The following is a 131,180-nucleotide window of genomic DNA, read 5'->3' as shown; positions in this document are numbered from 1 at the left end:
ATGGGGGCTGGGATTGCTTGTTAGTCACAGGTGGCATCTCACAAATATCACGTGCACTTAGAGAGGACATGAGGGTGACAGGGGTTCCACTGTGGGGTGATACCCCTAGAGGCTGAATGCAGTCCTCCCAGACCACCCCCAGCAAGTGACCCCAGTTTTACAGCACTTTTATGGCAAGTGCACTTTGAGATAATCACCGCAGAACTCTTCTTCCCATTGGATGAGGGGCTAGACTGTGGCCAGCAAAGCCACAGAAAGAGCATGTTCCAGTCAGTGGAGCCAGCAGCCTCCGGGTCCCATCCCAACAGGCAGCCACGGCCAGTGTTAACAGCGACCTCTGCTGGGTGGAAGTTAAACCAAAGCACAGTCTGGCAACTAATACCCCCTGGTGTAGAGGCTCAGAGTGGGCATAGTTAAACCAAAGCACAGTCTAGCAACTAATACCCCCTGGTGTAGAGGCTCAGAGTGGGCATTGGCATTGTTAGGTGAAACCACAAACCTCTCAGTTTCAAAGTGCACCGTCTACCAGCAGAGTCCTGAGTTTATGTGGTTGTCTGTAGGCCCTTCCAGCTGGTTCCAGAAGTGGAACTGCTGCTGTCCTCACCCCATGTTTAAAGAGGGCCTGGAGGCCTTTGTTCAACCAGTTGAGGGTGGGCATCAAATCTGTTTATAAGACCAATGTATGGGCCGGCACCGTGGCTCAATAGGCTAATCCTCCGCCTTGCAGTGCCGGCACACCGGGTTCTAGTCCCGGTCGGGGCACCAGATTCTGTCCCGGTTGCCCCTCTTCCAGGCCAGCTCTCTGCTATGGCCCGGGAGTGCAGTGGAGGATGGCCCAAGTCCTTGGGCCCTGCACCTGCATGGGAGACCAGGAGAAACACCTGGCTCCTGCCTTCGGATCAGCGCGATGTGCCGGCCATGGCAGCCATTGGAGGGTGAACCAACGGCAAAGGAAGACCTTTCTCTCTGTCTCTCTCTCTCATTGTCCACTCTGCCTGTCAAAAAAAAAAAAAAGACCAATGTATAGAAAATGTTTATGTAGCTCAGGGGGGTATTAGCATCTTTTTGGTCTCTCCTTCTCCCTCTACTACTCCCTGCCTCCCTCCCCTGTTCTACTTTTATCCTCTTCCTCATTATTAAATTAGCCAATAATATATTTTTTCCAAGACAAGGCTTCTTTTCCTCAATGATAATGTGGCCCAGAAAATGCAGACACCTGGAGGCTATTACTAAATGCAAAATACTGACAAAGACTGGCTTTTCCAGGCCTAACAATAGGTGTGGGAGAAGTGAATGAGACATGTTCAGTGCTTACTGCCCACCTGGTGACATGTGTCTTTTTTCCTGGAGTTACTGTGCAGGGATTTCATGCAGTCACAAAGTCTTTAGAGCTCCTCAAAGGAAGGAGGTATTTAAATACCTGGGATTGTTCTAACTTTGGCATCCATGTGATTTGCATTGAACTACGTGACTCAGTATCATAAAGTAAAAATAGGACTTAATTTCTTCCTCGCCTGTTTGGAAAGTGACTGCATATAGTGTGTTGTGTTCTGCATTGGAGAGTGAAAAGCTAAATTACCTCATAAACTGAAGCACCTGCTTATCCTGATTAGCGAGTGGTGCTTAACATCACCTACAGGCAATAACATTATTTTATGTTTCTTTTAATTCATACCTGAATCTTTGTCTTGTAAAATGTTTCCTCCTGCTCATACATTATTACTTTCACTTGAGGTTAATCAAGAATGTTTAATCCTGGTACTGGAGCCAAACAAATTAAATACCAGCAGATACAGGAAGATGTGGGTGGTGTTTCTGTTCCTTTTGGGCTCAAAAAAAAAAATTCTTGGAGTTCATTGCAAAGAAGAAAAGGGCCCTAGGGTTTGGTACATCTTATGGGTGGAGTTACAGCTCTCTGAGGAGAGGCTCCTTAGAAATTTCTACAAGGGCTGATCATGTTGAAGAATCTGACTGTGCACGCAAGGGGCAGCAGGCATGCTGGGAGTGAGACTGCGTGCAGCCCCTGGGATTCCTAAATTTCCACAGTAATGCAGCTTTTCTGGGAAAATTCCAATAAGTCCCCCTGCCCCAGCTCTCCTGCTTCCACAGGCAGTCAGCAGAGTGGCTAGGGGAGGGAGCTGTCCAGGGTTCTGGAGCCCGCTTGATGGAAAGGGAGGCGTTAGGGTGATGAAGCATAAGCAAGTGCTGGGGGCACAGCCTCTGAGGATTTCCCCCAGAGCTGGTCACAGAACAGAATGGAAAGAAAGAGAGCTGTAGAGGCTTTTACTGCCTCCCTTCAAATGAACCCATCGGCAATCCCTATTTAAAGAATTACAAGCTAATAATAAGAAGAGGAAACATCTTCTGAGTCAGGCTCTTCACGTGTAAGAATGTATTTAATCCTCACAGTCTTATGAGTAGGTGGTATTCTTCCCACTTTGAAGATGAGGAAATGAAGCTCGAGAGGAACGGGGCTTTTCCAAGGTCGCACGGAAGGGACAGTTTTGTTCCATCCTGGATCTCTGAAACTCCAGACCTGCCTTTACCACCATTGCTGTCCTCCTATTGCCATTACAGAAGCAAAAGTGAAGTCTTAGCCTCTCCTATATAAGATTCTAACCAAATTTTAAAGGAATGGGATTGGAGACCAACTAGGATTCTGACACAAATCACAAATATTCTGCTCAAATTCAGCAGATTTACACTTATCCTGGCAACAGGCTTGTGACCTGAACTCAAATATCAGAAGAAGTGAAAAAGGGCAGTGTAATGACTCTCATGAGCAGTGGCCCAGGGTTTTCTTTCCAGAGTGGAAAAATTTCACAGGAAGCTAAGCCTGGATGGCAACAGTGTTCTTTTTCCCTCTTTTAAGAAAGGAAGGGAAAAAAAATAAAAACTCATGAGGAGTCTATTATGATTTGACAGAGTGCATACAGGGCTTATCTTTGTTGTCTAGCATCCTGTTCCAAAGCTAAGGACTCTTGGGTATTATTAAGAGACTCCTTCTACCTATTCCCACCTCAGATTTTCACAGCAAAGCCTCTAACACCTAAATAAAAGTTTTCACTGTTGTGGCCTCAGCCATCTCAGGGAAGCATCACATTCCTGTCCTTGCATCATCACAGCCACTGCTGCACCTTCATAGGTGGCTGCAAGACTCCAGAAAGTAGGCAGGTTTGGGGCTTGGAGGATTGTGTGTCCTCTGGTCCTCCTAGGGTGGCAGTTCCAACTGTCCCAATCTTGTCACACCTGCAAGGGCTCATGCCTGAGAACATCCTGTTTAGCAGCTGTCAGTTTAGATGTCTAAAGAGGGTAGAGCAACACAGAAGTGCTTTCTTCCCTCTCTCTGGGCCTCAGTCTGCACAACACTCAGCTGGGGGTCCTGGCCTTTAAAGAAAAGGCTTCACATCAAGCTGGTCTCTATTCCATTTGGAGTGATTCCTTTCCCTTACAGGCTGGGGCTTTACAGAGCTCTGACGCAGAAGCAAAGGCTGCTATTGCTTTTCCCGAGGGCACTCGGAGGCCAAGGACCTGGCTCCTCATCTGGGTCTGCTCTGAGTCATGTAACCACAGACAGATTTGATTGTTTTCTTATTTAGAGTCATTAATTAACTCTCCAAAGCATCAGGACAGCATGTAATAAGAGAGGCCATTTGTGGGGGTCTCTAGGCAGTCATGCCTTGGGATGAGCACCATCTCTTTTGCTAACAGGATCAGGAAATGGTCTTTAATCATGGATGTAACCCTTCAGAAAGGTTAGATTGTCAAGATCTTAGTCCGAAATAGAAGGAAACAATAATGCAATTAATTACTATAGGATGCTGTAGTTATTCTGCAAAACCTAGGAGGCTCAGGACTGGACTTTTCATTCATTCATTAAACATTTCTTGTGCCTGCAATGACCCGGGCACAGAGCTGGGCACAGGAAACCCCAACTTGGGATAAGCCCTGCCGTAGAGAAATTTTGAATGAAGAGAAGAAACAGATGCAGAAACCCTGAAAATAGTATGTGTTATAAACAGAGTTTTTTAGAAATGAAAATAACCTTGATGATCATAAATCATCTGTTTTTTAACATAAGGAATGAGTTGAGGGAAGCAGAGGGTTGTTCTGGCCAAAGCCCTGGTTAGTGGCAAAAATGGGGTTTAGAAAGAGCATGGTCTCTCCACTGTCCTAAACAGCTCTGCTCATTAAATTATCCAAAGAGCACATTTCCTTCCATCCTATTCCAGTGCAAAACCCAAATTTAAAGTTGAAATATGAGCAAATAATAGATAAGAATAGGAAAAATAGAATATGTATCTACATTAGTGATGTCTAGTATGGTAGCTGCTAGCCACAAGTGGCCATTGAGCACTTGAAATGTGGTTAGTCCCAATTGAGATTTTTCTATAATTATAAAACATACACATATTTCAAAACTTATAAAGAATGTAAAATATCTCATTAATAACAGTAACATTGATTGCAGGTTGAAATAATATTTGGGATATATTGAATTAACTAAAATATGTTATTAAAATTAATTTCACTTGATTATTTTTACTTTTTAATATGGCTGTTAGGAAATTTATAAGTATGAATGTGGTTTGCATTTGTAACTCACGTTGTATTTCTATTGGACAGCGTTGGTGTAGAGTGCTTCCATTTAGGAAGAAATTTTCTTTACAAACTAAGGCATTTAACAAAGTGAGTTATAGAGTCAATCAGCCTGAGATTGAAGCCTGACTCCGCTATTTGAGCTTGTTGACCCTGAGCAAGTTGTACTTCTGATTCCTTACATATAAAGCAAGGGTGATAACAGAGCTTGCCTCCTAAGTCATGAGTTAAATCACTTAGAACAGCAGAGTGGTTCATAGTGAGTGTTCACTTAATATTAACTATTGTTGCTATTATAAGAGAAGACTAATGGAATCGTAAAGGAGAAGGGCAACTGGATGGAGAACAAGCAGATAATTTTCAGATAAATCAAACAAAAAACTTACTACTAGTTAAAGCATGATTTATTTGCTAAGTGAAAGCTCCTGAATTGCCAGGATGTGGCCCGTATTTTGTGACAGATAATGATGGCTGAGGAAAGATTTCAAGCCATTTACATAAGCATACAATGAATAAACAAATTAGCTAACTGCATTATGCACAGGTCTTGACTTCTGCTAATGAGTTGAGGAAGAGGATGATTATAGGGTACTTGGACCAAATGACTCAAGAGCTCTAAGTCTCTTGGACTCCAAGATTTCTCAGGGGAACACGAGAGGCTTGTTCTCTGGGAGAATGATCCTGGACAGGAATCAAACACAACCACAGTCAAAGTCCCTCTGTCACCCACTGACCATGGTCAAGGCACTGAGTCTGTTTCCTCCCCTGTAAAATGGAGTTAGTACCAGCCCCTTGCAGATTGTGGTAAAGAACAAATTAGGTAATGCAAATAAAACCCTTGGCACATAGTAAGCACTCAACAAATGATAGCTATATCTAAGTGAAATTTCAGATGTCCCTTAGTAGGGAACTCTGTTTTTTAGTCGAGAATGTAGAGAATTCTGTTCTGAATATCCAGAACCTTTCCTACAATTCCACTGCTTTAGCCCCCATTCTAATTGGGTCTCTGAAGGGGCTGAGAGAATGGTTTCATGTGATTTAATGAGTCTACACCAAAATACAGGGATTCAATAGCTTTGGGAATCCTCTACACAATTTTTTATGTTCTTTGTCCAGTTAACACATCTAAGATTCTTTCCCTGGGATGATGAAGCAAGAGGAAAAATGAATATTATTCTCAATCATGTCTATCCAAAAGTTTTGAGATTCTGACCTTGGTGTGTAGAACACTTTACATAAGTTTTCCTTTAAAAAGAAAGAGCCGAAATCCGAGAACCATATTTTCCTGCCTCCTGAACAGGCCATGGATTCAGTCACTGCACAGATCCGAGGGAGCACCTTGTTGCTGCCCTTGATTAACTTTTTGTCTTTCAAATGTGTGCCTTCTAGAGCAAATAAATATGCATTAAGCTCAGTAAAGACCTATGTTAACATAGCATGTTGAAATGGCAAGAAAACACTCAAACCAGTTCCACAGAAGTGGGGGGATCCCTGGAGATGCTTAAGCAGGAGAGCAACACAGTCAGATTTCCTGGGTTGAAGTGTGGTTGGAGGATTTAGGTGGGGAAGAGCCAGGAGGCACTTTCTTCCTGATTCTGCTGAGACGCCCCTGACTTCCAGGACTTAGAACTGCCTGTCTGATTTATAGATAATTAGAAATAATTATCTCTTTTTTAATGTGAGGGATGAGACTTAAGGAAGTTGAGCATTGCTCTGGCCAACAACCCTGACTATTGGCAAAGATGGGGCTTAGAATCATGTACCAGGGCTGACATTGTGGTGCAGTAGGTTAAGCTTCCATCTGCTATGTTGGCATCCCTTATGAGTGCTGGTTCAAGTCCCAGCTGCTCCACTTCCAATCTAGCTCCCTGTTAATGCACCTGGGAACCAGCAAAAGATAGCCCAAGTGCTTGGGCCTCTGCACCCACGTGGGAGAACTGGATGGAGTTCCAGGCTCCTGTTGCAGCCATTTGGAGTGAATCAGAGGACAAAAGGTCATTCTCTCTGTATAATTCTGCCTTTCAGATAAATAATTCTTTACCCAAACAAACAAGCAAAAAACAACTGGTGCTAAGTTCTTTTTGGATAGTCTGGTCTTGAAATGTATTGTTCCCCACTTGTTCACTCTTTGTTCACTCAGCAAATACTGAGTGCTGTGTACAAGGGGTATTCATAAAGTTCATGGAAAATGTGTAGCATGAAAAAACACTGTATCTGAATTTCAAATTTTTTGCACCCAAAGAACATATCTTTTAATTACACTGTTCATGAACTTTTTGAAGTATACTCATAGCTAGGGAGGGGACTGTTGAGAATCCTTGCATTGGAGGAGCTCAGAGTATGACTGGGGAGAGTAAAGGAAGCCAAGAAACCACAGGAGGTGTGGCCAACACAGGTTGACTGTGGCAGTGGGGAAGCTGTGGATCTCACCCAGACAGACTTGAGGTTAAGTCTCATTTTCACCACCAAATACGTGGAATTGGGCAAGTGCTTTGATCTTTCTGAGTCTCATTTTCCTCTTCCTAGGGCAATAAAACCAACTTTTCCTGGGGATTCATGGCAATTATGTAGCAACATTTAAGAAAATTCTCAGGGATATTAGTAACCCTCCTTTATTGAGTGGTTACAGTGGATCAGGAATTGTGCTTGGCACTTTATGTGTATAAGAGCCCCGTTATCCCTTTCATAGTTGAGGAATGCAATGCCCAGGGACTTAAGTAACTTGCTCCAGGTCACACAGGTGAAATTAGGACCCCAAGCTAGGCAATGACTACAGAGCCAGCTCTCAACCACTGCCTCTCTGGTTCAAGGTCAGCAAGAACTATTAATTTGAAGAAGGTAGAGGTGATTTGTGTTTCAGCTTGTGGAGAAGTCTTCTGCCTGATCTTCAAGGGAGAGGCATAACGTGGAGAGGCCACGAAGGATAAATGGGGTGGGGAAGGTAGGGAAAATTGTGATCAAGTGAACAGGGGCAGGAATGCTGATGGTGTGTGCTAAGGGCTCTGAAACTGCAGAGTCTCTGTAGGAAATAGATGTTTAGAAAGTTAGAGAAACACAAGTAGGCAAAGAAAGGGATGTGAAATCTGAAACCACCAGTTTAAGGCATCTCACTGAACTGGGACATTTTGTTGCCATATTGAGTGTGCTCAGCAAGTGTGCCCAAAGCCCGAGCCTGTAGAGAGCTTGGCCAGATGACACCATGGTCCTGCACCTTTCAAAGAATTTTCATGACCTTTTCTCTCATTAAGTCTTCAAACTAGAGGAGAGTAGGGGTCTTCTACAAGGATCGCTGCCTGTGTCAAGTGGCAGGCAGCAAAGGCTGCCAGGAAGCACGGAGGCCAAGCACAGCTCTGGAGTCCAAGCCAAAGCAAGAAACTAGGAGAGGCCTTCTCTGTGAGGGAGGGGGCAAAAGCATTGCTCCCTCAACAGAGGCCTTTTTCCTGGCTCTGGGAGGCTCACATTATCCTTTGATTCACGATTTCCCAGTGGCAGGCAAGCAGCCACCTCCCGGGGTGGCTGCTGTGAGGGCTTGAGTTAGGGTCATTGCAAATCCCACAGCACTTTTTGGATGCAGCACCTGTCAATCCTGGCCCTCCTCCTATGCAGACCGTTTGGCCCACAAAAGGAGATTTTTCCAGACTTGCCACCTTGAATTCATTCTGCTTACCTCCCTGTAGGCTGCAGGGTCTGAAAATCAAGCCCCATTCTCCTTACAGTGGTTAGAAGGAAAATCTGTCTTTTCTAATGGCTGCAGTCGCAATCTGTACCAGATCTCTCTCCATGGCTACGCTTCTAATAACAATGGAAAACAAAGACAGGAAGGGAGAGGGATGTGAGTGCCGCACTTCATCTAAGAGGCACCTGCAGTTCTGTGGAGGATGCAAGGCAGTGTGTGTGTGTGGGGGGGGGTAACTTTCACAGCACTGAGATCCCTTGATAAGCAAAAAAGGAGTTTTGATGTGCAAGATGATAAGAGATGAAAGAGATCCTGTGCCTCATTGTGTTTTCTTTGAAAAGTCACACTAGCATTCCAGATGCCCTCCACGGTCCTGGGAGAATAAATACAGGGTGAGCAAGGCCATGAAGATTTTGACAAGTTGTCCAGAGATAAGCCTCTAGTGATTAGAAATGTTATCACTAATGAGAAATGACAAACAATTGGTAATGGAGTGTTAAGGGCTTATCTGGCCACTGACCCCAATAACAATTAATGTACATACTGAATGTAAAAGGCCCAATAGTGACTTCCAAAGAAATCAAGTCAGAAAATCCGAATGATAATAATAAAGGCATGGCTGGTTGGGAAGGCCGGCATCAGAAAGTAGGACTGTGTGTTTCACCTAGAGCCACTTCATCAGCCAGGCCCCTTTAACTTGGTCACTCTGCTCCCAAGGCGCCAACATGCCATTCTTTGAGGTTTCTGTGATCAGCCCCAGCATAGGGCCTGGCATACGTAGGTGCTCAGCAGGTGTTCACAGCCTGTTCACACGCCTGGCTCCCAAGTTCTGTGATAAGTTCTGTGAGAGAATGCAGAGAACAAGACACAGTCCCTGCCTCAGGGAACTAGTTCCAAAATAGAACAAGGAACACAGTGTAGGGAATATGCAAATGAACATAGCCACCCTATGATGTTCCCTTTCAGGTGCTTCTCTGGAATAATGTAATCCAGCAGGCAAGGCAAACTGCGATCTTATAAATACTGCCAACCTCACGCCAGATCTGAGTAGGCCCCACTGCAGAACCTGGGGTAGCAGAGTAAAGGCCAAGGTGACAAAGGCTGTGAAAACTTCACACACTATATTTGCAAGACCCTTTGCCTGCAATTACAACAAGCTGCCACAGAGGGCACCATGACGCAGTGTGGTCCAAGCAGTTTCACTGTCGGCTGATGTGTGTGGAACAAAGAATGGTTTCTCAATTGTTTTCCTTCAGAAAAATAGAATTTAGAATTAATTGATCATAAAGAGACTGCATAGTTTAATAAAATCAAGCAACAGTAACCTAAATATAGTAAGTGGAGGGTTGTGAATCCATCAACATTCATTTAACAAATCCATTGTGACAAAAAAAAAAAAGCACAAAGTTTCTGCCCTTAGGTACTTAGTCCTGCAAGGAAGACAGAGACGGATAATTACAGTGCAGGGATGTAAGTAGTGTAAAGGAGGGGTGGGCAGAGAGCACTCTAAACAGAGTGGTGACTAATTCTGCCAAGGGGAACACACACCCCACACACACACTTGACACCTGAGTCAGAGTGTTTACATCAACACGTCTAGAGCAGTAAAGCCAGTGGGCAGTCTTTGAGATGCTAAAAGGAATTTGGATTGGTCTTCTGAGTGACCTTAAGTACACCACCTACATCTTAGGACCTTAGTTTCCTAATCTGGTGCTCCAAGGCCTTGGCAATGACCATCCTGACTCTGTGGGCTGGAGCAGCATGGGAGTTCGAGTAATGACTTTGATCTCCACTCAACAGGCCTGGCTTGGCCCCAGCCCTAAGGCCTCCTTGGCACCTGCTTGTCTGGACCTTGGTGATGCTACCCCTTGATTCTAGCTGAAATGGTCCAGAGGATCCCAGGGGATTAGCAAAGATGGTGATCTCAGAGGAACTTAGTGTTTGTGAGGTGTCAGCTTTTTGTGTTCAGTGGAAATGTTCTAGCTCCTAAGATGCTGTTTGGCTTCACCCTCCCTGAAGCCAGGCTGGCCCTGCCATAGCACTGAACATTGCCTGTGCTGCCTTGCTCCCTCCTCACCAGCAGGTCTTCTGATCTGTTGCCTGTCCCTGAGGCACCCTTGGGAAAGCCTCGGCCCAGTCAGGCAAAGGAAAACTGGTACAGGCCAATCCCACCTTTGCCTCTCAGACCCCCTTGAAGACAAGGCCCTATCTGTACTTCCCTCTGAGACCTTCTTGGTTCCTGGCAGGCTGAACCTCAAGCCAGCCCCTACCCTTGCTTTCCCAGGCCCACGTCCTCTACCCCTGTCTCTGAGCATGGCAGTGCCCTCCCCAGAACTGGCACTTTTGTGTCAAGGGATACAGAGGAGCAACCATCTTTAATAAATACCAGAGTCTTTAAATCTAAACAAACCACTTAAAGCTGCTGATCGCCCTATGGAGTTTCAGTCTACAATATATTAGAGCCAGACGTGGCTAAGAGAGCAAACACACGGAAGCACTGAAAGAGCCCTCACTGAAGTTCTGTTCACAAGTCTCTGGAAGACTCCTTTAAAGTAATCCATGTGCTCGGGAAGCTTCAGATAGGCCCTGAAACATCCACGTAGGCCAGAGCTAGCCAGGACTTGCCTCCACCCCATCCCCTACCTGGACCTTCCTAGCACACAGAGCTTGTCCCTGCTAGCTCAGAGCCGATTGGCTCAGGCTCCCTTTCTCAACCAAGGGCCAACGGAGCCTTGATAACCCCACCACCACCACCATTATCAAACACACGGTCCTCTGGCTTGGGCCTGAATAGCCCCTCCCTGGGCAGGAAGTTCTGGGCACCTCCCAGGAGTGGCCACTCCTGCTAAGATTCCCTTTCCATAGTAGCAAGCAAAGGGAAAATCAACATAGAGCCTTAAAAACCATTCTTTTTAAAAATGTTCACTCATTCTTTTTTTTTTTTTTTTTTTTGAGATTTATTTATTTATTTGAAAGACAGAGTTACAGAGAGAGGTAGGCAGAGAGAGGTCTTCTATCCTCTGGTTCACTCCCCAGATGGCCGCAATGGCTGGAGCTGTGCTGATCCAAAGCCAGGAGCCAGGAGCTTCTTCTGGGTCTCCCATGCGGATGCAGGGGCCCAAGGACTTGGGCCACCTTCTAATGCTTTCCCAGGCCATAGCAGAGAGCTGGATCAAAAGTGGAGCCACCAGGAGTCATAACAGCGCCGCCCATATGGGATGCCGGCACTGCAGGCAGCAGCTTTACCCGCTATGCCACAGCACCAGCCCCTCATTCATTCATTTTTATTTTAAAGGCAGAGCAACAGAGAGAGAGAGAGAGGGAGAGAGAGAGATAAAGAGATCTTGCATCTACTTGTTTACTGCCCCAAATGTCCATTACAGCCAGATCTGGACCAAGCCAAAGCTAGGAGCCAGGAACTTCATCCAGGCTTCCCAGATGGGTGGCAGGATCCCAAGTGCTTCAGTCATCATCTGCTGCCTCCCAGTCACATTCGCAGAAAGCTAGATCAGAAGACAGAGGCTGGTCTGGATCCCAGCCACTTTGATATGAGATGCAAGTATCCTAAGTGGTGGCTTAACCCACTGTGCCACATCCCTCCAACCTCTGACCCAGCTTTCTGTTAATGTGCCTGAGAGGCAACAGATGATGACCCAAGTCCTTGGGTCCCTGACACTCCTGTGGGAGACCTGGATGGAGTTCTGGCTCTTCAGTCTGGCCCAGCACTGGCTGTTGTGGGCAACTGAAGAGTGAACCAGTGGATAGAAGATTGATCTCTCTCTTTCTCTCTTCCTCTCTGTCACTTTGCCTTTCAGATAAATATATATATATATATTTTTTTTTTTTAAGCCATCCCGCAGAGGATGTTGCCTCACCTCCACCGAGGGAGATGATAAGGGCAGCCTAAAATAAGCAGAGCTCTTTAGAAATTGAACACAGAGACAAATTAAAACATTCATTGGAAGCTATAGAAGGCAGAGCAGTGAAGTGAGAAACAAGATGTCTCCCTCCAAATCACTGCAGAAAGAAAAGAAATCATCAGCTGTGGCTCAAAAGTCAGGAAAGAAAGGATATTCAGAAAACATGAAACAATGGCAGGAGGCCACCCAGATTGGTTATGACAATAAACGTAAGCGTTTAACATTCCCTTGTTAGAAGACAAAGGTTCCCAGGTTAAATTAACCCAAGAGAGTCACCTAAAATAAAACAGCTCCAGGGTAGGCAAAGCTATAGCAGGTAAATGCAAACAAAAGAAAAAGCATGAGTGGTATATCAGACAAAGCACAATTTAAGTCAATAAGCAGTGTCAAACAGGATGAAAAGGGTAATTTTATATTCATAGGAGCAATTGTGAAAGCATAACTGTTCTGAACACTTGTACACTCAGTACTTTACCATTAAAATACAAGAGACAAAATTTGTTACAAGAAATACCAGAAGAAGCTGGCCAAATGGACGGTTGTTGGCATAAATTTGCATACTGTTCTCAATGCCTGACGTAAGAAGCCTAAACACATTTCAGGAGTAATATAATGAGATTGAATTAAAAGGTGGGTACTGAAATTTGTAGCAATCTGAATGATGTTTGTCATGTTTTAAAAGACTGCCATAGGTTGGTTTTTGAGATATAAATGGTAAATTTAGTATAAACACAGTATAATTATAACTGTAATTTTAACAATTCTAAACCACTGAAAAGCTGCTGGAAACCACTGAAAGCAAATATAGCAAAATCTTAACATTTGGTATATTTAGAAAGGTTAAAATTTAGATATCTTAAATTTTCCTTTCTACTTTTTCTTCCAATGTTCTTTAGTGATCATATAATAGTCTGTGACTTGAAAAATGAACTAAAAGAATAGAGTAAGAATCATCCACATAGAATAGGATTTATAATTTCCAAGATTTGTGAAAATATACAAGGATACTTCACAAAGTTCATGGAAAAGTAGAATTAAAAGATGTTTATTTTAGTTCAAAAGAAGCATGAAATCCATGCATAGTTTGTTTCATGAAATGCACATTTCTATGAATGTTTTGAAGACTCCTCTTATTCACAAAAGGTGGTAAAATGTAACAAGCAAGGGCAGATGACAGGAATGCCAGCCTGGGCCTCTTGGCACCTCCAGACCCTACTGGGTCACTCTCTCCTGAAACTCTGTTCCTTTGCCCCAGGCACTGCCCTCTCCCTAGTGTGCCTTTTCCACTCTTCCATCATCCGCTGGCAGCTCAAATGTGGCTGTTCCAAGACACACCCCATTCCCTTGCTTTACCCTTCTTCCTGGCCATAGGGTCCTCTCCCATGCTTGTCCAGGGATGCAGCTCCCCTGTAGATGCTGTCCTAAATTCATCTCTAGCCCCAAACTCACCACAGAGCTTCAAGGGTGTACATCAGTGTACAGACTGGGCGCCACCCCAGAGGTTCAGGGAAAGAATGGTGAACATGCTTGCAGTCAAGCCCCCGAGTACAAGATGGTCAGGCACAGGGGCTGAGTGTGAGTCAGGGATGCCCCAGCGGTGGTGATGAGGCCGTTTAGGTACCCACAGGCAGATGTAGCAGAAGATCCCTAAGATGGAATCAGAATAAATTGTCTTGCGTGTGGCCCACTCCATGTCATCTGAAAACGAAACCTATGGCTGTCTCTGATTTGTGGGATTAGGAATTATGGTTATTGCAGCAATCAAGAAAAACAACAAAGGCGAATTTTAGAACGCAGGCCGGGCTGCCCTGGTACTTGGAGTGCCCTCTCTGGGCCCCTCAAGTTTGCTTCTGCCCACCACACACATGCAGTCATCAGTTCAGGGACAGACTGTACCCTGCCACTGAGATTTGCTGGTCAGTGGTTTCTGATCTGGCCTTCCGACTTCTCAGGGCAGAGCAGAGAGTCTGTAAATGCCCTGAAGTCTTTAATCTACCAGTAAAACGAGTGAGGATGAGATCAGGTTTCCAGCCCACTGATGTGGTATATTAATTTAAAGGCTTTTATAACTACAAAGTATAGTCTCTTTTGAAAAGGACAAAAATAAACTTAAGTACTAATGCTAAACATATATTCTTATCAATTTGAGCTCTAAGTACATACTTTTACTGAAAGTAAATTACTTTAAGAGTACTTTCTAAAATTATTACATATAATTTCTCTTACATTCCCAGGTCTGGATTGCTTTTCCAGCTACCATTTTATTTTGAAAGGCAAATGTGCATGAGACCACTCTTTGGGAAATGGTTTCATGAAGTACTATCTGGTTTTGGAGAAATAGATGCTTCTAAGTGACATCTAGCAAGTCTCTTAACTTTTCTAATTTGCAATCTCTTCTTAGAAGTAAGGAAAATAATATCCACCATAAAAGGCTGTTGAAAAAAACCATGTTTCTTATGTAAAGGGTCTAGTACGGTGTCTGTCTTGCTCAGCAAGTCTAGCCGTTGTTGGCACTCTCCCTGGAAACAGTTTTCAGTCTCCCTGCCCCTCCCCCATGCACATGACAAGTGAGAAGCCAGGTGGGGAACACTCCCCGGGCTCCATCCAGTCCCCAGCAGGTCAGCTCTAACCTACCACCTCCCTTCTGCTCTCACTCAAGAAACACTGGGTAGCACTGATTTTGTCTGCAACTGAAATGATTATAGGACAGTCCTTGTAATTATTGTTTATTTGTTTAAGTAAATTAGTCCCAAGCCTTAGTGCTTTATCAAGTGTAACAAATAAATGGGGATGCACTAATGTCTAGAAGAAAAGTCCCAATTATTTGAGAGCCTGTTTTCTCAGAGCCAGGCAAATCATAACTTCCTTGGATGTCAGCAGCCCTGACAGCCCCTCATTATGTGATACTAAGGGAACCCAGCTCCTTGCCTCAGTCAGACTCTCAAGCAATTGGGTACATAGTGCCACATTTTCCTATCCCCTCAAACCCTAGTCTCTCACTCACATAGTGCCTTGCCTTTAGATGACAGTTCATAAATGTTTCATGAATAAATGCATCTGCCCCCACTTGTGTACCTCCCTGCACTGGGACCAGTAAATGTGCATTATGAGCCAAAAGCAGGTCAGATGACCTGGCTTCTAGCAATAATGTGCACAGAAGGCAAATGATTAAATAATGCATGTCTATCCACTTGACACGACATTCTGCAGCCACTGGAAATGATGCTCTCGAAGACTCAAAGGCCACATGGAGAGGCATCTAACATTAATTGAATAAATAGACCATAAAACATGTGCTGGTCTAGCCATCATGTGCATGGCCCCATATGTAGGGGAAGACCAAACAGAATCTGTTACTGTGAAAGGGGCATGATTCTGCTTGATATGTTTCCAAATGCTCTTCCATGTTGTTCAGTTTTTACAATAAACAGGGAGGTAAAGGGGGTATGGGTGGGGAACAGCCCCCAAGGTTGGAAATTAACCCAGGGCTTCTTCATGGGCATGTGGCCAAACTCAGTGTGCTGAACTCAGAATGAAGGCTGAGGGGCTGGGCTGGGGGAAAGATGGGTCAGCCAGAGTTCATTCAGGAATGAAATGTGGACTTGACCCAAAATAGCTGTCATGCTCAACCTGAGTCTGAATTAATCCTCCTCTTAGTTTATTGACATCTATGAAATTGATTCTCGCCACAGAATCACAACCCATGGCCCTGGCATTTCAGTCGATAAAAAGCGTGACTGGGAGGCAGTGGAAAGCATCTGCACTGAGTATCCTCAGAGGGCACCGTGCACACAGACTTGGCGAAGGCCCCCGCGTCCCCTCTGGAGAGCGTTGCTGTGCATTACTGGAGGGAAAGAGGAGTGCGTGGAGGGGGGGCACAGGGAGAGGTGGGGGGGTGTCTTAGTCCGTTTTCTATTGCTGTAACTGAGTATCACAGACTGAGTATTTATGGAGAGTGAAAGTTTATTCAGCTCATGGTTCAGAGGGCTGGGAAGTTCAAGATTGGCAGCTGCATCTGGTAAGGTCCTTTCTGCTGGTGGGGACTCTGCATGCACAGGGCACAGGGAGACAACACCCTGGCTCAGGTCTCACTTCCTCTTTTTATGAAACCACAGTCCCACTGGATCAGGGCCCCACATTACAGCCTCAATTAACCTAAATTATCTCCCAAAGGTCCCACCACCACGTACCAATCAGATTAAGTTTCCGCATTCTTCTTAATACTGCACACTAGGGATTTAATTTCAATGTGAGGGGCGAGTGTTTGGCCCAATAGTTAGGAAGCCTGTGTCGGAAACTGAAGTGCCTAGATTAGATGCCCACCTCCAGCTCGTGACTCCAGCTTCCTGCTAGTGCAGATCCTGAGAGAAAGCAAGTAATGGTGTGAGTCAGTCACTTCCTGCCACCTGTGTGGAGTCCTAGATTGAGTTCCAGACTCCCAGCTTTGGACCCTAGATGGCCATTAAGGGCATTTGGGGAGGGAACCAGCAAATGAGATATCTCTCCTTCTCTCTCGCTCAAATAAATGTAGTTTTTTTGTCTTTTGTTGTTGTTGCTGTTGTTTTAAATTTCAACATGAGTTTTGGTGGAGGCATTCAAACCATAGCAAGGGGTGTATGGTGGCGGGGCTGGGGGAGGAAAGAGCAGCTCCTGGTGTCAGGTGTCAGCTCCTGGTGTTGAAGCCCAGACCTCCTTGGCTGCAGGCTCCTCTGCCCTCATGCTAGAAGCCTGGCCCCACTTCGAGTTCCTTTCCTCACTGCAGGAAATTCCCCTCCGCTCTCCTAAGACCAGGCCCACTGCTTGGTTCCAGGAACAGTTTCCTCCCTTAGTCCACAAGTCCTTCATCTGGAAGAGAACAGGAAAGGGCACAGCTCAGAGGGCTTGCAGAGACTCATGACTGACAAGGATAACTAGGACAGGCCAGTGTAAGCCCCGGGCTACACCGCCCCACTCCTTTCCAGCTGGGCTACTGATCACGCTACACTGCAGGCCAGGGGGAGGAGCCTGTGGTGCCCACAGCATGTGTCCTGAGTCTGGCTCTTGTTTCTGATGAGAGCAGAAACAACCATTCTCCTGGAGTTGGTGCAGGAGCCTTGACCCAGTGCCCCCAGGCCTACCCAGGTCCTTCTTGGAAACTGCACCCAGCTCCAAGGTTTCCAGGGTAGTCAGTATCATTGGACACAAGTCTTCCTGAGTCTCTCAGAACAATCCCTGCTTGGATATAGAGCACTAAGCTGGTACCCAGTTCTGGCAGCCTCTATCATACTAAGCTCCTCAGGGTATGGCAGTTAGCTTGACTAGAATGGAACCCACTGTAACCAACCAGAATGTAGACAGGCCTTGGCTTTGCTGGTGTTGAAGCCCAGACCACCAGCAATCCAGCCCTTGGGTTCTTGTGTACCCACTTTGAGATACCTGATGTGCCAGGACCAACTCCAGAGTCCTAATCTTGTAATGAACTATATCCTCACCTGAGTCTGCCCCATCCATGGCACCCAGCATGCAGCCATCAGAACACTGTTGTCTCCACTGAGACTCTCCTGGCTTGGTCAGGCTGACATGCTCTGATCACGGCCACCATGGGATTTTTGACATAGTCATAGGTGCCAGGCTCTAGAACTGGATGGGTCATGGCCTCCTCAGGCTCTCTGCACACTCCACTATGGCATGACCGTCTGTGTCTAGTTCTGCCTCCTTCCTCTAGGGCAGGGACCAAATGTGACCCCCTCAAGCCCTTAGTTCAGGCTCAGGCACAGATGGAGCACTCTATAATGTGGGGACTCCAGGGACCGCCCTGTCTCTGACCCTCCTAAGCTCACCCCCTCACTTCCTTCCACAATTAGACACAGAAAACACAGGGATTAGAGGTCCACTGCTCAGCATGACTTCCTGGAAAGTGCTTTTCTCCCTCTGACCAGTTCTGCTATCCAGCTCCTGCTTTTGAAGTCCTGACGCAAGACAGTGTGAGGACAGAAGGGTGAACCGACCTCCCCCTGCAAAGTCCCAAGGCAAGGAATCCTCTTGGGAGTGAGCAGTCCAGGCCCTTGTGCTGCTGCCTCCACCCCCCAGATCTGCAGGGGGAGTGGGAGAGAGGAGACGGGTATATCCAGTCTGTGAACCAGAGGAAGAATGGCTGCTTGAGGCAGCCTGTGTGGCTCTTCTCTTTGAAGTGTTGCCTCTGACACATCCGTCAAAGATTTGTCCTAGCCTTTCTGATCATGCACAGTTTATTGCCCTCTGCTTCCTAATGTCTTTTTTCCATGCCCAAATCTTCTCTGGCAGTGTTCACAGAAGCAAAAGAGCCTTCAAGCTGGAAAATCTTGGGCCATTAGCTGCTCTAAGTGGAGTCAAGTGAGTTGGTCTCCACGGTGATGTTTATTTCCCTGCTCCTGGGTTGAGGCATAGGCTGCTCAGATGCTCCAAAGCAAACAAAGAAACGGGATGCGGATGAAGATGGACACAAGCTCACAGGAAGTCTCGGGCACCTGGCAGAGGGACAGACCCATTAACTGGCACTGGGCCCTCCCCTCTCCAAGACCACATCTTTCCTTTCCATTTCTGGGCCTTTTGCAGAGGAAACAAGGGACTGGGTCCTTAAGTGAACCTGTCTTGTAGCTGCCCCTGCTTTCCAAGTCCCCCCGCCCCATCCTGCCCACTCCCTCCCTCCTGCCTTTCTCTGATTTAATGGCTCAGCTCCCACATTTGGAGGTGACTGCTCATAGTGCGTCTGCGCCCCCCAGTCATTTTCAACTCCCCATCCCACTTCTGTGACCCAAATGCAAAATGTTACACGGCTCCCAACCACAGAATCATCCTGCTGACTTCTGCCCGTAGTCTGGGATTGTGCCTGTCCAGTATACTAGCCACTGGCAGTATGTTGCTATTTAAATTTACATTAAAGAGAATTTAAAATTCAGTTTCTCTGTTCCACTAGCCACATTTCAAGTGTGTGATAGCCATGCGTGTGACTGTTGTGACTACCACGTGGACAGTACAGGTACAGAATATCTCCATCATTGGAGAAAGTTCTCTTGAATCGTGTTACCCAGGGTTTTAAGATGTTTCAGGGTCCTGATTCTTTTTCAAATTTTTTTGTTTATTTATTCAAAGGGCAAAGAAAGAGAAACAGAGAAGAAACAGAGAGATCTCTCACCTAATGGTTTACTTCCCAAAGGCCCTTAACAGTCGGGGATGGGCCAAGGCTGAAACTAGGATCCAGAAACTGTCTAGGCCTCCCATATGGGTGGCAGGGACCCATGTGCTTGGGCCCTCACCTGCTGTCGCCCAGGGCGAGCACTGGCAGGCAGCTAGCATGGAGAGCCGAGGTGGAACTTGAACCCAGGCCCTCTGATATGGGGTGCAGGTATCCAAGCAGCATCTTAACCATTGTGCAAGATGCCTGGCCAGTTTCCTGATTCTCTGACTGAAAGCATTCACTATTTCTCCCAGCATCCCTTGCCATCTGTAGGTTTGACCATACAAAGAAGGGGAAGGAAGGGTGGAGGCTGAGTCTGTACAAGGAACTTAGAAGTGTGCACCTGGTCAGGATTGGAAAATGAATGTGGTGACAGAAATAGCGATGAGGAAGGTAAGATCTGTCCCTTGATCTCCTGAGGCCATTCTATTTTGGGTGCTATTTCTTTGCAATATTGATTTTAAATTAGCTGTTAAGAGCATTTCATTGTTTCACAGTTTTCTAAAGCATGTCTCTGCTTCAAATATTTGGTAGCTATAGAGCCAAGCAGTAGGGGCGAGCAACTAGACCAGCTAGGGTGAACTCCAGGCCACCCTGGGGAGACCCACGGAGCTTCTTGGCATGGTCCAGACCAGCTTGTCAGCGCGACCTGGGTCAGCCAGCTCACCAGTCTTTGCTGCCTCTACTTCCAGTGTTCAGTCCCTAAAACGACCTAAGGCATGAGGTTGTGGAAAGCCGAATGAAGGTATTGCATCATCATTCATCTCCTTGCCTGACACCCACAGGGCCTAACTGTGCATGACACCTCAGTAGGCACTCAGCAGACCTGTTGACTGGGTAAAGATCCTATTTACAACTATGCTATGCATTTTGTAAAAGTGGGACGGGATTCTTAAAATCACAACAGATAAGATGATCTAAGCTAGAGCCTCTATTTTATTTTCGTCTTTGTTCTGTCTTGAGTCTGAAGTTTATTTCCTTGAGGAAAATCTGGCCCGTGGTCTGCACCGCAGGGACCCGGTTCCCTATTCTGTTCTCTCTCCAGTCAGTCCCACTTTCTCAGCACCACATGAGCAGCCTTCGCTTGCCAGGCTCTGTGTTGGGTGCTGAGTGTTCATTGTCAACCTCAGGAACACACACGTGATGGACTTCCCTGCAGCACAGCACCAGGGGGAAGAGCAGGCAGCCACCCTTTCTGGGTGCTGTTCCTCTCGCTGTCTTTCAACAGGGCTGCCCGTTCTCCAGATCCCCAGCACCCAGCACCAGTCAGGGCTGCGCCTAAGCCAGCAGCTTGTGGAATATCCCACCAGCCTCCCAGCCTGCACAGGAGCCCAGCCTCACCTCATCGCAGCACCAACAATCATGCCTCTGCCCTCATAGCCTCCTCGGTTTCTGCCCTTCCTTCTGCCCAGCTGGGCCTGCTCCTGTGGACCAGCAGAGCCACTCTGGCTCCTAAGGGCTCTCCTTGTCCTCATGGTGTCCATGGCTTCCATGCCACAGGAACCAAGGACTCTGGAGGACCTTTCCCTCGCTCTGGGGTAAGCCAGCCACTGACTCTTCACATGGAATCTTAGAACCATCAGCTGGAGGAGAAGCCTTGGGCATGTGGGCTCTTGCCTGCCATGGCCCAGGGAGTCTAATCCTTTTGAGTAAGAGAGAGTCTCCCTCACCGGTTCCAGCCTTGACTGCAGTGCACTTCCCAGGCTATCCACAAGGTTCATTTTCTATTTTGCACGTGAGGAGAACTGACAGGCAAAGGTCTGAAGCCTCTGGCCCTGTGATAAGTGAGGTTGGGTGCTGTGAGTACCATCCCACAGCACCATGCCATCAGCTGGGTCCTAGGCCTCTCTTCCTTGCCTTCCCACGAGAAGGTTTCTGTGCCTTTTATTAGGGACTGTTTCCTCAAGAATATTCTTCTGGTGTATAATACGAGTAGAGTCACCAGGGCAACAGCTTCACAGAACACTTTGGCACCTGCTGAACACTCTGGTGCCTGGCACGGTGCCGCTCCTTTCAGTCCCCCAACCAGCGCGCAGTGTGGCTGCTGGAGAAGTAGAGTTCAGTAGCAAAGTGGCTTTACCCAGGTCACAGTGGACTCAGGCCCAGCTTCACTCGAGGGCCTGACTATTTAACCACGAGGCCACATGGCCCTGGCACACAGCACCAATGCTCTATGACAGTGCCCAGGAGTCACAAGGGTCCCTGGGCATGCTTAGTCCCTGTGGTCCCATCAGACCCATTTTGTGGGGGGAGGAGACAGAATGAAGCAGGTAGAAAGCAGTCTTACTGCCTGGGGGTGGGACGCAGGACTCAGCCTGACAGGCGTTTTAGGATAATTACATCGTGTCCACACACGCCAGGTGAGGCCGAGGTCTGAGATGCAGGGAGAAGAACCCTGGGAAGAAAGGCCAAGCTCGTTTTCTGGGCATTCCCTACAGAATCCCAGAAAAGTCTCCAGCCTCGTGGAGCACGGCCACGGAGAAGGGATGATCTGAATCCCCTTGTGGCTGTCAAGGAAATGAAAACCTGGGTCAGGTTCCTGGTCCAGGTGCCACCTTGTGCCAGTCATTTCATCCCTGACCTGTTTCCTCAGCTGGAAAATGGGACCATACCAGTGTCTGCCTCATAGGTTGCCATTAAGACCAATCGCTGATGGCTTTGAAAATGACTGCGAACCGCCCCCCCATGGATTGTGTGGATGTTAATGATTATACCTAAAATCCTGTAATTAGGGTGGTGCCTGTATGCGTACAGTGGCTAAGGAAACTGTTCCTTTTCAAGGAGACTCTGACATTTTAAGCTGAAAGGACCTTCTGAGAGCCTCACTTTAACCCTCTCTCTTTAATAAAGGATCCAGTGCAGCCTGCCTCGGCTCTCCTAGCAGCCCCCACGCTGCCTGCCGCTCTGTGGCAGGTACACCCACGGAAGGCAGAAACTTGCCCAGGATTCCCTGAAGGTTAAAATAAGGAGACTGCATAAGAAGCGATTCACAGTCATCTCAGATCCGTGGCTAAGGAGAACCCCCCCCCCCTTCTCTCCAAATGCTCAGCATGTCAGACTACAACAGTGCCCCTCAGTGGGAGGTGGGATTCCTCCCCACCAGCTCTCCCCTGACTAGGGGGTCCTCAAACTGCTGGGCCCTACTTTTGACAGCAAAATGCTGTTTTCCTTCTTTGAGCAGATTCCTATCCTCTGCCTCCCACGCATCTGCCAGCTCCTTTCCAGGGACTCTTCCTTCTGTCTTCTCAGGCGACAGCTCAAGGAAGGACCAGGCCCAGCGTCTTTGGCGCTCCTTGTTCCGAGCAAGGGATAGGTTGATTCTGATTCTGGGAGGCTTCTGCGAAATCAAAATAAACGTCTTCCTTCACCCAAAATAAATTCTGCCTCCTACTTGAGGATTTCTGCTGTAATTTAATGATGCTGGGGAATTTATTATCTTTCCATTTTGGAGTTCAGAAATCCAAAACTGATTTCATTGGCCTAAAATCAAAGTGTCAGCAGGCTAGTGTTCCTTCTGGATGCCTTCGTGGCAAACCTGTCTCCTTGTCTTTCCTGACTTCTAGAGCTGCTTGTATTCCATGGCTCATAGCTCCTCCCTCTGTCTTCGAAGGGCATCGCTGCTGTCCTCATCCCCTTCTTATACCTTTGGGTCTTGCTTCCATTTATTTATTTATTTACTTACTTACTTGAAAGAGCTACAGAGAGAGAGAGAGACAGAGAGACAGAGACAGATAGGTCTTCCATCCACTGGTTCACTCTCCAAATGGCCAAAATGGCTGGGGCTGGGCAGGCCAAAGCCAGGAGCCTGGAACTCCATCTGGGTTCCCCATATGGATGGCAGGGGTCCGTATACTTGGGCCAACATCTGCTGCTTTCCCAGACTGTTAGCAAGGAGCTGGATTGGAAATAGAGCCTTCTGCCTCCCAGGGATGTATTAGCAGGAAGCTGGAATCAGAAGCAGAGCCTGGACTCACTTGAATCCAGGCACTCTGATATGGGATGCAGATATCTTCATTGCTGTGCCAAAAACCCACCCTTCCATGAATTTTTTTAAGATCCCCTTGGACTCACGTTGGGTGATCAAGGCAATAGTCCCCATATCAAGTTCCTCATTTAATCACAATCCGCAAAGTTCCTTTTGCCCCATAAAGTTGCATATTCACAGGTTCTAGGGATTAAGGTGTGGACATCTTTAAGGGGCCACTTAACCCCTGAACCTTGGATTTATCAGTCAGTAGAGAAGAAAACAAACCCACTGGTACCCAGGAATGGAGGCTGAGCTGCGAGCATCGGGCCTCATTCCCTGGCAAATCCAGAAAGGATGATCCTGGGAGGGGTACAGAGGAGGGGTGGGGTTGGACGTGGTCATTCTAGCTGCCATGGCCTCCCTGGGGGCCCTGGGGAACTGATTGGCACTAACGTTGCCAAACTGGTCGTGAGTTTCCTAGGCCCTGTGCCTGGCGCAGAGGCACACATGCCCAGCAGAGTAAATCTGTCTGAGACCAGGAGAGAGCTCCATCCACAGTGCTCCTCCTTCTCCCTCATGCCCACCTCCAGGTAGTCTCTAAGTCTTTTCGCTCCCTTTCTAAATGTCCCTCAGGCCTTTTCTCTCCACTCCAGCACCACAGCCAAGCTGGAAGCCCATCCCTGCCCTCCTGGCTCATTGCCATGTCTATTCTTGGCTCTGCTGCCTCTGACCTCCTCACTCTTCAACCCATTTCCCTATCTTGCTGTATTGGTATCCCAAAGCAAACGAATGACTGTGTCTCTCCCTCTGTGGCTTCCCTTTCCCCAGGTGGAGGCCCAAGCTCTTTATCCTGAGTTATGCACTCTCTGCCCACCTCCCCACAAGCCCCAGACAATCAGAGCCAGAGCAAGCAAGTGGCAGATGGGTGAGGGCACAGCTGGGAATGAGGGTGAAGCAGATGAGGAATGGAGGCTGCGCAGATGGTGTTGCAGGGAGGGGGCTGGCCAGAGGCCCCTGTGCACAAGATGCAAGAGGCCCTAACCTGCTGGTCGCCCAGGCCCCAATCCACATCACTCCTCAGCTAACCCAGGTGGGCCAAAGGGTGAGCACCAGGTAGAGCCCAGCTACAAAGCTGTCAAATAGGGAATGATTTCTGGGTGCTAGTTATTCTCTTGAAGTCTGGAAGGAAAAGAAAGGAAGTCTTTTCTCTGCATATGGTTTGCCCAGACTCCCGGGATGGGAAGTGTGCACTGGGGCTGGTTGGGGTGAGGACCGTGGCTGACTGAGGGAGTGATTTGGTTTCTTTCTGCATCAGCGATATATATAAAGTGGGCCCAGGCCGCCACCTACCTGAGTCACAGCCACAAAGCTTAAACAACGCTTGCAGAGTGCTCTGAGGCCTTGACTGGGCGGTGTCCTGTGAACACAGAGACCGATTAATCACTGGGACAGCACCGAGTAGGGTGGCCTGGGGAGCAGTTGCCTTCATGTCCGTAACAGTGGGTGCAGCTGAGCAGGTAGTTCACTTGCCGGGTTGCAGAGTGCCCTAATCAGCAGGCTCCAAAGCAGCTCACTGCAGGAGGCAGGTCCACAGGAGCCACTTCACTGGCCTGGCCCTTATCTCTCTGTATTGCCTACAGGTAGGAAAACCTCCATCCCTGCTGGGCAGGGAGACTGGGAGGACTGTCAAGCCAAGGTGAAGCATCCTTTTAATCCCTTGTTAGTCCTGGGTAACCACATGTTCAGCTATGCCAGGGTGAGCCGAAGGGAGAAGCCTTTAGGTTCCACTTCTGGCTGGCTATCTCTGAGCCTGTTTCCTCATCTGCAAAGTGGAGTATTAATAATCACACCTTTCCGCATAGGATTGGCCTTGATGTCCCTAGCAGTGAGAGCAGGAAGAAAATAGTAATAAGGGTAATGATATCACTAAGAACAGCAACAATAGCACTAATAGCCAGAAAGGACACCACCACGTGCCCCGCACTCTTCTTAGCCAATAATTAGCTCCTTGGATCCCCATTTTATAGTCAAGGGAGCCTGTGAACAAAGTCATCGTAAAGTGGCCTCAGAGTTCCCACAGTCAGTGGGAGGAGGAGGCCCAGGCAGTCTGGCTCCACTCAGTTCTTCCCCCGTTCTCTGATGCTGCCTTTATCATTGCTGCCATTATACTCATTTCGGGGATAAGGCTTCATTACGATTATCATCACCCTCCTCCTCGTTGCATGGAGTAAACGAAGCTGGGCCCTGGGCCATGCGTGCTGTGTTGGGGATGGCAGCAGTCCTTGGTCTTCCAAAGGAAGGGAGGAAGTTATCATCAAGATGGAAGTGAAGTGTATGGGTTTCCTCACTCATCAAAACTCAAGACTCAAAGAAATACATAGGGAAAGCAGCCAGTCGATGCTGAAAGAGACTCGAAGTCCTCTGTGCATTGTCCCCACACTCGCTAGGCAAGGGGCTGCCTGTGGGTGACGGACAGAAAATCTCTGGTCACCCAGGCATCCACTGTCATGCTTGGACTGGCTGACCCAGGAAGCTTCTGAGGCCCCAAATTCTCAGCCCGTTAAGATGCTCAGCCCCTGTCCCAGAACCTCAGCCAGTCCCATCAGCAGGACCCTGGCTCGAGAACTGAAGACCCTGAGTCTCCCTGATAGCCATGGCAGCTCTGGGTAGCTTCCTCTCCCGAACTAACCGCAGAAGAATGGGCCCAGCATCCCTCACCCCCTGGTATAAACGGCCTGGCCAACACTTGCTCTGAACCCTACCACCACCACCCCCACTTCTTTGTTCCTCTAACCCCTCCTAAGCTTACTCCTGTACTGGGCCTGCTCTGTGCCCAACTCTGCATTCATGCTACCCCCTCTCCATTCTGCTTGCTCCTCCCTCAGCATCCTGCTGTCACATCATCCCCTTCTCCCATGGATGATGCACCCAGCAGGCCTGATCTAGACCCAGCATAGGCATGGTTCCCTCTCTGAACTCATCACAGTGAACTCAGACCCATCTGTGGACAAGCCCAGAACTTTGGTTCAGAACCATCTGGAACAAGGGACATAGCCAGGGGCAGGCTGACTTTAAGAATGAACAAGGGCCAGCGCTGTGGTGCAGCAGGCAGGTAAAGCTGCTGCCTACAGTGCCAGCATCCCATATGGGCTCTGGTTCGAGTCCCGGCTGCTCCACTTCCAATCCAGCTCTCTGCTATGGCCTTGGAAAGCAGTAGCAGATAGCCCAAGTGCTTGGGCCCCTGCACCCAGGTGGGAGACCCAGAAGAAGCTCTAGGCTCCTGGCTGTGGCCATTTGGGGAGTGAACCAACAGTTGAAAGAATTTCTCTCTCTCTGCCTCTCTGTAACTCTTGACTTTCAAATAAATAAATCTTTTTAAAAAATGAATGAACAGAAGAAAGACTTTCCCAAGCCACCTGTCTTTGAAATGGGCTTCTTGCCAGGCTAGCTCAGTCGGTCAACCATGAGAATCTTAATCTCAGGGTTGTAGAATGTGCTTCTCTATTGCCTTTTGGGTCCCAAACTTGTTTGCAAAGTATAGACTGCAAAATGCATAGCACCCCACCAAGTTCCCTGCAAGAGACACCAACATGGATATTATTCTCTGCCTTCTCCACTTGCCTTTTAGGGAACAAGTCCCTGTCGGGAAAGTGAGTCTCTCACCCTAGGAAAGAACTCAGCTTTAAAAAATTTAGTGCAATTTTCTTTTTATGTCAGATGGTTAGATTTAAAATATTCCAAGGTCTAGATTTGCATCTTCTTAAATTACTCATCACTCATCTCTCATCTACAACCCTTTTTTCATTTTTTGAAGACTCAGTTTTTTGTATTATTATTATTATTGTCATAATTATTGCTATGTGACAGAAAGACACATAGAGAAAGCTCGCATCTGCTGCTTCATACCCAAAAAGCCTGCTATGGCCAAGGCTGAGCCAGGCCAGTGCTGAAAGCTGGGAATTCAATCTAGGTCTCCCATGTGGGTGGCGCTTAGGCCACATGCTGCCTCCTAAGGTGCACCTTAGCAGGAAGTTGGAATTGGAAGCACAGCCGGGACTCAAACCCAGATACTCCAATATGGGATGAGGTGGGTCTAAACCTCTAGGCCAAACGTCCACCCTAAGGCTCAGTTTATATAAAGAATTTTAGTTTTCCTTCAGCCAAGTAGGTTCTCATTTCTCTCGGGGGTGGATTTGACCGTGTATCCAGCTGTCTGGATTAACACTCGGTGAACATCTTCACTGGCCTTTCTGCTGCTCCACACTGCTTCTGAGAGCTGTGGGCACCTAGTGGTCATCTTTCTCCCATGGGAAAGTGAAACCCAACAGGCCAGAAATGCATCTTGCTGACAACCAGCACACAACAGGAAGGAAGAAGGAGGCAGATCCACCTCCATGATAAGGCAGTTTCTTGAGAACAACATGACTCTATGCATGTCTGCCATTGAGCACTTGACATGTTCCATGCATGTGCTTATCGTATGTATCTTCTAAATAATCCTAGGATGCAGGCATCGGGCTGGATATGGTTTACAGAAGCTGTGACTTGGCAAATGTCCTAGAGCAGTAACCAGCAGGTGCGTCGGACACCTCACCCCGATGGCTGAATGCATGTTTACTCATTTATACCCTACATGGTTCCACACAGGGTTTGAGGCACCTCAGAGGGAGCAGTGTGATACAGCAAAACCACACAAAGAGCCAGAGTGAGGAAGCCACATCAAGGCAACTCAGAATACACCATGGCCTTTGCCTAGCAGCACATTGTCTTCAAGTTAAGCTCCAAGCTTCCTGGCAGCCAGAGCAAAGAAAGCCCAATCTCATCCCAAGTTATTGGTGTTTATAGCACAAACACAAGCCAAACACAGACCAAAGGCTTAAAGAAGCACAGTTTTGGGACTGGCTCTGTGGCATAGCAGGTAATGCTACTGCTTGCAGCACTGGCATCCCATATGGACACCAATTCAAGTCTCAACTGCTCCACTTCTGATCCAGCTCCCTGATAATGCAGCAGAAGGTGGCCAAGTGCTCACATTGGAGACCCGGAAGAAACGCCTCGCTTCAGCCTGGCCCAACCCTGGCCATGGCGGCCATTTGGGGAGTGAACTAGTAATGAAAGATCTCTCTGTCTCTACCTGTCCGTCTCTGTCACTCTGACTTTCAATTAAATTAAATCTTTAAACACACACACACACACACACACACACACTATGTTTCCTAAGTTTAAGTCCAAAAGCAAATGTCTCTAAAAGGCCGGTTAAGGTGGCTTGACAGTAACAAGAAAGTAACAGTTGAGGGGCTTTGTCCCAGGGCAGAAGGAGCCATCTCAGCAGCCCCACACAACATGGCCAGGGTGGCTCCAAGATGGTAAGGGCCATCAGTGCCCAGCCTCCCAGCTGGGGGTGGCAGCTATTGCAGACTGGGCTCCCTGAGATTTGCTGGTGAGTTCAAAGAAGCAAAGAAGGCAGACGGGGCAGAGGGAGCAACAGGCCAGACTGTGGTGGCCACTGGGACCTCAGCAGATTTTTGGGGCATGCAGGTGCTGAGATAGCCTCTTGTTGTCTCAAATGGAGGCCAAGGGGCCTGGCCTTTGTGTGTCCCCCCCCCTCCCCCAACCTCTGGGAGAGGTTTAACCTTGCATGAGGCAGTTTTCCTCAGCTGAGGGCAGTGAGACATTCCTAGCAGCCAGGGCATGGGTGCAGCAGCCCCGAAGATGGGATCTGGGCCAAAACACAGCAAAGAGCCGTGAAGTTCATTGTCCATGACGGAGGCCCCAGCACTCAACAGGCAGCCTTCTAGCCACAGAGCTCTTGTGAGAAGGACACGTCCTCCAGTGGCACAGGCCTCCCACCTGAACTTGGCAAAGCAGGCCCTAGAACCAGCCAAGGCACTTCTGGAATATAGCATCGCCTGTGTTCTGATGCATCAAACTCATGGCACCTGAGGTCCCAGAGGTTGTTCCTTTAGCATGGGCAACGATAACTTCCACCTGGAACCTGTTAAACACCCGACTAGGGCACACCTGCACACACGCACACACAACTTCATAAAGCAAAGCTCCAGACAGTGCCTGGCTGCAGCAGCGTTAGCACTTCCTGGTGAGCCTGCCAAGGTAAACTGTTTGCTGAGCCACAGGACCAGGCAGAATAAGGGGATGAGCTGGGTGGTGCTGTTAAAGGAAGCCTTCCAGGGGTGGAAGAAGACGATAATGGTCTTAGGCGTCTACTTTGTCAAGTTTGCCTGTTTCAGGCTGGGTGAGCAGGTCAGGAGGGACTCGGGGCAGCGGCCATGACCTGCAGAGGTAAGAGTGGAGCAAGGAGTGCATGTCTGGGACATGCCAGGGTCTGAGACCCACGGGAGGGGAGTTGGGAGGGGGCTGGCAGCAGACGGTGGGGGAGACACGGAGCCGGGGAAAGGGTCTGCTATGTGCCATGCCCCACAACCGTTTTCAGCCACGGCGAGGACTCCTCCCTGACCTGGGCCCAGCAGGAAATCCTGGCATGCGCTAGTCGCCAGGCAGGAAGTCCACAGCAACCTGTTACTTTCCTTAATGGAGATCTGCTCTCAGAGGCTCAGAGACGGAACCACAGCTTCATTCATAGTCCCTTTGGTTCCTCCTGGCCCCACCTAGCTGCCCTTATGGCACAGATGTTGTCAGTTTGAATCCGATGCGATGAACTCTTTAAATAGCTCCCCTAATGGATAATCAATTATTTCAGGGCTTTACTGCTAAATCAGGCTGTGGACACATTTGGGGGCAAAGCTGTTTGTATCTGAGCCAAAAACTGCCCTTTCTCTTTTACTTTGTGAACCGGAGCATGTCATATTAAATACCTAATGGTCTGAGACAGGTCTCCTGTGACCTGCAGAGAAAGCTGAAGAGGCTGACTCTCCAAGAACCTCCAAATTACCTGTGTAACTCATGGATCTTTTGAAAGTAGGCTCTTCATGAGAAGAGAGTAAAGGGTAGTAAAATAGAACCTCATGTTAATGTTTAAACTAAACATCTGCTATATTTTTTAAAATCAAGATTAACATAATATAAACACAGTAGTTATGGTTACGCTTTTCAGATTACCTAAACTAAAAAGGTTCTGGCAAGGAGAAAATTTAAGCTGTAGGATAAAGTTTCCATAGATGAATCTCCTGGAAACCCATCAGGAAAGCCACTTTGAACCTTGTATCCAGGAAAGCAAACCCTCTGCAAAGATACAGAGTTGGTGCAAACCACAGCTGGAACCTGGGCAACATTGACTGGGCAGAGTCCCATCCAGTCCCTTGCAGGTTGACCCAGGGGCCACCCAGTGCTGAAGGAATCCTCACTGCTGCTTGACCCCTGCAGACCCCCATCCCGGGGTCCCCACCATGGAGCCACGCTCTCCAACTCGCCACTCTGTCAGTGAGGGTCCATTACCTCAAATTCAAATGTCAGGGGATCCAGGGCCTTCTTCCTGGCCCTCTGAACTCTCTCTCTCTCTCTCTCTGGAATTTCATCCACTCTCTGGGCTTCACTTACTACCAACTTTTCAATCTCTGGCTTGATCTCCCGAATTGTGCCTTTTATGCCTATGTTCTCAAGGACAAGTCCACCAGCATGTCTCTCAGTCACTGCAGTTGCTGCCTGCCCATGTCTCACTCATTGTGGATACCAAACCTGTGCCACCCATCCCATTTCAGAGGGAGGTCTCCGGGTCCACCCAGAGCCTAGGCCAGAGGTCTGAGAGACCCCCTACTGGTCCTGCCCTTCTCTTGCCCTCAATGTCATGCCTGTCACTACTCCATCAGTCCTCCAGAGGATGTCTGCTCCATCTCAGCACCATGTTCCTGGTGACCAAGGCAGCCTCCTACCTGGCCCCGCTGCCTCTGAGCCTGCACCAATCAGACCATGTCATTCAACCTGACTGGCTGCTGCTAGCCCCCCTCGTCTCACGCTACGTCCCTGCAGGCCAGTCCCAAAGCTAGTGCTTTACCCTCCAAATCGTAGCACGTGCCTTTCCTTCTCTTCCTACACAGACGCAAACCAGGAAATGAAAGCCAGCTCCCACCTGTGGCGCTTGGAGAACACACACTCACACAACCAGGCCCGGAGACTTCCCCCAGGAAACCAGATGCCAGAGCCAGCACCCGAACTGACTGTCTCCATCCACCAGTGGCAGGCGGATGTGGGAGAGACCAGTCTGGGCTACGCACAGGAAGGGCTGCACACAGTGAGCATAGATGAAGCCTGCATTTGATAAAGTGGAGGCGCACAGCCATTTCTTCTCAAAGGCACTTTTAAAAGGCTTCCTCCAAGCCTTCAGTTTTGTAAATACTCGGTTTTCCCATCACTTCTCAGCTTCACAAAAGCAGCTAAATCACCAAGTGCCCTTAGAAAGCATCCTCAAGATGGCCAACGCTCAGCTGTTTACCTGCCAGCTGCAAGGACTCCCAAGTCACCCAAGTCCATGAGGAGCAAAACCGTATCTGAGGCTGGGGCCATAATTCGTGGCTGAGATGGGGCAGGAGACCAGGGCAGGGGATGTGTTTGTGGGACATAGTCTGGCAGGCCCTCCTAAGAGTGTACGTCACCAGCTGGCCAAGCCAGGCCTCATCTTCCCACAGCTCCAGTGGGAAGTCACAGGTAGGATGGTGAGGAAGGTTCTCCGTGTCTATTCTGCTAGGCTATGCCAGGAAACACGCCAGGCCCTTAGGAGAGCACCAAGACAGGGTCAGGGTACCCATCTTGCAGATGGGGAAACTGAGGCTTGGGGAGTGAGGAGACAGGGATCCTGATCCGCAGCTCCCAGTCTGTTCAGCCCATGCTGAACCCCTTGAAAATCATCTATGTCAGATCCTTGAACCCAAAAATGGAGAGTAAAGAGGGGATTATTTGACCTGTTTCCAAAGGAGGATTAAATTCCTTTTTGCATCCATTTCGGTGTACTGTCACATTTTTGTGACTAGCCTGGTGTTCTCTGAATCTACTTATCTTTTTATAGTTTGACCTTTACACAGGAAAAACCTCAATGATTTTGCACTGTTTTGAATAAACTAAAATGGATATGTTTTTCTGAATGATTAAAGAATAAAAAGCAGAGCCTGTCCCCATCAAAGCCCTTTAGGAGTAGTTTTCCCTGGAGGATGGGGTTCACGAGCCGCTCCCCGGGGGGCCAGGCCTTCCTGGTGAGGGCGGCTCATGCTCTGCCCGTGAGGAGAGGGAAGTCTCATCCTGACTACAAGGTGGAAGCAGGGCTGCTCCACTGTCCCCGCCCCCTTCACCTGTACTTGCCAGAGTAGCCAAAGCCGTGGAGGCCAGGGCAGGAACACTGGGCTCTGCAGCGAGCTGATGAGATACTGACAGCCATCACCACTGCCCTAGAGAGAGCTCACCTAAGATCAGGCCTGTGGCTCCAGCAGGTCCTCATTTACCTATTGTCATGGCACAGGCACTCCTCGTAAGCACTCGGCCAAGGTCCGGAAGCAAACCGAGGGTGAATTGAAAAAAGCACAAGCTGCTGAATCTGGGATGCATCAGTTCAGCTCTCTGTAAGTGTTTTTGGTTTTCTTTAAAATGTTAAGGGTAATAGGTCTTTATAGGACTGCTGGGAGGTTGATGTGTTTAAAATGGTGAGTGTCTAGCAGGTGCTCAGTAAGTGTACTTTCATTCCCTCTTTAAAAGCACAACTGCATGACCTACACCATACACCGTCCTATCTGCTTGAGCAGTGTGGCTGAAATGTTAGTACACAATGACTTCATGACGAGGTCCTCATTGCGCTGGCCAGCTGGCCAGGGATCCTGATCCCTGTAAAAATTGTGAAAATATGGGAATCATAGAACATCAGGCCTGTCCCGCCCAATTCCTCACTTTGGGATTTGCAGACCACTTAACTTTGTGCTTTATCTCTTGGATTTGATTTTTCAGAATTGAAACCAGGTAACAATGTTTATCAGAACCATGTGTTAAGTAAAGAAGGCGGTCTGGAGTGAGGGCCTCTCCTTCCAAAGCAAACACACGAGGACTGGGGGTGCTGTGGCTGGCGTGTTGACTCTCCAGAGGTGCTTTCTGCTGGCTCCTGGATTCACAACTGTGTTTTGGGAGGTGGTTGCAGCTGGAAATCTGTTGGATTCGTTAATCGTGTGTGTGTTTGGTGCTAGATGATCTGATCCTCGTGCGTCTTGGAGGCTGTTATCCTGGCTGTGGGCTTTCTCCTGGCCTACGCCTAAGGTTTGCGTCTGGTGACCAGGAAAGGCAGTGTGTGTTGGTGCTGGTCACTGGGCCAAGGGTGCCTTTGGTTCTTAAACAGGCTGCTGCTGAAATACATGAGATTTGTATACCTTAAATAAAATTTTTTAAAAAAGAAAAAAACAGCTGCTGTTGGGATATCTCAACAGTCAGTACGGTTTTCTTTCATGCCCTACCACCCACTCACTCCTGGTAATCTGCACTACCTCCCTCCTGTTCCTTTCCCAGGAAGGTGCCCAGGCCTCCCTGCATCTCTGGCTGGGCACGGCTCTGTGCAGCAGGTGCCTCTGCCTTCCTGGCCGCATGCACTGCACTTTCCCAGTGACCTCTGACCTCCTCTTCCTGTCTCTTTTCTGGTTCTAGATTCAGGCCCTCCTCTCCAGGCCATCGTTAGCTAGTTTCTTTTCTCAGCAAACAGCTCTGGCTATTTGCAAGCTTCCTGATGCAACTGACTGTCTAACCTCCTGCCTCCAATGCTTTCCTGGCGCAGGCCCACATTTCCAGCTGTCCCATGCCTTCTCAAACTCATCGTGTCACAAAGCATGTTTGCTTTCCCTGCACCCTCCCTCTGACCCTGGCTCGGAGCCTCTTTCTGCCCCAGCCTCCCTGCTCTGGCCTGGGCAGGACCAAGTCCTGGCAATCTGGACTCTGGCTGCCTGGTGTCCATGGTTGCCCCTGAGGCCTCCTAGCCTCAGCACTTTTTGGTGGCCTTCACATTGCCCCAGGATCCTAGGGTATCACAGCCACTTGTCCTGGGTGCCACCCAGGCAAGGCATCAGGAGCTCCCTTTTAGAGAACACGTCAGGGTACAGCGCAGGGCTTGTGTCGGCGACTCGGCTTGTCTGGCAGCAGTGCTGCACTTGTTGGCGGTGCTTCCTCCACCGTGCGGGCCTCATTTTTTTTTTTTTTTTTTAATCATGACCCACCATCCTTCATCTGCCAGGCTCAAGTCCTGTGGGCAGCCCAGCAGGCAGAATCCATTCTCAGTTCCTCCCCTTTTCCTTCCCCTCCCAACCCTTACTTCCACCCCTCCATCCATGCCTGCAAGGGAGAGCAGGAGGGGACCCAGTGGGGAACAAGACAGGGGCTAGTCGGCGCCCCACAAGCCCAGGGCTCCAGCCTAAAGTATAGTGGCCACTCTGGCAGGGGATGGTGGAGGCTGTCCAGGAGTGTGCTCGGATGCAGCTCTGGCCCCGCCTGGTTAGACAGTGTGTCCTCCACAGCTGGAGCTCTCCACTCCAGCCCTGCAGCAGGGCCCCAGTACAAGGTACCCAAGCAGGTTCTTCCCCTCTGTGATCACAGGAGCAGGGTGGTCCTGGCCGGAGGACAGACACTGGGCCTAGGGGTGGGGGACTAGGCGGACCTGTCCTGTAGCTCTGACCATCCCAACCGTCTCACATAGGCCTGCTGTCCCTGAGAGCTCCCTCTCCTGCGGCTGTAGGCCATTCTGGTCACAGCAGGGCAGCCACACGCTATCTTCCTGCTGGCTTCTCAGAGTTGTTCTGCGCTCTCTCTTCACACCGGAATGCTGAGCAGCAGCCAGCCCCCACCCTCCAACCCTGGGAATCAGCAGTGCCAGCTAATTCCCCACTTAGGAGCATTCACTGGCCTCTGCACAACAGCCCGCGGTTCCCGACCTGACACCACGCATGCTAAGGTCCCACCATTGGGAGTCCCCACTCCACCCAAATTCTCTCCAGTGCTTGTGAGGCCAGGGTCCATCAAAGCTTCGGGTCCCTCTGTCACCCTCTATTTTGCCTAAATACTTCTAACAGCTGCCTTGTATGTTCTGCATTCTTCTCTGTGTCTGGAAAACTTCTGAATTAAAAGACAAACTGAGATGGATGTTTGGTGTAGCGATTAAACCTGGGTTCAACTCCTAGCTTGGCTCCCAATTCCAGCTTCCTGTTAATGCAGACCACCCTGGGAGGCAGAGGTGATGGCTGAAGTATTTGGGTCCCTACCACCCGTGTAGGAAACGCGGATTGCATTCCCAGATCCCGAGCGGATGCCCTGCTGCCTCTGGCCCCTGGGCCCTGTGCTCGCCACCTGTGGAGTAAGCACAGTGTGTAACACTGACACTAGCACATGCCAGGTGTTCGTGTGCCAGTGCCATGCAGCAGATCTTCTGAGTCTGCAGTCCCTGTGTGGCAGGGTGGGGACTGCCTGGCCAGGGCCCTCACAGCACTTGCTTCCCACCACCCTCAGGGGACAGGCGGGACGGTCTCATGCCTCACTTTTCAGACGCGGTAGGGAAGCCATAAGGTTTGATTGAGTTGCTAAGCTCAGCCTCCTCTCCCGTGAGGTGGAAAACTTCTGCCATTTAGGTGAGGTTGTGGGGCAGGGAGCTGGTGGCCTTCAGTGTGCAGGGCATGACAATAGCCACAGGAGCCACATCCACACGCCAGCCTTGTCTGTGTTGGCCCTTTGGCAGTTCTGTGGACAATCTACCTTCAAGACACTTTGATCTGTCACTTAGGGACTGTTAAATCCCCACTTCAGAGATGAGGAGAACAAGGCTGAGATTAAAGCTGACTTTTCCAGGGATCCCCAGGCAGGGAGTGGGGGCTGGTGGCAGCACCCCCAGGACAGCTTGCCAGCCGCCTGTGCAGACCCCTTAGGTAAGCACTCCATCAGCAGGTCCTCCTAAAGCAGAACCCAGCTGTAGGCTGGTGCTGCGGCTCAATAGGCTAATCCTCCACCTGGGGTGACGGCACACCGGGTTCTAGTCCCAGTCGGGGTGCCGGATTCTGTCCTGCTTGCCCCTCTTCCAGGCCAGCTCTCTGCTGTGACCCAGGAGTGCAGTGGAGGATGGCCCACTGCACTCCCTGTAGCCACATGGAAGACCAGGAGAAGCTCCTGGCTCCTGGCTTCAGATCAGCGCTGTGCGCTGGCCACAGCGGCCATTGGAGGGTGAACCAACGGTAAAGGAAGACCTTTCTCTCTCTCTCTCTCTCTCTCTCTCTCACTGTCCACTCTGCCTGTCAAAAATAAAAAAAAAATAGAATCCAGCTGTACTACCCACCTGATACTTCATTACCCCCTGGCTGCCACTATGCAGGCTATGCAGGGGTTCCCCACAGTCAGATCACTGGCAGATCTGAAATGCCTCCACTAAGTGGCAAATGGTGTTTTTCATTTTATAGACCCCTTTCCTGTGTTAAGTTTGTGAGCTATTGTCATCCAACACTAATTGAGAACCAAACAGGGATGCTGGGGCTGTGTCCTTGCCCTCCTGGAGTTCTCAGCCCAAGGGAGGCAGAACCACATTTGAGTTCTTCGTATACAGAATGTACCAGGCACTGTCCAGGCAGACCAGAGAGACAGAATACAGCCTATACCTAACCATAGCCAGACACTGCCAGAAGCCTACGTCCAGGTCCCTGGCCCTGACTCGCTCACTGCCAGAAGTGGTTCATTCAGCGATAAGCTGATTGAATTGGAGCTATCCCAGGTTCACCCAGAACTTAGTGGGCATGTCTGTCTGCATTTCCCATGCTTCGCATCTCACAAAAAATTTTGGAATCAGTCTTTTTTTTAAATTTTTTATTTTTTTGACAGAGTGGACAGTGAGACAGAGAGACAGAGAGAAAGGTCTTCCTTTTCCATTGATTCACCCCCCAATGGCTGCTGCGGCCGGTGCACCGCACTGATCCGATGGCAGGAGCCAGGTGCTTCTCCTGGTCTCCCATGCGGTGCAGGGCCCAAGCACTTGGGCCATCCTCCACTGCACTCCCTGGCCACAGCAGAGAGCTGGACTGGAAGAGGGGCAACCGGGACAGAATCCAGCGCCCTGACTGGGACTAGAACCTGGGGTGCCAGTGCCGCAGGCAGAGGACTAGCCTATTAGGCCGTGGCGCCAGCCGAAATCAGTCTTTTCTAAATATTTTTAAAATATCTCTCCCATTTTCCTGTAAGTCATCCTTGCCTCTCTTATTTTTATAAATTGTGAAATTGTTTTCACAAATAAATACTCATGAATTAGCATACATTGTCCATTGTAGCAGCCATAGCTATGTACTTGAATATGTTTCCCTTTTTGCCTTGGGTTCCAGGAAGCTCAAAGATAATTTAGAGCTTGATTACAAAAATGAGATGGACCATTGTGGTTAATAAAAGTCTTTTCTTTGTGTTTTTTAATAATTTTTTTTTCAATTTCTTTTATGTGAAAGGCAGAATTACAGAGAAAGAGGGAAAAACAGAGAGAGAGGTCTTCCATCTGCTGGTTCACTCCCCAGAGGGCTAAATGGCCAGCACTGGGCCAGACCAAAACCAAGAGTTAGGAACTTCTTCTGGGTCTCCCGTGTGGGTGGCAGGGGCCCAAGAACTTGGACTAGCTTCTACTGCTTTACCAGGTATATTACTGGGGTGCTGGATCACAAGTGGAGCAGCCAGGGCCCATATGGGATACTGGCATTGCAGGCAGTGGCTTAACCTGCTACACCATAATGTCGTCCCTAAAAATGTGTTTTCTTTTTTTCTGACTGGGTTCTAATTTCCTACTCCTTTTTAATAATCTCATATAACAAAATATCTTTTGTTATAAGTGTCTACCAATCCTTTTTTTGATAAAGGATAAATGAAGTTGATTTTATTTTTAAAAGATTAATTTATTGCGTTATTTGAAAGGCAGAGTAACAGATATTTCATCCACTGGTTCACTCCCCAAATGACCACTACAACAGATCTGGTCCGGGCCAAACCTGGAAGCCCAGCACTCCATCTGAGTTGCCCACGTGGGCAGCAAGGCCCAAGCACTTAGGCCATCTTCTGATACCTTCCCGGATACATTAGCATGGAACTGGATTGGAAGTGGAGCAGCTGGGACTAGCATTGGCGCCCCCCAATATGGGATGCTGGCATTGCAGGCAATGGCTTAATCCACTGTGCCATAACTCGAACCCCCAAAGCCGTTCCAAAAAGGCTATTGATCATTTAAATTATCCTTTTCCAAAGAAGACAGCTTTAATCTATGTTAATGAGCAGGGTTGTCTGCCATTCCATGGTGCTCTTCAGATATGAGTTGTGTTTTTTTTTTTTTTTTAAGATTTATTTCCTTAGTTGAAAGACAATTACAGAGACAAAGAAGGAGAGAGAAGGAGAGATATCTTCCATCTGCTTATTCACTCCAAATGGCCACAATGCCCAGGGGTGGGCCAGGAGCTTCTTCTTGGTCTCCCATGTGGGTGCAGGGGCCTAGAGACTTGGGACATCTTCCGCTGCTTTCCCAGGCATATTAGAAGGGAGCTGGATCAGAAGTGGAGCAGCAAGGACTTGAACAGGCACCCACATAGGATGAGGTGCTATAGGCCATGATTTTACCCACTATGCCTCAGCGCCAACCCCCAGATATAAGTTTTCCAAATTGATGGGGACAGTTCTCATTACCTATGTTTAGTTTTCCCGAAATGCCATTAGCATACTCGGTATCAATCCATGCATCTTGCCAAACTACATTTATGGCTAAGCAATAATTAAAAGGTACCTGAATGGAGACCTAAAATATTTATTACAAGCAAGATATGTCTTCCATTTCGTATTTTCTCCTGGTCAAACAGCTGCCCCACTTCTGGCCCCCGCCCCCACCTTACTGGGCTGTCACCTGTAGACCACATGAATGAGTGAAGAGCAGGAAGCCTCCCCCAGGCGAGCAGTCGGTCCCCAGAGCCACCACCCTGCCCCCTGCCCCGGCGTGCTGCTGACAGTGACTTTCATCCTGCCAGCCAATTCTGTTCAGCAAATGTTTGTAAATGTCCACGTCCACGGCTCTTCCCCGCTACACTGAGCTTCCGCCCCCTGAAACTGTGTTTTCTGAGTCTTTTGTGTCTCCTAATGGTGCCTGGAACATTTTGCACATGATAAGGAACTCAAATAAAATGAACAATAAGCGTCCTCAGCCAGCCAGGGCTTTTTACAAGGCTCTCAATGAAAACTTGAACGGCACTGGGGTCTGATAAAGGCGAACATCTGGAGATGCCAGCGGCAGATGCCCAGTTGTGCTGAGCCTGATGCATGGGCTTGGAGTTCTTCGTCACGCAGCCCTGCTCCCTCGGGCGGCAGGATTCGCCCTGGCCTGGGGAGGGCTGGGAATGCTGGCTCGTGCCCCCAGTAGCCACGACCATCCCCAGCAACCCCTGCCACCAGGCCTGCTGCCCAGAAGGGGCCGGGTTAAATTTCTCATCTCATTCATGCCTCCATTTCACAGAAATACTAGATTTTCTACAGAAAGTGTTAATTATGCCATAGGCACCATCAAATGCTGCTAAATGATCACAGCTAAATGCTCAGGAGGCTGACTTGTATATTGTTTCAAGTAGCTCTGTGATTTATTATCTAATTTAGGTAAATGGCAAAAAGTGATATAATAGCCTCCTTTTATTCTGGTTTACGCCTCATTGTCTCCGGGTATAAAATAAGGAGTGACTCATCAGAGGGGCCCCTTGGGAAGACTGGTAGACCGAGTAAAAGCATAGGCTAGCATCTGACCCTTGGGGGTTCAAATCCCAGCCCTGCTGCTGCTGCTGCCCAAGGGCAGTAAGACTGGCATCTAAGACAGGGACGTTGAGGATTAAGTGAGCTAAACTGCTCAGCACGGTGTCCAGCATAAAGAACTCACACCACCTGCGTTCGTTGTCACTAACTCTGTGTTGAGGGCAGACGACGACTCTGGATTTCCAGTCCAGGCTGAGTGGCGGGCGGGGGCCAATCCGTCAGCCTCTGAATGACAACCAGCAAAGAAGACGGAAAATAAACTAAGGAGCTTCCTGCGAGGGGGAGGCCAGCGCCACCCTTTCACCTAAATGACAAGTTTCCAGGACCCCTGCCACATAGAGCAGTTTTCCTTCTCCTCCCTCCCTCCCTCCCTCCCTCTTTCTTTTTTTTTCTTTCGATATATTTAGTTGAAAAGCAGAGTTACAGAGGGAGAGAGATTGATCTTCCATCCTCTGGTTCACTCCCCAGATGACCAGAACAGTCCAGGCTTGGCCAAAGTCAGGAGCCTGGAACTCCATCCCAATCTCTCATGTAGTGGCAGGGACCCAAATACTTGGGCCATCTTTTACTTCTTTCCCAGACACATTAAGCAGGGAGCTGGATCGGAGGTGGAATAGCTGGGACACAAACCAGTACTCATCTGGGATGCAGGCAGCTGCACCACAACGCTGGCCCCATCTCTTGCCTTCCTGAAAGAAGAGAAGGGTTTCTCAGGCTACACATTTTACCCCAAAAAGTCCACAAATTCTCCGTGGGAAAGGAGCCCAAGGCCGCTCCACCAGAATGTGTCTGTGCCTCCCCTGCTGACAGCTGGGAAGATGTTCTGTGTGGTCCAGGGCAGTGGGTCCCAGATCTGTGACTCCAAACCCTCACCAAAACACCTGTTTCAGGGGACTAAACTCTGCTGTCCCCACTTGGCAGTAGTCTCCTCCAGTAGCCTCAACAGCTATAGGTCCTAGGGGGCAGATTCCACAAATGATTAACCCCAAAGTCAAACAGCAAATCAACAGAAGAGGAAAATCCCATTTTCTCAGTTACTAAATGTCTGAGTAATAGCCAGGGTCTACCAAAATTTGGTCCCTGGGCCTGGCATGTCAGGATACATGTGACTGGGGTTACAGAGAGGGGACTCGGGGCCACCCACTCTGAGGTTGTCAAGAACGAGGCTCCCCACATAGTTTTGCAAGTCACTGGATTAGGTCCACCAAGTCTCTGTACCTTTCATTCCCTGCTCGTATGGATAGACTTTTTTTCTTCTCTGTGCTGTGCAGTGTTTCAGCCTATCATGACACCACTGGAGTCGGGGCTGGACTGCACATGGGGACTAGTGCCTAGTGCCTCAGTGGCAGGAGGGCCAGGGCCGCAGGTGACTCCTCCGCTCTTTCCTGAGGAGCCCTCACCATGGCCTGTCGGTCTTGTTTCTCAAGGTTGCCAGTCAGTCCCTCTTTGGGCCCCGCTCTCTCACACCCACCTTTGCCAAGCTGTGGCCCTTGGGGATTTCAGGAGAAAACAGTACCAAGGCCAGAGGTTATAATTCTGCCTACCACCCCAGCCACCCCGCAGCCTCACCAAGGCTTGGTGTGTGGCTTTCTGACAGCTCTTCTCAAGGGCTTTGGTATCTCCGACACCCATGTGTGCTGTCACCCCTGTAGTCACAGGCCCCAGGAAGTGCTGCCACACGGGGAGTGGAGTCTATTCCCTTCAGTTACAGGAAGGTTCATTCCAATATTCCTCAGGGTATGATGCCCAGCCCTGGTTTTGAAATGAGCCAGGGCAAAATCATTGTGCAAACAATCAAACCTCAGCAAATCCATTCTAATTCACTCCGTTTAAAACTTTTGTTTTCCATAAAGGATTAGGCTAGGAAAGAATTTAATCGCACCAAATCCACTTCCCAGATGGTTACAGATCCCACTATCAAGGGTAATGATCAGAAAAAAAAGACATTTAAAAACCCCTGGATGTTGAGAACTCCTGTTTGGTACTTAATTGATCAAATCAGCCTTTGGGACATCACAGAGCAGCCGGCCAGGGCCAGGGCTGCTGTCCTTAGCATTTCCGGCGTGAATGAAGAGAGAGGTAGAGACGGGGCCCCGGGCAGACCACTCTCTTCACAGGGATGTCAGCTCTGACCTGCACCGTATTCATGTGGGTGAATGTGCTGAGCCAGGCACTGCTCCGGGTGTCAGCCATCCAAGAGGGAACCATCAGACAGGACCCCTGCCCTCATGGAGCGTTGCGTTCCAGAAGGAGAAAGACAACCAGACGGCACATGCTGTGTTCCGAGTGCGGTTTTAGGACAGGAAGCAGGGAGGAGGCGTAGCTGTGCACGGGGTGGGCGGGGAAGGCTGTTCCAGGGAGGTGAGCTCTGAAGCACATGGACTTCAGAGGTCAGAGTGTTAGGGTAGGAGCGAAGTCCCTAGGGCCCTGGGAGATAGGATGCTGTGGGTGCTACACCTGATATGGTATCTACAAACCCGCCCTATAGATTCCAGAGGCAGGACGAGCTCATCCTCATTGCAGGAACCAAGCCTGCTCTCCGGCAAGTCCATCTCGGTGCAGCAGAGCACATCTCAGTCCCTGTGAGCCATTCCTGCCCTTCTGGCACCTTCCTGGAAGCCTCCTAACTCGGCACACACTGGTTTCCTAGAGGAATGGTGTTCCAGCTGGGGGCCGCATTCCCCACTGAGAGATCAGGATCCAGTTAAGAAAGGCTCTGACCAGCTGACAGCTCCAACACTCAGTCACAGCGCCCACCCACCGTGCTGTGTAACCAGTCACCGCCAGGATGAACTGCTCCTAGCACCACCCTCATGAAAGTGTCCTCGGGCCTCAGGTGGTCCCTGCCCTGTGGGACTCCTCCAGCTGGTGCCAAGGTGGAAAGCCTGGCTGAATCACGATCCTGGCCTAAGTCTTGTCCTCAGATTATGATGGTCCTACACACCACAGAACCACTCCCAGGCCCCCAGCCCTTAGCCCCCACCTGCAGCTGCTTCCTGGGACTGTATGTCTCATACCAGGCCCGTTTTGAGAGAAACTGAGGCCTGAAGGGGGCGGTACTGCATGACCCAGGGCTTTGTCAGAGAGGCAGAAGCACTACAGGCATGATGGAGCAGACCTTTATTCTAGGAATTAGACCTTACCAATCATGGCAGGAGCTGGGGAAACGAGGGTCCAAAGGGGGGACTTGGAGGGTCAGAGGAAGGCCACCAGCGAGCCCCGGCTGGGAGGAAAGTCAGAGCCGCAGGGAGATCTGGGAAGCGGCAGCTCCTGCTAGCAATTAAGATGAGACTTGCGAAGCTGCTTCCATGTTGGAGTGCCTGGGTTTGGGTCCTGGCTCCACTCCAGATTCCAACTTCCTGCTGATGTACATCCTGAGAAGCAGCAGGTGAAAGTCCAAGTACTTGGGTCCCTGCCATCTACATTGGAGACCCGGATGGAGTTCTTGGCACCTGGCTTCAACCTAGCCCAGCTCTGGCTGTTGCATAATTTGGGAGAGTGAACCAGGAGGTCGATATTTCTCTCTCTCTCTTCCAGATAGATAAATAGATTTTTAAGAAGGCAGCTTCCAGGAAGTTGGCACAGCAGGCTGCCCTGTACCTGAGAAATCCCCTGCTTGTGGCCCAACCCACTGCCCTGAAACCTCCCCTAGTGAGAGGAAGACTACATTTCCTACAGCAGCCTACTGAGGTGGGGACTGGACAGTGCCCTTCCAGGCGAGGCTTCAGTTCAGGAAGGTGGACAGACAGAGCAGGATCAGAAGGCTTGGAGCCAGAGGCTGCTTCACTGCTCTGCATTGGTCTTCCCTCACCCCACCCCAGCCCTGCCCCACTTCCACCCCAGTGCATACAGCCTCCCTGCACCCTGTCTTCAAACACACTCCTTGTAGCATCTCGTTTACCCCATACCCTGACCACCCTGACTCCGCTTCCAGCCTCAGTGGCCCAAATTCATGAGTTATGTTTCCTCTCCCTGTTGGACATTACCCTAGGGTGTGTAGCACAGATCCGAGGAGCTGGCTCAGAAACCCCCACTGGTGACTGCCTGCCAGGACCATCCAGCCCAAACACTCCTAGAACAATCAGTCAGCTAGGAACTGAAGTGCCCCACCTCCCCCCACCCTGCCCCCTCGCCTGCCCCTAGCCACAGGTGGGCTGGCCCAGGAAAAGTGATGCTGCAGAAAGTACCCGAGCTTTGGAGCCTAACAAATCAGAATTCCAGTGTCAGTGTTCACACTCCAGCCCAGGTGGTTCCCATAAGACTCTGAACTTTGTTTCACAGTGTGCATGACTCAGGAGGGTCGTGTGAATTATGACTTCTGTCAGTTCAGTGCCTAGACCGTCAGTGATGCAGAATGGGGCTCAGTGAATGTCACAACTGTGGAGAGAGATGAGGGATGCTGAACAGACCCAGGGCCAGGTCTCTCCAACCCCATCTCCCTACTTTGCCTACCGCATCTCTCCCAGAAACCCCTTCCCATTCTACCCAATAGCATCCCTATACCCAAAGACCCTGCTCCTCCTCTGAGCTTCCATCCTGGTACTGCAGCCACCTGGCAACAGCTGCCCAGGCTGCACTGAGCCTCTGAAACCTCAGCTCTGGGTCCCAGCACCTCACGGAGGACGTTTCCTGGCAGAGCTCTGAAAGGAAGGGGGCAGAGGGGAGTGGTCATCCCAGTGCAAAAGTAGCAGATCCGGTGATAATCATCCAGTAATCTGATTGTTATTATCTATTACCCCCCAAACCACCATTTAGAAGAGAAATTCTCACCAATTGGACTGACTAGCTGTTTGCTGTATGCATGTGCCCAGTTACAATCTCCAGGCCTTAGAATGACCAGCCCTGCACACTGACTTTCTAGGTTCAGTTTTGAGCAGGGAGGTGTTCCAGGCATCTAGTGGGCACCTTCATCAGGGACTAGGGGACGTGACCATGGCAGAGCAAGTCTGTAGGCCTGTACGTGGCCCTCATCTGGGTCTGGGACATAAGAGTTAGTGAACCTGTAGTATGTGATACTGAGAGTGTTCATCTCTTCCACTTAATTTTTAGAAAACTCTTAGAGCAGTTGAGTCTGCTTGTCTGAGTCTCCTCCTACCGTCACTGCTGTCTAATGCAGACTGCCTCTGTACCTTGGTAAATGTTGCTTAGAGCTACCACATTGAATTAGAAGCTGATTATATCTGATTTACCCTGTAACGTGGTTGGCCCTATTTCCTGGGATGTCGCACAAGAGCCTGATGGTCACCAAGCTAATCCTTAATTACCTTTTAAAATTAGAACCAAAGTGCATCATGCCGACAGTCTCCGAACTCTGGGGAACACCCCAGTGGAGCTGGACGGAACTCCACAAGCAGTACCACAGCTGCTTGCTCTGCTCCACACAACCTTTGACCTTCACCTAGGACCGTATCACTCCAAACATGCATTTGAGGAGCCTCTTGCATAAGGCAGGAGGTGGGATGAGGCGGCTCCTGGCAGGGTAGATTGAGAAGAGCGTGAGTTTTAGAGTCAGACAGATGGGGTTCAGACGCTAACTCCTCCCTGAGACCTTGGGCAGCACGCTTTACCCACTGTGGGCCTCATCATCTCTACAACGGTGATGCAGTAGTGGCTGCCCTGCTGTGGTGTAGAGTGGAAGGGTGTGGTGGTGCCCACACTCATGTCTCAGGAGGGATGAGGGCAAGGACAAGGAGCTGGGCAGGCCAACGTGACCTCAGCTGCCGAGACCACACAGGGCCTCATGCTTCTCATGACATCACTGATATGTCCCATTTGCAACAGTGGACTCCTCTCTGGACATGGTCACTACAGAAGCAATGTCAACACCTGACCACTGGTAGAACCAGCACATGAAAGATATTCTCTCTCTCCTCTCCTCTCCTCCTTCTCCTTCCCCTCTTCCTTCTTCCTGTCACTCTGCCTTTCAAATAATAGATAAATCTCTCTTTTTTTTTTTTTTTTTTTGACAGGCAGAGTGGACAGTGAGAGAGAGAGAGACAGAGAGAAAGGTCTTCCTTTGCCGTTGGTTCACCCTCCAATGGCCGCCGTGGCCGGCGCGCTGCGGCCGGCGCACCGCGCTGATCCGTTGGCAGGAGCCAGGAGCCAGGTGCTTTTCCTGGTCTCCCATGGGGTGCAGGGCCCAAGCACCTGGGCCATCCTCCACTGCACTCCCTGGCCACAGCAGAGAGCTGGCCTGGAAGAGGGGCAACCGGGACAGAATCCGGCGCCCCGACCGGGACTAGAACCCGGTGTGCCGGTGCCGCTGGGCGGAGGATTAGCCTAGTGAGCCGCGGCACCGGCCTCTCTTTTTAAAACAAAGATGCAAAGTGATAACCAGATGTGCTGCAGTGGGAGATGGATGGTGATTCCTCCCTCCTTACCCCCCCCGCCTCCAGCTTAAATCCAGAGCAGGAGCCAGGTGGTAGTAGAAGCCTAAAGTCCCCACCTGGGGGATTTGGGGCCTCACCTGCAGCCTGGCCAGGCCTGATTTTGAATTCTGGAGCGACACCCACCCCTCCACAGAGGGGCAGTTTTCTGGCTTCAGCATTTGAACTCAAGTCCAGAAACCCAGAAGTGCAGGCGGGGCTGGTGGGCCCGAGGAGGCCTGCGGGACTTGTTGTGTTTGTTCAAAGCCAACAACTGCAGGCTCCGTGTTTAAAAACATTGGAATCAACAGGGGACTGTTTATCAATATTTTAAAAAAGAAACATAATTGGAAGCTGGCAAACCCCCAGAGCTGCTGGCCACAGATGTCAAAGGCTTCCTTGACCTGGAGCGGGAACCGAATGAAAAGCGACCACAGACAGAGCGCCATGGCATGCCACGAATCCCGCCTGGCAGGTGTGCCTGCCGAGGCCATAAAAGGCTGTGGCTAATGGAACAGTGTCTCGCATATGTCCACGTCTCTTGTCCCTAGGTGGTTTCTCTTACTAAACTTGGGAATACGGAGATTCTATTCTAAGAACACTAATTACTGTCCAATTTTAATGTAACTAATGCAAACAAAAACACAGCTTTGAACCGAGGGGAGCAAACAGAAGCAATCTGTGGGGTGATTTTGCATTCACATCCCTCAGGACTGCCAGAGAGCCTTTGGTGCGTTTATTTCTGGGCAGAGGAGTGAAGAGCCAGCTTTCTGGTGGTTTCTGGAGAAGCAGGCGAGGCCTGGCCACACGGCCTCTGCGACGCCGGCTGGGGCCACCTCAGGCCAGAAGGCCTCCTCGGGCCTCAAAGCAGTAGTGTCAGGAAGGTAAAAATAGAGCGAAGGCTGCAGCCGCGGCTTCCACACTGCTCTCCTCATGCCAGACTGCTGCGCAGGGCCCTCCCTTTCCAGCTATTCTAAGTGAAAAAGAAAAAGGGGAGATTATCTGAGAATTAAGTAAGCACAGTGCTGTGTTTTAGCTCCTTTTTCTGCCCTCTCCGTCCTTTCCCAAGTGCTCTTCCTGGCTTATCTTTCCTCACGCAGCCCAAAACGAAACAGGTCCCGGCTCCGTTCTTGCCCCTCTTTTCTCCTCCACCTGCCCCGCCTGCTGCAGCTTCAGCAGGGGTCCAGGTGACCACAGCCCTGGCACGCTGCAGTACCCCACCTGTGGGTTGTCCCTTTGCCCCCAGGCCCCAGCTTCCAGAACCAGAGCGTGCACGTCCCTTTGGAGGACATTTGGGGCACTTTCCTCCTGCTCCCTGTACCCAGGTGGCCAGGACTGTGCCCTGGGACCCAGGTCCCAGCCCTCCCAGAGCCCACCTCCGGGCAGTGCTAGACACACGGGTGCTCACTGCGGGGAATCGAGAAGACAAAGGGACTGGGCTGAGACCCAAAGGGCAGGAGAGCTTGCCAGGCAAGGCAGGGCATTCTGTGTTGGGGGAATGTCCATACGGGGAGAAAGCAGCGACCACGAGAGGACACAGAAGGCGTCCGAGGCCCCAGAGGTGGGAAGAGGATTGGCCAGAGTGAGAAGGGAGAGGAAGGTGTACACGGCATGGATTTTACCCGGGGGGGGGGGGGAGGAGGGGCATGAGAGGGTTTGAAGCTGGGAGGGTGCTCCAGTTTGTACATGGACAGGTCACTCTGGCCCCTGGGTGGAGAACGGATGGCAGAAAGGCCGAGGGACGCTGGTGAGAGACATGGGGCCTGACCAGGATGTGTCCGCACCACCCGTGGCCCACAGCAATCCTTCTGCCTGGTTCCTGCTGGGTTTATGCCTTCCAGGTCCCTCCAGCTCTCTGAACAGACTGTCATGCAGGACAGCCGCTGCTGGACCCATTCACACTCAGGTGCTAAGCACAAAGCCCAGCAGCCTCCACCTCAGTCCCTCTGGGACAGCTGAGGGCGGAAGAGAAGAGGGAGGCAGTGGCAGCACATCTTCCCAGACCCCTGGGGCGCCTCTTAGTACCACATAGCACCTGGATGGGCCCATAAATAAGTCTAACTCCCCAAGTCTGGACTGTGCCCCACTCTTTAGCTGTGTAACCCTTCCACTGCCCCCCCATCTCAGTTTCCTCTGTGAGGATGGGGGCAATGGTACCTGACCTCTCTAGGCTGTTGAGAGCATTAAACATGCAGTGCTCTAAGCTGACAGTGGATACCCCAAAGCTACTGATGAGAGAGGAGGGGCATGCGGTGATGATCCCAGCAAGCTCTAGGTGCCAACTCCACACACACATGAGTTCACACAAATCTTTGAGCCAGGAAGGCTCCAGTTTGGCTTATCTTCCTTTACGACAAGGTAGCCTAATGGAAGCACCAGTTTGAACAACTGGGAGCAGTTTTTCACGACTCCTGCTGTGCCCCCTGGTGTGTACAGAGGGAACTGAACCCCTTGGTGACTGCCATGCCCACCTGTCTAGAAACCACTTCATTATTTATTCAGTTTTTCCCCACGTGTCCCTCAGGGGCTGGGCCCTGTGCTTGGTGCTCAGGGGGTTCTGGGCTGGCAACCCAAAGCCTAGAGATGTGCAGTTGAGAGGAGGGGGTTGACAGCCTTGGAGCTGAGCCAGGTGCGCCGGCTGGGAAGAGGGCTCCAGACACGGGAAGCAGCATGTGCAAAGGCGTGGAGGCGTGGAGGAGCATGGCGTGTTCCAGGAAGGACGCAGGCAAGAGGTTGGGGCCACAGCACAAACAGCACAAGGGAAGAGGGCAGCAGTGAGGCTGGAAAGGCAGAGCCTGAGGCAAGGGCCCTGGAGCCAGGCGATATGCAGAGCTCTACCCTGCTGGGGAGGAGGATCTGGAGATGTGCACAGGGGCAGAGTGGAGTCAGAGCTGCTGGTGGGGAGTGGAAGGGGTGCAGGTTTGGAGCTGGAGCATGATGGGAGGGGCCAGATGCAGGCTTGTGCACCTGTGCGAGCAAGAAGGGAGGAGGCCTGGAGGTGATGGCCAGGAAAGAGTGAGGTGCAGGGACTGGGAATGGGGTCAGGAGCTGGGAGTGGTTGCCCTTCACTCTGCTCAGACAAGCTGAGGATGAGATAGGGGCTAAGGACAGAGGCAGCTGGCCAGCCCAGGTACCCTGGGACTGGACTCACTCCCTCCCTTCCCATATGCCTGCAGCTTCTCCGTGTCTTCTCTTCTTCCTTAACTGCCACAGCAGGAAACCAAATACTTTTTAATTGGTTAGTGTATTTCCTTGTTTTTAATCTAAGAAAATGAGTAAGTGAAATATTGTATATTTCTTCCTCAAACAAAAGCAAATTTACCTATACATGGTCTCTCATGTATGTGAATCTCTAGATTTTTTTATTTTCCTTTGACATATTAAAAAAAAAGGCAGTTTAAGTCCAGGATAAGACCTGTGCCCCCTAAGGGATCCCAGGCGGGGCACTGTGGGCCTGAGCTCACCTGTCCTGTGTTGGGCTGTGACGTGACAGCTATTCACCGAGGGACCAGCCAGAGGGCAAATTCTAAACCCAGGAAGATGACATTTTGATAAAGTTTTAAAAAACGATTTTACTTTGCAAGACAAACAGCTAATAAAATAGATTCTTTTTTGGTAACCGCCCATACAGCAATCAATCTGTCACTCGAAAAACTGGTTCCCTTGAAGTGTGAAATGAGGCCACTGTGGGAACAGAGAGCCCCCGAGAAGCTTCCTCCCGAACAGATTACTCTTGATGCCCTGACACAGGGAGACTCTGATTCAGAGCACAGGAAATACAAACTAATTAGTTGTTCAATCAATACTGACTTTAGGTAGATGAGCAGGGTGTGTGTGTGTGTGTGTGTGTCTGTCTGTCTGTCTGTAGGTAGCTGTTATACTGTTTACATACAGGCATCCCACGCCATCACCTGTATTATCTTTACTCTATTTCCTTTCAATTCCATCCCAGTGAGGGGAAGAAAATGAGCATTTCCCACCCAGGGAGCAAACGGGTCACAGGGCCTCTTCTGGGCTACAGCCATTGAAGCGAGAAGCTAAAACTAAAGAAGCTTGCAACCCTGCGCACAGATTCAACAGGACCACCCCATCAAGTCACCTCCCCTCTGTGCCCACCTGAAGCTGCCATCAGAATAAGGAGGCCCTCGCTTCCCGCACTCTGCCTGGCTGGGTCTTGTTTCGTCTGCCTTCACTGGCCTGTAGCTCCAATACCCTCACTGCTTAAAAACAAACACAAAGCCTCGCGTTTACATGGAATCATGTCTATAGCATTCTTTTTTGGAACAAGATAGAACAAATGAATTCTTTCATCAGAACCTGCCCCAGAGTAGCTGGAGCTGCAGAATTCTGAATTCTGCTGCACTCCACTGAGGAGTGCAGTGAGCACTAGCCAGTAGCAGCAGTGTGTGCACACAGCCAGCACTGGATGCGTGTCAATGAATTTATGTGATGGAATCCAAAAGGCCTCAGGAAAAAATGAGATGAATAGGACAAGAACTCCTTTGAAAGAACTAAATGACAAAAAGAATAAGACGACCAACAGGAACACATCAGAGCCAAATGTAAATTCATGGTGAAAACTATGAGAGAAGTGAGAAACACCTGGATATAATAATTGGCATAACAGAAACAACAGAGCAAAGAAATCAGTGATGTGGGGGATAAAGTGAGACAGCAAACCAAAAACGTAGGCAAGAAAAGCAAGGAGAGGAGCAAATAAATGATCTGGAAAGTGGGAAGTAGTGGCATGGCCTGGCAGAGAAGACCGGCATGAGGCACAAAGTAAACATTAAGAAAGAACTAATACAAGAAAAGTTTCCAGACATGATGAGAAAGCTCAGTCTAGGACTAAACACACACTGTGCCTTTCAAGTTCAACTCTGAGGGAAAGAAATAAGCATTCGCTAGTTAAAAATTTGAATTAAATAAGCACTCGCTAGTTAAGAATTTGAATTATGAAGTATCTGATAAGCTGAAGCAGAGAGAGGCTTTCCTGAATGTAGTGAAGAATGACAAGAGAACTGCCATCACAAATACTAAAGACAAAATGAGTCTCAGACAAGAGCGTGCAGTTCAACCACACGTGCAGATTTCTCTGATGAACAGCCAGGTTCTAACAAGACTTGCCCTATACAAGCAGAAGAAACTGAAGTCATGTGACATGTGCTGGGAATTTGTGTACCTTTATTTTTTATTTTTAAAGATTTTTATTTATTTATTTATTTATTTATTTGAAAGGCAGGGTTAGAGAGAGAGAGAAGGAGAGAAAGAGAGGTCTTCCATCTACTGGTTCACTCCAAAACTGGCTACAACAGCCAGAGCTGGACTGATCCAAAGCCAGGAGCCAGGAGCTCCAGGTCGCCTATGTGGGTGCAGGGGCTCAAGCACTTGGGCCATCTTCTGCTGCTTTCCTAGGCACGTTAGCAGGGAGCTGGATCGGAAGTGGAGCAGCCAGGACTTGAACCAGTGCCCACATGGGACACCAGCACGGCAGGCAGAGGCATAACCTTCTACACCACAGTGCCGGCCCCCACAGCTATTCTTTTTAAAAGCAAAGGGGCATGTCTGACGTTTTACAAATGTATAAAAGACAAAAGCTGTCTTACATAACAAGAAATTAGAATTAGAATGGACCAGCTGAAGAAGACAGAATAAATGATCTGACAAAATGTTGTCACTCCCAAATCCTGTTCCAGCCCAGCCCTCAACCCCAGACCCCACTGTCACCCTGGCATGTCCATGCGCATGTCACACACGCCCGCCCACCCCTGGCCAGTGAGCACCTCCACCGTGGAAGCAGGTGCCTGAACTGGGGAACCCCTGTCAGCACCCCTGTTCTTCTTTCACGCTACCCAGTCATGCTGTAGTCCCACTCATTTGTTTTAGTCAGCTCAGGGCACTGTAACAAAATACCACAGACCCCATGGCTTAAACAACAGAAATGTATTTCCTCGCAGGTCTGGAAGCTTGAAGTTCTTGAAGTCTGAGAGTTTCTGGGCAAGATCTCTTCCTGGCTTGTAGACAGCCGCCCTCTCGGAAGCCCTCACCTGCCCTTTCCTGGGCGTGTGTGTGTGATCTCTGCTGCCTCTTTTTAGGGGACTAATATTATCGGCACAGCCTTCACCCATGACCTCATTGAACCTTAATGACTTCCTGGAGCACCCATCTCCACAGAGAGCCATCCTGGGGGTTAGGGCTGCAGTGTACCCAGACATTCAGCCTTAACACCATTCTGCCCTCCTAGCTACCCCAGCCATGTGACCTCTCTCTTTCCCGTGGACCTGCCATCTCCAGGCTCAGCTCCTGGCCACGCCGCTTGGCTCTCACTCCTGCCCACTGCACGCTCCCTGTAGAATCATCTTTCCAAAGGGACACCTGATCACTGAACACCTGCTGAGGATTTTTACCAGTGTCATCTCATCGAATTCGCCCAGCAACCCCACAGTGAGAGGAACTCAAGGCTCAGAGAGGCTAAGTGGAGGCCGAGTATCACCCAGGGCTGGATTCGAACCCAGACGGGGCTCTTCATGTGTGGCCTGTGCCGTGGTAGACCAAGTACCTGAAGGGGGTCAGGCCCATAATATCCACAGCTAGTGGTCCACAGATGAATGGCCTTTATACATAATCACAACCCAGTTTCTCCTTCTCCCTCCAACCACAGAGATCCAAGACTTCAGTTTTCCTGACTCTTTGAGGGGGAATGAGAAATTAATGTTTTTGAAACTAAACTGAAAATATATTACTTTTCCTAATAGTGACTTCAATGATCTATCAGCAGATTTACTTGCACTTTTTTTTAAAAAAGATTTATATATTTATTTATTTGAAAGGGACAGAGAGCGGGGGGAGAGAGATAGGGATAGAAAGAGATCTTCCATCCGCTGGTTCATTCCCCAAATGGTTGCAACAGCTGAAGTTGGGCCAAGCCGAATCTAGAAGCCTAGAACTCCATGTGGGTCTCCCATATGGGTGACTGGGGCCAGCACACTTGGTCTGTCTTCTGCTTTCCCAGGTGCACTAGCAAGGAGGTGGATCAGAAGCGGAGCAGCCCAAACTCAAACTCAAACCAACACTGGCACGGGGTGCCGGCCTCCCGAGCAGCCACTTAGCCAGCACCACAGCGCTGGCTCCCTCCGTGCACTTTTAGAGTTAGAAATTTTGCGAACACGAAATGACAGACTTTGTCTTCATTCCCCAGTAGTGGTGGCCTCACCTCTGCTCCCTGAGGGGCACAATCCCAGCTCACCGGATGCTCACATTGAATCCACCAGGGAAACCCTCCCCAGCCCACAGCATTCCCCCGAGGCTTCTGAGGTTTGAGGGGGCGGCTCCTCTCTCCAGCCACGCCCAGCCATTACTGAGGGGCCTTCTGCACACCCCGCCCCGTCTCCACCACAGGCAGCCCTGCCTCTCCCCTCGCCTTGGTGCTGGGGGAAGAGGGATGACTTCTCAAGGTCTGGCCACGACTGTTCCCCAAGGCCAGCAGCTACTCCCCCCCCTCGCCCAAGCTTCACTGTAGAATGAGCTGGGCAGTCTCTCGGGTCTGCGTGACATCTGACTCGGACACTCAGCTAGGGGGCTGTGTGACTTTGGGTTCATAACGAAACCTCTCTGGGCCTGAGGCTCATCATGAGTACCTGGTTCCAGTGTCACCATGTGGGAAATAAACCAACTTCCTAGAAGCAAGGCCCTTTGCAAACGTCATTTCTGGACCTATGATATTGATGTTACAAGGTGTTACCCTGATTTCAAGAAAGTATAAACTGAGGCTGGGAGTGTTCGGCTGCCTTGAGGCCACTGCTGGTTCTGGGGAGCAGGTCCACCCATCCTCACAGCCGGTCCTGCTGCCCAGGAGAGGTGGGGGCATCCAGGAGCCTGACCAAGTTCAGTGCAGCCAGGGACGTGGTCTCACTCGGAGCTGCACGTCCATTGGGGTCACCTCAGGTGCTGGGTTGCGGTCTAGGGGCCTGCGGGCTTAAGGCCTCCTGGTGGACAGGCGGGCAGACGCGTGCTTGGGACCACTGCTGGCTCCCCAGACACTGCCTTGCTGTGTTGGCTGAACGGCCCACTTTCCGTGCCTGCCCCCCAAGGCCCGCCCTGCCCCGCTCCCACTGCCTACTTAAGCCAGAGGCCCCGCTCGGCCCGGGGCACCGCCAGCTTCCGGAGCCAGGAGAGCAGCTCGCCGAGGATGAAAGGTGCTTCTGTCTCACCGCTTCCTGCCGGTGCGTTCCGAGCAGCGATGCCACGCGGCCTGTGGCCGGCGCTGGTTCTGCTCGCCTGGGAGAGAACGGAGATGTGTAGTAGGCAGAGGGAGGGCTCTGATGGGATTTTCCTCATTTCTCATCCCTCGCTTGATGTGACCTTACTCTCAAAGAGGGAGAGAAGCTATAGCCTGTGAAAGGAGAGCAGATTTCAAAGCCAGGTGTGCCTAAGAATACCACTGGTCTGACATGGGCTTTTTTTTTTTTTTTTTTTTCCTTTGAGAAAAGAAAAGGCCTTAGAATTTCAAGGCTGTAGAGGTTCCCTTTGCCTTCAGGAACCCCTCCTTAAATAGGCAGTTCCTGTCGTGGAATTCATGTTGGAAAACATGCAAGGGCGTTTCTAGAAGACTCTGGCAGGGAAGGGACAGGGGCTGTGCAGCTAATGGGGACAGCTTGGGCTATGTGGGAGGCCAGAGCCCCTGCTGGACAAACTTCCCATTGCGAGGAGCGAGCTCCTCCTCTCCGCACCACGTGAAGACAGGGTAGGGGACCGCGTGTGGCACAGGCCCAGGGGGCTCGGGAGAGGCCTGCCTCCATCATGTGTACCTGCTGATGCTCGCCAGCCTGAGGTCTCGAGCCAGGTCAGCCCAGCAAGAGGGGGAAGCACAGACATGCATGCAGACCATCAGCCTGCTGAGAGCCAGGAGGCAGGCGAGGGCGCCGGCAGGCGAGACTGGCTATGGCTGGGAAGGGATGCCCGCCAGGCACTTAGCCCAGAGCAAACAAGCCAGGGAGTCTGCATGGAAACAGGGGCCTTTAGGGAAACTCGGGTCACTGTGGAGCACAGTGCACCCAGGGCTCTGGCTTCCCCCTTCCCGCTCTGATCTGGCCGCTTCCAGGGCCGGCTGGTCCTGTCTGTGGCCATGCATGATCCTGTAGTGTCCCCCAAAGTTCTGGGAGGAAGGAGCATCAGAGACTCAGAGACTGTGCGACTTGTCCAAGATTTTTCAGCTGCTGGGAGGCTGGCCTGGCCCAGAACCAGGTCTCCTGGTTCTCTATGTGGATTTCTGATCCGAAGGCAGCCGACTGTTTGCGAAGTGAGATGCTCCCGCCAGCTCTTCTGCACTGTCCTTGGCTACTGGGACTCAGATTTCGGCTTCTTCTAAAGCACTTAATTTGAATGATTTGCAGTATCAGTGTATACAGAGGATGGGTGTGGCCCGGAGGGGCCCTGAGGAGTGATGATTGCCCCAGAGTGGGGTGCTAAGAGGCTGTGAGCAGGACAGTGGGCTGTGAGAGCTGCGAGCGTGGATCCAGGGGGCTAAACCTGCTACTGTGGAGGAGGCGGGGCCTGGCACTGGAAGGCGGACCGAGGAACTGGGACTGTGTGGGAGGCTGGGGGCGTGGCCAGGGAGTGGCACAGGGCCAGGGTCACTGGTGGAGGCTACAGGGCAGCCAACAAGTTGTGGAGGGCAGGTCCACAGAGCGCAGGATCCCTCGGCTGCGGCAGCCAAGGGTGCAAAGAGCAGGTGGCACCGTGTTGCCCTCCCAACCGCTGCCTCTGAAAACCCCTCTGGGCTGGGTCTCCCTTCTTGCGACCCCAACCCAACCCCACCGCATCCTGGTGGCCACTGCCTCTCTTTCCAGGCCTGGGTTAGGTTCCCCCCACCCCCAGAAGTCTTTGTGAGGCAGATGTTTACACGAAGTTCCTGGGGAGAGCTTGGCTTGTTCTGGCTTCTCCTATCAGATCAAGCCCAGGCCCCAAGGCCCGAGTTCCGCGTCCGCCCCGCCCCCACCGCTGCCGGCCCAAGTTCACTGTCCTGCGTGTAGGGCTTGTACTTCCCATCTGCAGAGCCCTCCCCACCTGGCCTCCCTCTCCAGGCCCCGCCCGCACCCCTCCGGCAGGCCACCGCACTTGGCGACTGCGGGGACAGCCGAGCCCACACCCTCGCCTGGCGACTGCGTGAAGGGTGTGGCGGTGCCTCCGGTGCAGGTGGGGCCCTGGGTTATTGTACCTGGCTCACCTGTCCCGGGCAGCTGGCTGGCTGTCGGTTGAGTTCCGGAGACTGTCCTGGTCACCTCTGTGAACTGTTCATCCCCTTTCAGGTCCTGACTGCCGCGACAAGACGTCCCCTCTCCAGAGGGAAGGGCAAGGTCTGAGAGGCCCCTCCGCAGGTGAGATGGGCGCGGCTTCTTGAAACAGCAGGGAGTGGGGGAGGTGCGGCTCTGTATGAGCTCCGTGTTAATGTTTTCATGTGAAGAGGCGCGTGTGAAATTGTCTAAGAAAAGGGTCTGCTGCTTGGTTGACAGTTTTGAAAATCATAGCTCTGGGGTGAGCCGTTTGAGGCAAGCTCCAAACTGATCCCCTCCTGATCCCCTGAGTGTGGCTACCATGCTACCCCTGGGGTGGTGGTGGGGGCGGGGGGCGTGTCTGCAGCCCACCTCAAGGAGAGGCACTTCTCCAGCCATGGGAAAATGATTGAAGCAGCACTTTACAAAAGGGGAGGAATGCAGGTTAGCCGTCCTGGGAAATGTATCCAGGCACCATGGCCCACTCAATTATCCAAATATATGTGTGTTCTCAAATGCTAAAACCCAAAGCTGGCAAAAATATCGTGAAGTAGGCATCAAGCAGTCAGTAAATTGATATAACCTTAGTGGGAAGTAGTTTGGTGATTAGCAAGTACCAGAGAAGCTGTGAAGTTTACCAGTTCTACTCTTGAGTCTATCCCAGAGAAGGCATTCAAACTGCCAGGCCATTCTAGAAACTAGATACACAGTGATACCCCTGACAGCCTCAGACCTGGAGGCAAACAGCAAGGTCACTGTAAGAACCCACCCCTTCCCAAATTAAAGTCCGGACTGCCAGGGAGGTCACCAGGCTGCAGGTAGGAACGCCTGGGGTCCAAGGAGGCAGACACCTGGATGAGGCCAGCAGCCCCAAAGGAGGGAGGGAGGTCGTTGTCACTGGGATTTTCACTAAGAGCTCAAGGGTCTGGAAGAAGGGCACGGGACCTTGCTGTATGGAAGCTGAGGTAGCGTTATAGGGTCTTTTTGTCACTTCTAGGAGATAAAGGCAGTTGGTGCTGGGTGGTGCTCATTTACATAGTTTGAAATACATTTGCATGTCATTTATATGCAGCCTTGGCAAGAGAGGTAGAGAGAAAAGGGAAATTGGAGTTAGGTGACCCGGCTGCACCTCTCAGGGACTGTCACTCACCTCTCTGGGTCTCAGCTTCCTCATCTGTAAGTGGGAGCAGCTGTACCCATTTGGGGTGTTTGTGCACACCCGCAGTGGGAAGCGTCCCCTGTGATGCGCCCGTTCTGCGAGGCGTGAGGGGCATGCTTGGTGACAGTGACACGCGCATTGTTTCTGCCTTCCTGGTGCCGTTCTCGCCTCCCTCCGTAGGCTCCTGGCTGTGCCCACCTTAGCAAGGAAAGAGAGGGCAAGAAGAAAGGGAAGGGATAAGTTCCACGTAGCAGGACTTGGCGGAGTGCTACCCGCAACGCCGGGGTGGGTGCTGGAATACATACTGGGGGTCTGTGGGGAGTGGCGGGACCCCCAGGCCTCCTTCTTTGGCCTCAGAGTTAGAAAACAGAATCCTTCTTCAGGCAGACTCGGGGGGTTGTGAGCACTCTGTCCGCCTGCTCCCTGGCTGGGGCGAGGGGTCTGCAGCCAGCCAGGTTCACTCAGGCTGGCCCAAGTCCAGGAGAGACACAGCGGCAGAGCAGCAGGCTCCGAGCCCGAGGCTGGCGTGGGCTGCGTGGTGCAGGCGGCACGCACTGAGCACTTCGGTTAAACAGACCAGTGAATGCGTGCGTCGGGTCCTCCGCTCGGGCCCCTGCCTCACAGCTGCCCCTCCCCGCCTGTTCTTGGCTGTCCTCAGGAATGTGGTGGGCTTCGTGGGCATCAAGGGGGCGGCCTTGGTAAGACTTCTGAGTGGCCCCACCCTCAACTCAAGCTCCCACGCTCTCTCACTCTCTCCGTCTCCCTCCTCCTGACCTGCTTCTCCCTTGTTCACTGACTGCCCCACCCAGTACCTTCCTGTCCCTGCCCTCTCTCCACAGTGCACCCCTCCTCATTACACACACCTGGAAAGCAAAGTCTGTGCCGCTAGAAATACCCAGAGCAGTCCCCGAGCTGCATGCGCCTCCCTGCCTAATAGCTGCCAGCCCGGGCTGCGCCCACCTGCAGGCTCCTCACCACAGCGTCTGCCCGCACTCTGCCTCCAGCTCCTGGGTGGCCCCTCAACGTTGCCCGGCCCCTGCGACCACCCCTGTACCAAGCCAGGTTTCCAGGGCCTTCCTTCTCCACGGCTGTGGTTTGCTTTCCTTCTAACGCCACTGCCTCTCTCTGACCAGGAAGTGTCCACTAGAAATTAAAAGATGAAGGCTCAGCTGCCCTCACATGGTCCCAGAGGCCCTGGACACAAAGCCGGAGTGGTCTTTCTCAGTGCACACGATGAGAGGGGCCCTCCCATCTGGCTCATTCTGGGGGCAGAGGCATATCATCATTGCCATTCAGCATGAAGGTCTTTCAGAAGAGAGTCAGGGCTGGCTCCATTCTTGGGAAACCGAGGGCTGTCATTCAGTGAGGCTTGTTTTGGCCTCAAGGAAATGGGCTGATTCCACAGCAAGCCAGAGCCTCCCTCAACCGGCCTGGGTGGGGAGTGTGATGCTTGGCTACCACCAGAGGTTTCCTTCTTGCTCCCGCTACGTGTGGGTTAACTGTGGCCCTGCTCCACGTCTCTGCAGCCTGAACCCAGGCAGATAGAGCAGCTGCCGCCTGGTATAGCGCAGGCCGCTGGGCCAGAGAGAACTGGCTGCTAAGTACTCTGGCCCAGCAGTGGCAAGCATCACGTTCCTGCCAGCTCCCTGGTCAGAACGAGGCACAGGATCCCACCCAAACACTAGGACACCAGAAAGTACCATCCCACCGCATGCCTGGGTGGCAGGCTTCGGCTGCTCCTGGAGCCAAAGGGAGTGAGACAGGGTACTGTGCCAGGTGTGCAGGGAGACGCAGGCAAAAGGGAAAAATCTACCGAGATCTTGACCCAGGCAAGAGGTCACTCCTGAAGGAAGATGTGGCACCATCTACACCAGCAGTCTGGGTGCTCAGAGCTGCCACAATCAAGGAGTAGACAGAACACCACTACCAGAGGCACAGGTGTTAGCTGGAACCCAGGGTCCCCAAAGAGCCAGAGAAAGGCAAGTTTGGTAGCAGCACTTAGACTACAGCCCCCGGGACTTCCTCCTCACCAGCCTTGATGTGGACAAAGGGAGCTTCACAGTCCAGCAAATCAAACTCCAGATGCATCTCCCTGGGCACAGACTCAGGAAGCCCCAGTGTCCCCGTCCCCCGTTATATGTTCTGGAGGCACCAGTCGGCCTCACAGGCAGGGAGAGGCTCCCAGGCTGCCATGTGTAGAGGCAGGACATGAGGACAGCAGTGACCTGGGGTCAGAGGTTGCTAAAAGGGCCCAGGACAAGGGCCTGAGCCTTGTGTGGGCAGTGAGACCCAGCCTCGGTGCAGCCACAGGGAGGGTGAGTGAGAGGCTGCCGCCTGCTTCTATCTACTCTTTCTCACGCATGTGCTTTATTTAAAAAATATATATATTTTATGTATTTGAGAGGCAGGTTACAGAGAGAGACAGGGAGAGGCAGAGAAAGGTCTTCCATCCACTAGTTTGCTCCCCAAATGGCCGCAACAGCCAGAGCTGGGCCTATCTGAAGCCAGGAGTCTCTTGGTCTCCCACGTGGGTGCAGGGGCCCAAGCGCTTGGATCATCTTCCACTGCTGTCCCAGGCCATTAGCAGGGAGATGGATTGGAAGAGGAGCAGCTGGGACATGAACAGCGCCCCTGAGGGATGCTGGTTAGCCTACCATACCACAGCCCAGGCCGCAGTCATTGTCCGTGTAATCCCTGCATAACTTCCACCCCCCTCCAGGCCTCGGTGTGTTAACTGTTCTTTGTGCAGCAAACCTGAAGGCTGAACGTGCAGCGACTCCCTTCTGAAGCGTTTTTGTAAGCGCATTCCGCTTTAGGAAGGTTCACCCTCTTCATCTGAGCTCTCTGGCACCTTGAGATGCCCGCCCACCACCCAGTCAGCCAGTCCGTTCCGGGAGGAAACACAGCACAGGGGCCGCACAAATGCTAGCACTCGCGTGGACTTGTGTTTAGAACTCTACTCCCACGGGAAACATGTTCCATTCCTTCCTAAGCAAAGCAGCTTCCACACCTTGTTTCGGCCCGTGGACCATTAACATCAGCCTTCGTGTCAGGGAAGCGGGGGCCTGGGGAGCGAGGCACCGCTGGTCTGTCCTCGACGAAGGGCTTCGGAAGGTGGCAGCGGCGATACCCAGCCACTGGGGGACGTGCTTGCCACTGCGCAGCCCTAGCTCACCCGAGGAAGTGACGTGCCCTGCTGGGGACGCCCTCCCCTGCTCCTGGCCACTTGGAGGGCTCAGCTCAGGCCCAGCGTCCAGCGCCCAGGCAGGCTCAGAGCACGCCAGGAGAGAGCCAGGAGGCCTGGCTGAATGCCCAACTGCGGGCACAGCCGGCCCTGTCCCGTGTGAAGAAGGCCTTGTGGATGGGGTGGAGATCACAGAGCCCATCTTCCCCCTAGAGGAAGCCTCCCCACTCCCGCCCCCCAGCCCCCACTGCTCTCGGGCTGTCTCCCGCAGGCTTGCCGTGAGCCTCGGGGCTTCTGCCGCAGCAGACTCGGTGCAGCCGGATCTGCCTGTGGAGGCAGAGGGAAGGAGGGCAGGCGTGGATCTAGGTGTCACCATCCAGCCTTCCGTTTAGTAGCCCTTTGAGTCACTGGCAGGCGTAGGGTGGCCACATCTTCAAACTCAGAAGTTCTCTGGAGATGGCCTGTGTCACTGCAGCACCAGGGCCTGGACCCAGGGGTCCTGCTATCTTAAACGTCCCTGGCCCGTGCACCACCACCCTGGCTTGAGATTGGCTTTCAGTCACACACAGATTGGCTTTGTCTGGGCTGCCTGAGTTCTGACGTGGAGATGGCGGGGCTGGCCAGGCAAAGGAGTGCTCCGAGCTGCCCCAGACTGGCTCCTGTTCTCAGAAACCATACGAGGCATTAATAGCTCCCATGGAAAGTTTCTTTTTGAAAATGTTACGGCCCCTTTGGCTGCAGCCGGCTTCTGCGGAGGCCTGTGACTCAGGCTTGCACCGACAGCCGGAGGCAGACAGCTCCGACCCAGTCCCACCATGAGACATGGGCCCCCAGACCCTGCACAGCCCCATCCTAGCCCGCATCTGGGGGAACGGGGCGGCCACGGGAGGAGGAGTCTTCGAAGCCTCCAGCTGTATCTAAGGGCTTGTGCAGCAAGGGAACGAACAGTAGCAGCAGTAATAAAAATATACCAGAGAGGAGGCAGCTCTGCACAGAGTGCCGCACCCCCTCTGCAGCCGCCGTGAGACATGGTTACAGTCCCTGCTTGGCACAAGCAGTCTACGGCTCTCTGAGAAGCCGGTGAGCAACTTGCCCCGTGGGCAAAGGAGGGCCTGACCCCACACCTGTGTGTGTGTGTGTGTGTGTGTGTGTGACAGAGAGAGAGAGACAGAGACAGAGACAGAGAGAGACAGAGACAGACAGACCCGTCTGCTTGCACTGCTGTCTCCAAGGGATGCCTGTGAGGAACACCAGGCCCCCACTGGACTCAGTGGGCTGCTGGGGGAGCCACAGCAGGAGTGCCCAGGACAGGGAGGAGCTGGTAAGAACTGAGTTTTGGAAAAAGCATCTATCTGGCAGATGAGACAGTGTCCTTTTCGTGGCAAGTGACAGGAGCCCGATCAAATTGGCCAGAGAAAGGAAAAGTGGGACTTGTGACCCCTTTGTTAGAAAAGCTGCAGGTTGTGTCGGCTGCACACACAGGGGATCAGAGCTCAAAGCTGTCACCAAGGTTTGGGCTCTCTCCTTCTAGCCCTAGGACCTGTTTTCTTCTGAACCGGACTCACTCCCAAGGTAGACTCCAGACGGTTCAGGCTCTTTGTCCTCCATCTCAGAGAAAATGCTGGCGTCTTTCCTGAGGGTCTGGTAAGAGTTCCGGGGAGACCCTAGCTCGGCGCAGCTTGGTTGTATGACCGTGCAGCAGGGCAGGCAACAGTGGATCCACCCAGCCCAAGAGTGAGGAGGGCTGCGCTGGGGCCTGTGGCAGGGTCAGGGACTCCGAGTTCCATCCAGGATGTGTGAACAGACACTACCTGATCAGACTGACAGCGGGGTGCGCGGAGCAGGAGCGCAGGGACAGGCCGGGAAGGCGAGGGAAATGCCTGGGCGGAGGATGCGCCTGTGTCCAGGGGGTCCCTGCTACAGCCCACACGCTCATGCTGGACCCCAGACCCCAGTTCTGCGTGGGCCACGGCGGCTGAGGATTAGCCTGAATTTCTCGCCGCCTCACCCTGAAAGGCATCCTCTTCAGCCTTTCTTTCTGTTCTCTGCTGAGTCGACTCTGAGTTTCAGCAGCTCAGCGCTCACGTTGCCATGCCAACACCTTCCTGGCAGGCATCCAGGCGGAGCCGGGCTGGCCCGAGATCCGTGCTGCTGGCGGACACAGGCACACTTGGGTAATTGGATTGGAGCAACGCACGGGGCCTTTCCTGCAGAAACCTGGGGCTTGGTCCAGCGCCTGTTCAGACACAAGCCCGTGGACACGAGGAGGATTCAGGAGGTCCCTTGTCTCCAGGACTCGGCCCTGCTGCTGCCAAGAGAGGGCGTGCAGGCCAGGAGGAGTGAAGAAAGGACAGGACCAGACCCAGTCTAGCCCCCAAATAGGGCAACTCCCAGCCCTCACCAACTTTCCAGAGGCTCCCCGGGCTGAGATCCCTCAAGGATGCTATAGGCTTCTGTGGAGGGGCCGGCGGAACTGGTCTGGCTTGCTCACTTTCCCTCTGCCTGAGAAATTCAAATTCAAAGCCTGCGTCCACAAGCCCTTTGGAGCCTCTGGGCGAGCAGCGCCTGTGTACCAGTGCACCTGTCAGGCTCATTTCCCAGGGTGCTGGGGCCTGGGGGGCCACGGCAGAGGTCCTGCCCCCCACAGCCTGCTCAGATGGGAGCAGCCTGACCAGGCCCTGTACCTGAGGGTGTCTTTCCCTGGTCAGGGCAGGTCAGCCGGCCCCTGAAGCCTCAGCCAGTGTCTAGGAGGGGACTTTGGCTCAGCTCTGGCCTCTGAGCAGCCACGGTTCCCCACTTCCTAGGCTGTGATGCCTACAGTTCCAGGTTAGCAGCAGGTGTCTCAAGTGCTGACAGGCTAACTGCAGAGCGTCAGTAAGCCCTTGGAGCAGCTGTAGCTACTTGCTGCTGATACCCAGGAGTGCCCTCAACTGTCACACTCAGGCCTGGCCAAGTCTTGGCTGCAGGGCAGAGGAACGAGTTAGCGAAGGCTGAGCCTCTGGCCAAACAGTGTGGACAGCTTCTTAGAGGGTCCCGAGAGTTGCGTGGCTGTGTCCACCCCTAGAACAGCATCCAGGCCATGGACTGCAGAGCACGACCAGGACATAGGAGCTCACCTCCGCAAAGGGGAGCTCAGGAGGTAGGGAAGGAGGCAGGGCCAGCCAGGCCAGCAGCCTGGGACCTGGGAGGCATCGCTATCCATCGTCAAGACCGGCGCCGCTGTCTCATGCAGATCAGCCTGAGGCCCAAGCCCAGACAGCACTGTGAAGCCAAGGGTGAGGGGCAGATCTAGACCCCCACTCAGCTGCTGTGACTCCCAGGAGCCCTGCTTGGGGCACTGTGAAGCCCCTCACTGAGCCCAGGCCCTAGGAGTGACTGTTGGGCTTACCGGGACCTGGAAGGGCTTGAGGGTCTCTGGGTCTCCCGCTCAGTCCTGGAGACCTTGGTGCTGGGGGCAGAGAAGGGGGTCTACCTCAGACATTCTGAAAGTCTCACTGCAGGACTCACAAAGGGGTGGAGCCCAGGGACGGGTGCTGGTTTTACCGTAAGGACCCACGTAAGAGCAATCCAGCTTGTGAGGCTGGGCTGCGAAAACCTTTGTGACCTCTGCCAACCCCATCAGCCCAGCCCCATGGACGTCACTTAGCAAAGCTGCCAGCCCAGGGACACAGAAGCAGAGAGCTGGGGCGTGGAGGAGAAGAAGGGGTCCCTGGCCCAGAAACAGGCCTAGGCTGAGCCCACCTGCTCTGTCCCAATCCCGCCACGAGAGTGCGGACGAGAGAAAGGGGACAGAGAAGGGTGCCACTGAGCACCTGCGTGTGCTGTGCGCCGAGCGCGGGAAGCCACCTCCTGCCCTGGCCGCTCCTCCAGAGGCTCCAGGGTTCTCTGAGAAGTTGCCAGCTCCCAACATTCAATTCAGCCTCTCCTCTTTCACAGAGAAAGTGTAGATCAGACTAATTAATGTGTTGTTGTTTGTTTTCCCTCCTTTCATTGCCCCGAGACAAAATAATTAACCACAGCACTTTGGAAACAGGCGCTCGGGTGGCAGAACCCTTTGTGCCTCCTGCATCTGCAGCAGCTTCTGTGTGTGGAGGCAGCGATGGCCCCCGGAGCAGGGCAGGGGCAGCACCTGGGAGGGCGCTTCCTGTCCAGGGCACGGCTCTCGGCTCTGGCGAGGGAAGCCGGGGTGGCTGTGAAGCAGCTGGGATCGCCGTGGGAAAGGCAAGGCATCGTCTGCCACACCCTAGAGGACCTGCTGGTGGCCACCACTGCCCGCTGGCCCTCAGGGCTGCCAGCACTTCAGGTCCCATTGACCCTGACGAGAGGCCAAAATCATTCATTCCTGTGATCAGCTCTGGAGAGGTACAGAGGCCAGGCTTGGCCACTCCTGCCACTGCAGGTGGGAAGGGGGCTTGGGGCAGCTGAGGAGGGACCTCCCTGGCCTCCCCAGTAGCCTGTCCCCGCTGAGGTCAGATCCCACCTCTGACCGGCCAGTGCTGGGTGGAGCCACGCGGGGGAACCAGTTTGAGGAAGTGAGGCTGTCTCCGCCTCTGACCCGTAACCCAGGGACATAGACCAATTCTGCTTTGAGGATCATTCCTTTGCCGGAAGTGCCATGGGCGTGGCCTGCACAGCCTGCCCGCCTGTGCTGAGCCCCCCTGCAGCCCCCAGAGCAAGCCTGTCCCCTGGACAGCCCCACCGGCCCTACCTCCCCAGCCTCAGGCATCAGGGTGCCATCACTCCTCAGTTGGTCATTTTGTCATCCGTTCTTTCCCTCCCCAAACATGGGGGCCACACCCAGGGCTCAGGCACAAGCAGACAGGGGTCCTGTCCTGCTAGTGCCCACGGCCGGGGGTGGGGGTCCGCAGAGCAACAGCTCCAGCCCCTGGAAGGACACGGCACAGTGGGGAGGAGGTCTGCACGTTACAGGCAGCCATGGATGGGACCAAGGAAACGGCCCAACAAGATGTAGCTCAGCTGGGCCTGAGGCTGAGGCAGCACTGATAAGAGACGAGGGGAGGGTTCGGCAGAGAGCCTAGCAGGTGCAGAGGCCTGGCAGGCAGGCCCAGGAGCCAGCTGGGTGCTGGAGGCCCCAGAGAGGTGTGGGGGTGGGAGAGGAAGGAGCTGGTGGGAAGCAGGACACTGGACTCTGTCCCCAGAAACAAGGGGGCCACCAAGAGAGAGAGACCATCAGATTCATTGGGGCAGACCCTTCTGAACACTGCCCAGTGGGTGTAGGGCTGCAGCTGAGCCTGGGGACAGTGAGGCTGGGCCAGGCTGGTGACGTCAGGCCAGAGATGAGGGAGCAAGCCTGCTCCGTGACACCGGGGCCTCAGGAGTGACCAGGTGACCTCAGGAGTCTGACCTTGGTGGCAACTACAGGATCCTTGGGAGGCCCCATCACTCCCTCCTGTTGTCCCCACAGGGACGCCACCCGTGGCCTCTGGCCACACACAGTGAGGGCTGCTGGGCCACCCTGCCTGCGCACTAGAAGGAGGGGCTGTGGCCCCCACCCCACCTTAGATTTCTCTGGCAACCAGGAGCAACTGGGGTGGGGGGTCTTACAGAAAGAGCAAGTGCATGTGTCCTGAAGTCTGCGGCCAGATGGTGAGCGTGGGAGGACTCCGGACACCCGCGAGCCTCCGAGCACTGAGTCACTGGTGCTGGCCGCAGAGCCAGGAGGTCACCGAGGCCACAGCCAGGTGGCCCGCTGGGCGGAGGGCTGCGCAGACCTGCCTGCCGTTCCCAGCACAACCGTGGGGATCGGCTTCACAGTGAGTTCCCAGAAGAAAGTCAAGTCCTTGTGAAACGTCACCGGGGCAGAACAGCCCAGCTCAGGTTCACTGGGAGACAGGAGGCCCCGTCCCCACCACATCAGCCCTGGGGCAGTGGCCACAGGGGTGCCCCTGGGCTACTGAATCCTCAGGAAATACCCTCCTCACCGTGGGGCTGGCGTTGCCAGAGGCGCCGAGGTCAGCCTCCACTCATCACCCCTGTCCGAGCACCTGCCACTGCCAGCCCAGGGCTCCGTGGTGTCCCCCCGCCATGCAGCCCCTTCCTTCTAGAAGCTTCTGTTCTGTTGAAGAGGTGGCTGTGTCCCATAACATTTGTGAAACAGAACTGCAGAGACCAGGCCACCTGCACAGGACAGGAACCCCAATGGAGGTGCCAAAGCCAGGGCCAGGGCCCTCTCTGAGGAGGTGACTTCCAGGCTGGGTCCTGAGAGGAAGCGCGAGCAAGGAGGTGAGGGGCAGAGAGGGATGGACCAGACAGTGAGAGGTGGGCCTCAGCATGGGGCAGGGCTGCCGAGGGGACGCGGCAGGGAGGTGGTCCTGGGCCAGAGCAGGTGGCCCAGTGGGGGCCCCAGGCACTGAGGCAGCGGGGAGTCTGGGTAACGCCCAGGTCTCCAGCGTGGGTGATCTGGGATTCAGGAGGAGCAGGTACAGGGTCATGGGGCAGGGCAGAAGTGGGCTGGGTTCAGCAGGTGTGGGCAGGAAATGGACGCCCCTGCTGGCCTGGTCATGAAAACCCGCGCTCGGTGCTCGTGGAAGCTTTTCCACAGAATGAGCACCTGTGGGCCCCTGGAGGCTGAGCAAACACTCCAGACTCGTCTGTACTGATTTTACATTCAGCACAATAAATGCACCTGGCAGCCTCCCATGGTGGCTCCTGCATGCCCCAGGGCGTGGACCCTGGGCGGACTCACTCCGACAGCTGGGGCTGGCTCTTGGAGGACCTGAGGGAGAGCGGTTACAGCCGGGGCCAGACCCACCTAGTCTCAGGGAGCTTCTCCAAATGTCACAGGGACTGGCCAGGGTCTGGGTCCCTGCGGCTGGTCCTCTGCCCATCCTGGAAGTTGTCACGACACAGGCTGTGCTGAGCCAGTGGCCGGGCTGTGAGCAGAGCTCAGCAGATGCTGCAGGCAAGGCCCCTGAGAGAACCAGGGAACCTGGCTGCGTGTGGGTGGCGCCGCCTCCTCCCAGGCCCTGCCAGCCACACTGCCCTCTGGCCCCTTCTCTGCATTCTGACCTACTTGGCATCAGTGTCGAGGGCTGTGTTTGCAGCCTCTGACCCGGGCTCGCTGGCCTGCCCACCTGAGACACACCCCTGGCTCCGGAAGCACTTCCGCTGCTCCCAGCTGGCCCACCCTTTTTGCGTCCTCAAAGTCGTGCCCCTCAGAAAACCTGGGCTATTTTTCCAGCAATTCATTACAAGGTCAAGGTAGCCAGTTGGAAACAGTCATGTCCTGGTGTTACTCCAGGAGAACAAAACACTCGTAGGCAAATGGAGTGTGTGGGGTCCGTCCTCTGGCCCCCGTGAGCCCCGTGTGAGCCTGCTGGCACCAGCCTGGTCCTGTGCATGTTGCAGCAAACAGGGATGGGGTGAGCTGTGGGGGCAGCCCCAGGGGCCAAATGTTCCCCAAATACCAATACAAGCTCCTTGTCTCTGCAGGCTCTCCGGCAGGCACCAGCGTCCCAGCATGGCCCGCTGAGGCCAACCATGACCGGCTGGCCAGCACTCGCCACTGACCACCCAGAGTCACACCGTGCCAGGAGGTGACCCTCCTCCAGCCGCCCACCCCCCATCCCGGCCCAGGAAAGTGCCCGCGGCTGCCACGGACACCATGTAGTAGGGCCGGCCGCGGCGCCCAGCGAGCTGCGATGGTTTTGTACACGACCCCCTTTCCCACTAGCTGTCTGTCCGCCCTGCACGCTGTGTCCTGGGCCCTCATCTTCCCATGTTACTGGCTGGTGGACCGCCTGGCAGCCTCCTTCCGGCCCACCACCTACGAGAAGCGCCAGCGGGCGGACGACCCCTGCTGCCTGCAGCTGCTCTGCACCGTGCTCTTCACGCCCGTCTACCTGGCCCTCCTCGTGGCCGCGCTGCCCTTCGCGTTTCTTGGCTTCCTTTTCTGGTCGCCTCTGCAGTCCGTGCGCCGGCCCTACGTCTACTCACGGCTGGGGGACAAGGGTGCAGCCGGCGGGGCAGCCCTGCTTGGCGAATGGAAGGGCACGGGAACTGGCAAAAGCTTCTGCTTCGCCACCGCCAACCTCTGCCTCCTCCCCGACTCGCTGGCCAGGCTCAACAACCTGTTTAACACCCAGGCCCGGGCCAAGGAGATCGGGCAGAGGATCCGCAACGGCGCCGCCCGGCCCCAAATCAAGATCTACATCGATTCGCCCACCAACACCTCCATCAGCGCGGCCAGCTTCAGCAGCCTGGTGTCGCCGCAGGGTGGCGATGGCGGGGCCCGGGTCGTCCCTGGGAGCATTAAGAGGACAGCCTCGGTGGAGTACAAGGGCGATGGTGGGCGTCATGGTGACGAGGCTGCCAATGGCCCAGCCCCTGCTGACCCGACTGACGGCGGCGGCCTTGAGGAGACCTGCATTGTGCGCATCGGTGGCGAGGAGGGGGGCCGACCCCCTGAGGCTGACGACCCTGCCCCTGGGAGCCAGGCCAGGAACGGGGCCGGCGGGGGCCCCAGGGGCCAGACACCCAACCACAGTCAGCGGGACGGGGATTCTGGGAGCCTGGGCAGCCCCTCCGCCTCCAGGGAGTCCCTGGTGAAGGCACGAGCCGGGCCGGATGGCAGCAGCGGCAGCACGGAGCCCGGCTCCAACAGCAAGCTCCTGTACAAGGCCTCAGTGGTGAAGAAGGCAGCCACGCGCAGGAGGCGGCACCCGGATGAGGCCTTCGACTACGAGGTCTCGGCCTTCTTCCCTGCCAACCTGGACTTCCTGTGCCTGCAGGAGGTGTTTGACAAGCGGGCGGCCGCCAAGTTGAAAGACCAGCTGCACGGCTACTTCGAGTACATCCTGTACGACGTGGGGGTGTACGGCTGCCACGGCTGCTGCGGCTTCAAGTTTCTCAACAGCGGCCTCTTCTTTGCCAGCCGCTACCCCGTCATGGACGTGGCCTATCACTGTTACCCCAACGGGCGAGGCTTCGACAACCTGGCCTCTAAGGGCGCGCTGTTTCTCAAGGTAGGAGGCCGTGGCCAGCCCAGGGGCCACGTGAGGAGGTGGGCTGCAGCCAAGGGAGCCCAGGCTGAACCCCTGAGCCCCCGAGCTGGGGGCCAGGGAGGTGGCAGCACAGGCACGAGTTGAAGCCCTGGGCTCAGGCACACCTGCCTGAGTGACCTCAAGCCGGTTCCTCAGGTCTGAGCCATCGGCTCCCAGACTGTGAGATGGACACGAGCTGGGGGCGGAACAGGGCAGGGAGGCTGGGAGGGGTCTGAGCCTTGGCTACCAGAGTGCTCGTGGTGATGGCAGCCATGAGGAGGGTGCTGGCAGCAGGGCGAGTGCAGACCGAGGGCTGCAGGTGGTCACAGGACTCTCAGGTCCCCGGCCCTGGACCACAGCCGGCTCACAGAGGCCACGGGCTGCACTGGCCTGGATGCCGCTCCTTCCTGGCTGGCACGCAGCTGCCGTGCCAGGCTCTGCCCACCAGCCCATGGCTTCGCCTCCATAGTCACTGATTAAAGTGAATCATAATTATTTCTGCTAATTTGGATGCAATTGGAGGAGTTTTCAGACCACAGTAATTTGGTCATTACACACTGTCTTCTGAGCCCGAGATGATCCGAGTGTCGACTTCTGTTCTCCAGCCAAAGGCCGTTCTTGGTGCTTCCAGAGTGCTTTTGTTTTTTTAAAAGATTTTATTTATTTTACTTGAAAGTCGGAGTTACGCAGAGAGAGGAGAGGCGGGGGTGCGGGGGGGAGAGGGAGAGGTCTTCCATCCGCTGATTCACTCCCCAGATAGCCGCAAGGGCCGGAGCTGCGCTGATGCGAGCCAGGAGCCAGGTGCTTCTTCTGGGTCTCCCACGCAGGTGCAGGGGCCCAAGGACCTGGGCCATCTTCTACTGCTTTTTTTTTTTTTTTTAACAGGCAGAGTGGACAGGGAGAAAGAGAGAGAGAAAGGTCTTCCTTTTGCCGTTGGTTCACCCTCCAATGGCTGCCGTGGCCAGTGTACTGCGACCGGCGCACCGCACTGATCCAATGGCAGGAGCCAGGTGCTTCTCCTGGTCTCCCATGGGGTGCAGGGCCCAAGCACTTGGGCCATCCTCCACTGCACTCCCTGGCCACAGCAGAGGGCTGGCCTGGAAGAGGGGCAACCGGGACAGAATCCGGCACCCCGACCGGGACTAGAACCCGGTGTGCCGGTGCTGCAAGGCGGAGGATTAGCCTAGTGAGCCGCAGCGCCGGAGCGGAGAGCTGCATCAGAAGAGGAGCAGCCGGGTCTTGAACCAGCACCCATATGGGATGCCAGTGCTTCAGGCCAGGGCGTTAACCTGCTGTGCCATAGTGCCAGCCCCCCAGAGTGTTCGGAGGCCTCACTGGGCAGCGGCAGAGCCTGCCCTGCCCCGCCCCCTGCCCCAGAGGCAGCCACTGCCCGGGTAAGTGATGCCGAGGCTCGGAGGCCCCCGGGCTGGGTTTCCCTCACGTCTGTTTCTGTAGGAGCCGTGCTTAGCCTGTCCAGGCAAGTGCCAGCGTGTGCGCCTGGTGCCTGCTGGGAGTCAGGGCAGATGTCTCCGCAGAATCTGCTGGAGCCAGGCGGACGTCCCAGGACCCCAACGTCCTCCGGGGTGCCCGATGGCTCTTGTGTGGCTCGGCCAGGGCCAGGGTTGGGTCCCTGGCTCTTCATGCACAAGCTGAGTGAGTGGAGTCCTCTGATGGACAGATCCAGCGCCCTCTGCTGGCCATGGCTCCACGCTGTGCTGTTCTGGGCGTCTTACTCAGCAGCAGGAGTCACTGTCTGAAGTCAGGCCTGGGGTGGGAGGGCCGCCCGCTCACTCCTGCCTGTTACAGATGGCTCCAGGATAGGAACCTTGCCTACCCAGCCCAGCCGAGCCGAGCCACACAGCCCCTCCTCACGCTCACCCAGCACCTGGTACGCTGACCACAATTCCCAGCAGGGTCAACAGGTCTCCCTAGCACAGCCCTCCCCCGCGCTTCTGCCGGAATGGCCTCTTCTCGGGTCCTTCTGCCCCCTGGGTCTCAGCCTGGTCTGCAGATAGGATTCACTGGCTCCCGCCGTTAAGAAAACTTTCTCTGTGTTGGCCAGTATTCGCAAGGCAGGACGTTGCACCTAAAACCCAGCCTGCAGCTTCTCTCCACGCCTGGGCAGATCTGCCACCTGCCTCCCCACAGCTGTGGCAGCCCCACTGGGGCCTGGCTGCCCCCGCACCAGGCACGACCTCCCAACCCCACAGCTCCCTCAGCTCATCTCGACCCTTGCCCCAGCCCCAGGAAGCGCTGTCTTCCTGCCCTTACTGATGACCCTCAGCTTGGTCCCAGCCCAGTGCTCTCCTCTGCACCCCAGCGCCACCTCTGGACACGTGTGGTTCCTCCCAAACTGAGCCCAGCAACTGTCCCAGGTCGCCCCTCTCCCAGGTTCCCCCAGCCTGAAGCCAGGAGGCATGTAGCTGTGCCCTGTGCTGCCCTGTCCATCAAGACTCTTGGTTTCACTTCCCAGGTAGCCCTGGGTCCAACATGTCTCAAAGCCACTGCCTGGCCCAGGCCACTATTCCTCTGTGTTGGCCCAACTGGGCCGCGGCCCACCTTCCACTTGGCCCCTCCGTCCACAAGGGGCCTCTGCACCCTGCACCCTGCTTGCCTCCATCCCACCCCGCCTTTGGCAGAGCCAGCTTGCAGGAGCTCCGCTCAGTGGCTGTGCAGCTCAGCCCAAATTTCCCCGGGTGGGTTCCTCAGCCCTTGTGCACAGGCGGGCACAGCTGTCCATCCCAGCAGACTCAGTGGGAGCAGAGCTGTGTGTGCCCTCCCCTGCTCTGGTGGCACCGAGCACAACTCTTCTGCCATGGGTGAAATTAAGGAGGCTTCCAACGGGACAGGCCCAGCCCAGAAAGGGCCCGGGACGCAGGAAGGAGGCTGCCTGCGGTCCCCGCACCTGCCCTGATCCCTGTAGCCTCGCCCAGGACAGGGCCTGGCTTCAGGCACCGCCCCTGTTGACAGTGCTTCCCCACCAGGACCGACAAGCACAGCCTCTCAGTGTGATTGTTTGTTTTTGCAAGAGAAACACAAGACAGCAGTTCCCGGGGACGTGAGCCAGGAATCAATAAATCCCAGCAAATAATAAAGTGGATCTTGGCGAGACCACACAACCGATTAAGAGGGGCAGTGGGGGTGCAGGAGAGGCTGCTGTCGCCTGCGTGCGAGTCCTGCCTCAGCCAGGCTCTCAGCACCAGGGCCAAGTCTGACACTGACACCTCTGGTCCAAGTCCCCTGCCCCAGCCCTGCACAGGGCAGGTGACAAGAGTGCTGACTCGGGCAGAGGCTGGCACATTAAGACCAACAGATGGGCGGCAGGTACAGAGCCTGGCAGACCCCAGCGCTCAGAAAGCAGCAGAGTGGCCCATGGAGGCCAACAGATCTGCCCTGAACCTGCCTGGACCCTCTGAGCCTTGGGGCCCTGGCCTGCCGCTCAGCTTCTCTTGCTCTGTGCTCAGCACGTCCTAAGCGAATATGAATGAGGAAATGGGCTTGGGACCTGGGCTGCACGAGGGACGACAGCACCACCATGTGGCCTCTTTCAGCACCGTGTTGTGTTTTTGCAACAGAGCAAATGACCCTGGGCCTGTGATTCCATGGAGCCATTCCAGGGCTGAAGACTGGGTCGGGTCAATGGGCAAGAAGCAAATGGCCGATGTGAGTGTAGGAACGGCCCAGATCCAGGCCCTACAGCCCATTACCAAGTGGCCAGACATCTGTGCCCAGGGGCTGCGCGGGGGGAGCGGAGGAGCTCCAGAAACCAAGGAGAGGCATGCTGCCCTGACACAACCTCACAGCAGGAGGAAACACGGACGCCTGCTGAGACTCCGTGGACCGGACAGCGTGGCTGCAGCATGGCCACTGCAGCTCTGGCCACGGCGGGCTCAGCAGCTGCTGCGCCGGCCCTGCTACTGCACTGGGGACAGGGCCTCCCCCATGACTCCTCCCACGTGGCCTCCAGCAGCTGTGGCCAGAGGGCCGCGGGGGTGGGGGGGCAGCTCTGGGGCCCTTCCTCGGCACCCCCAGCACAGCCCTGACAGGGGCTCCACCTTGCACACGGAGGGCATTGAGCTGTCTCTGATGTACACTTGAGATGCCCACTTTGAATGACTTTCTTTAGTGGGGAGACAGAGCTCCCACCTGCTGGGTCACTCTCTAAATGCAAGTCAGGGCTAAGCCAAGCCCAAGCCAAGGGCCAGGAACTCCTGGGTCCCAGCGTGCAGCCGGGATGCTGGCACACAGCACGCCTGCGAGGGCTGGACCGAGCAGGCAGGTGGCTGTGGCTTGCGGCCCTCCACGCTCACGGCAGCCGTGGCTGCTGCGGACAGCACTGACGCCTCGCCTCCCCACCAGGTGCAGGTGGGAAGCACACCTCAGGACCAAAGAATCGTCGGGTACATCGCCTGCACACACCTGCACGCCCCGCCAGGTATGGTCACCGCCCGAGGTTGTCCGGGGGTGGGATCGGCACAGGCCCCGGCCCGGTGGGCGGCTGCGCGAGCCCTCTCATCCGGTCTCTGTGCTTGGCCCGCAGAGGACAGCGCTGTCCGGTGTGAGCAGCTGGACCTGCTTCAGGACTGGCTGGCTGAGTTCCGAAAATCTACCTCCTCGTCCAGCACAGCCAACCCCGAGGAGCTGGTGGCGTTCGACGTCGTCTGTGGAGATCTCAACTTTGACAACTGCTCCTCTGGTGAGGCCGCACCCCTGCCCACCCGGGCCTGCTGCTGGGAAGCCTTGGGTGAGGCGGCTCCAAGAACCCCCTGCCCCTCGAGGCGGAGACTGACTGCTCTGCCCCGACGAGTCCTAGAACAGGAGCCCAAGAGCGCAGAGGCTTTGCCAGGGAGACCACAGCCCGAAGTCAAACCCGGGCCAGGGCAGGCCTGTGGGCTGCCACTCATACCTGCGCTGCTGTCGCTGTGCCCTGGGCGCTCCTCAGCGGTCCCCTAATGACCCTGAAGGGTGGGCATCCCGTGCACCCACGTGGTGTGGAGCAGCAGACTCAGGTAACTGGCCCCACGTCACACAGCAGTAAGGCAGTGCTCGAACTGGATTTGAACCCTGGGAATCCAGTCTTAAACCACTGGGATAAGAGACCAACAGTTCACCTGTGGAATTTTTTTTTTTAAGATTTACTTATTTGAAAGGCAGAGTAACAGAGAGAGACAGAGGATCTTCCATCCGCTGGTTCACTCCCCAAATTGCCACAATGGCAGGAGTTGGGTTGATCCGAAGCCAGGACCCCAGAGCCTCCTGTGGGTCTCCTACGTGGGTCTTAAATAACTGATTGAATAACAGATCTTGGCCACGTGGATGTCACAGTGGCCTTCTGGGGTATGGACAGCTCTGAGGTTGGTGTCAGAAAACCCCAGCTGTGGGCTCCTGGGCACTGGGCACCTGCTACCCTGGACAGCTGACTGGTGGGGCCTGAGGGTCTCACCTGGGGCGCAGGGAGATGCCTCTGTGTGGTGGCAGCTGCAGGGTGCAGGGAGCTTGCCCCACCATGGAACACATGGTCTCCCACACGCCCCATGGAGCAAGGAACACCTGCAGCTGCAGCTGCCGAGCTGGCTCCTCCCCCACCCTGTCCCTGTGGCCCCTTGTCACAGCCACAGTACCAGCTCCGAACACTGGGCACTGGGGTGGGGACACAGGACACACAGCAGGAGCCTGTGGTGGGGGAGGGAGTCTGCCCAGCCAGACCCCTCCCTCCCCGGGGGGGGGGTTCACAAAGGCCACCTGGCTCCCAAGGCTGCCAAATGAGAATCCTGGATGGCCATCACCCCCTCTCTGAGCCTGGGGGGGGCCCAGGTGTCCCTCAGGCCCACGACAGGAGCCCAGCTGGGTTGGTGTTAGCCAGCCCCTACCAGGTCTGCCTCTGCATCTGGAAGGCCTGAGGTCAGTGTCTGCCAGAGCCCCAGGGCGCCCGTGACCTCTGTCCTCCCAGGGAAAGCTGGGGAGGGGGGGGACTTTCAAGAACAGAAAACCAGCCACCGGGAGCCGCAGGCCCACCCAGAGGCAGCTACCTGAGGGAGGCCGGGACACACCCGCTGAGGCCCGCACGGCTCCCTCCCGCAGACGACAAGCTGGAGCAGCAGCATGCCCTGTTTACCCGCTACAAGGACCCCTGCCGCCTGGGGCCTGGGGAGGAAAAGCCATGGGCCATTGGTGAGCTGGGGCTTTGGGAGGGGCTGGGGCGGGGGCTGGGTCCACACGCGTTCCCATGCCCCAGGGCCCCACTACTGGAGACACACTCCAGTGCCAAGGGGCCACCTCCCCCAAGCTGCGGTGACCACTCTTGCCCTTGTTCCCAGGTACCCTGCTGGACATAAACGGCCTCTACGACGAAGATGCGTGCACGCCCGACAACCTGCAAAAGTAAGCCCCAGCCTGCTGCAGGCCGCGGGCCTAGCCCCCACCAGCTCCGGGTCTGGGCAGAGGCACCAAGGCCAGGTCAGGCTGTGGAGACAGGGCAGGGCGGGAGTCGAGAGCAGCTCAGCTAAGGCAGCTGTGAACTGTCAGCAGGCGGAACCTGCCCCTTGCCCCACAGAGCCAAAGGACCCCAGCTGGGGGCTGTGCTGCCCCCAGGCCCTGCAGCCGGCCTTGCTTCACAGCGGAGAGCAGCCTGGGGTCTGCGGGGGCCTTTCCCTAAACCAGCAGCTACAGCCACTTTGTCAGAGCTCGGCCTGCCTTGGCCCTGCTGGGTACAGAAAAGACTTTCCAGGGGCTGAGGCCTGCAGCACCCATCGGGCATGCAGACGACCCCCGCCCAGTGTCTTCCCAACTTCACCACCAAACCCAGGTTCCCATCAAACTCACTCTGGCGAGGGCAACGGCAGAACCAATTCATCACTCACACAGTCACGGCCACGGCTCCTTGCAGCTCATCCGAGCCAATTAATTAGATTATAGACTAAACTGGAAACACCATCCTATGCCGAGAAAATTATCTTTTTATGAGACGATTTAAAAATGGCAATCAGTAACACTCAGATCACTGATGCTGGAATTAATTATCAAGGGCCAATCAGGACGGGCCGGGTCCCTGAGCCGCAGGGACGCTCTAGAGACTGGCTCCACACACGGGCCCTTCCAGGCTCTGGGTGGGGCAGGGGCTCACGTGCACCCTGTGTGTGCCCACAGGGTCCTGGAGAGCGAGGAAGGCCGCAGGGAGTACCTGGCCTTCCCCACCAGCAAGAGCCCGGGGGGCGGCCAGAAGGGGCGCAAGGACCTGCTCAAGGGCAGCGGCAGGCGCATCGACTACATGCTGCACGCTGAGGACGGGCTCGGCCCCGACTGGAAGGCCGTGAGTCCACGCAGCCCCTCTGCTCCCCATCACGAGACCTGCCCTCCCCTTAGCCCTCTGGGAGCCCCAGGCTGCCCCCTCCACCAGGTCCCACCTTTGCAAGTTGCCCCCTGGGGTCTAATCAGAGCGCCTCTCTCCTCTCCCACTCAACCCAGGAGGTGGAAGAATTCAGTTTCATCACCCAGCTGTCGGGCCTGACCGACCACCTCCCGGTGGCCATGCGGCTGATGGTGTCTTCGGGGGAGGAGGAGGCCTAGAGCAGCCAGTCGCCGGCCGGCGTCTGCAGCAGGGCCGCGCCAGCCCTCTGAGCCGCAGCCCGCCCCCGGGCCCTGTCCCCTCCATGGAGCGCTTGCCCGGTGCTGGGGGAGGTGGGCAGGGGGCGAGGGGGCAGGGAAAGCCTGGCAGCCATGCAGCTGCAGCCCTGGGCCCCTCGGTGGACTGAGGACTCTGGCCAGCCTGGGGAGCCCTGGCTGCCTAACCAGTGCCATTCTTTCCAAACACGATTTTCTACAAACCTACAGCACAACCTAGTTTGTAACCCACGGGTTAGTTGAGAACCGGGTTTATGTACTCTTTGTATCTCTTCTCGAGCTTTGTCCAGAGTTCATTATTTTTGTCTGCTGCCAATGTCGTCTCGCATGCCTGCACCCTCGCATGCACGCTGCCCGCATGCCACGTGCCACGCTGTAGCCACACAGACCCCTTGCTCGGGCCTCACCCAAGGCCAAACTCCAAACACAATAAGAACCAGCCAAAGAAGCGCCCCCTGGGCTCGGCCGTCAGCTCTGCCGCCTCAGCCAGGATGCGCAGGCGGGGACTCAGGGCTCTTCCAGCCCAGGGCTCTTCCCAGGGTCTTCAAGGGCGATTGTATTTTAAAAAGAAAAACAGAAAATGTTAAAAACAAAATCCACCCTTCATTTTAAGGGTATAACCTGCTGCAGGGGCAGGGGCCCACCTGCAGCCCAGCAGCCAACTGCTCCCTGGCTCCCTGCAGGCCGCGCTGGGCAATGGAGGCAGAACCAGGAAATTGGAGAAGAGGGCGTCACTTTTTTTACGAGCTTAAAGGGGGGAGGGGGGCCTTGATTTCAGAACTGATAGATTTGTAGCTTCTATCAAAACTAAACACATCCTCTCCTTTCCCGATCCCCTCTCCCTTCCGGCCACCCCACCCCCACCCCGCCATGGCTGACAGCTCAGGAACTGCCTGCCTCCGAGTGGGGCTGGGCTCTGCCTCCCGGGCCCATCCTCAGCAGCTACTACCCTAGCCAAGCCGGGCTGGGGGGTCCTGGAGAAAGGGACAGAAGGCCAAGGAGTGGAGAGCACACCTCTCCCCTCGCCAGTGTGCAGGCAGAGCTGGCAAGGCCAACAGCTGCTGCTGGACCGGGGCAGTGGTGGGTGGTACTGGTTGGCACTGCAGGCACACAGAAGCCACCATGCCACCCTTCACCCGGGACCAGCCCCAGGCACCTGGCTCAGCACAGCAAAGCAGCCAACAGCCCACGGTCCCCCCATCTGCTCCAGGCCTACAGCTCCCAGGCGCCCAGCAGCACTGCCTCTGCCATCCTGCCTTTAAACAGCTGGGCCGCACCCCAGTCTCACAGGGAGGCCTCTGCCTGCTGCAGGTGCCAGGCTCCGACGCAAGGTACAGTTTGTGACAACCTGCACTGGCCTCCCTCCTTGAAGCGCCTGATTGCGTATCCAGCCTGGCTCAGAGCCAGCTCGGCATGGCCAGGCTGATGGGAGCACCAGGACCCGGCTACTGGAACCTCCTGGTGCTGGCGCGCCAAAGCTGTGCCTTGTCACACACACTGAACCGCAAAAAGGGGCCAGGCCCTGTGCTGGGAGGGGGTGGAACACACTGCAAAGCATGGAGAGCTTGGCAAGAACGTGCATCCACTGTGACGCTGGCCTGCCTGCGGCCCCCAGGGCCCAGAAGGCCCTTCCCTTGCCCAAGTCCTCCCAGTGCTCTCTGCCTCGCCTCCTCCTCCAAGGGTCCCGCCTGTTAGGGCCTGGCTTCATGGTGTGAGTCCCCTGCTCTGAGAACAGCTGGGACTCTAGACCCACACAGGCCCGGATCTGCGGGCAGGCCCAGCTCCTAGGCCTCCCAGGACCAGGGCTGTGCGTGTGAGCGGCACGGCAAGGCGGAGGCTCCAGCAGCTTCTGCTCCAAGTGGAGCACAAGTGGAGTCAGGGCCACATGTGTGCCTCCCTCCTGACTCCCAGGTGGCCTCAGGCAAGTCACAGCGCCCCGTGCCTCGGTCATTTTCTGTCATCACAAGGTCACCTCTGCCCAGCCAGGTCCTGGGTCCAGAGGAGGGACATCCGCCTACCAGCCCCGTCCTATCCCTCCACGCCATGCCTGCAGACTCCAGGGCTTGTGTACAAGCCAGGCTTTTCCACTTCCATTTAAAAAAAAAAAAAAAAAAAAAACTGCCGGGATCTCAGACTCTATGGCATCCAAGTCCTGGGAGGGAGGGGACACAGGGGCCACCCAGGCCCCAGACCAAGGCTCCGTCCGCCCTGGCTCAGGCTCGAGAGGCCATGAGGCACTGGGTCAGCCTGGGAAAGAAGCATTCATTTCCATTTGTCCACACCCACCCTGAGTTTTCAGTATTTAGCCCTGATGCTTTTTAACTATTGTATTAACTTGCTGAGATTTAGAAATACTGTTTTAAAAAAGGAAAAAAAGAAGCCTTTTTTAATTTCTGTATTTTTTTCTGTATTGTATCTTCATGGGACATTAGGGGTTTTATATGGTAAGCACACCTAAGGTTTTGGTAAAAACATTATCAAATATATATGTAGACGATTCTTCCCTAGAAGAGAAACGATCTTTACACGTGATGAAATATTTTGAAAGAGAGGTGGTTTTTGTCCTTTACTGGTGCTGAAAGGAAGGATGGATACCGAGGAGAATAAAACTGTGAGGCTCAAGGCCAGTGTTCTGCATTTATTTGAGCGCCAAGCTGGGGCCTAGCCCTGCCCTGACTCCAGACCCAGGAGCTAAGCAGCCTGGGGTGGGCCGTGGGGGGAAGACTGTCGGGGGACAGCCTTTCCTGCCCCCAGCCACCAGATAGACAGCCCTAGCCTGCCCAGAAAAGCTAGGCCTCCAAGCCATCTGAGTTCGTTTTTTGGCTCAGCATCTCCTGTTTCCTCCAAGAACTGGGAGCCCAGCTGCAAAAGGGCAGCTTGTGTGTGGCCACCTTGCCTGGGACCCCACCCACCCAAGACTTCCGAGGGGGTGGTAAGGGGCCCTCTGACACCTGGGGGACCCATGGGACGGGGCCACACCTCCCACTCCCTGTTCTGAGGGCTGCTTTCCTGGTCTGCACCTCAGTGACTGCCTCAGAGCAGTCTGCCAGAAGCCTGGTGCTTAGTGGGGGACTGAATGACCGCGCAGGTAACCTGGGTGAACCCTGTCCTTTCAGCCAGGCCCTGCCAGGGTCTTCAGGGCCTGGGACCCAGATGTCCCCCCGGAAGCAGGCAGGTGAAGAAGGTTCCTCCATCAGCACTGCCCAGCTCAGGAGCCATGGGGACTGCCCCACCTGTCCCCCCCAGGGAGACCCTTATGCTTCTGGGGCGGGAGACAGGGAGCATCGCCTGGGAGCTTTCTCCGTGCCATACATAAGCATGGCGGTCTCCTGGCCTCTCCACCCTTCAGATTCAGTTACCAGCCCTTGGCGCTGGCCAGCTTGGAGCCAGCAGTGCGAAGGTACGGAAGTGGAAGAGGCTGTGTATTTGGGGGGTGGTCAAGGTGCCACCTGGGATGTGTGCATCCCATATCAGAGTGTCTGGACCTGTGTCCTGGCTCTGCTTCCAATTCTAGCTTCCTTATGCTAATGCACACCCTGGGAGGCAGCAGGTAATGGCTCAAGTACTTGGGTCCCTGACACCTACCTGAGAGATCCCCATGGCTTTGGCCTGTGCCCGCCCTGGCTGTTGTGGGCATTTGGGGAATGAACAAGCAAGCAGATTGATCTCTCTGCCTTTCAAATAATAAAGATCAAAATTTTAAAAGGAAGAGGTCTCCCCTGCACCCTGGGGCCGGGCAGGCCCAGGAGGAGAGGTGCACCCTCGGGGTTCCCTCCCCCAGAAAGCCACACCCACTCAGAGTCCCGGCCACTTTATTTCTCAACAAGCGAGTCTCAAACCTGGACGTCTACAGGACTGAATTCCATGGTGATGTCTCCGGTGTGGGGCAGAAACTCCACAGCATAGTGGACGGTCCGGGGTCCCTCCAGTGGCACTCTGGGGTCCAGCGGGGTACGGAAGAAGTATACGGCCTGCTTGCAGTGGGGGTTCCAGCAGCAGTCCCCCTGTGAGGGGAGCAGCAAGGGGACACTGAGGGCGCCCTGACACATGGGCCACCTGCCCGCCCAGGCACCAACCCAGGGCCGTGGAGGAGTTACTCAGCCTGAGGAACACAAGACAGGGCGCAAGGTCCTGGCACCTGCTCTCAGGCAGAGCCAGCCCTACCTGGTCCTCTGCAGGCTGCAGGAGGCCGGTGCTGACCGTGTGGTCTGGTGTGAGGTGGTATTCCATCCAGAGGACAGCTCCATGGCTCCTTCCGGGCCTGCGGGCAGGGGGTTGAGACAAGCAGAAACATGAGATGGGTGGCACAGCCATGGCCCCCTCTACTGCCCAGAAACCCCTGATCATCCCATCTCTATCCTGCACAGCTGGGAACTCCTGAACCCACCTGACCGAGAGCCATGCAGGGAGCGCTGAGCAAGAACAGCCGCAGCCCCAGGCCCTGCTTGCTCCTCGAAGCCTGGCCAAGCACTCGGTGCACCTGGGCAGGGCCAGCCCCTCAGAACGCAGCTCTGGCACCAAGGCTGGAGACCCCAGCCAGAAGCTCAGGCTTGGAGCCCTGGGTTCCTGTGCTTGCTCTGGGCTCTGTTCTGTGAAGGGGCTGGCGCTGGATGGACCTGACCCTGCCTTGTAGCGAGCAGCTCTCACAATTCCTAACCTGCTTCAGTTCCCAGGAGAGTTTAGGAAAATGGGCTGATGGGTAACCATGGTAACCAAGTTCACATTTCTCTGCAGCTGTGATCCAACAAAGGCGCTCAGACGCAGGTGAGCAAAGCCCACTCGGGGACCCCTGCTGGCCCCCACCAGAGGCTGGGAGCCACCGCACCACAGGGCCAGACACAGCCGAGGCAGCCCCCATCTGCAAGGCCCACAGTCACAGCCTCCCTGGCCAGTGGGCTTCTCCTGCAGGCAAGTCCTCCTGAGGGTAGCTGTCCCAGCCGCCTTCCCAGACCCACACTCACCTCTGGAGCTCCAAGGAGCCCTCGGCACGCAGAGGCTGCTGAGGCACCGGCTGTCGGAAATCAAAGCTCAGGATCTGCTGGGCTGGGGACAGGCTGCGGCAGGGGTACTCCCACAGCGGGTGGGGCTCGGCCTCCTTGCTTTCCCGGAAGTCCAGGGCACGCTGGGAGGAGAAGGGGATTTGAGGGTCTGCAGAGAACTGGCAGCTCCAGGGCTCACGCCAGAGGCACCCTCCCCTCCAGGATGGGCAGTCGCATGGGCGGGCCTCGCAGGATGCCCATTGCCTGTCAAGGCAGCGGCTTCTTCCCTGCCCTCCTGTAGCTGGTGCCTCAGCACCTGCGCCCTCTGAGCCCTACTTTCTCCATCATGAGAATGGATGGCAATGCCTCTTGCTTGAGCAATGCTGGTGACCAAATGCTTACACCCGTGAAACCTGCAATGCTGGCCACTCACCCACCCACGGCCGCTACAGCTGTGCCATCAGGGGCAGAGGCTCGGGGCTGGAGGGAGAGACAGTCAGCCAGGTGGGAACAGGGAGCTGCAGACTGTCCTGAGGGAACAAGCAGAAGGGCCACGAGGAAGGAACATGGACAGCGCCAAGTGGGAGCAGGGTGGAGGCAGCAGTGCTGCGCAGGGCAGGGGGGCACAATGCAGGCTCTGCCCTCGGCTCTGAGTGGAGGACGGCAGGGGCTCCATGGGAACCTGACCAACCACTACCAGGGGACAGAGGAGCTGCAGGGCGGAGCCTGGCCCAAGCATGGCAGGCGGGAGTGAGAAGAAGCTGGGTCACAGGCAGGCAGCCCTGGGAGGGGCCAGGCTTGGGATTGGGCACGTATGGGGGATGCCTGCAGGTCACTGCCCACCGCCCAGGGGAGGCGTCCAGCACCCTGGCCATGTGCTCTGAGCATACGGGAGATGCAGACACGGGATGGGGACGGTCAGGGAGAGCTCAGGAGCAAGGGTCTGAGAGAGACCCAGAGCACAGGCCTCTTGGGGTGGAAGGGTGAGAGGAGCCCAGGGGTGTGTGTGTGTGTGTGTGTGTGTGTGTGTGTGTGTGCGCGTGCACATCTTGGCAGAAGAACTTTCTGGAAATGTGGAACAGTCACGCTGGTGGTCTGCTGGGAGAGATGGGTCAAACAGCCACTGTGTTTACTGACTTTAAAAAACAGGAGCCTGCACTGTGGCATAGCACTCATATGGATGCTGGTTTGAGTCCTGGCTGCTCCACTTCTGATCCAGCTCCCTGCAAATGTGCCTGGGAAAGCATTGGAAAATGGCCTGAGTGCTTGGGTACCTGCACCAATGTGGGAGACCCAGAAGAAGCTCCTGGCTTTGAATCGGCCCAGCTCTGGCCATTGCAGCCATTTGGGAGTGAACCAGCAGATGGGAGACCTCTTTCTCTGTCTGCCTCTGCCTTTCTGTAACTCTGCCTTCTAAATACATAAAAAAAATCTTTAAATTAAAAAAAAAAAAGGTGCACACGTGGTGCATGGTCACAGCAAAGCAGGCCAAGCTGCCGCTCGGGGCACCCCTATCTCACACTGGAGTGCCGGAGGAGTCCAGTCACTCCCTGCTTCTGACCCAGCCCCCTGCTAATGCACCAGGGGGCAGCAAGCACTGGCCCAGATCCTCAGGCGCTGCCACCCACGTGGGAGACCCTGGCTTTGGTCTGGTTGTTGTGGCTATGTGGGGAGTGAACCAACAGATGGACAATTTCTGCTACTCTGCCTTTCAAATAAATATTAGTAAATCTTAAAACAAAAACAAAAATCAAACCTCACACTAGCAATCCACTTTCATACAAAAAATGTGAGCTCTGGATAAGCAAGAGGAGGGGCAGGTGGGCCCCTGAGGAGCCTGCGGGCAGCGCACAGTGCCCACTGCGCACCATGGACTTCTTCACCACGCGGACCAGCCCTGGGCTCCTCGCCTCGCCTCTCTCCTGCAGAAGATCACGACTCCTGCCAGTCGTCACAGATCCTGACACCACTGTGCAGCGGCGGCTGCCCTAGGCTCTGGGGATGCGGACCCTGGCAGCTGACCCAGTCCCTGCTGCTGGAAGCTCAGGGCGGTGCCAATGTGGAGGTCGCCCTGCAGGGCCCTCCTTACCTGTCCTTCCCCTGAATGGAAACCACTGCCTCAGGTCACTGGGCTGCCTGGGAAGCTGCCCGACAGAGCACGACGGCTCTCAGCGAACACTCTCGGCGGTGAGAGCAGGATGGAGAGCCCTGCCCTCCCTGCCCCAAACAGAGCAGCTCTCTATACACTGCCTCCTGTCTGAGCGACAGCCTGCACGGTAGCCACAGGACACTGTCAGGGGCCCGAGGCCCCGTGGGGTGGGCGGGTGGGGCGCTGCTCAGAGCCGTGGCCCTGGCCTACCTGAATCATGTCGTCCATGATGTGCACGTCAAAGCCTTCGCAGTCACCACAGGGGCTCCGGATCCGCCACAGGTCCTGTGGGGAAGGTGCAGCCCTGACTACACCCACCTGCCTGATCACACAGATGTCTACACCTACCTGGGCGCAAGATGGGTGAGGAGGACCCAGATGAGACATCCCCAGGTTGAAAAGACTCACACTGCAGACCCAAGATGGGCTCTGCCAGTTCCTCAGGACGCCACGACCCCCTCGGTGGGGACAATCCACCAGCGTGACCAGGCTTGGGGCTGGCCTTCTACCCAGCCCACCCCTAACACCAATTCCCCAAGGTACATCCAGGCCAGCCCACCTCCGCCCACTGCCTCCCTGGAGATACAGGCCGGGGAACAAGCCACCTGTGCCTGACACTCCCCTTGACCATGAAAACCAGAATGCACATGAAAATCCGTTCAGGTTAAAAAAAAAAAAAAAAAAAAAAAAAAAACACACACACACACGCAGAAGAAACGCCCAGGAACTAAGCAACGGGGCCACTGAGCTCCCACATGATAAGAAGCCATTCTTACAAAAGGACTATCAAATGCAATGCGCCCCGCGTTTCAGGTTAAAGCATTTCAAAAGCCTTTTAATAAAAATGCCTTTCCCAAAATGACTTCGTGACTGTGGTTCTGCTTTGATGAGAAAATTAAAATGAAGCTTTTCAATTCTTCCCCGCATAAAGAAGCTGCCTCTCCCATCTCAAAATGCTTTTAACCACTGGAGCCTTGGCTCTTAATGAGAGCAGTGCAAGCTGCACAGCCTGTCTCCCAAAACGCTTAATTTCTGTTTTTTAATTATTCTGATAAGCCACAACTGTGAAGAGACAGTGCACGGCCATTGCCATTTCCTGTGGCAAATGGCTGTTTTCCGAGGTGCTGCCTGATGGCTCCCTGCAGCGCACCGATACGGACGGAGGGGTGAGGCCCGAGTCCTCAGGGCTCCATCAGCAACCAGGGCCTCTGCAAGAACACAAGGCTCCCGACCCCCCTTCCGCTCTGTCTCCCACTAACCCCTCCGGGTGGCCTACCCTGAACTCCACGACCATAGCGTGCAGAGTCGCAGCCTGGGGCATCACCACGGCGCCAGGTCCCAGGTGCTGGTCCACAGCGGTGCGGACGTACCAGAAGTACAGGTTATGCCAGGGCAGCAGGCTGGTGGTGAAGAACGGCTCACCCACAAGGAGAGACACCTGGTGAGCAGGGCAAGAGCAGGACCCAGGCATCAGAAGGGCTCTGCTGAAGAGCGACAGGCAGGAAGTAACAGGCCACCCACACACTCAGCAAACAAGCAGTGGGGTCTGTACCTGCCCTCAAAGATACCAAGATGAGTCCCGCCTTCAGCAGCAATGTGCAGCAGAAGGCAGCAGGGTGGGAGCTGCCCCATCTAACAGACAGGCAAGCGAGGGGAGCGGAGGCCCTGCTCAAAGCTTTCTCATCACACGTCCTCGGTGCCTGTCTGTGTGGGGACACAGCGAAGTGTCCCCAGCACACAGCAAAGTGCTTGGCCAGAGCGCACACTGAGTCAACGTGTGCCGAGCAGGTGAGCAAGTGACTGGCAGGCAGAAAAGCTGAGGAGCAGGAAGGGCGGCCCAGGCCCAGGCCCGGACTGGAGCGAGAGCAAGGGTGTGAGCCACAGCAAGGGAGTGGAGGCAGAGGCAGGAGGGCAAGGCGGAGGCCAGAGAGGCACAAGGAGCCGGTGGGGAAGGGGGAAGGGGCTGGACTCGCCCTGGAGGCCAGAAGCTCTAATGGGGAGTTCAACAAGGGCTGTGCTTTAAAAGACCCCTCCCTTCTGAGGGCCAGCAGGTAAGAGCGGAGGGCCCCAGGGCAGCGAGGCACAGGGGTGACTCAGGAGAGCACAGTCTAGGTCAGGAGTGGGGAGACTGCAGAGAGGAGGAGGAAGATAGGGCAGAGCCGAGAGACAGACTCCCCAGGGGTGGGCCCAAGTGGATGGGTATCAGGGAGGCGCTGGTTGCAGCCAACACAGCTGCACTGAAAACACTGGGCAAGACAAAGGGGCTGGCCCTGAGGACCCTGCCCCAGTGACCTGGAGTCCAGTGTACGCCACACGAGTGGCTTCGAGAATCGAATCACTTCCTACACCATCACTGATGGAGGGGGGAGGGCAGCTCGGAACAACGCAGCAGCCCTGTTCACAACAGCCAGCGGGGTCTACCCGAGCGCCCCCTCCCATAAATGGGTAAGCAAGGCATGGTCTGGCCGCATAACGGAGTATTAGTCAGCAGGACAAAGAAGTGAAATACTGGTCCACTCAACACGACACTCCTTGACAACCCTGCTGGGAGCGAGCTGTCAGCCACAACACGGCTGCACGCTACAGTTCCATCTCTATGAGCCTCAAAAGAGACAGGAAGGACACAGGGGCTGCCCAAGACTTGGAAGACCAGGGGCAAGTGGAGAGTGACTGGCAACAAGAATGGCGCTTTTTTCAGGGTAACAAAAGAATCAGAGGGAGGAGTTCAGCCAGCAGTTAAGATGCTGCTTGGGACATCCACATCCCACAGTCCAGCTTTGCTTCCACTCCAGCTTCCTGCTAATGTGCACCCTGGGAGGCAGCAGGAATGGCTCAAGGACTCGGGTTCCTGCCATGCGCCTGGCAGACCTGAACTAAGTTCCAGGCTCCTGACTTTGGCCCAGCACCAGCTATCACAGGTAGCTGGAGGGGTGAACCAGTGGATGTAAGGGATTCTTTTTCTCTCTCATTCACTTTGCCTTTCAAATAAAATTAAAATGAATAAATTTTTAAAAATGTTCTAGGATTGATTTGGTGATAGCTGTACAACCTTATGAATATACTAAAATCTCTGAATTGTATGCTTTTTAATAATTTTTTAGAAGTTATTTATTCATCTGAAAGGCACAATGACAGAGAGGGATATACAGATACCCTCCACCCGTCTGCCGGTTCACTCCCCAGGCAGCAGTAACAGCCAGGGCTGGTCCAGGCTGAGGCCAGGAAGTAACTCCATTCAGGTCTCCCACATGGATGGCAAGCGCTCAACCACTTGGGCCATCATCTGCTACCTCCACAGGTGCATTAGCAGGAAGCTGGACTAGAAGTGGAGCAGGCTGGACTCAAATTCGTGCTTCAGTATGGGATGCTGGCATCACAAGGGGCAGGCTAACCTGTGCCATACAATACTGGCCCCTGAACTGTACATGTTTTTAAAGATTTATTTATTATTTATGTGAAAGGCAGAGAGAGCGAGAGAGAACCTTCCATCCACTGGTTTACTCCCTAAATGGCTGCAACCGCCAGGATTAGGCCAGGCTGAAGCCAGGAGCCAGGAGCTTCTTCTGGCTCTCCCCATATGGAGACATGCCGGGGCCCAGGGACTTGGGCCATCTCCCCGTTTTCCCAGGCACTTTAGCAGGGAGTTGATCAAAGTAGAGGAGCCAGGACTCTAACTGGAATGCCAGCGCTGCAGGCTACAGCTTAACCCACTGTGCTGGTCCCAAAACTGAACACTTTTAACAAGTAAACTGTGTGTGAGTTCTACCTTCATGAAGCTGTGAAAGACATGGAGGAAAATGGCAAATGCCTGAATATCCACACGTGGTAACCAAGCACAGGACAAGACGCTGCCTGTATCAACCAAAACACTCAAAAGACATAGCAGCGAGTGCTGGTGAGGGCTCTATACGGTACTAATGGGGATGTAAAATGGTATAGCCACTTTGGCAGCAGTTTTTTAGAAGTCACATAAAATTATCATTATTACTTGGCAATTTAAAGCCTAGACAACTGTCTCAGAGAACTGAAAACATCCATCTTCACAAAGATCTATACTCCAGTGTTCATAGTAGCATTCTTCAAAACAGCCAAACGCGGTAATGCCGGCATCCTACATGAGCACCGGTTCCAGCCCCGGCTGCTCCACTTCCGATCCAGCTCCCTGCTAATGCACCTGGGAAAGCAGTGGACGATGGCCCAAGTACTTGGGCCCCTGTCACCCACGTGAAAGACCCAGATGGAGTTCCAGGCTCCTGGTTTCAGCTCTTGCACCATTTGGGTAGTAAACCAGCAGGTAAGACCATCTTTCTGTAACGCTGCCTTTCAAATAAATATATCTTTACAAAAAGAAAAAAAAAAGTGAAAGGGAAGGGGAAGTGAATGAAGTCAGGAGCGCTGGGAAGGGAATGGGGGAGTCCCTCCAGGCTGCTTAGAGCAGCGCCGTGATTTGCCCAGCCACGCCCTCCACGCGGTTTTGTTCCTGGGGGCCTGCCACGAGGCACAGGGACAGGATGGCGCAGGGCTCTCAATGCTGCACCGCCCACCCCAACAGCCCTCGCGTGTGCAGAGCTCCTGCTCACCTTCCTACCCTGCAGGTCTTCAGACGTTAGCATTTCAGGCCGTTTCTCTATGATATTGATTTTATCTTCTAAGTGGTTAGCTTTGAAGATCTTAGAAAGAAAAACAATGGAAAAAACAATTACAAAAGTATTTTTGTTCAGCAAAAAGAAAAAACCAACACCCCCCCGAAGTTGTTCTCTGTGCTAGAGAACCCAGCCCCACAGCTCCAGAGTGCCCCCTCCACCTGCCCTGTGGAAATCCCCCCTCGGGGGCAGCCCTTGCTCCCAGGATGAGATGGTGAGCCAAATGCAGTCACAGGGAAAGACTTGCTGGTCATGGATACATGGCAGGACCTAGTGCCAGGCAAGCAAGCCACCCTCCAGAGTGGAAGTCGAACCCACTGCTGGCCAGGGAGACAGCGAGAATCTCCCATCGGGCAGGGAGCAGTGGCGGCCCAGAAACCAATCAGATAGTCTGTCCCACTACTGCAGAGATCTCAGCTTTCTTAGCTTCATGTGAAGGAGAAAAGCCTGAATGAGTCAGCTGTAAAAACCAGAGCAGAGTGGAGCTCGTGCTGTGGTCTAACAAGCTAAGCCTCCACCTGCAGTGCCGGCATCCCTTATGGGCATGGGTTCATGTCCCGGCTGCTCCTCTTCCGATCCAGCTCTCTGTTATGGCCTGGGAAAACAGTGGAAGGCGGCCCAAGTGCATGGGCCCCTGCACCCACATGAGAGACTCAGAAGAAGCTCCTGGCTTCTGGCTTTGGATCACCTCAGCTCCAGGAATTGAGGGCATCTGGAGACTGAACCAGTGGATAGAAGATGTCTCTGTCTCTCCCTCTCTCTGCCTCTCAAATAAATAAAATCTTAAAAAAAAAAAAAAAAAAAAAAAGGCAAAGACCTGAGTGCACACGTTCTGGGGATGACCAGGCCAGCTCTCCGTGCAGAGCCAAACAACCAGGAGAGTGCTCAACCCAGCTGTGCTCCTCCGTTTCCCCGGAACTTGTTGCTACATAAGGTCAACCCCAGATGCTGAAAGGAAAGCCCCCAGGCCCCTTGGGACGTCAGTCACAACCTCCACTTACCTTTTTCATCAGTTTATGAGAAGCTGCTGAACTCTCAATTGTAAATACCTAAAGAGAACACCATGCTATTAGTTATTAGACACATACTCAGTAGAGGAAGAAATCACTTATTAAAATGTGACAAGATCAGTCCAAGGCAGAGAACATCACCTGAACACTTCAACCTTGCTCACTACCAACTTGGGACAGCACCTAAGGTCTGCACTGATCCTGGTAATGTGGGTTGTGGCTATGTGGCAGCAGTCCACACACGTGGGCAATAGACCATAAGGCCCCAGAACCAAGCACACAGCTGTACACATCAGTTGCACCTGGAAGAAGCCTTAATGAGGGGTCGTGTCATGAGGCAGTGGGTAAAGCCAATACCTGCAATGCTGGCATATCATATGAGCGCCAGTTTGTGTCCCAGCAGCTCCACTTTAGATCCAGCTCCCTGCTAATGCACCTAGGAAAAGCAGTGGAGGATGGCCCAAGTGTTTGGGCCCCTGCCACCCATGTGAGAGACCTGGACAAAGCTCTAAGTTCGGCCTAGACCAACTATGGCTGTTGCGGCTATTTGGGGAGTAAACCAGTGGATAGAAGCTCTCTCTGTAACTCTTTCAAATGAATGTATCTATCTTAAAAAAAAAAAAAAAAAAAAAAAAGCAGCAGCCTTAACCACAGAACTGTGTACCTGACCACACAAAGCTCTGACTAAAGAGCTGATCTTAAGAAAATATAAGTAGGGGCCGGTGCTGTGTCAGAGTGGGTAAAGCTGCCGCCTCCAGGGCCAGCATTCCACATGGGCACTGGTTCGAGTCCCAACTGCTCCACATATGATCTAGCTCTCTGCTGTGGCCTGGGAAAGCAAAAGATGGCCCAAGTCCTTGGGCCCCTGCACCTGCATGGTAGCCCCGAAGGAAACTCCTGGCTTCAGATCGGCACAGCTCTGGCCGTTGCAGCCAACTGCGAAATGAACCAGCAGATGGAAAACCTGTATCTGCCTCTCCTCTCTCTGTGTAACTCTGACTTTCAAATAAATAAATAAATAGGAAGAAAGGAAGAAAGGAAGAAAGGAAGAAAGGAAGAAAGGAAGAAAGGAAGGAAGGAAGGAAGGAAGGAAGGAAGGAAGGAAGGAAGGAAGGAAGGAAGGAAATACAAGTAATGAGATAGAGAGGGAAGAGCCAGCCCTTGGAAGCTGACAGAAGACACGTGCGCTACCTGCTGGGCACCCAGGTGATGGGCCAGCACGGAGAGCAGGCTGCCATCGCTGACACACAGGCAGATGCTGTCTGGGGTCAGCACCTGTGGGAAAAGAGCAAGTTCAGCACAGGCTCTGCAACAGCTCCTCGGGGCCAAATGACACACGTTTCCTTCTGGCCCCGCTCACCAGGACAGCCGAGTGCCAAATCAGAGTTCACCCCATCCCTCGCACCTGCCTCCCGGCCTGTGCAGTCACCCACCCCACCCTCCAATCCCTCTCCCGTGTCTCCCCAGCAAGCCCTAGAGGCAGGGAACACCCTTCTCAACCCAAGCCAGAAAGCCTCACTGAGGGTCTGCCCCACTCACAGGAGGCCAACACGCAGTCTACATCTACAGCAGGTTTTTCGGGTCTGGTGACAGCTGTCACTCAAGGCTCAGGCATTCTCAAGTGACACCCTCGAGCAGGGATGCCCTATGGGTCACAGATCCCTCCAAGAAACTCTGCAACTGAGCCAGCTGGATCTTTCCTCCCCTCAAAATGCACTCAAGAGCACATGTGCACATGGGTTCCTGAACACAACTCTGCCATCTGCAATGGTGGCCCCCAGGCTGAGTCCCCTGAGAGGCAGAAGCAGCACTGGTTTCAGGCGGGAGAGTCCTGTGATCAGATTTGTATTTTAGAAAATCAGACAAAGGTGGCAATGGACGGGAAGAGGAGAGAGGTGGCTGAAGTCACTGGGCTCACTTACTGGGGGCCGCAAAGGCGTTCAGCAGGCCACACAGAGGGGCTGGGAAGACCCCGGAGGAGGCTCTCACAGATGGGCAGAGAGCAGGCCCTCCAGGGAGACCAGAACTGGCTCCTCAGCTTTCGGTACTGTGCCCACTCCCGAACCTCAGGCAGAGAGGGCCAGGGGACAAGCTTCTACCCTGGCCACAACCATGCAAAAGTTGGACTTACGGTCCCCAGGGCCTGGACATACTGCTCAGTTCTGTTGGCGTCATTGATCTCTCCAAAACGAGGCCGGGTCCAGAGCAGGTGAGCTTGGCAGTCACACACAGGGCGCATCTGGGGGACCCTCCCATTCTTTTCAGGGCTATGGCAGGCGATAAACAGACAGGTGGTGGGCATACCCCACTAGCCACACAGAAGCAGAGGGCACAGCACAGGGACCTGCCCTGCGAGACTGGCCACTGGTTCTCAAGCAGAGATTGGACTTCACACACGTCAGTGCTAATTGGAGTCCAGCCACGGCTGACAGCATCCTCTCATTACCCTGACACATCCACACAAACCATTAACCTCTCATTTCAATCTGCTCAAATACAAATCTGCCCACTTGCGCCTCCCAAGTATCCATAAATGGATCCAAGTATCCATAAACGGCCCAGTCTGCAAGGCCCAGTCCTTCACCCGTGGCTTGGGCATACCTGGTCCTCTGAAGGCTGTACCATACACAGTAGTCGTCGTGGTGGGCTACCAGGCAGAGGGCTGAGCCCTGGGTGACGGGCTCCTCTTGTGGCAGGAAGTACACACACTGCATCCAGTGGTCCCGCCACTGAAATGGGAAATGGACATTTGGAAACAATTAAAGAAATTTTCATATGCAAGCTGTTGTTATGGAATGACTGTTAATCCCCATAGGAGCTACAATGCTATTTTGCTTCTGCTGGAGACTGATCTTATTCTCAGAAGATGTGCACTGAGGAATTTGAGGGTGAAGCGTCAGCTGTCTGCAACTTACTTCAATGATCCCGCAAAAACTCGGTATGTGTGCATGTGTGCAGGGAAGGAGGGAGGGAGGCAGAGGAGGGAGAACAAGACAAAGGAAGCGCGGCTGGCGTTCCCTGGCGAAGCTAAGGGTGTCTCAGGGCTATGCTCACTTACTCTGTGCATTCATACATTTTCAATATACAAAGCTGGGAAAATAGTACAAAAAGCTTTTGTTTGGTTTAATTCATCAAATTAAATGGACTTTTTAAAGAAACAGAAGACTCTACACTGTGAAGCATGGCTTTACAATGATACAGAGCCAGGCTTTGATAAGCTGTCTTGAGCCTTACTATAAACCCCACGTATAGGTATCTATCTTCAGGAAAAAAAAAACAAAACACAAAAAAGGGAAAAAAGCCATAGCCACACATAAATAGGCCTATCAATCACAGAATTCTTTATACTAGCAAAAACTGGAACCAACCCAAATGTGCAGCAGCTCCAAAAGGGACACACAAATCCTCACGCAGAACCCATAAAGGTGTTTAAAATGACGAGTGTGGGCCTGGCGCTGTGGCGTGGCAGATAAGGCCACAGCCTGCAGTGCTGGCATCCCATGTGGGCACCAGTTCAAGTCCCAGCCGCTTCACTTCCTGTCCAGCTCTCTGCTATGGCCTGGGAAAGCAGTGGAAGATGGCCCAGGTGCTTGGGCCCCTGCACCCACGTGGGAGACCCAGAGGAGGCTCCTGGCTCCTGGTTTGGATCGGTGCAGCTCCAGCCGTTGCGGCTATCTGGGGAGTGAACCAGCGGATGGAAGACTTTTCTCTCTCTCTGCCTCTCCTTCTCTGTGTAATTCTGACTTTCAAATAAATAAAAAAATAAATCTTTAAAAATAAAATAAAATGACAATTGTGCATGGGGCCGGTGCTGTGGCACAGCAGGTTAAAGTCCTGGCCTGAAGCGCCGGCATCCCATATGGGCACCGGTTTGAGGCCTGGCTGCCCCACTTCTGATCCAGCTCCCTGCTGATGTGCCTGGGAAAGCAGAAGAGGATGGCCCAAGTCCTTGAGCCCCTGCACCCACGTAGGAGACTCAGAAGAAGCTCCTGGCTTTCAATCAGCTCAACTCTAGCATTGTAGCCATTTGGGGAGTGAACCAGCAGATGAAGGACCTCTCTCTACCTTTCTCTGTAACTCTGTTCTTCAAATAGATAAATTAAAATAAAATGAAATGACAAATGTGGTGACTGCTACCACACAAGAGATTTACAAAAACCCACCTTTGGAAAGGGACCTATATTTTGCATGCCAGGACCACAGTGACTTTTATTTTTTTTAATGTAATGAGGTTTACTACGATTATAACCTTTCAGCCTTTTTTTAATTAAAGACTTTATTTATTTGAGAGGTAGAGTTACAGATAGTGAGAGGAAGAGACAGAGAGAAAGGTCTTCCATCCACTGGTTTGCTCCCCAAATGGCCAGAGCTATGCCAATCTGAAGCCAGGAGCCAGGAACCTTTTCCGGGTCTCCCACTCGGGTGCAGGGGCCCAAGCACTTGGGCCATCCTCTGCTCTTTCCCCTGCCATAGCAGAGAGCTGGATAGGAAGTAGAGCAGCTGGGACCGGAACCAGTGCCAATATGGGATGCTGGTGCCGCAGGTGGAGGGTTAGCCTACTGCACCACAGCGCTGGCCCCTAAGCCTCTTTTTAAAATAGAAAGAATTATCCTAAAAAGTGGATGCCTGGCTCTGCTCTGATGAGACAGTCACCTCTGTCCTCCTGGGTCGTCTTTGGGAACTCGGGAAAATGGGGCCCTCCCGGCCAGTGGCTCAGCAGCGAAGCCCAGGGAGCTGAGGCCAGGCTCAGGGCCACATCCCACCCTGCCTGGTCAGAAATTGAACAGTTCCCATGCATCTGAAACATCTATTTGAACATAAAGGCTAGAAAATGAAAATCCAACCAGGTATATTCTGGAAAAAATAGTAACAAGGGGGAAAGAACAAGTTCTCTTAAGCCTGTTATTCATTCCTGTGCTACACAAATCCATCCCAACACAAAAGCAGCCTTCTCGGATCCCTCCTGTGCTCCCACCGTGCCTCCCTGTCACCTCTCCCTCTCACTCGCTCCACCACAGGGGGCTCCCCAGACCTAACGCTGAAGAGCTGGCAGCAGAACCTGCCACCCCACGGACTAAAAAGACTTGGGATCAAAGCACTCTGAATTAATAAAGGAAACTCATTAGCAGCTCCTAGATGCCCAACAGTGCAAAAGTCATCGCTGGTACAGAAAGGGCACAGAGCCCACTGTCAGAAGACCTGGGGCTCCCTGGACAGAGGCCCTGTGCCAATCCTCTAGTTGTCTGGGTACTGTCACAGTTACACATGTGTCTTCCATGAGGATTAAAGGAGAAAATGTAGGTAGCATTGCTTGGAAGATGTGCACATGAAAAGCATTAACATTTATAGGATGCTCTCATGCTAATTTCCAATCATCACACTTATGGAGAGGAAGAAAGCAGTTCAAGGCCTATCTCGACTCTGGGGGTGAATTCTGACCCCCACACCTCCTTCACACACACTAAGGCTGCAGAGGGAAGCTGGCAATTGTTGGTTGGTTGTCCCCACCTGGGGCCAGGCAACTGGAAGGCAGAGTGGCCGAGGAGCTCCCAGGCCAGGTAAGCTAAGCAGTGACTCAAGGAAAGGCGGGGAGCCGGCGCTGTGGTGCAGTGGGCTGGGCCTCCACTTGCGGCGCTGGCATCCCATATAGGCATCGGTTCGAGTCTCAGCTGCTCTTCTTCTGATCCAGCTCTCTGCTATGGCCTGGGAAAGCAGTGAAGATGGCCCAAGTGCTCGGGCCCCATACTCATGTAGCAGACCCAGAAGAAGCTCCTGGCTCCTAGCTTTGGATCAGCCAAGCTCCAGCCATTGCAGCTATTTGGGGAGTGAACCAGTGGATGAAAGACCTCTCTCTCTCTGTGTCTCCCTCTGTAACTCTCTCTCAAATAAATAAATCTTAAAAAAAAAAAAAAAAAAAAAGACTGGTGGGTGGGGAGAGCAGCTAAGGTCTTTCTACAAGGTCAATACCATTTGTTCTTGGTTCTGCAACATTGTTTCTATCTTTTTCCCTTTGAGGGGAGAAAACACACCCACCTAAGAAAAAAGCTTCAAGATAAGGAGGACAGGAAGTAAAAAAGAAGTTTCCTTTCCTCCTCTCCCAGAAGCAATCATTTTTATCATTATTATTTACCAATTCCTATGAATTCTTCTCAAGATGTCCTGTACACACCCCACATGCGCCATCCCCTCCAAGCCACGTCCTGTCACTCACACCAGTGCTGGCCGGCAGACACAGCTGTGCTCCTTCACGCGTGTTTCACTTCGTGCCAGGTGCTGGGTGTGTTCCACATCAGCGCCAGAGCCACCACACTGGCAGGATGCAGGGTGAGTCCCCACCGCCGCTTCTTTTCTGACTCGGGGCTGTGGTGAGCACCCTACACACATTCTGCACACGTGCGCATCTATCCAGAGCTCAAACGGCTGCAGGTGGCACCACTTTCCATGGGGACAGTGGCCCCCTGTGCTCTGGATGTCCTGGGACTCGCTCCCCTGCTCCTTCCCCAGCTTCCTGAGCTATTCACCGCCGCTGGAAGTGGCGGTTTCACCGCTCCTCCTGTGAGTGGGGATGAGGACCTCATCACACGTGGAAGAGCATCCTCACTTCCTCTTCTGCAGTTCCTGTCCTCTGCGCACTTTCAGTTGAACTAAGCAGGCCCGAATATCAGGGATGAGGGGGAGCTCTAAGAGTGGTTGTGGTTGTGCTGGGACTGGTGAGGAGCCTGCTCACCAAGCTTCTCTGCTGCTCACCGTGTCCACGGGTGCTGACCGTGAACCCACAGAGAGGTCAGCCTCACCAAAGCGAGCCTGCATGTTTTTTTCTTTTTTAGTTCTTCTTCGTCTTTGTTTCTGACAACACCTCCTTTCAGTTCCTGAGAACCTAAGGTTCGACTGCCTATTTTCCCACAAACATAAGCGCATGACAAGTTTCCTGAATTACAAGCAAACATGCTGAGCCCCTGTCTCTTACCTGGAGCCCCTCTGGGTCTGAGTGTGCCCAGAAGGGGGCCATGGTGCACTTGATCTTCCCCTCAGGGTCCATTTCAATGTCCCACCAGGAGAGAACCACCTGAGCCCGGCCAGATGCCAGGGGTTCAAACTGCCTGCTATGGCAGGCGGCTGAGCTACTGACTTGCTTGCTGAAGTCCACGCTGTGGAAGAAGAGCCAGGAACTTAGGCACACTTTAACCCACACACTCCATTTTCAAGTTTTTGTGGTGGCCTGACCAGCAATGCTGCTTGGTTGCAAAGGATTTTTGCTTTCAAGGCAGCTGACCCGAGTTAGGTTTCCTTCTTACTCAACAAGAACTGCCAAAGACCCAAATTCCACCAACTCTCTCAGACCGCAGTCACCCAGGTGGATGCCTGGTACCTGAACATCGGCAGCACACGGCTGAGGACGGTGAAGTCAGCGGGCGACACCTGGTTCAGCTGAATGTCACAGACAGAGGGCGCGCCCGGGCAGCACTCCAGCTCGGCAGGGGGCACGATGACCTGCTCTCCGAGGCTGGTGTGGACGCGGATGGGGAAGAGCTTGTGCCATGACCACATCCTTCTCGACTCCACCAGCTGTGCGTAGACGGTGGCTCGGTGAGGCACAGCCTCGCAGTTTTCCTTAGTTCATATTAAAAACAAAAGAACAACCAGAAGTCAGTACACTGACCCATATGAATTCCCGCCGATCAGAAAAGATTTATTGGGGCCAGTGTTGAGGCACAGCGGGTAAAGCTGCTGCTTGCTGCACCAACATCCCAGATGGGTACTGATTCAGTCCTGGATACTGGCTGAAGTCCCGGCTGCTCTACTTCCAATCCAGCTCCCTGCTAATAGCCTGGAAAGAGCAGAAGTGGCACAAGTGCTTGGGTCTCTGCCACCCCATGGGAGACCTGGATGAGGCTCCTGGCTTCAGCCTGGCCCAGCCATGGCCAGAGAGGCCATTTGGGACGTGAACCAGAGCATGGAAGATCTATCTCTGTAACTCTTTGAAATAAGTAAACAAATCTTAAAAAAAAAAAAAAAATTGTTAGACTAGTTTAGTAATATCTAAAGCCTCAACACTCTTAGAAGAGCAAAATGTTTTCAGCCCTATGCTCTGGGTACAGGGAAAAGAAAAGGAACTAGATTTTATAAAGGAATACATATAATGCCCAAAATGATTTATGCCAGGTAAGTTCCCAACTCTGCAGTACTCTAAAATGCATCAAAAATAGACCTTAATTGTCATCATGCTGGTGAACTCCCACACTGAGTTGGAAGAAAGAATCAAGTCTTACAGCTGAGCAGTAATTCTGGTCCCAGGTTCAGGGCAACCCTTCAGTGTGGCTTTTTATTTTTTAATTCTTTTTTGAAAAGCAGAGAGACAGAGAGAGAGAGAGAGAATACCCATCTACTGGGTCACTCTCCAAAGGCCTACAACAGTTGTGGCTTGGCCAAGCCAAAGCCAAGAGCCTGAAACTCAATTCAGATCTCCCACATGGGTAGCAGGGACCCAAGTATTTGAGCCATCACCTCCTGTCTCCCAGGGTGTGCATCAGCAGCTGGATCAGAAGCAGAGCCAGGACTTAAGCCCAGGCACTCTTATATGAGATGTGGGCATCTAATCAGCACTTTAAAAACTGTGTTGTTGGAAGTCTTTTTTTTTTTTTTTTTTTTTTTGACAGGCAGAGTGGACAGTGAGAGAGAGAGAGAGAGAGACAGAGAGAAAGGTCTTCCTTTGCCATTGGTTCACCCTCCAATGGACGCCGCGGCTGGTGCGCTGCGGCCGGCGCACCGCGCTGATCCGAAGGCAGGAGCCAGGCACTTATCCTGGTCTCCCATGGGGTGCAGGGCCCAAGGACTTGGGCCATCCTCCACTGCACTCCCTGGCCATAGCAGAGAGCTGGCCTGGAAGAAGGGCAACCGGGACAGAATCCGGCGCCCCGACCGGGACTAGAACCCAGTGTGCCGGCGCCGTAAGGCGGAGGATTAGCCTAGTGAGCCGCGGCGACAGCCCTAACTCTTCTTTTTTAAGGATTTATTTTATTTATTTGAAAGGCAGAGATACAGAGAGGGAAAGGGAGAGACAGAGAGGTCTTCCATCTGCTGGTTCACCTCCCAAAGGGCCACAACAGCTGTGGCTGGGCCAGGCCAAAGCCTGGAGCCAGGAGCTTCTTTCAGGTTTCCCACGTGGGTGCAGGGGTTCAAGCACTTGGGCCATCCTTTACTGCTTTCTCAAGTACATTAGCAGGGAGCTGGATCAGAAGTGGAGCGGCCAGAACTCAAACCAGAGCCCATATGAGATGCTGGTGCTGTACACAGCAGCTTAACCTGCTACACCACAACACTGGCCCCCAAAAGTCTGACTCTTGAGTGTGGCTCTTGTCCAGACACCAGAACCAAAAGCGCCTCATGGCAAAGCCCAAGGGACGACGGTCTACCCTCAATTGGCCTGACCTGCTGGCATCTCCAGGCACCACTAATCTAGTTTTCTTCCGAGCTCACGCATTCATTCCCCAATTCTGTACACACCAGGCACTAGGGACTCGGCAGTGAAGAGGGCACTCACAGCTGCTCTCGCACAGAAACGACAAGCACAGGGTTTCTCTGCCTCAGTACCTCTTGAGCCACAGCCTCCAAGGAAGTAAGGGATCCCCAGAGTGGGGGGAGGGGGGAACGCTGAGGGCTGGGGCTAGGCTGAGCATGTATGTCGTGGAGCCCCAGGTAAGCCGGCTGAGATCACAGCCGGGGCAAAGGGCAGCCCCGAGCCACTACCTGCACAAGATGCCTATGTGCGTGCTCATAGGAGGGCAGCGCTCCCTCCCCGATCAGCTCCGTGTCAAACAGCTCTGTGACCAGGATGTTGGCCCGGCACGGCATGTCACCATCTGAGAAACACAAGCAAACAGAGTTGAAGCGAGACACAGACTAGGAGAAATATTTACAGCAAATATGTGAAAGGTAAGAGGCCACAGAGTCATCACAATGACCACACACACATACGCAATGTCTGCAACTGACTTTCCAACGGTTCAGCACAATATCCATCCAAGTGTTTAGAAAAATGTTCACATCTGGGAAGTCCAAGGGAAGGTTAAGGGAATATGGGAATTTTCCATCCTACCCTTTCATATTTTCTGTATGTTTATATTGGGGTGAGGACTCAGAAAAAGTAAGGAAACTATTAACACCCAAGTAAAAACACAAACAGATCATTCAAAACAGAACAGGTATCAGCTAAATATACAGAAAACTTTTCATCTTGATTAGCAACAAGAAATACAATTAATAAACTATTAACTACAAAAATTAGCTAAAAGCAAAAACTTCAAACACTTCTAGCCTGCAGAGTGAGATCCATGACTGAGACTCCCCAGATTCCTTATAACAAATCCCCGTAATTACGTTAGTGTCATGCCACCAATCTCACAAACAACTGCTGCTTTATGCTAGCAGGATTCTGGAGGACTCTTTTTGTTAACTCCATTTTCTAAATCTTTGTCATATAATATTAATTATAATTTTTAATGAGTCAAAAGACAAAACAGACTTTGGAAAGGGCTGTTCATCATGGAGAATTGACTGTAAACATTCTAATGGCTCATGAATTACAACCTGACAAGGCTACTCATCTTCCCCACAAGACACGTCTCACAGATGCTGCAAGAAAGCACATGACAGGGCTCAGAGAAGATGTTAGAGAAAGACTGGGCTTTGGGTCCTAGACACCTGGCCCTCACCCTGCTTTTTAGCCTCAAACGCTCAGTTCTATTACTTGCATCGCCTGTAAAATGAGCCCTGGTCCCCTCCATGCCATCCCCACACCTGCTCCTCCTCCAGTGTTTCTGTGGCAGGGAATGGCAGCCCCAAGCACACACTCCAGAAACCTGGGCATCCTCTGCAAGCTCCAGAAACAGAGGCCTGACTGCCTGCTCACTACCGCCCCCCAGTGCCCAGAACAACGCCTGACAGCCAGCAATCCTCAGCAGACATTAGCCAAATTCTTGAGTCTTCCTTCTCTGTCATCCTACAGCCAATCGATCACCAAGCCTACTAATTGTATCTCCTGATTTAATTTTTAAGCCAATTATGGAACTTAAAATGATTTACTGGCCAAATTTGCTTCATCAAAATAAAAATAAAGTGTTCTGACCCAGTGAATTTTAACAAACACTTAGTAACAACCTGGTATTTAGCGTCTGAGTGCTAATGGTGCAGAGGGAGCCTGGAGCCTCAGGTGCTTTTGAGTCTTTAACTGATGAGTAGAACGGCTGAACAAACAGCTTGCCTGGTGTGCAATCCATCTCAGGGGAGCAGCCAGCAAGCTGAGATGCCATTTGTTAAAAGGCCCAAGAACAGAAACTTGGAGAACACACATTCAGAAGCAGAAAGCCAGCAAAAGGAGAGCCAAGACTGGGAGATGCCCCTGAGGGTCCGGGGCGGGGTTTTCAGGAAGGGCTGAATGGCAGAGGCTGCAAAGCTGCAGTGGTACGAGACAAACAGCAGAGGGCAGGCACCCAACCCGCCAGTGAGGAAAGTCAGGTTGTGGGGCCTGGAAACAATGTCCCATTTACAAGGGACTGCGGATAGCACAAGGCTGACAGGCTCTCACTAAGCAAGGATTACTAAATTATATGCCAGGCTCTGAGCAAACAACAGAATGGAATAATTAGTAAGATCTACATAGTCCACAACCTCATATGGGGATACAGACATCAAATATACAACTGTATAATTATTTAAGCACCGCAGTGCTAAGTGCTACAAAGGAAAAGCATTAGGAAAGCACACAGGGGCCTGCAAGGTCTATGATGGTATTGGTGGCCTGGAGGACACAGGGCACAGCCGAGGGGCAGCGCTTCAGGGCAAAGGCTGCCCTGTAGGTTGGTCTCCAGGGTCTCTGTTGTGTAAACAGACAAACCACAAATCAAAAAAAAAACCTCCACTGCTACAACAGAGGAAGTGCGATCACACCCATCCTCCCACTGTTATCAACTAGAAACCTGGGCAAGACACATGAGCAAGGGTTTTCAGGTGCGGGACAGGGGGTAACAGTTTGCTCCCCACAAGAGAAACGAAACAAGTGAGTCCCACGGCTGCTCGGCTTTTGGTCAGGAAGCACCTTACTGACTGCAGCCCACGCGATGAGAAACCAAGCCGAGCAGTGTCGCTGAGTTTACGGAGACAGAAACTAGAGGTCGGGGACGTGGCAGTGGCTTGAACTTGCCAGGCAGAGGTCCAGAGAGAAAATTAGGCTTCAGAATGCTGCAGGGAGGCCGGCGCCGCGGCTCACTAGGCTAGTCCTCTGCCTGCGGCACTGGCACCCCAGGTTCTAGTCCCAGTCAGGGTGCTGGATTCTGTCCCGGTTGCCCCTCTTCCAGGCCAGCCCTCTGCTGTGGCCAGGGAGTGCAGTGGAGGATGGCCCAGGTGCTTGGGCCCTGCACCCCATGGGAGACCAGGAAAAGCACCTGGCTCCTGGCTCCTGCCATCGGATCAAGGCGCACCGCGGTGGCCGCGGCGGCCACTGGAGGGTGAACCAACGGCAAAGGAAGACCTTTCTCTCTGTCTCTCTCTCTCACTGTCCACTCTGCCTGTAAAAAAAAAAAAAAAAAAAAAAAAAAAGGAGAAAGAAACCACCTGTAAAAAAACCAAAACAAAACAGAATGCTGCAGGGGTTCCCTCAAGTCTGCTGCTGACCATATTCACATACACACAGAGGGTGAGGCACTGTAAGGCCAAAGATGTTCAGTAACTCTAAGCTGAGCGATGTCTAGAGCTCTCAGAGGACGGGAAGCATTCCAGTTCTGGTCGGCCAGGCTACAAACTCCGCACTGAGCGCCCAAGGCACTCAGCAGAGACCTGGAAAGGCCACACTGTCACAGCCAGGCTCAAGTGTCCTTAGAGCAGTGATTCTCAATGTGGCAACTGTGCCCTGAAGTCCCCTGTCCCCAGGACATCTGGCAATGTCTAAATATGCTTCAAGTTGGCATAAATGGTGGTAGGGGAGAGGTGTAACAGAGGCCCAAGATACTGCTACACGTCTCACACTATCCAGGACAGCCTCCCACAACAAAAAATCACCAGACCCTAAATGTCAACAGTCCACTGCTAAAAAAACCCTGACTTAACACTATTCTAACCCAGCTCCAAAAAAGCTAAAACAAGGCCTTGAAAGGATCAAAGTAAACTGCAAGTAACCCAACTATAGGCCAAAGTTTGTGAAGGAAGCCAGCAAAATCCAGTACTAGATAATGAAAAACTCCTCATACCCACAGCACCAAAATAAAAATCAGAAAATAGGCAAGAAGGAACATGTGACCCAGAACCAGGATAAAAATGAGCCAACAGAAGAAATCCAGGAAAGACAGGGGGCAGGGACATAGAACACACGGATGCCTAAATTAAATGTGAAATAATTAAAGGAAAACGAACAAAAATAATGAGGAGAAAAACTGAAAGTGTGAAAAACAATCAAATGGACCTTTTAGAGTTTAAAAAACACAGTATCTGGGGCTGACGCTGTGGCGTATTGGGTAAAGCCGCCACCTACAGTGTCGGCATCCCACATGGGCGCCGGTTTGAGTCCTGGCTGCTCCACTTCTGATCCAGCTCTCTGCTATGGTCTGGGAAAGCACTAGAAGATGGCCTAAGTCCTTGGGCCCCTGTACTCACATGGGAGACCAGGAAGAAGCTCCTGGCTTCAGATCAGTGCAGTTCTGACCATTGTAGCCAATTGGGAATTGAACCAGCAGATGTAAGACTCTCTCTTTCTCTCTCTCTCTGCCTCTCCTTCTCTCTCTGTGTAACTCTGACTTTCAAATAAATAAATAAATCTTTAAAAAAAAAAAACAACAACACAGTATCAGAAATGCAAGTTCAGAGGCAGGTATTGTGGCACAGTGGGTTAAGCTGTCACTTGGGATGCCTGTATCACATATCAGAGTGCCTGGTTCAAATCCCAGCTACTTCTGGCTTCTGACCTAGCTTCTTGCTAATGAACCTGGGGCGGTAGCAGATGATGGCTCCTGCTATCCACATGAGACACCTGAATGAACTTCCTGGCTCTGGCATTAGCCTATCTACCCCAAGCTGTTGTGGGCATCTGGGGAGTGAGCCAGAGGATAGATCATGATCATGACTGTGATCATGATCTCTCTCTGCCTTTCAAATAAATATAGTAAAAAGAAAAAATTGGAAAGTTCGATATAGAAAAGATCAGACAGCACAGAAGAAAAGGTGAATGGCCTGTCTGAGAGCTGGTCCATCACGTGGCACACACACACTAGGGAATGCTGCTTACCCACATAGAGCACCAACTCCTAGTTGTTTTTACTTTAAAGATTTATTTATTTACTTGAGAGGTGGAGTTACAGAGAGAGAAGGAGAGACAGAAAGAGGTCTTCCATCCGCTGGTTTACTCCCTAAATGGTTGCAACGACCAGGGCCAGGGTAAGCCAAAGCCAGGAGCTTCATCTGGGTCTCCCACATGGGTGTGGGGGCCCCAGGATTTGAGCCATTCTCCACTACTTTCCCAAGCACCTTAGCAGGGAACTGGATAGGAAGTGGAGCAGCTGGGGCTTGAACCAGTGCCCATATAGGATGCCAGCACTGATTTCAGAACAGTAAGAGCATGTTCTGAGACACAGAACACCACAGGTAAGTCTCAAAAGCACCATGCTGTCTAAGAGAGCAGACTCAAAAAAGTAAACCCTGTTAGGATTCCACTTCCTTGAAATTCTAGAACAGCTAAGTAGCAGGAATGATAGGGCCAGCGCTGTGGTGCAGCAGGTTTTTAAAGCTCCAGCCTGCAGTGCTGGCATCCTATATGGCCGCCAGTTTGATCCCAGTTACTCCACTTCCCATCCAGCTCCCTGCTAATGCACCTAAGAAAGCAGTGGACGATGGCCCAATTGCTTGGGCTCCTGCACCCACGTGAGAGACCTGGAAGAAGCTCCTGTCCTGGCTTCAGCTCAGCTCCAGTTGTTATAGCCATCTGGGGAGTGAATCAGCAGATGGAAGACCTCTCTCTCTGTCTCTATCTCTCTCTGTACCTGTCTTTTAAATAAATAAAATATATCTTTAAAAACAAATAGGAATGATACTGCAGAAAGCACACCACTGGGTGCCCACAGCCAGACATGGGGGAACTGAGTATAAAGGTCAAGAAGACTGTTTTCTGAGCAGGATGGAGATACTCTAATGTCTTGATTGTGCTGGGTGGTTATAAGGTTGTTTATGTTTGTCAAAATTCTTTAAACTATGCTCTTCAAATAGACATTCTTTTAAAAGCAAAACAAAACTGTTACAATATCCTACTTCCACAGAAGCTTTCTTTTCCCTTTTTCTTCTTGGCAAACATTTCAACTGTGCTCATGGTTTGTAAAGTTTTACAAGTCTGAATCAGGCTCCTAGATTTTAGCAATATTCTGGACACCTCAAGAGATTAGACTATCACAAGACAGTCTCACATATTATAAGATAAGCCAGGAAGTCAGAACTAAGTAAATCTCTTTCTGCTACCTTAGTAGCTTCACTTCCACCTGAGGAAACTTGAAGAGTTAAGCCACACAAGAATTCAAACTTGGGGCTAGTGTTGCGGTACAATAAGTCAAACCACCACTTGTGATGCTGGCATCCCATATGAATGCAGACTGTGCAGAATGAAGTCCCAGCTGCTCTCCTTCTGATCCCGCTCCCTGCTAACATGCCCAGCACTGTGGCCACTTGGAGAGTGAACCAGAGGATGGAAGCTTTCTGTCACTCTGCTTTTCAAATAAATAAAATAAACCTTAAAAAAAAATTCTAACTTGCATAAAGCAAAAAGAGGTTTTGTTCATTTCACTTCTGTTGCACTTGATTAGCTTTGGGTTACTCAGAGCTGATTTTTTTTTTTTAATTTTTTTTACAATTTATTTGAAAGGCAGAGTTACAGACAGGCAGAGGCAGAGAGAGAGAGAGAGGTCTTCCATCTGCTGGTTTACTCCCCAAATGGCTGCAATGGCTGGAGCTGGGCTGATATGAAGCCAGGAACCGGGAGCCTCCTCCAGGTCTCCTACACGGGTGCAGGGGCCCAAGGACTTAGGCCATCCTCTACTGTTTTCCCAGGCTGCAGCAGAGACCTGGATCGGAAGTGGAGCAGCCAGGACTTGAACCGGAGCCCATATGGGATGTCGGCACTGCAGGTAGCGGTTTTACCTGCTTTGCCACAGTGCCGGCCCTAATTTTAATTTTTGAAAGATTTATTTATTTGAAAGACAAAGTTATAGAGAGAAAGGAAGAGACAGAGATCTGTCTGGGTTACTCCCCAAATGGCTGCAACAGCTGGGACAGGCTGAAGCTAGGAGTGTCTTTGGGTCTTCCACATGGGTTCAGGGGTCCAAACACTTGGGCCATCTTCCACTGATTTTCCAGGGGCACTAGCAGGGAGCTGGATCAGAAGTGAAACAGCCAGGAAATGAACTGGTGCCCATATGGGATGCTAGCATTGCAGGTGACAGCTTTACTGGCTATACCACAATGCCAGCCCCATCAGTTTTTATTTTTAAAATTTTACTTATTTTAGGTAGTTGAGAGGCAGAGCGAATTCCCATCTGCTAGCTCACTCCCCAAATGCTCATGACACTGAGACCTGGGAATTCAATCCAGGTCTCCCCCATATGGGTGGCAGGGACCCAGGTACCTGAACCATCACCACTGCCTTCCAAGGTCTATATTAGCAAGATGATGGAACTGCAAATGGAGCCAGGGCTCCAACCCAGAATCTCATTATGGAATGCAGGCAAAATCAATTATTGGGCCGGCGCCGCGGCTCACTAGGCTAATCCTCCGCCTTGCGGTGCCGGCACACCGGGTTCTAGTCCTGGTCGGGGCAACGGATTCTGTCCCAGTTGCCCCTCTTCCAGGCCAGCTCTCTGCTGTGGCCAGGGAGTGCAGTGGAGGATGGCCCAAGTGCTTGGGCCCTGCACCCCATGGGAGACCAGGAGAAGCACCTGGCTCCTGGCTTCGGATAGGCACAGTGCGCCGGCTGCAGCGCGCCGGCTACAGCGGCCATTGGAGAGTGAACCAACGGCAAAGGAAGACCTTTCTCTCTGTCTCTGTCTCTCTCTCACTGTCCACTCTGCCTGTCAAAAAAAAAAAAAAATCAATTATTGGCTAAATATCATTTCCTTGCAATGACCTGAGTTTATTCCATGTAACTGGGAAAAAAAAAAATTTTTTTCTTTCTCATGCAAGACCAAGAAAAGCTCGACACGAGATGTGCAGATCTCACCTGGCCCGACGGTCACCTCGGTGGAATGCTTGTTGATAATCTTAATCTTATCACTGAAGCCATTTTTCTCCACAATTTTCACAGCAGCATCAGCCATCGGTTTGAAAACCTAGAAATTAGAACCAAAACACAAGGGAAAATGAACAATAAATTAAATAATATCCCAACAATCAGGTTATTAGCAAGATATGCCTTGATTCTAGTCTTAAGATTTGTCAACTTACTAACTTTATTCTCCAAATGTGTCATGAAATATACCTAAAAGGCTGAGAGTAAGGAGGCCCTATTACAATCCTACACATGAGGAGGCGCAGGGACCCTGCACTACCTAGTGAGAGCACTAGGTGTCGCTGCCATGCTAAAGAGCCAGGAAGCGGCTTGCCTCATAAAACAAAGATCTGTGATGTGCTGTATGAACAGCAGAGCAGAAACAGAACAGTCTGGGGTCCCAGACACCCCTAAGCTTCTGAAAAAACCAACCCTGAAGCCAACATGAGCCTTAGACTGCTGACAACAATCTTGACTAAGTAGTGTGAGGTGACTTTCAGGGTACTTGCTATAGAAATCACTGTAGCTGGGGCTCCAGCTCCCTGCTGATGCACCTGGGAAGGCAGCAGAAGATGGCCCAGGTGTTTGGGCCCCTGACACCCACGTGGGAGACCAGAAGGAGTTCCTGGCTCTTGGCTTTAGCCTGGCTCAGACTTAGCTGTTGCAGCCATTTAGCGAGTAAATCAGTGGACGAAGATCTGTCCATCTTTCCCTCTCTAATTCTGTCTTTCCTATTATAAATAAGTAAGTAAATACAGCACGTTTCTCAGAGTCCTCCCTTCTCAAATGCATAAAGGTGAAGCCTCTACCCTGAGGTTCCACCCACTTCCTAATCCTACTCTCTCCTGAGAGCATCACCTGAGGAGGTCACCAATGGCCTCCTAACTGCCAGCCCAACAGCTTCTTCCCAGTCCTCTTCTAGTGCAACTTGAAAAAAAATTTTTTTTGAAGATTTATTTGAGGGGCCAGCACTGTGGCATAGCAGGTAAAACCACTGCTTGCAGTGCCAGCATCCCATATGGGCACCGGTTCGAGTCCCGGCTGCTCCACTTTTGATCCAGCTCTCTGCTATGGCCTGGGAAAGTAGTAGAGGATGGCCCAAGTCCTTGGGCCCCTACACCCACATGGGGGACCAGGAGGAGGTTCCTGGCTCCTGGCTTTAAATCAGCACAGCTCCAGCTGTTGTGGCCAGTTGGGAAGTGAACCAGCGGATGGAAGACCTCTCTCTTTCTCTGTCTCTCCTTCTCTCTGTGTGTAACTGACTTTCAAATAAATAACTAAATCTTAAAAAAAAATAATATAGATTTATTTGAAAGACAGAGAGATAGAAGGGAAGAAACAGAAAGAGATCTCCCATCCACTGGTTCATTCCCCAAATGGTTCCAACAGCTAGGACTGGGCCAGGTAAAAGCCAGGAGCCAGGAACTCCACTGTGGTTCCCACATAGGTGGCAGAAGCCCAAATACTTGGACCATGTTGTGCTGCCTTCCTGGGAGAAGCAGCAGGAAGGAGGATCAGAAACAGGGCAGCTGGGACTTAACTGGAACTCCAATATGGTATACTGGCATTGTAGGTGGTGGCTTAGCCAACAGTGTCGCAATGCCAGGTCCTCCAGCTCAACTTCTACATCTGTGCTGTCCAATATGGTAGTTACTTGTAGCTATTTAACAATTTATTAAAATTAAATAAAATGAAAAATGCAGTTCAACGTAATGATGCAAAGCTATTGCTGTCCAAACCAATGGTCCTGGTCACAGCTGGTTACTGAGCACTTGCACTGTGTCTGTGTGGACATTGAAGGTAGTGATTCTCAACCTTCCTGTGCATCCAAACACCCCAACACCCAGGCAGACCCCAGTAAATCGAAACCATCATCTCAGAGAAAAGTGGAGGTGGGGGGAGTGTCTAGACATCAGGTATTTTTCAAAACTTCTCCATGATTGCGATGTGCAGCCAAGGCTGCCACCACTGTGTCCGGAGGAGAAAACACACTCCTGGAGACAGGATTCATGGCTGACTCATCTCCTCATGCTCGGACGCTGGCTCTGGCGAGCCCTCCACGGAGACCTGAGGAAGAGCAGGAAGAACAAGCGCGGGGGTGGGGGTGGGGGGACTTTCCAGAAGACACAGGACACAACCTGAAGGTGTGCTCACCTCGACTGCGTAGCAGAAGTCAGCACCTGCCGTGACTGCCATCATTGACAAGAGTCCCGTGCCAGTGCCAATGTCAAGAACCAAAGCTTTCTGTCCTCTGTCCTTCACCCTGCTCACAGCCGCTCGGATACCCTGGTAATATTTTATATTCTAAGAGAAAAGGAAAAATTAGTTACTTTATACCACTTGCTTTATTTATTTTTTAAACATTTATTTATTTATTTACTTGAGAGGCAGAGTTACAAAAAGAGAGAGGGAGAGACAGAGAGAGAGGTCTTCCATCTACTGGTTCACTCCTCAAATGGCTGCAACAGCTGGAGCTGGGCTAACCCAAAGCCAGGAGCCTAAAGCCTCTTTCCAGTCTCCCACGTGGGTGCAGGAGCCCAAGGGCCATCTTCTCTGCTTTCCCAGGCCATCAGCAGAGAGCTGGATCAGAGGAGGAGCAGCCAGGACATAAACCAGCGCCCATATGGGATGCCAGTGCCACAGGCAGAGGATTAGCCCACTATGCCACAGTGCTGGCCCTGAATGTTTTTTTTTTTTTAATTATTTATTTGAAATGCAAAGTGACAGAGAGAGAGAGAGAGAGAGAGTGATAGAGCTATCTCCCATCTGCTGGTTCACTCCCAAAATTGTCTTAACAGCCAGGGTTGGACCAGGCCAAAGGCAAGAACCAGTCTGGGTCTGCCATAAGATTGGCAGGGACCCAAGCACCTGGGCCATCTTCCTCTGCTATGGGATGACAGCACGCCAGCCCCCATACCACTTATTTTAAATAAAGTGCACAGTTCTAACATCCTGGTTGGCAACAGCAATGTAAGCTGTGATCCCCCAACCCTCTGGCCGCTGGCGGAATAGCACTGGCTGGGCTGGGCAGGCCTGGGGACTCTCCCGGGGTGGGGGTGGGGAGTCTATTGTTTGCCGGCCCTCTATGAAGACTGTCTCCCTCTCACACTCTTCCATACTCTGCTGAGCGATGCTGGGGCTCTGAAAACCACAGTATCCTGGACAGCTGCTGCTCTCCCACTAGTGGCAGCTGGGTCCAGACCCCAGCTTCTCCCAGGACCCAGCAGCAGCCATCCCTCCTGCTCCTCCACGCTTCCGGGATCTGGAAACCCTCATCTTCCACTTTTGTTTCTCAGCCTGAGGCAAGGAAGCTGCTGCCTGCAATACTACTGCCCCCCTGCTTTCCAGTCCTACCACACTAGGGAGACCAAGTTCCTACATCAAATTCCCTGTTGGAATACATAACACAATACGTCACCCAGCCTTTGTTTTCCTTACTGGACTCTAACTCATACAAATTCCCTGGCTAAAAAGTATTTTCAGGAAACCTAACTTGTCTGCATCTTGATGGTTTCTGGCTCAGGTCTTCAGTTAGCCTGAACACACAGGTCTTCCAACTGTAACATGTTGGCTGAACAGGTCCATAACCCTTCTGCTGAAAATGACTATAAAAATAATGGGAAAAATTAAGAAGTAATTTTTAAAATGATGTTTGAAAGGCACAAAAGGGGAGAGAGACAAACAGAGACAGAGAGACAAAGAGAGCTCCTATCCATTGGTTCATTCCCCAAATGCCCACAAGGGCTGGGGTTGGGCTGGAGCTGAAGCTGGGAGCCAGGAACTCAATCTAGGTTCCCCATACAGGTGGCAGAGACCTGCTGCCCTCCAGGGACCAGAGTTGGGCTTGACTACAAACAAGCCTGAGAAGATTTTATGGAATAATGGAAGTATTCTAAAACAGTAACAAAACATAAAGCATGACGCAAAAGGACAGAGAAATATGTTTCTGCTGGTCCTGCCATTAACCAGGAAGTTGGGATTGGATGTCCTCATCTGTAACACTGCGGAGGGGAGAGCAGAAGTCTAAGGGCTGAATGATGAACAGTCATGCATGTTCTGCCAAGGAATTTGGATTTTTTGTTTTGTTTCTTTTGTTAGGAATTTGGATTTTATCTTGAAAGCATTCAGAGGTCACCAAAGGGTTTTAAGCAGAGAAGCCACATACTCAGATCTGTATTCCAGCAGATCGTGGGGAGGCACTGCGGCGCAGGGAGTGAAGCTGCCACATGAGATGCCAACACCTGCACCAGAGTGTCAGCTGGAGCCCTGGCTTCCACTTCCGCTCCAGCTTCCCCCTAACCCATCTTGGGAGGAAGCAGAAGATGATTCAAGTGCTTGGGCCCCTGCCACCCATATGGCAGACCCAGATGGAGTTCCAGGCTCCTGGCTTCAGCCTGGCCAGCCCTGATTGTTCCAGGCATTTGTAGAGAAGGCCAGCAGATGAAAATGAAGATTAAAAAAAAAAAAAAGACTATTTGGTCTAACACGTAAAAGGCAAAGAGAGCACCAATGAGGGCTGACCAGGACGGTGGGGTGAGATCTGTGCTAGCTAAGTGAGTACAGGCTCAGAGGACAAGGGAGCCATCTTTCTGGCATGGCTGACTGGTTGGATGGCAATGCCACTGTTCAGATCCCCTAGAAATGGGGGCAAAAAGACCCCTCTGCATGTCACACTAAAATCAGAAAAGCCCACAGCCCCAAGAGTCCACAAAGAAGTCCAGACCATTAAACTAGACAGAATTAGTCAAAAGCCAAGAACAATGTTTTTTCTACTTTTTACAATCCCCTAAAAGCATAGCACTGGCACTGAGACTTATGGGATGGAATTTAGGGAGACACCCAGCCCCTCTGATGTGGCCTATACACTAAAGATGCTAAGACGGGCCTTCTGCCAAGGGCTTCTATCCAACAAGGTGGGCTGAGCACAGTCAACCAGGGCCAGGTGAAGGAGGCACTCCTCCCACTTGCCCTGCTCGACACCTCGACCACTTGTACCTCTTCTGCCTACTCAATTTTAAGGCTCCACTTTGCATCCTTCTCCTCTGAGCCTGTCAGCATATGATCCATTCAGATCTACACTGTTCCACAGATCAGATAAAATACAAATGCAGAAGAGAAAATCAGAAACATAATTCTACAGTGAAGGCCAAATGTGTTTAAGAAAATAAAATCCTTGGGGCCGGCACTGTGGCACAGTGGGTTAATGCCCTGGCTTGAAGTGTCGGCTTCCCATATGGGCGCCAGTTCTAGTCCCAGCTGCACCACTTCCGATCCAGCTCTTTGCTATGGCCTGGGAAAGCAGTGGAAAGATGGCCCAAGTCCTTGGCCCCTGCAACCACATGGGAGACCCAGAGGAGGTTCCTGGCTCCTGGCTTCGGATCGGCACAACCCTGGCCGTTGCAGCCATCTGGGGAGTGAACAAGCAGATGGAAGACCTCTCTCTCGTCTCTACCTCTCTCTATAACTCTTTCAAATAAATCAAATAAATCTTTAAAAAAAGAAAATATAATCTTGTGATCCCTAAAGACAAGATTCAAATATCACAAACTGACTACGCAAGGTAAGCTGTCATGTAATTAAGAGTTTTTACTAAAGCAGAAAACAGAGATCAGCTACTATAACCAACGTATCTTAAAACTAAATAATGTCTGCAGAATGTTTAAAAAATAAAACAATTCAGAACAAGGGCCACGCCAGAAGGCAGCCCCAGCCTCCTGACTGATTCCTGGCCTCTCAGCACCATCACAACACTTTGACTCCCGGGCAGTTTTTGACCTGACTGTTGTCCACGATTACGAACATGGCACCAAGATAATGGTTTCCTTTTATACTTACTCTGTCTTTGTCATGCAGCATATCTGCGTAGGATGACCTAGAAAACAACAGACAGGTCAGGAACTTTTGCTAACAATGATCTGCATCAACACGTGAAAAAAATTTTTAAATCGATGGGACAAACATGTCATCCATGTTGAATTGTTATCAGTTGCATTCTCCTGTATTACAGAAAAATATCTCAGACACACATATTCTCACACCTAAAAATGTGCAGGTAGGGGCCGGCACTGTGGCATAGTAGGTTAAGCATCTGCCTGTGGAGCCAGCATCCCATATGGGAGCTGGTTCAAGTCCCATCTGTTCCACTTCTGATAGCCTGGGAAAGCAGTAGAAGGTGGCCCAAGTGCTTGGGCCCCTGCACCCATGTGGGAAACCCAGAAGAAGTTCCTGGTTCCTGGCTTTGGATCAACCCAGTTCCAGCCATTGCGGCCATTTGGGGAGTGAACGAGTCGATGAAAAACCTTTCCTGTCTCTCCCTCTCTCTGTAACTCTGCCCCTCAAATAAATAAATAAATCTCTGGGGAAAAAATGTGCAGGTAGTTAGCAGTCACTGGCATCCTGATCATACACACATTTTCCTCCCCAGGAACATCAGCTAGCTTTGCCTAATACTTGACCTAATCTTGCATGTATCTGCACTTGCGATGATCACAGACTTTATACAGGAGAAGACTTGGGGAAAGGTCAAGGGCGCACCATAAACCTGAGGGGCATCACATTCCGCAAGTTCACTTAATGTCATTAGGGGAACCTAGGAGCTCATCAAATACAGTGGATATGGGAGGAGAGTCGCTTATCTTATTTTCTACCACAGCAATTCAGAAAGCTGAAAACCCTCCAAGGTCAGAATGGGCACCCAGAACCAGGCAGGCCCAGAATGAAGATCAGCTCTCTGGACATTCTCAGGAAGAGCTAAGGCACTCTCACTAAAACAGATGCCCTCAAGCTCTGGTCAACACTAGAATCACGGGAGGAGCCTATCTGAAATGTAGGTTCCCAAGACACACACAGAGACTCATCCACAAGATCGGGCTGGAGTCTGGTCCGCTGCACTTGAACTGGTGCTCGCTCTATGTAACCGTGACAAGGCAATGCATACCTTACACTTTGAGAAGCACTGCATTAAAGAACAATGTTTTCTGGGTTTTTTCCCCCTTTTTTATGGAACATCCAGCCTTTTCCATCTGAATCCAACCATGATCCTTTCTACTTTTTCCCATTTAAAAAAAAAATATGTATTTCTTTGCTTATCTGAGAAGCAGAATGTGAGGAGTAAGAGAAGGAGGAGAAGGTAGGTAGAAGGAGAACGAACTTCTCCATCCACTGGTTCACCTCCTAAATGGTTGCAACAACCAGGACTGGGCCAGGCCAAAGCCAGGAGTCAGGAATTTCATCCAGTCTTCCACATGAATGGGAGGGGGCCAAGGACTTGGGTCACCATCTGATGCTTTCCCAGGCACATTAACAGGAAGCTGGATTGGAAACAGAGCAGCTGGGACTGGAATTGTCACTTTCCACACTGCTGTCAGCAAGTGTTCCAAAATGCAACCTAATCCTTTTTTTCTGTATAACACCTCGATCACTCAGAAAATAATGTCCAAAATCTCTAGAAATAAAGAAATATTTTGGGGCCTTTATTCTGTAGATACCATACTTCTTTCAATCATTAAACTACCCTAAAAGTGTTTTTTTCTCTTCAATTGATACAATTAACTTTTATTGCAACTGGAAGACGATATATCACAGAAACCTGTAAGTATAAGATGTACCGATATATTATTATATTAAGGGATATACTATTACATTATGCCTCAGAGAAGTTAAGTAGCTTGGCCAACATTTCAGAGTTAAGTGGCAGAGCCTGGGACTTATACTCATGCTCCTGGGGTGGGACTGAGTTCCTGGACCAACCCAGCGCCAGCCACTACAGGTAACTGGGAAATGAACCAGTGGATAGGACCTCTTTCTCTCTCTCACAAATAAATAAGTAAATCATAAAAACTTTTAAAATAAGGGTTCAGCATTTGGTGCAGAAATAAAAACACCGTATCAGAGTGCCTGCTTCAAGCCCCGGCTGCTCTGCCTCCAATCCGGCTGCCTGCTAAATGCATCCTGGAAGCAGAAGGTGATGCTCAAGTACTTGGGTCCCTGCCACCTACATGGGGGACCTGGTTTGAGTTCCAGGCTCCTGGTTTCAGCTTGGCCCAGTCCTGGCTGTTTTAGACAACTGAGTGGGATGTGAACCAGCAACTTTAAAATTTCTGTCTCTGTGACTTTCAAATAAATAAAAATTAAATATATATGTGTCACACAAAAAAATAAAGTCACGATCTTTTCCCTGTGTTTCTTCCAAACTTTTTTTTTTTAATAAAGATTTTATTTATTTAAAAGGCAGTGTTGGGGGGGATGGAGAAATATAGAGTTCTTCCACCCACTGGTTCACTCCCAAATGGCAGCACAACCAGGGCTGGGCCAGGCCAAAGCCAGGAGCCAGCAGCCAGGAGCTTCTTTCTGGTTCTCCCATGTGGGTACAGGGGCCCAAGGACTTGAGCCACCTTCCTCTGCTTTCCCAGGCACATTAGCAGGAGCTGGATCAGAAGTGGAGCAGCCAGGACTCACACTGGCACCCATAAGTGATGCCAGCATCACAAGTGGTGGTTTTACACACTAGTATACAACACCCACCTCTTGCTTTTTTCAAGATTTATTTATTTATTTGAAAGGCAGAGTTATATATAAAGAGAGATCTTCCATCTGTTGGCAACAGACAGGGCTGGGTCAAACTGAAGCCAGGTGCCTGGAGCTTCATCTAGGTGTCCCATGTGGTTGTAGGTGCCCAAGTACTTGGGCCATCTTCCGTTTTCCCAGATGCATTAGCAGGGGGCTGGATTGGAAGTAGTAGAGCAGCCAAGACTCGAACCCACGCCCATATGCAATGTTGGTGTCAGCAGGCAGACTTAACCTGTTACGCCACACCAGCCCCTGCACCAACCTTTTACAACATGACCCCCACCTACCTTTCCAGCAGCCTTTCTCACCACAGCCTGACTTCCGCACCACACTCCAACCACACTGAACGACTGGGTACTCCCCAGGCTGGTCAAGCTCAAGTGTGTACGCAATGCCCGCTGCGCAGACTTCTGACTTCCTCTATTTATGTTTTGGAAATCACTCAAACATCACCCCCTGCACCAGTCTGGTTGGTTCTTGCTGTTTCTGTGACCTTTGGGTCCATTTCCAATGGACTTCATCTCATGGGCAATGATTTTTCCCATGTCTGTTTCTTCCGCAACACTGCGCATTCTTGGCGGATGGGAACTGTACCTTCCTCATCCTGCTATCCATAGCACTAGCACGGAATGTGCTTAATGACTGCTAGCTAACAATTCACATTCCTTCAAATGGTCCTTCCAAGCAAAAAAAAAAACAAAAAAAAACGAAAAAAAAAAAACAATAAAAAGCATTTTCATTTTTCACATTCAAGAAAAGTGACACCATTTTAGTGACACAACCAAATGATTAAATTTCATAAACTGTACTCTGACTGAACCTTGGGTCCTCTTTGCTCCACTAAGCGTATCTTGTGAAATTCTGATAAAGTCAGTACATAATATCTGATTGCAAACAGGCATGACTTCACTGAACTCACACACACACATCTACCTGAGAAGCAGGATCTAACCAAAGCATGCTGTGACAGCCTTGTCTGCACCCAGACTGGATTCCCAGGCATCTGTCTTGAGACCCAGTGCCCTAACCAGACACAGCTGACCATGAATCAATTCTGGTTACCTTGCAATTTCCTGGTGGTAATCATAGTGCTCGTCCTCCTCCAGCCACTCCACGGACCCTGTGGTGGGATTGGCCCGTCCGCAGAAGACCTTCATGGTGTCAATCAGCTCGCCCGTTTTCAGAAAGAAAAGCAGCTTTGCCAGTTCACATCTTATGGACAGGTCGGGTCATCAGAGATCTTTTCAGATCACGATGCCCCAAAACAGGAGTTGAGTTTGTGGGGGGAAGGCGGGGGCAAGAAAACAAAAGGGAAAGATATACATCAATAAATTAAAATGGCAAAGCTACTGAAAAGTATTCATTAATCAGTATTTTAATCTTTTCAGCAAGAGTGATCTGGTATTATATTCAGCAAGTAACACCAAAAATTATAATCAATTCGTAAAATTGTCTAGAGAGGCCAGTGTCAGGGTGCAGCGGGTTAAGCCACCACCTGCAGCCCTGGCATCCCGTATGAGCACCGGCTCAAGTTGTAGCTGCTCAGCTCTGATCCAGCTCCTTGCTGACATACCTGCAAAAGCTGCAGAAGAGGGCCCAAGTATTTGGGTTCCTGTTACCCACATGAGAGACTGGACAGAGCTCCTGGCTTCAGCCTGGCCCAGTCCCAGCCACTGCAACCATTTGGGAAGTGAACCCATGAAAAGGAAAATGCCTCTGTGTCTGTGTGTGTAACTCTGCCTTTAAAACTAAAATATCAGTTGGTGCCGTGGCTCGCTTGGCTAATTCTCCGCCTACGGCGCCAGCACCCTGGATTCTAGTCCCAGTTGGGGCACCAGATTCTGTCCCCGTTGCTCCTCTTCCAGTCCAGCTCTCTGCTGTGGCCCGGGAAGGCAGTGGAGGATGGCCCAAGTGCTTGGGCCCTGCACCCACGTGGGAGACCAGGAAGAAGTACCTGGCTCCTGGCTTCGGATCAGTGTAGCATGCTGGCCGTAGCGGCCATTTGGGGGTGAACCAACAGAAGGAAGACCTTTCCCTCTGTCTCTCTCACTGTCTAACTCTGCCTGTCAAAACAAAAACAAAAAACAAAACAAAACAAAACAAAACAAAAATAGCTTTAAAAAAAATTGTTAGGGCCAGAGTTGTGGCACAGCAGGTTAAGCCACCACCTGCAATGCCAGTATCCATGGGCACTGGTTCAGATCCCAGCTGCTCCACTTCTGATCCCGCTTTCGGCTAATGGCCTGGAAAAGGCAGCAGAAGATGGCCCAAGTGTCTGAGCCCCTGCCACCCACCTGAGAAACCTGGAAGAAGCTCATAGCTCCTGAATTCAGCCTGGATCATCCTTGTCTGCTGCAGTTATTTGGGGAGTGAACCAGTGGGTATAAGAACTGTCTCTGTCTCTTCCCTCTCTGTAACTCTGCGTTTCAAACAAATAATCTTAAAAAAAAAAAAAAAAGTTATGTGGCATAGTGGGTAAAGCTGCCACCTGCAGTGCCAGTGTCCTTTATGGGCGCCAGTTCAAGACTCAGCTGCTCTACTTCTGACCCAGCTCTCTGCGTGGCCTGGAAAAGGAGCAGAAGATGGCCCAAATGCTTGGGCCCCTGCACCTCCATGGGAGACCTGGAAGAGGCTCCTGGCGCCTGGCTTCAGATTGGCTCAGCTCTAGCTGTCGTGGCCATTTGGAGAGTAAACCAGTGGGTGGAAGACCTCTCTCTCTCTCTCTGCCTCTCTGTAGCTCTGCCTTTCAAATAAATAAATAAATCTTTAAAAAAAAATTGTCTAGAAATTTCAGTTCTCAGTGATTCCACCAGTCAAATGAGCCTCTCAGTTTCATCTTGGTGCAGCCCTCAGATAAAGGCAGGTGAGAAGGGAAAGCCATGCAGACCACTGGGCTGGTAGGAGACCAGAAAGGATTCGAGTGTGGCACCTAAAAATTCTAAACGCTTTGTGTGAGAAAACATACAAAGTGAATCATGCCAGAAAAACCTTCATCTACACAATAAAGCACAGCCTTATCCAAACATGGATAATCCCAGCAACAGAATGAGTTAAAAAGCCAGTCACAGAATACATGCAACATGATTCCATCAACAAGGAACTTGTAAGCAAATAAAACTAGGTATTCTGAATAGATGGCATTAGAAAGCATAGCCAGCTGAGAGGACAGTGGTGACTTCTAAGAGGAAAGAGCTGTGCTCAAGGAGGGTCACCCAGTGAACACAGCACCAACACTAGCCTTAGCCCCACACTGGGTGATGGCAACATGGGTATCCGTATTATCTCTTGTCATGCCTTATTTTTTTAGTAATGAATACTTATCTTCTCAAAACTTTACAGGCCATTCTTCATCCAAAACCAAAATTTGTTTCAAGGAAATACAATGTCACCAGATCGTGTCACAAATGGCCTGTTTCTTCAAGGAGATGTGTTTTGGGGAGGGACAAAATATCTCAGCACAAAGTTCAAAGGCACTCCAAAGCAGGTACCGAATCTCCCATTGCCTACTTCTCTTAGCATACAGGAAACAGTGCGTGTTCCTGACTCTCTTTCCTGGTAAACACTCACACCCTTACATCTTCCCAAGGCATTTTATTAGCCAGAGTTTTTTCCTTTTTCTGAAGCTATCCAGACTTAGGTAAACAATGAATTTTTTTTCACAAAATTTTTTTAAAGATTTATTTGAAAGTCAGAGTTACACACACACACACACACACACACACACACACAGAGAAAGAGGTCTTCCATCCGATGGTTCACTCTTCAATTGGCCGCAATGGCTAGAGCTGCACCGATCTGAAGCCAGTAGCCAGGAGCTTCCTCCAGGTCTCCCATGTGGGTGCAGGGGCCCAACAACTTGGGCCATCTTCTACCGCTTTCCCAGGCCAAAGCAGAGAGTTGGATCAGAAGTGGAGTGGCCGGGTCTCGAACCGGCGCCCGTATGGGATGCCAGCACTTCAGGATAGGGCATTAACCCGCTGTGCCACAGCACCAGCCCCTTCACAAAATTATTTATTTGAAAGAGAGAGAGAAACAAAAAAGGAGACAGAACTCCCAAATAATTATTCCTCAAATGCCTACACCAGCTAGGGCTGACCCAAGCAGACATCAGGAACCAGGAACTCAATCCTACATGCATGGCAGAGATCCAATTACTTGAGCTATCATCTGCTACTCCCCCCTACACCAACAGTTTTATTCAAGCAATTGCTTTTGGAGAATATTTTTATATTCAAATAAATAACATGATATTATGGAACAGAATGCAAATGTGCATGAAGTTTTTACATAACCATGAGTCTTTTTTTTTCTTTTTTGACAGGTAGAGTTAGATGTGAGAAAGAGACAGAGAGAAAGGTCTTCTTCTGTTGGTTCACCCCCGAATGGCTGCTACGGCAGGTGCGCTGTGCTGATCCAAAGCCAGGAGCCAGGTGCTTTCTCCTGGTCTCCCATGCGGGTGCAGGGCCCAAGGACCTGGGCCATCCTCCACTGCACTCCCAGGCCACAGCAGAGAGCTGGACTGGAAGAGAAGCAACCGGACAGAACCGGTGCCCCAACTGGGACTAGAACCCGGGGTGCCGGCGCTGCAGACAGAGGATTAGCCTAGTGAGCCGTGGCGCCTGCCATCCATGAGTCTTTAAAATATTTTGCAATTCTATGCTGCTTTGGGTTAACACTTACTATGTGCCTAGATGAACTCTCCTTTACTTTTAAGAGTATTTCAGGAGGAACACTGTTAAAACAATGACTTTACCTTTCTCAGACTGAATGTTATCTCTGTAAAAATAGAGCTAAAAATATCTCAAAGGTTGTTGCAAAAATGAAACGAAATAAATAAAAATCTGTAACACTGACTCCTGCATTGAATTCTGCTGCACTTTAGCAGGAAGCTAGATGTAGAAACAGGGACAGGACACCATCCCAGGAGCTATCAAATGTGACGCGGGTGTCCCAAGCAGCATCTTAACTGCTGGCTAAATGCACACCCCAACAATGAAGTCCCATACAGTAAGATGAGAAACCATCTTTTCTCAAAAGATCCAGGCAGTCACTGGCCTGGTTCAAAGTAGTCAATTTATCTGTGGCTAACCTCTACTTTGAAAATCTCAATGTATCTAACTTCTAATCTAATGGCTCTCAAATTTTCTGCTAATCCTAATTAAAAAAATACTTTCCACTCAGACTCAATGCACATACATACATACACACACTCAGAACAAAAAGTTTCACAAAATGATATCAAGGGGTCAACACTGTGGCACAGAAGGTTAATCCTCCGTCTGTGGTGCCAGCATCCCATAAGGGGCGCCAGTTCTAGTCCCGGCTGCTCCTCTTCCAGTCTAGCTCTCTGCTGTGGCCCGGGAAAGCAGTAGCAATTGGCCCAAGTGCTTGGGCCCCAGCACCCACATGGGAGACTGGGAAGAAGCACCTGGCTCCTGGCCTCGGATTGGCACAGTTCTGGCTGTTGCAGCCATCTGGAGGGTGAACCAACTGAAGACTTTTCTCTATCTCTCCCTCTGTCTGTAACTCTGCCTCTCAAATAAATAAATAAAAATCTTTTAAAAAAATATATCAAAGCTTCTTATGGCAACGTTCCTCTAATACGTTCTATTTCAGTGGGTTCTTTTTTTTTTTAACAGATTTATTTATTTGAAAGTCAGCATGAGAGACAGACAGATGCCCTGGTTCACTTCCTGTAAGGCCGCAATCCTGGGGATAGGGGCCAGGCTGAAGCCAGGAGCTTCTTCTAGGTCTTCCCTGTAGACGGGAGGGGTCCAAAGTGCTTTTCTGCTGCCTTTCCCAGGCCATTAGTAGGGAGCTGCATCAGAAGTGGAGCAGCCGGGACACAAACCAGCACCCATTTGGGATGCCAGAATCGCAGGTAATGGCTTTACTTGCTATGCCACAATGCCAGCCCCTCTATTTCATTTTTTTAATGGCTAGTCATGACCCCCATTAAGTTGATTTCATGACTTATGAGTTGAACAGCACGGTGGCAGAGAGACAGAGAGAAGGAGTTGGGGGGAGGAACAGAGACATTCTGTATGCTGGTTCACTTCCTAAATGCCCTTAATAGCCAAGTCAAATCCAGGAGCCTGAACTCCATCCAGGTCTCTTCTGCGGGAGGCAGGAACCCAAGTAATTCTGGGCCATCACCTGTTTCCTTCAAAGTACATTAGCAAGAACTGAATCAGAGCAGAGAGTAGCCAGGATTCCAGGCACTCTGAACATGGGAATGCTGGCATCCTAAGCAGTGGCTTAATCCACTTCACCACTATCCTTGTCCCACTGAGACTTAAAGAATTGGAGCAGGCATTGTGGCATAGCAGGTAAAGCTGCTGCCTGCAATGCCAGCATCCCATATGGATGCTGATTTGAGTCCCAGCTGCTCCACTTCTGATCCAGCTCCCTGCTAATGACCTGCGGAAAGAAGTGGAAGGTGGTCCAAGTGTTTGGGTCCCTGCCACCCATGTGAGACACCTAGATGAAGCTGCTGGCTCTGGCCTGGCCCAGCCCTGGACTGTAGCCATCTGGGGAGTGAACCAGCAAATGGAAGATCTCTTTCTCTGTAACTCTTCCAAATAAATCAATCTTAAAAAAAAAAAAGAAACGAGTATCCAGAATTGCCAAAATCTGTAATGTGCTTTAAAAACCTATATCCAGAAGCAGGCGTTGAGAGACAGCAAGTTAGGGAACCACCTGGAAAATCAGCATCCCATACTGAGTGCCTGGCTTTGAGTCTCACCTCCATTTCCAATCCAATTTCCTGCCAGTGCACCTGGGAAGCAACAGCTGCTGGCACTGAAGTACCTGAGTTCCTGCCACCCATGTGGGAGACACAGATGGAGTTTCTGGTTCCTGGCTTTGGCCTGGCCCAGCCCTGGCTGCTGCTGGCATCTGGGAAGTGAATCAGAGGATGGAAAATCTCTCTCTCTCCCTTTTAAACAAATAAAATCTTTGAAACATTAAAAACTGTCTCCAACAAAGGCTGCGGTAGAAGATGACCCAACTAGCTGAATGTTTGGGGAAGACTTAAAAGATAGGATGGCGGGGAGGCACAGTGGGCTAAGCTTCTGCCTACGACACAGGCATCCCATATGGCCAGGGGTTCAAGTCCCGGCTGCTCCTCTTCCAATCCAGCTCTCTAATTATGGCCTGGGAAAGTAGTGGAAGATGACTCATAGTGCTTGGGCCCCTGCGCCCACGTGGGAGACCCAGAAGAAGCTCCTGGCTCCTCGTTGCGGATCAGCTCAGCCGTTGTAGCCATTTGGGGAGTGAACCCATGGAAATGCACTTCATCAGATTAGAAAAGCACACTGAATAAATCAGTTTGACTGAACGGAAATGGAACAAGGAGTCAAACACGTCAGCAGGGCCTATAAGGGAGAAGAGTGAACGTGACCAACGTGTAATCCATTCTAAAGTCACCTAAGGCTAAGACTGCAGAAACTTTACCCAATTCCTTTCTTGTGTGTGATGTCGCTGAAGCTGTAACAAGCACTACAGTAGCTTTTCTTGTCTGTAGAGACGTCGGTGGTTTTGTATAAATCTGCATCAGTGTTTGAGGATGGGAACCACATCATGTGTTATCAGTTTTACGGACGAGTGAACCTTTTGTGGATAAATCCCTTCAGGTATTATTATAACCTGTCCTCTCTCCAGATGCAGGAGGTAGAATTCTCTAACTCCCTCCTCATTCGCCAAGAGCTGTGAACCACATGGAATGGTCACCTACAGGGAATGAATGGAAACCACCAGGACAAGCCCTAATTGTCTCCTCAGTCAGATTCTGGAAGACTTCCACTCATTTCTTCAAAATTTAAGCACCTTCTATATGCCAGGCACTGCATTGGGGCTGGGGTCACCACCATAAACAAGAGAGGAGGTCCTTGACGTCCAAGAGTTTATTCTGTTACATGGACTAAGTGAGAGCAAGCAAGGAAACACACGACACTACGCGAGGTATAACACGGTCAGGGAAAGATTTTTTCTTTTCTTTTCTTTTTTTTTTTTTTTTTAAGAAAACGGCATTTAAACTTAAATCTGCAAGCCAAGCCAGGTTAGAAGTTGAGGGAGAGTCGTTTTCACTCGTCAGCAATCTTTACTCCCCACTTTGTCGAGGGCGAGCTCCAAGGGAGAAAAAAAGCACGTGCCTAAGCAAAATGCGACGAAAGCCTGAGGTCTCCGATCAGAGGAAACGGACAGGAGATTGGGGGGGGGGGGGGGGGTCCGCAGACCGCGCAAGTGTTTGGACTTTGCTCTAAGTGCAGTGGGAGCAGCAAGCGTTTAACGCGGACGCTCGTCCACGTCGGCGTGGGCTTTGAGGCCACTCCGGCTAACGTGCAGTGAACACAACTACTCAGAACACAGCGACGGGAGAATACGGCCACCCGCAGCTCCCCGAATCAGAGAACTGTGTGTGGCACATTAGGGGTGAAAAGGCTGGCGCTCCCTACGCCTGAGGTCTGTGTCTCTGTGGTGGAGGGAAGGCGCCAGGTTCGCGCGCTATGACCCGGGTCCCGCGGGATGTGCTCTGCCACCGGTCCGGTGAGTAGCAATCACCCACCAGGACTGCGCGAATCCCACACGGCCGCCGGCCGGGGCGCTCCACGCTGCCCCACGCGCCCTCCGAAAAAGTCCTTAGAGCCCCAAAGACGCGCACCCCGGCGTCCCCCTGGAGCCCGAGGGCTGAGGACAGGATGCAGACTGCACCGAGGCCTCTGACTGCGCCCCCCACCTTCCCGGGACACCCAGCGCCTCACCCGCCGCAGTGGCCGGCCCGCTCGCCTCCGCCTCCACCGCCATCTTGCTGCGGCCGGCGCGCGGGGGCGGGACACGCAGCGCCGGAGGGGCGTGCTGGGGCGGGGCCCAGAGCGGCGCTCTCCCAGGTCACTCCGCGTGTTCCCAAAGTGCTCAGCGACTGCCGCTATGGAAGCCGGTAGGACGGCTGTGCTGCGGGTGAAGCGGAAGCGCAGTGCGGAACCCGCCGAGGCGCTCGTGCTTGCGTGTAAACGCCTCCGGAGCGGCGCGGTCCAGTCGGCCGCCCAGGAGAGTCCGGAGGGTCTAGAGAGGGCGGCAGAGAATAATGTCTTCCAGTTGGTGGCCACTGTGCGCTCCCAGGTATTGGTCGGGGAGGTCAGGGGTATGGGACTTGCGTGGGGGTCTTAGGGGGCAGACAGAATGAAACCTGGTCCCTGCGTTTCTCAAGAATCCCTCTCCCTGTCGCCTTTCCTGCCCCAGGAGGAGCCCGTCCAGCAGCTCCTGCGGGAGGCCCTGTGCCCGCCCCAGGGCAGCCAGAAGCGTATCCGCCGCGGTCTCCGCGCATCAGTCCGAGAGGTCCGGCAGGAGGGCCGCTACCGGGTGGTCTCCAGCCACCGATCCTCGGGGACCACTAAGAGCGGGCCGGAGTCCGAGTGCGCGGCGGGGACTCCAGAAGCCGCTGGGGACGTAGGCTTCCAGCTATTCGATCTAGTCCACGAGGAGGCAGAGCCAAAGGCCGTGGTCGCGGGCCCCTGCAAAGTAAGTACGCACTCGGCGGCGGGCGCTGGGGGTCTGGGCCTGAGAGTGGCACACAGCTTAACCTTAGGGGTGGCTATCCGTGCAACATGATTTTAAGCAAATACACTACTATTTAATGGAAAATCTTAAATGAGGAGCTAGCATTGTGGCGCAGCTTAAACTGCCACTTCCTTCACTGGCATCCCATATTGGAGAGCACACTATCCAGACCCATTTCAAGATTAACCGTAGAAATGCCGTGCAGGCTTGTGAGCCCCAAGGGAAGAACGTCACCAAAGGAATTCAGAAGACCTGTAGAAGCAGGGGGGGATGCACAGTGTCTCAGGCCAGTCTTTCCACATGCTTTATTTCAGCCAGGCACCAAAGAGCAGGATGCTTTCTTGAAGGTTTCTATTCCAAAAGAACCATACATTAAGTTTACCGTGATTCTCGATTTTTAATTACATGGCTAATTGAGGAAGACAGGTTGTCCATGGTAGTAAAAGTCTTGGGTACAACACAGAGAGCTGTAGAGAACTTTCTTTCATCCAACTCTTAGGTTCCCTTTGGAGCATTCTGTTCCGGGCCATGCATGTGTCGCCTGTGTTTTCTCCACAGACATCCGATCCAGATGTGATCCTCTGCAATTCTGTCGAGTTGATCCGTGAACGACTAACCGTGTCTGAGGATGGACCCGAAGTTGGACACCAGAAGGAAGAGAAGCACGAAGACTATGTGTATGACATTTACTACCTGGAGATGGCCACTCCAGGGTGGATCGAGAACATCCTCTCTGTGCAGCCATATAGTCAGGAGTGGGAGCTGGTAAGGGGCCCATGAGGAGAGGGGCTCATGGCAGCCTAAATCCTTCCTCTGGTCAGGGTGCCTTGTCTCCTGGGCTCCACCCCGATTGACATTGTTTTTAGTTCTTATCCTTGCTTAAAGGAAAAGTTTATTCTAAATGCCTTCTAGGTTTAGTGAAGGGAATTTTGGGAAAGACCATCCACATTTACAATTTTTGCTCTAAATTAATCTTTTAACAGAATTTGCAACATACTCTTTGTTGTTACAGCTACCCACAATGGGGGAGGGGGGGAGTATGTGTATGTGTAGGGCCTTACAATAAAACAGATAAAACCAGGAATTCTTAACATTAATGAGAATAAAAGCTTTGGGTTTTTTTATTTTATTGTATTTTAAGACAGGAGAAAACACTGGATAATGAAAGCTAATATCCTGATACCATTAGTCATAAATTGTCACACACTGTGAGAAGCACTTTACCGTGCACCTGCACTGGGATCCGTTTTGTGTCAGGCACCCTCCTTGGAACACTGAATGGCTCCTCCTCCTGCCTTCCTGCACTCCTTTTTCTGGGGTTTTGGTTTTGACCTTTGGCATCACCTGTAATTCCTTTCCCACTTAGCGACCCCTCAGGAATTTGAAGATCACTGCCATTACCTCAGAGCTATTGGTTGTACCCTGCACTCCCTTTCAGTGGAGTTGAGCCTATCACATCAGGAGAGCTGCACTCTAAGTCAAACTGGGCTACTCTGCCCTTCAGAGCCTGAGGGTACTAGAGTTTCTTGTGCAGCAGGGTCAAACTAATTCCAAGTCTGCCTCTTCACATGGCACCTTTACATGATGTCTCCCCAAGGCAATATGCTAATGGTTTCCCCCAGAGTATAACCCCAAAAGTTTTGACTAGACTCATGTTTGTGTTGAGATGTGCAGGTGAATGATGATGAGCAACCAGAGGACATTTATGAAGATGAAGATGATGAGAACAGTGAGAATAATTGGCGAAATGAGTACCCAGAGGAGGAGAGCAGTGATGGAGACGAAGATTCCAGAGGTGGGTGGCAGCCCCAGGTGGGGGGAGATTGGTAGGATCCAACAGTGAGTTGTTAGCATAATTGACATACAGTCACTTGGCTTCCCTTCTCTGCTATTAGCAGTGTTGCTGAGCAGTGTTATCAGGGGAAACTGCTGGGGGCATAATGCCACCAGGCCTGATTCAAATGCTTGGTTCTCACTGCCTAGCTATAGGTCTTTGACAGTTTACTTTACCTCACTGAGCCTCATTTTGTCTTTAGAAAATGAGAAAAATGTTGCACCAACTTCACTGGTTGGGATTAAGTCACACATCTGGCTCAATGTTTCTTTTTCTTGCTCCAGTCAGGAAAGAGTAGAAGGGTTCACCAGAAGGAGTAGGCCCAGGGTTTTCTTAAGTCAGTTATGAGACGCAACACAGGCATAGCACTTAGGGGGAAAGGAGAGATGCCCCAGCAATATAGTTCCTTTGACCATGTTCTTATTTAAGGTGCCAACATAAAGAAGTTCTTGGTGTCTCCTAACAGGAGTCACTCATCACTCAATGGAATATTCTATTGGGAAAGTACTAATATAAGTTAAAAAGAAAGGCTGCAATATGACTACAATTATAACAAAGAAAAATCCTATACTTAGGAGGAAAGTGACAAAATAACTCCAGCGTTAAAGGATGTAGTTTAGATGGTAAGAATAAAGAAAAGTTGTTCTATTTGCTAAATTTCCTTTACTGAGCAAATATTTTCTAGTGAGGAACAAAAACAAAACAAAATAACAAAAATGGGCCTTTTTGAGAAGGAAGATCACAGAATCCATTTCTGATGTGTCCTAGGCTCTGATGCATCCAGCAGCCTCAGCGAGGAGGAAAGAGGCAGCAGCAGACGACGAGTGTGGAGCAAGTACCCTTTGGATGTACAAAAGGAGTTTGGCTATGACAGTCCCCATGACCTGGATTCAGACTGACATGAGGCTCTATCACAGGCTTGTGAAGGCTCTGGGACTACAGTGTCACCTGCTCTGGTGACATCCTCTTAGGTTTCTAAAAAGTAATTGAGCACCACCTCACCATGGTGAAAGTTTATGCTGAGTGAGTCTGCCACTAACAGTAGGGACCTTTTGCCTCAAACAAAAATGACCTACAGTCTGAAAAAGAAAGGTTCTGTTAGCTTCTTAGCCTTGACATTTTTTCCTGGTGTTCTAGATCGGTGCTGAAGTCAAAGGGGAGGAAGGCTCCTGTTTCATCAGCAGTGATATTCTGCTTTTCCATACAGTCAAGCTGCCTGCCTCTGGTAAAAGCCTGTTTGTTTCGATAGAAGGAACCTACAGTGGATACTGAAGGACTCTTACAGCAGCACAGATTGGACAGTGACTGCTGTCAGGGCAGGAAGTAAAAGCTGCCTCAGCTGTGGAAGGTGTTAGTTAAGAGCTGTCTCCTGCACCCCTGCTTTGGACTCTGATGATGGTTGTAAGATTGCTCTTTGGCAGTGATGCCAGGGAACAAACTGCATGAATGTGATACTCTGTTTAATAATAATAAAAAAAGCCAACTTAGAAGGTAGAAGCAAGTAATTCTTTAAAAATTTTTAAACTGGATTATCTGACATATTTTCCTACCACATTCCACCTCCACAAAAGGGGGTGGGCAGTGAGACAAGGTTTCAGAATTGACCTCAGACACTAAGGACTTAGGGCAAGCAAGGAAAAAAAAAAACACCACATCCTCACCTTAGCTTTCCATTGAGAAATGTTTATATTCACAGCACTCACCAAAATCAAACAACAGGATCAGCTTTGTTAACAGAACTCTATCTCTTGTAAGCAAACTCTGTCCCTACTGCTTCCCAAAAGCACAGCTGCCTTATCTCTGAATATGACTTGGCCTTTATTCTGAAGTAACAACCAGTAGGGCCTCATGCAGCAATGAATATTTTCTTTGTGTGTTCACAAAGAACACATTTTTTAAGACTTCTTCTCCATCCTCCCTCCACTAGTCCTTTCACTTTGTGTTCATTTTGTAAGTTTGCACCTAACGGAGTGTTAAACCTGCCAAAATAACTTCTGTGTTCAGGCAACAGGCGGTGTTCACTTTCTAATAGTAGCCACTAGCCATACTGTGGCTTTGAGCACTTGAAATGTGGTTAGTACAATGGAGAAGCTGAGTTTTTAATTTTATTTCATTTTACTTTAGCTACATGTGGCTAGTAACTACTGTAGTAGACAACACAGGTGTGGTGAAACAAAACAGAACCTGCAATTCAGGATGAACATTTCAGTGCAGCCATTAAGACCCCCATCTGGGACACCTGCACCTCATTTCAGAGTGCTTGGGTTCAAGTCCTGGCTCTGCTCCTGATTCCAGCTTCCTGTTAATGTGCACCCTGGAAGACAATGCTGCTGGCATTGTGGTTGGGTCCCTCCTATGGGAGACCCAGATATAATTCCTGGTTCCTGACTTTGGCCAGGCCCAGCCCTAGCTGTTGTGGGCGTTTGGGGAGTGAACCTCTCTCTTTCAAATAGGTTTTGGCGGGGGTGGGGGGGACGACATTCAATCCAAGATACACCCTCTTGCCCTGTGACAGGTGTCTGATTCACATGGAAAAGTGAATTACACAGATATCTTCTTGCAACATTTTCTTTTAAAGATTATTTGAAAGAGTTAGAAAGAAAGATCTTCCATCCACTGGTTCACTCCCCAGATGGCCACAACAGCCACACTGGGCCAAGCTGAATCTAAGAGCCAGGAGCTTCATCCGCACCTGCAATGTGGCAGAGGTTGAAACACTTGGGCCATCTTCCACTGTTTTTCCCAGGCCATGAGCAAGGAGCTGGATCAGAAGTAGAGCAACCTTCGCCCATAAGGGATACCAGCATCACAAGCAGCAACTTAACTAGCTATGCCAAAATGCTAGCCCCACTTGACACATTAAGACTTCTACTTCTCCATCCTACCTCCACAAACCCTTTCACTTTGTGTTCATTTTGTAAGTTTGCACCTATGGAGTGTTAAACCTGCCAAATAACTTCAGTGTCCCGGCAACAGGCGGTGTTCAGCACTAAGCGCTCTGCTGAGCCGCCCGCCTTGCCTTCCAGGTGTATTCTATTTAACCATGTAACCTTGCTTTCCTCAGTCTGACTGGGCACTCTCGGGTTCTGTTCCACCTGTTCTGATGGATGTCCTACCCCAATAAACCTTGCTTCCTTGCTTACCACTGCGGGGTGGGGGGACAGGATGTATTTTCCCATCCTAAGCTATGGGGGAACAGGATGTATTTTCCCATCCTAAGCTAAGCACAGGTGCAAGTCAGCATTGGCTGTAACTAATGTCTAATACTACTTAGTCTCCTATAAGCATAAAAATGAATTTGGGGCCAGCGTTGTGGCGTAGCAGGTAAAGCCGCCGCCTGCAGTGCTGGCATCCCATATGGGTGCCGGTTTGAGACCTGGCCACTCCACTTCCCATCCAGCTCTCTGCTATGGCCCGGGAAAACAGTAAAAGATGGCCCAAACCCTTGGGCCCCCGCACCCACTTGGGAGATCTG

General features: G+C 52.1%; 3 protein-coding genes and 2 long non-coding RNA genes across 13 annotated transcripts; 3 read left to right on the top strand and 2 right to left on the bottom strand.

The window, feature by feature from the left end:
* Positions 1-16,138: 16,138 nt before the first annotated feature.
* LOC149120990 (uncharacterized) lies at positions 16,139-32,741 on the bottom strand. The gene is made up of 3 exons (XR_016225336.1): positions 32,625-32,741; positions 24,708-24,774; positions 16,139-17,040 (listed from the first exon to the last, which is right to left on the bottom strand). It is a non-coding gene; the product is annotated as an uncharacterized LOC149120990 (long non-coding RNA).
* LOC149120989 (uncharacterized) lies at positions 29,345-33,401 on the top strand. 3 transcript variants are annotated; one of them, XR_016225330.1, is made up of 4 exons: positions 29,384-29,468; positions 29,606-29,657; positions 32,782-32,881; positions 33,261-33,401. It is a non-coding gene; the product is annotated as an uncharacterized LOC149120989 (long non-coding RNA). The 3 variants fall into 3 exon arrangements; XR_016225331.1 differs by having other exon boundaries at positions 29,403-29,468; positions 29,592-29,657; XR_016225329.1 differs by lacking the exon at positions 29,606-29,657 and having other exon boundaries at positions 29,345-29,468.
* A 7,050-nt stretch (positions 33,402-40,451) lies between these two features.
* PRMT7 (protein arginine methyltransferase 7) lies at positions 40,452-125,135 on the bottom strand. 6 transcript variants are annotated; one of them, XR_016225315.1, is made up of 22 exons: positions 125,076-125,135; positions 117,376-117,553; positions 113,581-113,617; positions 109,900-110,049; positions 107,698-107,806; positions 100,203-100,315; positions 97,825-98,066; positions 97,423-97,603; positions 93,057-93,184; positions 92,587-92,722; positions 91,647-91,730; positions 90,447-90,494; positions 89,383-89,472; positions 86,079-86,240; positions 85,013-85,087; positions 82,636-82,796; positions 81,839-81,935; positions 81,514-81,678; positions 57,860-58,066; positions 56,655-56,832; positions 54,558-54,715; positions 40,452-40,762 (listed from the first exon to the last, which is right to left on the bottom strand). XR_016225315.1 is itself a non-coding variant. In XM_089320320.1 (21 exons), exons 2-21 carry the CDS (start codon positions 117,468-117,470, stop codon positions 54,645-54,647), a joined length of 2,520 nt encoding a protein of 839 aa, XP_089176446.1. In that variant the 5' UTR covers positions 117,471-117,553; positions 125,076-125,135; the 3' UTR covers positions 53,229-54,644. The 6 variants fall into 6 exon arrangements, 3 of the variants coding, with proteins under 3 accessions (XP_089176446.1, XP_089176445.1, XP_089176447.1); XR_016225316.1 differs by having other exon boundaries at positions 56,664-56,832; XM_089320320.1 differs by lacking the exon at positions 40,452-40,762 and having other exon boundaries at positions 53,229-54,715; positions 56,664-56,832.
* On the top strand, positions 68,578-77,948 carry SMPD3 (sphingomyelin phosphodiesterase 3). The gene is made up of 7 exons (XM_070062649.2): positions 68,578-70,036; positions 74,414-74,489; positions 74,595-74,750; positions 76,136-76,225; positions 76,372-76,435; positions 77,201-77,363; positions 77,519-77,948. The coding sequence occupies exons 1-7, from the start codon at positions 68,714-68,716 to the stop codon at positions 77,618-77,620; spliced, it is 1,974 nt and encodes a 657-aa protein (XP_069918750.1). The 5' UTR covers positions 68,578-68,713; the 3' UTR covers positions 77,621-77,948.
* Positions 125,136-125,231: 96 nt separating the features above from the next.
* SLC7A6OS (solute carrier family 7 member 6 opposite strand) lies at positions 125,232-129,199 on the top strand. Of its 2 annotated transcripts, none has more exons than XR_016225318.1 (5): positions 125,232-125,433; positions 125,554-125,832; positions 126,430-126,636; positions 127,538-127,666; positions 128,474-129,199. XR_016225318.1 is itself a non-coding variant. In XM_002711635.6 (5 exons), the coding sequence occupies exons 1-5, from the start codon at positions 125,242-125,244 to the stop codon at positions 128,602-128,604; spliced, it is 930 nt and encodes a 309-aa protein (XP_002711681.2). In that variant the 5' UTR covers positions 125,232-125,241; the 3' UTR covers positions 128,605-129,199. The 2 variants fall into 2 exon arrangements, 1 of the variants encoding a protein (XP_002711681.2); XM_002711635.6 differs by having other exon boundaries at positions 127,546-127,666.
* The last annotated feature ends 1,981 nt before the right edge of the window (positions 129,200-131,180 follow it).

Source organism: Oryctolagus cuniculus, chromosome 18 (genome assembly GCF_051225735.1).
Source record: "Oryctolagus cuniculus isolate XC-2025 breed Fujian yellow rabbit chromosome 18, ASM5122573v1, whole genome shotgun sequence".
Taxonomy (NCBI): Eukaryota; Metazoa; Chordata; class Mammalia; order Lagomorpha; family Leporidae; genus Oryctolagus; species Oryctolagus cuniculus.
The sequence above is the reverse complement of the archived record's forward strand: the minus strand, read 5'-3'. Positions and strand labels throughout refer to the sequence as shown.

Excerpts from the sequence above, each read along its gene's own strand:
- SMPD3 (XM_070062649.2), top strand. The coding sequence starts at position 68,714 with ATGGTTTTGTACACGACCCCCTTTCCCACTAGCTGTCTGTCCGCCCTG. Across the intron at positions 70,037-74,413 it reads AGGGCGCGCTGTTTCTCAAG|GTGCAGGTGGGAAGCACACC; the intron begins GTAGGAGGCCGT and ends CCTCCCCACCAG. Across the intron at positions 76,436-77,200 it reads ACGCCCGACAACCTGCAAAA|GGTCCTGGAGAGCGAGGAAG; the intron begins GTAAGCCCCAGC and ends GTGTGCCCACAG.
- SLC7A6OS (XM_002711635.6), top strand. The coding sequence starts at position 125,242 with ATGGAAGCCGGTAGGACGGCTGTGCTGCGGGTGAAGCGGAAGCGCAGT. Across the intron at positions 125,833-126,429 it reads TGGTCGCGGGCCCCTGCAAA|ACATCCGATCCAGATGTGAT; the intron begins GTAAGTACGCAC and ends TTTTCTCCACAG. Across the intron at positions 127,667-128,473 it reads TGGAGACGAAGATTCCAGAG|GCTCTGATGCATCCAGCAGC; the intron begins GTGGGTGGCAGC and ends GATGTGTCCTAG.
- PRMT7 (XM_089320319.1), bottom strand. The coding sequence starts at position 117,470 with ATGAAGGTCTTCTGCGGACGGGCCAATCCCACCACAGGGTCCGTGGAG. Across the intron at positions 85,088-86,078 it reads CTATGGTCGTGGAGTTCAGG|GACCTGTGGCGGATCCGGAG; the intron begins GTAGGCCACCCG and ends CCTTCCCCACAG. Across the intron at positions 81,936-82,635 it reads GGCTCCTTGGAGCTCCAGAG|GCCCGGAAGGAGCCATGGAG; the intron begins GTGAGTGTGGGT and ends CCCTGCCCGCAG.